Raw genomic sequence first — 120425 nt, forward strand, 5'->3', positions numbered from 1 at the left:
TAAAAAATACTCTCACATAAGATAATTGTTTGTGTTTTTTATATAAGAGTTGACATGTTAGTATTTTAACAAATAATTGATGGAAAGATACAAATTGCCAAAATTTAATAGTTTTCAAGGTGTAAATTATAAGAAAAATTTAGGTAGTTTTCTTAAAAATTATATTTTATTTTCAATTTATGAATTGATTTTCTAAATTTATTTATACTAAAATTATAATTTAAATGTAATATTTTAGGCATAAATTAATATGAATAGAATATAATTTAAATTAAATTAAAATATTATTTATTACTTACTAACTTGTTTTCATGAACAAATCAGGTTAGTAAAATATTCATTATGAACTATATGATAAATAATAGTAACAATAATAATATAATATATTAATTATCAATTTTGGTTTATCTTTGGAAACACAAATTTCCCATAATTTCACCGGCTTTTATTTATAAAAAAAAAGTTTTTTTTTCATAAAAAAAACTCAATGTCTGAAAAAATAGATTAAATTTATAAAAGTTTTTTTTAACATTAGTTGTTTTAATGAATTTGAATACTTCAAGCTTATGAGTAGTTTTCAACAGTTTTTTTTTATCTTCTAAAACTTATTTACTATATAAAAATTGATTTTTTGGTTGTATCCAAACAAAATTAAACATTTCAAAATCATTTTTTAGTCAATTTATACAAATAAAATTCATTCCGAATATAATCAATTATAACAATAACCTTTAATACTATAGATTTTTACTTTTGTGCATGCTTGTATGATTTTAATGACTTATGGTGCTTTAAGTTGTTATGTTGAATTTTTGTAGTTGTTTTATAGAGCTATAAAAGTTAAGGAATCATTTAGAATTAAATATTTTAGAAATGTTTGTTTTGCTAAAATTTATGATACAAGATAGGACAAAAATAATTATTTGGTATTTAATTTATAAAAGGGTCATACAGTTTGTTATTGAATAAGTCATGGGACAACATTTTTGTCTCAAGTACAAAAACACTCACTACTAAGTTATTGTACTAATACTTCTCTAATCCCTACCCATTGTTACCTAACACCATCACCACTGTTGCACAACCCATTGTCATAGGCACAACCCACACCACCGCCACTACTATGTCTCGATTACCATCGTTGTTGTCACTACCACTACTATTACCATTACCACAATTGTTATTGTGGTTATATTCTTGTCACCATCTCTCCCATTAAGATGATAATAATGATTCATTATGATAATTAATATTGAAAATATATTATTGTTTGAGTTATCCATTATTCACCAAACAATATTTAGAATGAAAAATTGTCCGATAACATGCACATTTGTCTTATGTTATTCTTTTTGTTATGTACCTTTATGTGTATCAAGCACATCCTTAGAGTTGTTTAAGAAAATGTCAATATTGAGCAATAATGGAGGAAGATATATGAAGTTTTCAAAAAAAAATGAATTTCATAAATTAATTTCTCAGTTTCTAGAGAGAAATCTTGTAGATAGGACCTTTGAAGCAAAAGAAAATTATTTCTTCTTTTGGTTTCTCCAAGAGTGACCTTATTATCTTCCCCTAAAGCTAAGTTGAAGTTGTAGAAGTTGAAATTTGACCTTGAGGAGCTTGAATTGCTAGAGAGAAGTTTACCTTGGAGGGTTTCGTAGTTCTTCCCTTTCTCCTTCGATTTCTTGTTTTCAAGAAGCAATCAATGACACTCTTCTACCCTAAAATATTTTTATAAAAGATTATTAAGAAAAACAAGTTTAATTTAAAAGATAGTACAAACAACTAACTTAATATGCATCATAAAAGGGTTCACGTGTTGTTAATAAAAACTCTTTAGGAAAGATGTAAAAAAACATAATTATAAGTTCTTAAAACAAGGCACAATTTGATCTTTTACAAAATTTTTAAAATCCATAAAACATCATAACATAAATTGAACTCCATCTATTACTAAGAAAGCATAATAAAATCATCTAGTCTTGATGTAATATTATCAAAGTAAGCCCTAAACACCAACTAAAACACTAAGTTTACTCTTCCTCATGCTCGACCTTATATATACCTGCTCTACTCTTGCATGGTAATCAACCCAAACAAAAGCAACAAACAATACAAACATAAAGAAATGAGAATATATCTCATTCATTTATAGCACATACAAGGTATATAGGTAGCATTAACACCACACACATCCACAAATAATATCAACATAATACATCTAGTATTCAAGTTCATCCATCTCACATCATCAAACAAATTTAATTCAATTAATTGTCAACATAATATTAGAGACTCATGTGTCATATGTTCCTAACTCTATATACATTTGGTACCAAATCTCCAACATTACTAAAAGGTGCTCTAATACAAGGCAATCAAGGAGCAATGGATTGAATCACCACACACTGGTTGACCCTCGCAATCAACTCTCAACTAGGGGATGTCTACCAGGATCCACTTAAAGCATTATAGTCCTATACTTGTTAAGGACTCCCTACCATAATGCTCCAAAGGTCCAGATAAATGACCACGAAGACCCTTCTGCATAGATTCACATCATCTCACCAAAGAAAAGTATGCGTATTATGTATGAACTCCACACAATCAACAACAATAATCAATGCAATCATATTCACAACCACAACTTGCTAGACCTCTTTATTTGGTAGAGGTGAGAAAAGGATGAGTTTGGTTAGGTATGGTTGACCCTAACCCTTCCCTAAATTTTGATTGGGTCAAATTTTACACCTAACTCGTCCATAGACCCAAACAAACTTGATGATATATAGGTTGAATTTGGATGAAGTACATATAGGACGTGATTAGGTTGATCTGAAACACAAGTAATATAAGTTTTTTACTTCTTATTAATGTAATTGAGATTTCAAGAATAATTTTGATTTCATCATTATACATGATATATTATGTAAATTAAAACTATGGTTACTTATAATTTTCAAGAAATAAATTAGTTTTAACATTAGTATAAAAAAGTATAAATGAAAGAAGTTAATAAGCTATACTTTTTCAATGATATATAAAAAAATGAAATACATTATGAAAATATAAGGACGGGTTAGGTTGGGTTACATTCAACCCTAACCCATCCCTATATTTTGATTGGACCAAATTTTTAGACCCTAACCCATCTACGTGTTATTAATTCAGCCATGAAAATATAATTGTAGTCATCATACAACAATAATCATTCATCAAATTATTCTTTCAATCATCAGACAATATCAAATCAACAGTCTAAGAAGCTTAGAAATCATCTCACTACCCATATGCCTCGTACGTGCCATGAAAGAGAAATTTTTACTATTCCCTTACATCAAGTGATGACTTCTGAGGCATAACACACTCTTCCACTAGCTCCGTTGCCATATTCCAGGTGTTCTCTAATGTCTCCTTCAAGGAATTCCTCTATAAACACTTTAAAGGTTCAAAATAGACGTGTAAAAACCTAACCCTCCCCTTCCCCCACCCCCTTTTGTTTTATTTTATTTATTTATTTTAATAAGTCTTTGGGTTAAGCTCAAGAATTCAACCCGAAACTCCTTATAACCTATTGTCTATCTCTTTTTTATTTTATTTATTAACAACATTTTATTTATATTATAAAACTAATTAATTAAATTAATCAAGTTCTTAATATAATGATTTTTATTTAAACAACATATTTTATTTTATTCTTGAAAATTGATATGACACCTTCTATCCCATATGCATTAAAGTTAAATAAATATAATATTAATTTTCTTAAGAAACTAAAATTCAAGGTAGAAACATATGTTTCATCTCACTGATAAATCTCCCAATTTCCTATACATATGTTTCATCCAAGATTGGGAAACACTGTGACAAGCAAAATGCGTCCCTAATATCTAGTTTGTGGAATAGATCGTTATAGAAGTTAGTTACCATCTTTTCTTGTTCTTCCGATTTGGAGACCCATTCACCTTGGTCTTTTTGGAGTAACCCAACCTTATTTTTCCTCTGTTAGACAATCGTTGTCCCATGAAAATTCTGTGTTTTGATCCCCAAAATCAAGTCATTTGCACCTAGATTTTTGGAGTTAGAGAAGTTTTTTCCTTACAAGGATTTGTTTGAGTTTGCTCTATAGATCCTTTTGTAAGTTATCTAGGTAACAATTAGGACCTTTAAGGAGGGTACATGAAATACGATTGACTCTTATGAGTAATCTTCGTTTTGCATGAAAGATGTTTTTGAATGTAATTTTATTTCGGTCATTTAGAATATTTTAATTTGACTTACTTTACTATTTTGAATTTGTTTATTATTTCATTCTTTTATTTTTATTTTTTTTATTTTATCAAGTCTAGTTCAACTCTCATGGGTTAACCATGCAAATTTAAAATGAAAAGAACGTTGGCTAGTCATCATCTTGTTCAGAGGTTTAAGTATAAGAAGAATGAGATAGTAGTCTTTAAAAAAGTCACTATGGCACCCTCTAGTCATAGAGATGCCAACAATCAACCTAACCATTCATAAAGAGAATCATTGTATCCAATATTCATTAGTTTGCACTCATTAAAGATGTCACCAAATGCAATGTCTCGTCTGTGTAAAGAGGCTTGAAATAATTAAAGTGGGTGTATACTCAATAATTTAATGAAACAAATCTTATTATTAGTTATCATAGATTAAAAACTATCTTAATTTTTAAAAAATATTCAAAAGCTATAGTTTATTTATTATTAAATATCAGCGCTTTTGAATTATTATTTTCAATATCAAAACAAAAAGCTTAATTTGAAGTTGGATACAAACCGCGACCCTAGTAGCCGCTGCACCAACAATTGCACTCCCTGGTGAGAGCGACACACAGAGGTAGGTTTCGTTCTCCTTTGAATCTGTTCCTTCACATTGTCTTGAATCTTGGCACATTCCACAATCGCTCCGTTCTTCAAATCAGCGCAGAGAAGAGGGTTTGTGTTCCGATTGAATGGCGAGCGAAAAGGAAAACGGGGAATTCTACCTGCGTTACTACGTTGGGCACAAGGGGAAGTTCGGGCACGAGTTCTTAGAGTTTGAGTTTAGACCCGACGGAAAACTCCGTTACGCGAACAACTCCAACTACAAAAACGACACCATCATTCGCAAGGAGGTTTACCTCACCCCCGCCGTTCTCCGCGAGTGCCGCCGTATCATTGCCGAGAGCGAGGTAACCATAACCCTAAGCAACTCTTTATTGTCATTTTGAAAATAACTGATTGATTGTGCAGATTATGAAGGAAGATGATAACAACTGGCCAGAACCTGATAGAGTGGGGAGGCAGGAGCTGGAGATTGTAATGGGGAACGAGCACATATCCTTCACCACCTCCAAGATTGGCTCTCTATTTTATGTTCAGAGTAGCGCTGATCCTGAAGGGCTTCAGATCTTTTATTATCTTGTTCAGGTGAGTGGGATTGTGATTTGCATCTATAATCATGGCTGTGAACTGTTTTTTGAAACATTCACAGCATTCTTGGGCATTCTTGGGACACGCTCCTATGGTTCATTTCTGTTGGTGTTAAGTAATGTTTGGTTTATTCTTTTTTATATCTATTGTTTGCAGGATTTGAAGTGCTTTGTCTTCTCTCTGATTTCACTTGACTTCAAGATCAAGCCTATATAAGATGTGTCTGCAATATTATGCGTTCATCCCTCGGGATTGTGTACTTGTTCATCAGCTACTCCTTTTGCTAATTGGCTTCAACGTCTGATAAGTTGTGTTTTGGTTCTGTATTGCTGGTTACACACTTTCACAACCCTTTTTGCGACGTTGATGCTTTTGTTAAAAGTTTGCTTTTTAAGTGTTTGATTTATTAACAATGTTTGATATTGTTAATGAAATGTGTAATTGTTTTAATTTTTACTTGGATTTCTTGAGATGGAAAAATGGTATTATTATGTAGACATTTTTTGAGTCAAAATTAACACATTCTATTTGAATGAGATTTAATTTATGCAAATTTGTACATAATGATTTGATCTGATCGTCAATCCTAGTGGGAATTGCTATAATTTCCATATGAACTGAGTTTTGCTGACAAAGGGTGTTGGCAGATTATAAGAATTATTCTGAACTTAATAAACATGTAAAGCAAAAGGCTTATGCCGGTTCACTGAAAAATCGTCCTGACAAGGCTGGTGGGAGTTTACTTAGAGCACAAGGAACAGATGGCTCAGGTATAAGTATAACCTCTACGAAAGATGCTAGCACTAGAAGTGCTTTTGCAGAGAGGGCCAGGGAACCCTTACCTTCCAAAGGAAGAAAGGAGCTTATCAGCCTTGTGCAAGATTCTAGGCAATGTGCAAACAACAGTTCAATGATAGGTCCTCCCTCTCAAAGGAAAAGGGTCACTGCCCTGTCAGGCATGGTAGATGGCAAAAAATTTTATACTATCCCGATGCCTCTGCATTCATCTACTATCTCTAGGGGGTTATTGAGAAGCAAAGGTATGACTCTAATTTCATAACTTGAGTTTTGAGGAGAGTAATTGATACCTTCAGCAATACTAACCGTTGATGTGCTATGCAAGAGATGGAAAACAGAAAAAAGAAGGTTCATGCTTTGGAAACAAAGGATTTCGTGCCCCAAAGGTAATATCTTGTTGCCGAGCTGCAAGCTACAAGGAGGGATCTTATGAGGGCTCGAAAGTCTTTGGAGATTGCTCTAAAGGCTAATGAGGTTTATGCTACCCAAGTGGGCGAGTTGCAAGAGCTTGCCACTTCTTCTCGGGACCGAGTGCGCTCTCTGGAGGATGAGGTCTCATCGCTGAAGGCTGACCTGGCAGAAACGGCCAAGAAGCGTCTCTACGACCAGGTGCTTCTTGTGGCAAGGAGGAGGAGGTCAGAGCTCTGAGGGCAGACCTGGAAAAGATGGCCGAGGCTAAGGCAGGATCAGAGAGGAGGCTCGTCGAGACCGAGCGAGCTGTCTTGTTGGAGCACAAGAAGGGCTTTGTCAAGGTAGTTCGTCAGGCGAGGTTGCTTAACCCTGGGGACGATCTCTCTGCTATGCATGTGGAGAAAGAGGTGCGAGCTGGGCGGCTGGTATAGGAAGACGACCTCCCTGACAGCTCGAGCGAGAATACTACTGCCTAGGCCGTTATCTTTTGTAATAACTTAGTTTATTTTGTTCATTTTTCTTGCTTTCTGAACTTCTTCTTTGTATTTGACGAACTTGTGTATATAATTTGCCTTTTCTGAGTTTGCGTCTTGTGCTTTTGATGGTTATATTTTGGCCTTTGGCTTTGCGCTCAGGATTGAGTTCAGTTTTAGGCTTAGTTGTAGCCCGTTTTTGAGGTTTGAAACATGTTCGAAACTTGTTTTGTATTTTGCGTTTTTGGGGAAAATAATTTGCACCCAGGTTCGAATTCGACCTTGGCTTAGCGTTAATTTGCACTAAGGTTCGAATTCGAACTTGGCTTATCATAAAGTAATTCGCATCAAGGTTCGAGTTCGACCTTGGCTTAGCATCAAGTAATTCGCACCAAGGTTCGAATTCGACCTTGGCTTAAAATAAAGTAATTCGTACCAAGGTTCGAATTCGACCTTGGCTTATTGTAAAGTGATTCGTACCAAGGTTCGAATTCGACATTGGCTTATCATAGTCGTACCAAGGTTTGAATTCGTCCTTGGTTTATCATAAAGTTATTCGTACCAAGGTTCGGATTCGACCTTGGCTTAACATAAGGCACTTCGTACCAAGGTTCGAATTCGACCTTGGCTTAACATAAAGTAATTCGCACCAAGGTTCGAATTCGACCTTGGCTTATTGTAAAGTGATTCGTACCAAGGTTCGAATTCGACCTTGGCTTATCATAGTCGTACCAAGGTTCGAATTCGACCTTGGTTTATCATAAAGTTATTCGTACCAAGGTTCGAATTCGACCTTGGCTTATTATAGTGTAATTCGTACCAAAGCAGTGTAAAATTGAGAAGCTATGAATGGAATGAGTCATTTTATTAATGTCGTGGGTGTGCCTCGTTAAAAATCCTCTCAGCCAAAACCCAGTTTTTTATTTTTTGGAACAAAAGACTGAGTCGGGAAAAGAGTGCACAACTTATTTGTACAATTTCAACTGAAGTAGAACTTGAGATGCGTGACATTCCAAGTTCGTGGGATGGCTTTGCCGCTAAGCTCTTCTAGTCAGTATGCTCCATTTTCTAAGTCTTTTGTAACTCGAAATAGGCCATCCCAGTTGGGCGCGAGCTTCCCTTTTGATGAGTCTCTTCGTGCTTCTTCATGGATTCACGCTTCTTCTCTGAGCTCGTCAATCAGGTCAAGGATGACCGCCGCTTCTTGAGCGTTTTGCTCATTGTCAAAGGCGTGACGTCGATGAGACGTCTCGCCGACCTCCACTAGGATCATGATATCAGCTCCAAAGGTCAGCCTGTAAGGCATTTCCTGCGTTGTTGACTGGGGGGTACAGTGGTATGCCCAGAGGATGCTAGGGAGCTCGTCGGCCCATTGTCCCTTGGAGCTTCCTAGTTGCTTCTTGAGTTCTCGGAGTATTACTTTGTTTGCGACTTCGGCTTGGCCATTGGCTTAGGGATGCTCCACCGAGGTTGGGAGGTGCTTGACTCGGAGCTCACGGAGGAAGTCCTCAAAGCTCTGTGCGATGAACTGCTTGCCGTTATCGGTAACAAGAGAATGTGGGATGCCAAATCTACATATGATGCTCTTCCAGGTGAATTTCTGTACATTCTCGGCGGTGATCTTGGCGAGCGGGCATGCCTCGATCCACTTGGTAAAGTAGTCGATTTCCACTAGAAGGAATTTGAGTTGACCTTTCGCGGGGCGAAAAGGCCCGAGGATGTCCATTTCCCACTGGGCAAAAGGCCACGGTGACATCATCTGGTGGAGGACTTCGGGCGGTTGCCGATTTGTATTGCCGAACTGCTGACATTCCTTGCATCTTTGCACATAAGCTTGACAATCCGACTTCAGTGTAGGCCAGTAGTACCCAGCTCGTAGTACCCTGGTCGCCATCGAGCGGGCCCCAGAATGCATCCCACAGATCCCTCGGTGGATCTCCTCGACGACATAGGTGGCTTGGGACTCTGCTAGGCATTTCAGTAGGGGAATGGAAATGCCACGTTTGAACAAATCATTGTCGATGATGATGAATTTGGCTGACCTAACCCTCATCTTTCGAGCTTTGTCTTTATCCTCAGGTAGAGTTCCTTCCTTTAAGTAGTTCCAAATATCTATCATCCATCCTCGTTCTGCGCTTTCACTGACGTTGACGATCTTGTCGTCTAGGCTGGGTGAGTTCAAAGTCTCCTGTATGATGGTTCGATGTTGCCTGGGGCATTTTGTGCTGGCGAGCTTGGATAAGAGGTCGGCACTGACATTCTGCTCTCGAGGAATATGGTGTATTGTGAACTCATCGAAGGACGAGATCTTCTAGGATGCTGTATGTAAGTATCTCTATAGAAGGGTGTTCTTGGTCTGGTATGCCCCGCTGAGTTATTCTACCATGAGCTTTGAGTCGCTGTTGCAACTCACCCTCTACGCTATGAGGTCGCAGGCCAACCTTAGCCATGCTAGAAGTGCTTCATATTCCGCCTGGTTGTTGGTCACTTTGAAGTCAAACTTGAGAGATTGCTCTACGGTGACCTTATTCGGCCCATCCAAGATAATACCAGCACCACCACCTTTAGAATTGAAGGACCCATCAACATGTAAAGTCCATACCTGTTGTTCCGCAATCGAGGTTGGGGTGAGTTCGGCCATGAAATCTGCTAGGCATTAAACTTTCAAGGGTCCGCGACTTTCATACCGGATGCCAAACTCGGATAATTCGACTGACCATGTGATCATGCGCCTGGCGAGCTCCGGTTTTCTCAAGATCTACTTGATTGGGTAGTCGGTTTTGACGACCACCTGATGACTTTGAATATAGGGTCGGAGGCGCCGAGCTGCGGTGACGAGTGCTAGTGCAAGCTTCTTGATTTTCTAATACCATTTTTTCGTGTCTTGAAGGACTCAACTGATGAAGTAAATGGGCGTTTGTACCCTTTGGCGTTCTTGCACTATGACTGCTCTGATTGCCCCTTCTGCCACTGCCAAGTAAAGGAGTAGGTCGGCGTGATGATCTGGCCTCTATAGGATTGGTGGGGTGGTGAGGAAAACTTTGAAGCTTTTGAAAGCTTCTTCGCATTGTTCGGTCCACTCAAAGTTCTTCGGCTTCCGTAGTAGGGTGAAGATGGATCCTGCTTTCTCTGCCAACCTGGGGATGAAGCGAGAAAGGGAGACTAACCTTCCTGCCAAACGTTGGACGTCCTTTACAGTCTGCGGGCTCTGCATCTGTATAATGGCTTTGCACTTCTCCGAGTTAGCTTCAATTCCCCTGCTGGTGATCATGAAGCCAAGAAATTTACCTCCCTGGACACCAAAGACCCACTTCTCTAGGTTGAGGCGCATGTTGTGTTTTCTGATCTGGCTGAACACCTCGGCTAGGTCGGCGACATGAGCCTCGATCGAAGTGGTTTTGACCACCATGTCATCGACGTAGACTTCCATATTTCGCCCAATCTGCTGGTGAAAAACTTTGTCCATCAGCCTTTGGTAAGTGGCTCCCGCGTTTTTAAGGCCAAATGGCATCACGCGGTAGCAGAAGTTGGCGTGGTCAGTGATGAACGACGTGTGCACCTCATCCGGTGGGTACATCATGATCTCGTTGTACCTAGAGTAAGCATCCAGAAAACTGAGGAGGGCGTGCCCGGATGCTCCATCGACCAACCTATCGATGCTGGGTAAGGGGTATGAGTCTTTGGGGGCATGTTTTATTCAGGTCGGTGTAGTCGACACACATACGCCACTTTCCCGAGCTCTTTTTAACAAGTACCACATTCGCTAGTGACGTGGTATGCTGGACCTCTCTGATGAACCCTGCCTTTATTAACTTTTGCGTCTCGGCTATGATGGCTTCTCGCCTTTCACCGCTGACCTTCTGCTTTCTTTGTGCCACCAGTTTTGCCTCTCTGTGGATTGCCAACCTGTGACAGATAAAGTTAGTGTCTATACCTGGCATGTCGGCACTGGACCATGCAAAAAGGTCGGCGTTCTTGGAGATTTCAGCTTCAAGTTGCTGTCGTGACTCCGAGTTTAGCTGTCAGCTTATCTTTGTACACTGTCTAGGGAGTTTACCGACTTGAAGGTCATCAAGCTCGTCAATGGGACTTGGTTGTTCGTCATGGGATTCCGACCTTGGATCCAGGTTAGTGATGTCAACCTAGGCTATGTGAGCTACGGTAGGAGGGTTACTGTTGTGACGCTCCTCGGAGGGCGAGACCTTCAAGCTCTCAGCATAGCATTGGCGAGCTATTTTCTGGTTTGCTCTGAAGGAGATGATCTTGCCAGTGCTCCCTGGGAATTTCATTGTCAAGTGTGGGGTAGACACCACAGCTCCGAGTTGGTTCAACGTCGGCCTTCTGATGATTATGTTGTAGGATGTGTTGGCTTCAACGAGGAGGTATCTGACCATGACTCTCCTTGAGTCAGGAGAGGTCCCGAAGGTTGTCAGCAGATCCATGTACCCTCGAGTGTGAACTCTTTCTCCTGCAAAACCGACTAGAGGTTCTGTGTGAGGTTGGATAAGGGAGTGAGGGATGTCTAACCTTAGGAATGTTGGCCAGTATAGGATGTCAGCTGAGCTTTCTTGGTCGATCAGCCTCTTGTGGACTTCCCAATTGGCGACCTCCACGGCGATGACCATCAGATCATCCTGGTTTGGACAGATGCAGTGTAGTCGTCGTCGGTGAAGGTGATTGGTGGTGTGCTGTGGTGCGAGGCCGAGGTAGCAGAATGAACGTTGTTAATGCTGCGCAAGTGTCTTTTGCGCGCTGAGCTGCTGGAGCCTCCCCCTACAAAGCCACCTGTAATTGTGTTGATGACTCCGCGTAAGGGAGCCGATCTTGTATCTTGACTTACCTTGGCCTGCACCACTCTGCCATTGTTCTGCTGAGATCCGGAGGGTTGATCTGTGCGAGTGCCAGAACCTCGGCTGCGTCCTCACCCTCGTCTGTGGTAGCCTCCTCTGTGAGATTGTTGCCGTTGGACGTATTGTCCGAGGTGCCCTCCTTGGACAAGTTCTTCGATACGATCTCTGAGTGTGCAACACTCCTCAGTTGTGTGACCATTGTACAAAACAAAAAGTTGCCCAATAATTTGAAAATCTTGTCTTGTATTATTCTCTTTATCATCTATCTTATTGTGTGGAATTGTTCTCATAGTATTTTCAAACATGAAGAATTGTGGGCATAGCTCCGATGTGGTTTTTTTCACCACTTTAATTAATGGGTGGTGTTTAATTGGTGGAACAATATATGTGTGCAATACATAAGAATGATGTATTTTTGAATTTGATGACTTGTTATACTTTTGAACTTACAATCATTTAGTTAAAAGTTTTTTTTTTATCGTAGTCTTGAACTTTCTTAGATTATAATTCCTAGCAAAGTATCCAAATAAGTTAAGCAAAGGGAAGATTAATTAGCATTGCATAACATTGTACCTTCTTAAAGATTCTGTACACTAACTTGCTTGTTAAATTAATTTTGATTTTGTTTCATTGTTTTATATATAAATAACATAAGAGTAAGTGACATACTTGAATTTCTTGGTGGAATTTGGTGAAACTTGTAGCAAAGGTTACAAGTGATGAAACGTGACCATTTAATGTTAATGAATAAATTTACTGTGAACCATATTGCCATAAAGGACATATGTTTAATACATGTTTAAAAGAATGCTTCTACGAAGAAGTATATGACTTCATGCTACATTAGTGAAGGTTGATTTTGACCGGTAGTAGTAGGTTATGCAACTTGTTAGTATTTGTAAAATGGCTCCTCATAAAAATTAAATACAAATTTTTCATTATGGGAGGTGAATTTGGTGATTTACTAAAAAGTCGTCACAGAGAGGTCAATACATCTGCGCGAGTTTAGTGATCGACCAAGCATGTGATGGGTCGACTACCAGGTCTTGTTATGCATCAAGTTTGCATTGAAGTAGTAGAGCAAGAAGGTTAGGTATGAGAACATGGTGGCGATGATGCGGTGGAGCTTCAACCAGTAGTGTATGGTGGTGATAAAGTGAAAAAGAACATTCTCCAAACACAACACATGTTGGAATAGTGAGAACAAGCAGACGACAAAGTCCCAAAGGTGTGTACCATTGAGAGTCATGGGATTATGGATGATGGAATTTGTGCAAGTGTTAAAGTCATACAAATTTTTAAACTCCATGATCAAATTGCAACAACATATTTTTAGGATTGATGGTACATTTTAGAGTTGTCAAAACAAGTCAATCTGGCTCGTTTGGCCCAGTTTGCCTCAACTCACTTTTTAAGTGGGTTGACGCGGCTTGGCCCACCAATTCTAAACTCCAAAATTTTCTAACCTAGCTTGGCCTACTACGGATTGGTGGGTTAAATGGGTCGGTCCACCAACCCACCTAAGTTTTGTTTTTTAAAATTATAATTTAAAATAAATTTCAATCTAAAATAATCTATGATTTAAAATAAAAATTATCAAACCAAATATCATGTATGCAACATTAAACTTAAGTTAAATAGGGCAAAACCTTAAATAACCAAAAAATAAAAATAAAAATCTTTTCATGAGAGTGATTATTCATCAATATTAAATTTCACTAGAGGCTTTAGTAGATAAATTTATAATAATTTCATGTTGTTTAACATTGACTTTATCTTTATCTACAAAAGACAATGATATATAGTTAAAATAATACATATATAATAATAAATGGTTAAGTGAGTTGTTAATGAGTTGGGTTGATGGGATGTAAGTGGGTCAGGTGGGCAGCCCGGTCCACCAGGAGTTCAGTCTAGGTGAATCGGGTCGAAAGTGGGTTGAGTCACATTTTTTGACCCATTATGATTTTTTTACAATTTTTTTACCCAATCCGGCCCGTTTTTAAGGTGGGCCAGATTGACTCACGGATCAAAACCCACTTTAACAGCTATAGTACATTCCCACTTCAAACATGAGATGAACTTAATTGTCCTCATTTGGAATTTTGAACGGACAAAGTATTAATTAATTGAAACTCAATTTTGGTTTTTATACTAGGACTACATTGCAAAATATAAAAATTCTAGCTCTAAGTTATTGGTAATGAATCTTATCCACTGAATATTAAATTAATTATCGAATGATATATTCTAATGCTTCATTAGTATACCACATGATTTGGTACTTCATGTTAAAATTTTCATGTTTAAAAATACAATATTTTTATTCTTTAAACAATTTTTTTACTAATTTTAGTTCATAAACTTTTCTTTCTTGTTAACATTTTTTATCTGTATCATCAATATTTATTTTGTTTATGAATTTTATTTTAGAGATTAAAATTAAGAAAAGTTTAAAGAGAAAATATATTTATTCATTTCTCATTATAATAGTTCGAGAGTTAAAAATAATAATTATAAAAAAATATTTTTTTTTAAAAAAAATACTTTAAGAAAGAGATATATTATAAATAAAAAGAATTTAACAATAATACATTATTAAAATAAAAAATTTGATATTATTAACCAATAAAAATTACTATTAGTATGATTTTTAAAATAATTATTATAAAAATCAACAAACTTATCATATACAATATTATTTAGTGGTATAAAATTGTTTTACACTTTTTGGTGTGTAACTTTTTTCTAAAGGTACTTAAATATACTTCTTATAAAATGGAAAAAAAACAATTTTAAAATAAGGCAAACACTATAACTATAAGAAAAGATAAAATTGTTTATTTCATTAAAAAAATACTTTTTAAGAAAAAAATTTAAACAAATTGTCTATGTGATTAATCCTTCCAAGTGATTATTTACTCTTTTATTATTTTTGTTCTTCTTTATATACCAAAACGCTACCGTTTGGATTCGTCTTTATCAACAACAGAGAATTCCTAAAACCCTAAACTCATAAACCCCCATTCCCGCCACTGTACCAGTTCATGCAGGCAATGCACCCGTTTCACTTCCCCAACACTTCCCCAAAGCGATGAACTTCAGGTTCCACAACCTCCTCGGAGCCCCCTACCGAGGGGGCAACGCGGTCATTTCCAACAACACCCTGCTACTCTCCCCCATCGGTAACCGCGTCGCCGTCACCGACCTCCTCAAGTCCCAAACCTCCACGCTCCCCATCCAATCCTCCTCCATCGTCACCCGCATCGCCGTCGACGACCGCAACCGCTGCCTCTTCATCAACCTCCGCCGCCGCATCCTCCTCCACAGCATCACCTTCTAGCACCGCGTCGCCGCCGTCGAGTTCAGCCCCGACGGCGCCCTCATCGCCGTCGCCGCCGGCAAGTTCGTCCATATCTGGCGCTCGCCGGCGTTCCGCCGTGAGTATTTCCCCTTCGAGCTGGTTCAGACCTTCGCCGACTTCGACGCGAAGGTCACCGCCATTGATTGGAGCCCCGACTCGAAGTACCTACTCGTCGGGTCCAAGGACCTAACCGCGAGAATCTTGTGTTTGAAGAAACTGAATAGGGGTGTTAAGAAGAGGCCTTTTATGCTCCTAGGGCATAGGGATTCTGTTGTAGGGTCGTTCTTCGGTGTCAATTCGAATGATAATAGGGTTTGTAAGGCTTGTACCGTTACTAGGGATTGTTATTTGTTTAGCTGGGGTTTTAGTTTTGATGGTGAGGGTGAGGGTGATGGTGGGGTTTCGAGCCTCCGTCTCCGGGTACGCCGGAGAGGGATGTGTATGGGAATTTGGAGATTAGTGAGAATGATGGTGTGAGGAAGAGGAAGAAAATTGATGTTGAGGATGGTGATGAGGGTTATTTGAGTAGAGGGAAGTGGGAGTTATTGAGGAAGGATGGTTTTATGCAGGGATGGCGAAGGTGACGGCGTGTGATTATCATTGAGGGCTGGGTATGGTGGTTGTTGGATTTTCTAATGGTCTGTTTGGTTTGTATCAGATGCCGGATTTTGTGTGCATTCATTTGTTGTCTATATCGAGGGAGAAGATTACCACTGCGGTGTTTAATGAGCTTGGGAACTGGTTGACTTTTGGCGGTGCCAAACTGTTAGGATATTAGCCTGTAAATAAAATCCCGTTTTATTTGGGATTCTTAGTTTTAGAATAGGCTTTACTGTTTTGTGAGATATATTTGCAGTAGACCCCTTATTTATCGCTGTTTCTGTTTGCTTTGTATGGCTATTTATAGCCTGGATATTTTTCATTCAATAACAAGTATTCCTTCTGCAATTTCTTCTTTATTAAAACACTTCACTGTTACTTTATCATTTGGTATCAGAGCCTCGCAAGAGGTTCTGTAGAAGCAGCAGTCTTCTAAACGTCTTTTAGGTAATGAAAATGGTAACAGAGGGTGCCTTTATTCAACCAGCAGTGCCAAGGTTCGATGGTCACTATGATCATTGGGCAATGCTTATGGAAAATTTTCTGCGATCAAAGGAGTACTGGGGTGTGGTGGAAAATGGAGTTTCTATCGTAGCAGAAGGTGTCACTCAAACTGAGGCACAAAAGAAAATTTGTGAAGAGTAGAAATTGAAGGATCTCAAAGCCAAGAACTATTTGTTTGCTTTAGATCGTTCTATTTTGGAGACAATCATTAATAAAGATACGTCAAAGAGTATTTGGGACTCTATGAAGAAGAAATATCAAGGAACAACGCGAGTAAAGCGTGCAAATCTACAAGCTTTGCGAAAGGAGTATGAAATTGCTCACATGAAGGAAGGAGAATCTGTGAATGAATACATTGCTCGTATTCTTGTTATCACCAACAAGATGAAAGCAAATGGTGAAGATTTGAAAGATTTTGCTATTGTGGAAAAGATTTTAAGGTCCATGACACCAAAATTTAATTATGTTGTGTGCTCAATTGAAGAATCCAAAGATACAAGTATGCTATCACTTGATGAGCTACAAAGCAGTTTGCTCGTGCATGAACAACGCATGAGTAACACTGTCCATGAAGAACATGCTCTAAAGGTGACTCATGGAAACCAATATGCTGGACGAGGAAGAGGGCGTGGAGGCTTTGGAGGTAGGGGTCGTGGAAGAAGTGGACAAAACTTTAACAAAGCAACGGTGGAATGTTTTGCTTGCCTCAAGCTTGGTCATTTTCAATGGGAATGCAATAAAGGAGTGGCAAATTTTGCAGAAAGTCAGGTGGAGAGTGAAGAACACATGTTGCTGATGGCTTATGTTGAAGAAATTGAGCAACATAACACAGACATGTGGTTTCTTGACTCTGGGTGCAGTAATCACATGTGTGGAAAAAAGGAATATTTTTCTGATCTTGATGAAAATTTCAGACTTGGTGAAGTTGGGAAACAATTCAAATATAGTGGTCAATGGGAAGGGTAACATTAGGCTGAAAATTGATGGAATTATTAGCATCATTTCAGGGGTCTTTTATGTTCCAGAATTAAAGAATAATCTGCTGAGTTTGGGACAATTGCAAGAGAAGGGGTTGAGTATTTTGTTTCAACAAGGGCAATGCAAAATATACCATCCTGATAAAGGGTTGATCATGAAAGCTAATATGTCTGCAAATCGAATGTTTATCCTGCATGCCATCTCTTTGCCTATATCATCCACTTGTTTCAAAATAGCCACGGAAGACGTGGCACACTTGTGGCATTGCAGGTTTGGGCATTTAAGCTTCAAAGGCTTACAAACTTTGCAGCAAAAAGAAATGGTGAAAAGTTTACCATTATTAAAGTCGCCCTCAAAGTTGTGTAAGGATTGTATTGCGGGCAAACAGCATCGAGACTCATTTCCAATAAAGAGTTCTTGGAGAGCATCACAAATTTTGCAACTTGTTCATGTTGACATTTGCGGACCAATTAAGCCAGCCTCAAATAGCAACAAAAGGTATTTGATTACGTTTATTGATGACTTTAGCCGAAAAACATGGGTGTATTTTTTGACAAAAAAATCAGAAGCTTTTGCTGTTTTTAAGAGCTTCAAGATACATGTTGAGAAAGCAACAGATATGTCTCTAAAAGGGTTGCGGACAGATCGTGGTGGAGAGTTTACATCTCAAGAGTTCAACAATTTCTGCAAAGAACATGGGGTGCAAAGACAATTAACAGCTGCATACTCACCACAACAAAATGGCGTTGCAGAACGGAAGAATCGGACTATCATGAATTTGGTCCGCAGCATGCTATCTGAAAAGAAAGTGCCCAAAACATTCTGGCCAGAAGCTGTAAACTGGGCGGTACACATTTTAAACCGTAGTCCAACGCTGGCTGTAAAGGACAAAACACCTGAAGAAGCTTGGAGTGGAATCAAACCATCAGTTCAACATTTTAGAATTTTTGGTTGTGTCTCCCATGTTCATGTGCCTGATAATTCGAGAACTAAACTAGATCAAAAAAGCTTGAAGTGTGTTTTACTCGAAATTAGTGATGAATCAAAGGCTTATAGGCTTTATAATCCTATCTCAAAAAGGATTATAGTGAGCAGAGATGTAGTTTTTGAAGAAAGTGAAGAATGGGAATGGGACAAACAACATGAATCAACCATTCTTTGCGAGCTGGAATGGGAAGATGCTGAAAAGGATGTGTGACTAAAGAATCTCTTGTAGAAGAAGCTGCTGCTGATACACAATCCGAGGAGTCTCTTGCCACAACTACTCTTGATACATAGTCAGGGGAGTCTCTTGCCACTAATCAAGAAAATTCTTCAGTTGAAGGGAGGACTAGGAAGCAACCAACTTGGTTGAAAGATTATGTATCAGGTGAAGGATTGTTTGATAAAGAAACTGCAGCATTTTTTACATCATATACAGCAGTTGCCGATCCACTTTATTATGAAGAAGCGGTGAAAAGTGAAAAATGGAGAAATGCCATGGATGCTGAAATTGAGGCGATTGAGAAAAATGGCACATGGGAACTAATCGATTGACCCAAAGGAGTCAAAACAGTTGGTGTAAAGTGGGTTTACAAGACTAAATTAAATGAAAAGGGAGAAGTCGACAAGTTTAAAGCAAGGCTAGTCGTAAAAGGATATGCTCAGCAATATGGTATAGATTACACAGAAGTGTTTGCTCCCGTGGCTCGTATGGACACTGTTCGACCGGTGATTGCTTTGGCAGCACAAAAAGGGTGGGTTATTCATCAATTAGATGTGAAGTCCGCCTTTTTACATGGAGAACTGGTTGAAGATGTTTTTGTTGAGCAACCTTGCGGTTACATTCAAAAGGGAAAAGAGGAGAAAGTGTATAAGCTGAAGAAAGCGCTTTATGGGCTAAAACAAGCTCCACGTGCTTGGTACAGCATGAAGGAAAATTTTCAAAAATGTGATTATGAGCATACTCTTTTTGTTAAACGAAAAATTAAGGGCAGCATGCTCATAGTCAGTTTGTATGTTGATGATCTTCTTTTTACAGGAAATGATGAATTGATGTTTACTGAGTTTAAGAACTCAATGCAGCATGAGTTTGATATGACTGATCTTGGTAGAATGAAATATTTTTTGGGTCTCGAAGTTTTGCAGAAATCAAGTGGAATTTTTATCAGTCAAAGAAAGTATGCTCAAGAGGTGTTGTAGCGTTTTCAAATGACTCAAAGCAATTCTGTTCAAACTCCAATGGTTCCCGGTTTCAAGCTTTGCAAGGATGAAGACGGAATTAAGGTGGACAAGACTCACTTCAAACAAATTGTAGGTTGTCTTATGTATCTTACTGCTACTCGTCCAGATATGATGTTTGCAGTAAGTCTCTTGAGCAGATATATGGAGAATCCTACTCAGCTTCATTTACAACTAGCAAAGAGAGTGTTGAGATATTTGCAAGGAACAACTGAGTATGGAATTTTCTATAAAAGGGGAGAAAATGATGGTCTTATAGCATACACGGATAGTGATTATGCAGGTGACTTGGATGATAGAAAAAGTACGACAGGATATGTTTTTCTCTGTGGTTCAGGAGCTATATCATGGTCTTCTAAGAAACAGCCCATTGTGAGTTTATCTACTACTGAAGCTGAATTCATTGCTGCTGCTGCATGTGCTTGTCAAGCAATTTGGTTAAAAAGGGTGCTCAAAATGTTGGATCAGACTCAACAAGAAAAACTTTATCCATTGTGACAGTAGTTCTGCAATCAAGCTCTCAAGAAATCCAATAATGCATGGTCATAGCAAACATATAGATGTTCGCTTCCATTTCCTTCGAGAGCTTGCACAGACAGGTATGATAGAGCTGGTTTATTGCACTACTTTGGAACAAATAGCTGATGTGATGACAAAGCCTCTCTCTCAAGTTGGATGTTTTTCTGAAGCTGCGCACTATGCTTGGAGTTCATGCAGAGAATAGTATAAACTAAATTTTCTCAGCATTTAGTTTAAGGGAGGAAATGTTAGGATATTAGCCTGTAAATAAAATCCCGTTTTATTTGGGATTCTTAGTTTTAGAATAGGCTTTACTGTTTTGTGGGATATATTTGCAGTAGACCCCTTATTTATCGCTTTCTGTTTGCTTTGTATGGCTATTTATAGCCTGGATATTTTTCATTCAATAACAAGTATTCCTTCTGCAATTTCTTCTTTATTAAAACACTTCACTGTTACTTTATCACAAACTGGGGCAGCTTCTGGTGTGGGAGTGGAGGTCCGAGAGCTACATTTTGAAGCAGCAGGGTCACTACTTTGATGTGAACTGTGTTGTGTATTCGGCGGACTCACAACTCCTTGCTACTGGAGCAGATGATAATAAAGTGAAGGTGAATGAATTTGGCATGTGTTTCTGGTTTGAAAATTGATCCATCTTTGACTGAGTGCTTTGTGTTGCGCCTCTGATAATGTGTATTGGACTGGGGTTTGGATTGGAAATTGAATGTTCATAAGTGAATTTTTGTTCTTGTGTTACAGGTGTGGACTCTTTCCTCGGGCTTTTGCTTTGTTACATTTTCTGAGCATACAAATGCTGTTACGGCTCTACATTTTATGGCAAGTAACAATTGCCTGCTTAGTGCATCACTTGACGGGACCATTCAAGCTTGGGATTTATTACGTTACCGGAGTTTTAGGACGTTTACAACCCCTTCTTCAAGGTAGTTTGTTTCTTTGACAGCTGATCAAAGTGGTGAAGTGATATGTGCTGGCACTAAAGATTCCTTTGAGGTATAATTTCACACAAATTAGGTTGTTTCTGACTATGTCATTATTTTATTTTACCATTCACCCTTTTTGTTTAATGATGTGTAACAGATTTTTGTTTGGTCAATGAGAACGGGTTGCTTATTGGATGTGCTTAGTGGCCATTAAGCTCCTGTTCATGCGCTGATGTTTTCTCCTACAAATGTAAGTTATATTTTAAAAATATTTAATACCGCCAATATTTGCCTGCTTGCATAAGTTAACGTAATATCTTCTGTGGTACTTTTAGTTGCTTCCAATTTTCTGTTGCTAGTTGCTACAGTACTTACATCTGTACCAGAAATATCTGTGAAGCCATGGTTCATTGTGTGCAATTTATAAAATAATATTATTTTCTAAGCCTGTAGTATTATCAAACTTCAATACTATTGTCTCATGAGATATGATTATGAAGAGAACTACTAAAGTTTGTATTTTTCCTTTTATGGTTTTTACATTTGCTATAACAGAAAAATCTTAGCATCATCTCCTTTCATTTTTTGCAGGCTGTCTTGGCTTCATCATCATTTGACAAAACTGTTCGGTTGTGGGATGTCTTTGATGGAAAAGGAGCAGTTGAAACCTTTCCTCACACACATGATGTTCTTACAGTAGCTTATCGTCCAGATGGAACGCAGATAGCTTGCCGCACATTAGATGGGCAAATTCATTTTTGGGACCCAATAGAGGGTTTGCTGATGTACACCATAGAAGGTTCTAGAGATATTGCTGGTGGGCGTCTTATGACTGACCGTAGATCAGCTGCTAACTCAACTTCATGGAAGTTCTTCACAACCTTGTGTTATTCAGCTGATGGAAGCTACATATTAGCTGGAGGAAGTAGCAGATACATCTGCATGTATGATGTTGCAGATCAGGTTGGCGTGCATGCACTGTGGTTGATTTTCACTTATTTAGAAGTCACAGCATATCAACTGTTAATCGATTTCTGAAAATTTTATCCTCTAGAATGCTTCTATATTGATTCACAGCAAATCCTGAGTTTTTGCTCTTTGGTTGAGTCCAACATGTTATAGGTTAAGTGGTTTTGTTTTGGATGTGGGGTAATTAGATAATGAATTTATTATGTTTTTAGTCTTCCAAATTTAGGGTATATATTCTTTTGGGCCCCTAAGTTTAAAACTTGTGTTTTTAGTTCCAAAATATCAAAGAATATTATTTTTGTCCCTTAAATTTAAAATTTATCTTTTTAGTTTTTGTAATTTCAAAAAAAGACTATCTTAGTTCTTGAGGGCTACTAATAACATAACTGAGCAGAGGGACTAAAATAATAATTTTTGATATTTAAGGACTAAAAATACAAAATTTTAAATTTGAAGAGACAAAAAATATATAAAGGAGTAAAACAATTTTTTTTTAAATTACATGACTAAAAACTCAAGTTTTAAATTTGAGGAATTAAAAAAATATAATCCCATATTTTGTGGGACTAAAATTATATTTTATATTTAGATAATTCATAAACATGAAAAGAGCATAAAATATTTTGCAATCATTTGTATTATAATGATATACATTCACATTGAAATATAATAATGGCTTCTTCTTTATCATAGCAAGTCTTAAATGTTGCATGGGGCTCAATATGTACTACTTGCAAGATGCCTTTTAGGATAAGTTTGTCTTTTCCATAGTAGTCAATCTTGGATAGCGGAGCGGAGCGATCAACCTTAAAAACGGGATAGCGGGATGATTCGGAGCGGGATAATTGCTATTTTAATATTAAATTTAATCAAAAATTAAAAAAAATCTGCTAAATTAAATTTAATTAGAAATTAAAAAAAATTTGCTGAATTAAATTTAATCAGAAATTAAAAAAAAATATGCTGAATTAAATTTAATCAGAAATTTAAAAAAAATTTGCTGAATTAAATTTAATCAGAAATTAAAAAAAATCAGCTGAATTAAATTTAATCAAAAATTAAAAAAAATTGCTGAATTAAATTTAATAAAAATTAAAAAAATCTGCTTAATTAAATTTAATCAGAAATTAAAAGAAATTCTGCTGAATTAAATTTAATCAAAAATTAAAAAAAATTGCTGAATTAAATTTAATCACAAATTAAAAATAAATATGTTGAATTATAAAATAGAAAATGAGAAGACAAAAAAAGAAGACAGACGAGGACGTCGGAACTGGAGGAGCAGCATCGGAACTGGAGGAGCGTCGGTTGAAACTGATGTGCGTCGGAATTGGAGTGCGTTGGAACTGGAGGAGCGTCTGACAAGACGCCTGAAGAAGACGACCAGAGTGCGTCGACGGTCGTCCCCGAGAGAGAAAGAATTGAGTCCGAGAGAGAGAGAGGAGAGGAGTGCGAGACATTCAGAAACCAACAACAATGGTTCCGCGAGAGGGAGAGGAAGATTTAGGGCAAGAAAAATCCAACAGAAATGACAGACTTACCCTTAATGAAAGGTTTGTCCAAGACGCGGCGCGATTTCGTTGTTTTTGGTCGCTCTGCTCCGCGTCCGACGCGGCCGCTCTAGCTGCAACAGAAATTCGAGACGCGACAACATCACCATTGCGGCATCGGGCTGCTCCGCTCCAAAGCGTCGCGATAGCGGCCGCTCCGGCCGCGATTGACAACTATGGTCTTTTCAATTGGGCTTTTTTTGCCCTAATGTTCCCCTCTCCCTCTCGCGGAACCACTTGGTTTCTTAGTTCTCCCACTCCCTCTCCTCTCTCTCTCGGACGATTGTTTCTTCTCTCTCGAGGACGATGTGCAGTACTCCAGTTCCGTGACGAACTCCAGCTCCGACGTGCCTCCAGCTCCGACTCCGACGTGCCTCCAGCTTCGACGCGCTTTCCTCCGCTCATCATCTGTCTTCTGTTCTTATGTCTTCTCTCTTTTTAGTTTATGCAACATATTTTTATTTTTTATTTTTTTATTAAATTTAATTCAACAAATTTTATTTTTAATTTCTGATTAAATTTAATTTAGCAAACTTTATTTTTAATTTCTGATTAAATTTGATTCAACTGATTTTATTTTTAATTTTTGGTTAAATTTAATTCAGCAAATTTTATTTTTAATTTCTGATTAAATTTAATTCAGCTGATTTTATTTTTAATTTCTGATTAAATTTAATTCAGCAGATTTTATTTTTAGTTTCTGAATAAATTTAATTCAGTAGATTTTATTTTTAATTTTTGATTAAATTTAATTTAACAAATTTTATTTTTAATTTATGATTAAATTTAATTTAGCAGATTTTTTTCTCTGATTAAATTTAATTCAACATTTTTTTTAAAATTTTGATTAATTCAGCTGCTTTTCTATTTCTAATTCAACAACTTATTTTTTTTAATTTATGATTCTCTTATCTTTTTATTAGGCTGTTTTTGTCTTTTCTATTTCTAATTTAGCAGCTTATTTTTGGTTTTTTTAGCTTTTATATATTATTAATTATTTAATATATATAAATTAATATTAAAATAGCGGTTATCCCGCTCCGCGTCATCCCGCTATCCCATTTTTAGGGTCGACCGCTTCGCTCTGCTATCCGAGATTGACTACTATGGTATTCTATAAAATGACTGAATAATGTTGGAAAACAACCTTAATTGTGGTCACCCCTAGCCTACCTTAGTTGTGGTCTCTTTTGGAGGCTGCCTTAATTGCATCATCAAGGGTGGTGTTTGGTTGCATGTTGATTAGAAATATGATTAAATATAGCTTATAAAGCTTGGGCAATTATCTTTTTATAAGTTAGTTTTGTGGAGTTGTGTTGGGTCTTATACCCAATTATAGGGGTGTTCATGAGTTGGGTTGGTTCAGATTTGGGGTAAAATAAAATTTGAACCAATTAATTGTAGTTGGTTAGGATTTTTGAACTTTTTTTACCTAACCCGAACTAAACCAACTTGATGTCACACTAGTTGGTTTGGGTCATTGGATATCCAATAAAAAAAAAGGTTTTGAAAAAATTACAAATATGGTTTTGTCTCTAAATTGGTAGACAATGTTGTCATAAAAGAATGTAAATTACATATTTGAGTGTAATTGACTTGCACTAATTAATTAATAACAAATTATAAAAAACATACACGAATAATTGATTCAATCATACTACTATATCTATAATATTAGGATGAAATTTAAGCAAAATGTCGAGCACAAACTAAAGTGTTGAGATACACCAAATTGTCTAATAGAAGCCTAATCCACCAACATACACCTAATTGTCCAACTATTCAAAGTTACATATTTACTATGTTAATCATTAAAAAATAGTAAAAATAATTATACATAAATTGTTGGTTTGTTCTTGGTTAGTTTGGGTCTCATAAGTGTGAATATGATACTCGAACCAATCAACATTGAATTTCAATTGGTTTGTGTACTAATAGGCACCCTTTCGGTCAGACAATAGGCCGATAGAGGTGCCCAAGCCGAGGGAAACGCAAAGTATTAGTAGGAACCCCTTCGGTCATATAATAGGCCGATAGGGGAGCCTGAACCGATGAACCACAACCACACACCTCGGCCAAAGGGCCGACCCGAGAGCCACCACGAGAGGTGGCCACCCAATAAAACCCCTTGGCCATGAGGAAGACCTCTCGGCATGAAGCTAAGCCGAACACCTCCTCGGCTTGGGAGCAGGCCGAACACCTCCTCGGCCTAGGGGTAAGACGAACACCACCTCGGCCTTGGAGCAGGCCGAGGACCACCTCGGCCTAGGAGCAAGTCGGACACCAACTACTACTCAAAAACCCTTTCGGCGCCAGGCCAGGCCGAATACCTCTACGACCCTCGTGCAGGCCGAACAACCCTTCGGAGTAGGGTCAAGTCGAGACCCCCCCTCGGCCTTGTGCCTAGCCGAAGACCAATAAGGAACAACTCACGAATAACACGTGGCAAATTAAACACCTATTATGCAATAATTACCATGCTTAATGTAGAAGAGATTAAGGTTAACTCAAAAGTTATCATCCTCTAAGATTGAGGGCCCACCAGGCCCAATTGTGTCTCTATAAATACACAGGTGATGTGACATAAATGAGGTAAGTTACTATTTAACATAAAGGCATTTATTGCTCCATATCGAATACTTACTTGATCGTTGGAATGCCTTTGCAGGTACCCTCCCCACCCTTTGGAGACAGTATTCGGTCGGGACTAAAGACTTAGAAGACCTAAGGAAGGAAGAACGACAAGAGGAGTGTTCCTACGCAGGAACATTTTGGCGCCCACCGTGGGGCCGGAACTAATACGGTTCTCGACCCCTGAAGCAAGATGGTAGCAACAAGAAGCCAGCAGGAGAACGCAGCCACCCACCCCTTCGGGATGCCCCGAGATACCACTGGACAACAGGCCAATCACAATGAGGAAGGAATGGAGGAATCTTACGTGGAGCGATCCCAACAACCCAATCCGTCATCGGCCATCGAGCAATTGAAGGCCGAGATGATGGAATTGAGAAGGCTCCGGGAAAAGGACGCTCATGAACTATCAGTCCTAAGGAAGGAAAATGCAGAACTCTGAAGTGATAATCGATCCTGGCATCCATCCCACGACATCCCAAATACTCTGTCAACCCGGGACCAGGGTGAATCCTCAGGATGGTACAAGGAAGTCAATGTTCCTCGGCCATCGGGTGGACCAACTACGACCACACAAGATCAACAACGACGACAGGGAAGGACGCCATTCACACCAGATATTGCCGGGGCCCGTTTGCCCGACAACTGGAAAAACTTGGCCTTGGAGAAGTATGACGGAACCACCGACCCCGAAGAGCATCTCGACGCTTTCGTCACCTAGGTCGGCCTATATACGGATGAGGATGCCATTCTCTGTAAAGTCTTTCCCACCTCGTTGAAAGGACCGACACTTAACTGGTTTACTAGACTCCCACCTGGATCGGTAGATTCGTTCACGACCCTGTCCTCTCGTTTCGTGATACAGTTCGCCACAAGCCGGCCTCATCAGCTTACGTCAATCGCGTTGGTCAACCTACGCCAAGAAAAAAAAGAGCCCTTGAGAACTTTCATGGAGAGATTTGGAAGGATGACCCTATCAATCCGCAACCTGGACCCGGCCGTGGCAATGCATCACCTGACCACTGCGTTACGGCCCGGACCTTTTGTCAATAGCCTATGCAAGAAACCACCCCGAGATCTGGACGATCTGAGACAGAGAGCTACAAAATATATGCAAATGGAGGAACTGGCCGAGTTTCGGAGCCAAAGCCGATCCGACCTGTTTCCCCAAAAAAAGGAGGGTGACAACCAGCCGCCCAGATCGCGACCCAGAGACATGCCGGACTGAGACAAGAATAATAGGGGGCCGAGGTACGTGCAGTACACGCCACTCAACACGAGCAGGGCTAAAGTGTTGGAAAAAGCCCTAGCCACAGAAGTCCTGGCCGTCCCTCGAAGGGCCATGACCCCCCCACACGCCGATAAGACTAAATCATGCCAGTTCCACCGTAATAGAGGGCACACGACTGAGGAATGTTCAGCCCTTCGGGATCGAATTGAGGACCTAGTTAAGGCCGGACATCTCCAAAGCTTTGTCCAATCGTCGAACCACCGAAGGAACGACAATCGTCCGGGTAGGGGAGAGTACAGAAGGGAGAATCGCAACCGATCACCCCCGTGAAACAAATCTCGCGAACGTAGCAGGTCTCAAGATAGAGATAATCAACGGGGCCGTAATCAACCTAGACGAGTGATCAACACCATTGTCGGAGGCTTTGCAGGAGGAGGGAGTTCATCCTCAGCTCGAAACAGACACTTGAGAGCTATCAGGTCGGTCAACGCCATAGGACGGGTCGGATGCCCCCTATAACGTTCACAGACCGAGATTTTCAAGGCATCGACCCAGTACAAGATGACCCCATGGTCATCAGTGTAGAGATCAACAACTGTATCGTAAAGAAGACACTGGTTGATCAAGGTAGTTCGGCGGATATCTTGTACTGGAAGACGTTCGAACAACTGGGCATTCCGGAACAGGAGTTGACGCCCTATGATGAACCTTTGGTAGGATTTTCGGGTGAGCGTGTGGACACTCGAGGGACGATAGACTTGTATACCTACTTCGGCGATGATCAACGAAGGCGGATCAAGGTGCGCTATGTAGTTGTGAACGCCAACTCCTCGTATAACATTCTGTTGGGCAGACCCTCTCTAAACAAGCTCCGAGCCATCGTATCTACTCCACATTTGGCCATGAAGTTTCCGTCAGAGGAAAGGACGGTTATCACCATGCATGCCGATCATAAAACGGCGCGCAAATGTTACTTCGCCAGTTTAAGGGTACTACCAACTCCGAAGCCAGGACGAGATGTTAATGTTATTGGCGACGTCCGACAGAAGTTAGTTGAAGGTCTAGAACTCGATCCAAGGATGGAAGATGAAGATAGGGTCGAGCCTATTGAAACAACGGTGCCTTTCCAGCTAGGGAAAAATGAAGAGCAGGTCACTTTCTTGAGTTCTCAGCTATCCGGAGCAGATGCAAGAGATATTAAGCAGGTACTACGAAAGTATTCAGACTTATTTGCTTGGACTGCAGCAGACATGCCGGGCATTGACCCGAGTTTCCATTGCCATCGACTCTCGGTGTGTCGAGACGCCAAGCCTATCGCTCAAAAGAAGAGAAAGATGGGTGGCGAGAGGGCTCAGGCGATAAAGGAAGAGACAACCAAGCTGCTTCAAGCAAGATTCATAAGAGAAGTCAAGTATTCCACTTGGCTGGCAAATGTGGTGATGGTTAAGAAATCAAATGGAAAGTGGCGGATGTGTACAAATTACACGGATTTGAACAAAGCGTGCCCAAAAGACGCTTACCCTCTACCCCACATTGATGCGTTGGTTGACGGAGCAGCCGACCATCATAGATTGAGTTTCTTGGACGCCTATTCGGGGTATAATCAAATACCTATGTACCCCCCGGACGAAGCAAAGACCGCGTTCATCACAGATTCGGCCAATTTTTGCTACAGGGTAATGCCTTTCGGCTTGAGGAATGCAGGGGCGACTTATTAGCGCCTCATGGACAAGATTTTCCGTCAGCAGATTGGAACGTGCTTGGAGGTTTATGTGGATGATATGGTGATCAAATCCAACACCGCTGCCGACCACCTGAAAGACCTCCACATGATTTTTGACGAGGTAAGGAGACACCACATGCGATTGAACCCCGCTAAATGTACCTTCGGGGTAGTCGGTGGAAAATTTTTGGGCTTCATGTTGTCAAAAAGAGGCATAGAAGCCAACCCCGACAAGTGCCAGGCCATCATCAATATGAGAAGCCCTCTCAATGTAAAGGAAGTACAGCGTTTGGCCGGGCGCATCGCCTCCTTGGCTCGTTTCCTGCCTTGCATGGCGGACAAATCTAGACCCATTATGTCTCTACTGAAGAAGGCCACAAAATTTAAGTGGACTGACGAATGTGAAGCGGCCTTCCAAAACTTCAAACCAGACCCCCAGTTGGACATGATAATATACCTTTCGGCTTCAGACAAAGCCATCAGCACCGCATTGGTGCAAGAAAAAACAGAACCACTGCCAATATACTTCATCAGCCGGGCCTTACAAGAGGCCGAGACGAGATATCAACATCTCGAAAAGACCATTCTCGCCCTCGTGCACACAGCTAGGCGCCTCCGGCATTACTTCCAGAGCCACAAAATACTCGTCCGAACGGATAGTCCCATTATCAAAGTCTTGCGGAAGCCCGAATTGGTCGGAAGGATGGTCGCCTGGTCCATCGAACTATCACAATTCGATATCCGTTTTGAGCCCAGGGGACCCATCAAGGCGCAATGCATGGCCGACTTCATTAATGAATTCACACCACCGATAACTCCCGAGCCACATATTTGGACGCTACACGTGGACGGATCTTCAAACCAACAGGGTAGTGGCGCCGACATCATTTTGGAAGGCCCCGGAAAAACGGTTATAGAACAATCACTGCGGTTCAGATTCAAGACATCCAACAACCAAGCAGAGTACGAAGCCCTTCTTGCAAGACTCAGATTGGAAACCGACCTCGGCATCACTAAGATTCAGTGCTTTAGTGATTCTCAAATAGTGACCGGGCAAGTCAACGACATTTTTAGATTAAAGAACCAACATTGTTGTTGTACTTTCATGCTTTCCAGAAGCTAAAAAACAACTTTGAAATTGTCCGAGTCACACACACTCCCAGGGAACATAATACCAGAGCCGACCAACTAGCCAAACTGGCTAGTAGCAAGAAAACCAGCCATTTACGTAGCATGATACAGCAAGAGCTGCTAAGCCCGAGTGTCGACGAGGTCGAATGTATGCAGATTGGTCAAGGCAGCCCCTGCTGGATGGATGCTATAGTCAACTACCTTCAAACCAGAGAATTGCCTGAATGTCCCCTCAAAGCTAAGAAAATGAGAATCACTGCGGCACGGTATACGCTGATTGTCGGAGAATTGTATAAACGGGGCATTTCTTCTCCCCTATTAAAATGCCTCGCTCCTGAAGAAGCACACTACGTTCTCCGAGAAATTCATGAAGGAGTATGTGGAACTCATTCGGGAAGTCGAACTCTCGCGGCTAAAGTTATCCATGCATGATACTATTGGCCAACCCTAATCGTAGATTGTGTTGAGTTTGTTCAACAATGCAAACCATGCCAACAATTCGGGCCGATAACACACCAGCCTCCTGAGGAATTACACTCCATCACGGTCCCGTGGCCGTTCTCCGTTTGGGGCATGGACATACTCAGACCTTTCCCGCCGGCCAAAGGGCAAGTGAAGTTCCTCATTGTGGCAGTGGATCACTTCACTAAGTGGATCGAAGCAGAAGCAGTGGCCACCATAACAGCCAACAATGTTCAGAAATTCTTTTGGAGGAATGTGATTACCCGCTTCGGGATCCCATACGCGTTAATCACTGACAATGGTCTGCAATTCACCGATCGACGCTTCAATGATTTCCTTTCAGAATTGGGCATTAAACACAAAATGACCTCAGTAGAACACCCCCAGTCTAATGGACAAGCCGAAGCGGCAAATAAGGTTATCCTCAAAGAACTTAAACGACGGCTCGGGCAGGCCAAAGGCTCCTGGCCAGATCATCTACCACAAATTCTATGGGCGTATCGCTGTACCCCACAAAGTTCTACAAAGGAAACCCCATTTCGGCTTACTTATGGCACCGATGCCATGATTCCGATGGAAGTTGGGGAACCTTCACTTCAGCGACAACAATTCGACGAGGAAACCAACAAGGAAGCTCTCAACATAGACCTAGACCTTATCGATGAAACACGTGAGTCGGCACTAGTCAATATGGAAGCTTGCCGAACCAGGGCAGCCAGGAAAATCAGAAGAAAGGTAAAGCCTCGCCAGTTTCAAGCAGGGGACCTAGTATGGCGAGTCACAGGTGAAGCACGCAAGGATAAAGCTCAGGGGAAATTAGCACCTAATTGGGATGGACCATATCGGATAAGGCACGACTTGCAAAACGGAGCCTACAAACTAGAAGAGTTCAACGGGAAGGTTATACCCCGTACTTGGAATGCGACGCACCTAAAGCATTACTTTAGCTAGCTTTTCTTGTTGTAACTTGTTTCGGAGCACTCTTTTCCTTTCTCAGGTTTTTCCCTCTTGAAAACAATGAGAGGTTTTACTGACGAAAGGTTTTTAATGAGGCTCCATATTAATGAAACAAACCCTTTTTGGCGATATCTTTTCTGTTCAAGTCTATTCAAATCAAACTTAATCCCTCCCGAGCACTCTCGTTCGGCCAAGGATGAATACATGATCCCCTCCCGAGCAATCTCGCTCGGCCAAGGATGAATACATAATTCCCTCCCGAGCAATCTCGCTCGGCCAAGGATGAATACATAATTCCCTCCTGAGCAATCTCGCTCGGCCAAGGATGAATACATAATTCCCTCCCGAGCAATCTCGCTCGGCCAAGGATGAATACATGATCCCCTCCTGAGAAATCTCGCTCGGCCAAGGATGAATACATGATCCCCTCCCGAGCAATCTCGCATCGGCCAAGGATGAATACATAATTCCCTCCCGAGCAATCTCGCTCGGCCAAGGATGAATACTTGAATCCCTCCCGAGACATCCTCTCGGCCAAGGTTGAACATAATCCCACCGAGCACACTCGCTCGGCCAAGGCTGATAATTCCCTCCCGAGTCCAACTACTCGCCCAAGGACGAACGCTTTCCCTCCTAAGCACCCTCGCTTGGTCAAGGATGAATAAGTAGATCCTTCCCGAGATACCTTCTCGGCCAAGGTTAATTAAGATAATCCCTGCCGAGACCCCTTCTCGGCAAACCATGAATGAAATGATCCCTATCTGACCTGTCGCGCGGCCTCGATTTAATGAAATCAACCCTTCCCGACAACACCCTATCGGCAAAGGTAGAAGTTTCTTCACTCGCCAATGTTAAACAAAATCTACGAGATCGTCTCAGTCAAGGAAGAAACAGTCCCTTACCAATTGTCCGACTAAGGGAAGCGAAAGACATTCCTACCCCACCGGTCAAAGAAAAACTTGGAAGAAAATTATAAGATAAAAGGTACACGAACAGAGTAGAATGCCAACATAAATAAAAAACGGATTCATTAAAACTGAGGTCAAACCGGCACTATTGGCCGAGAAGTACAAAGAATGGCTCAAACGGCCCAAAAAGAATCAAAGCAAAAGACCCCTATACCTATACATCATTAACAAAACAGATGTATAACAAAAAAGCAAGACAATGGCACCCTTCAGTCAGCATGAGTGGTCTCCTCGGTCTCCTCATCATCATTCACAGTTGCACCAGGATCTTCCATAGGAGCCGACCGAGGTGGGGCCGCCTCATCCGGCTCAATGTTGTCGGGGGCATCATTAAAGTCTAGATACACCCCTTGGAAGAAGTCCTTGCTGAGTTCGAAGGAGAAGTCTGGGGGGAAAGTACCGAAGTGGGTTGCTTGCCGAGCACAATGCCAAAACCCTTTCTCGTGCTCTTTGATAATTTTGCCCTCAACTTCGGCACGGAAGGTAGCCATTGCAGCCTCGACCTCGGACTTTACTTGCTGTTCTCGGGCCGAAAGTTCTTGCACCTCTTGGATCCTCATCCGTTCGGCATCTTCCGCCGCGAGAGCCCGACCTTCCATCTCAGTGTAAGCCTCCTTTAACCGAGCCACCTTGGCCCCTAACGTCAACTTCTCACCAGAAGTTGCCTCATGCGCCTCCACGGACTGTTGAAGGGCCGACTTAGTCTCGTCCAGACTCTTCTTCAGATTATGCACATCGGCCATAGGCTCTAAAGCCATTTTCTGAAATATGGTCGTGGCCCTCATGTGCAGTTCACAAGCCATAGCCCATTGCGCCGAGGGAGTAGCAGAATCAAGCATCCGATGCCCTTGAGATGACAACAAATCGGATGACATTATTCGCGCCGGACGAATCTCTTCCGACAAAAAATCCTTAGCGACAATGGCCGAAGGGACAACCAATTCGGTCGAACTTCTCTCAACCCGGCGTTGCTTAGGCCGAGTGGCCTCACCAGCAGCAACATCAACTTTCCTCTTCCCTTTATCTCTCTTCTTCTTAAGAAGGATCCGGGAGAGTAACAACCACAGGCGGCGGCCGGGGGGCATCCATGGCAGTCGGTGGTTGGTCGATTGCCACGCTTCGGTGGTCCTCGGCAGGGGTCCCGGCAGGGGCCCGGCTTCTCACTAGTTGCCGGTACGAAAGTCCCTGACCTTGTTGCGCCATCCAACCTGCAAAAATCAAAAAGTCACACATCAACCTAACAAGAACGACCAATCGAAAATATAAAAACATACCCTCTAAGTCAAAACGAGGCCGGGACGACTTGGGAAGCAACACCAGAAACCTAGAGGGAATACACCTCGGCAATCCTTTCAGGATTTCTAAGGCCAATAACTCGTCTTCGATCATCATTTCCTCCGAAAAATCATCGTATATCCGAGGCTGCTTAGTCCAATAAAAAGGGAAAAGGGGTTTCTGCTCGGCATCGTAAAAGTACTTTCGGCCGGTGACGGGGTTAATGATCACCTTCACAAACCCCGACTTGAACCCCTTGAAAGACGAGGTGAAGGGCGTCAGCAAGGGTCGGTCGGCGTTCCGAACCAAAGAAAGCCACTTAACAATCTTATTAGAAGGGCGAGTACAGAAAAAATGTAAAAATAAACCTACGGTCGGCTCTATGTAGTGGTATTTACAAAGCACCCGAAACGCTTGCATATAAGCCCATGCGTTCGGGTGCAGCTGCGTCGGGGCCACGTTCAACACGCGAAGAACCCCCATCTGAAAGTCGTCGAAAGGGAGCGACATTTCGAGCTCTCGAAAGAAACACTCGTACATGTAGAAAAAATCTCCGGTTCCTTCCCGCTTTGCAAGAAAAACCAGAGCAAGCTCCCCGGGACCTTCGGCCCGACATCGACGCAGTAGAATAGGGTAAGGATCTCAACCTTCCCAACGGCCTAGCGTGCAAAGACCGAGAAGACGTATCACGGCAGCCCTGTCATGAAACCGAGAGAAATACGCCGCCACCTCCCCGTCGACCCAATCATACCCGGGGATTTCACACGGGGGGAACTTCTGCCTATAATCCCCGGGGCTCATCTCGGCGTAAGGAAAATCCGACCCGGATGAAGAAGTCTCAAACTCTCCACTACGATCCGGTCCTGACCCATTGTGGCCCCCAATCACCTCCACTTCGGCATTGAAGGCTAGCATCTCGGCCTCGGCACCTTGCGCCGATACCCTACCGCTAGCCGAGGACCCTGACGACAATGTAACACCTTCGGTGACCATCATCACAATAAAAAATCTAACAAAACACAAAAGAAAAAACGAACCTTTACAAGTACTCGGCTCACACGAAAAAGGGTATAGGAGAGTATTACTATAGAGAAGGTGTGAGATATGGGCTCCCACCCCCTCACCTTATATAGGCCACCCACGGCAACCCAAGAGACTCGTCATAAACGCACCTGAATGCGAAGAGACATAACCTAAGGGCGCGAAACCCAAAGGCGGCCATGGCATGCAACGGTCACTATCAAGGCAACACAACTCCCGAAAATCACGTCACTTCACATTCGAAACCCTTAGAGCACCGAACCGTTTCCACACCTATAACCCCTTCGTCTTTTTTTTCATCCTCGGGCTTGGGGGGGTAGTGTACTAATAGGCACCCTTTCGGTCAGACAATAGGCCGATAGAGGTGCCTAAGCCGAGGGAAACGCAAAGTATTAGTAGGAACCCCTTCGGTCAGATAATAGGCCGATAGGGGAGCCCGAACCGATGAACCACAACCACACACCTCGGCCAAAGGGCCGACTCGAGAGCCACCACGAGAGGTGGCCACCCAATAAAACCCTTTGGCCATGAGGAAGACCTCTCGGCATGAAGCTAAGCCGAACACCTCCTCGGCTTGGGAGCAGGCCGAACACCTCCTCGGCCTAGGGGTAAGACGATCACCACCTCGGCCTTGGAGCAGGCCGAGGACCACCTCGGCCTAGGAGCAAGCCGGACACCAACTACTACTCAAAAACCCTTTCGGCGCCAGGCCAGGCCGAATACCTCTACGGCCCTCGTGCAGGCCGAACAACCCTTCGGAGTAGGGTCAAGCCGAGACCCCCCCTCGGCCTTGTGCCTAGCCGAAGACCAATAAGGAACAGCTCACGAATAACACGTGGCAAATTAAACACCTATTATGCAATAATTACCATGCCTAATTTAGAAGAGATTAAGGTTAACTCAAAAGTTATCATCCTCTAAGACTGAGGGCCCACCAGACCCAATTGTGTCTCTATAAATACACAGGTGATGTGACATAAATGAGGTACGTTACTATTCAACATAAAGGCATTTATTGCTCCATACCGAATACTTACTTGATCGTTGGAGTGCCTTTGCAGGTACCCTCCCCACCCTTTGGAGACAGTATTCGGTCGGGACTAAAGACTTAGAAGACCTAAGGAAGGAAGAACGACAAGAGGAGTGTTCCTACGCAGGAACAGTTTGGTTTGGGATAATCCCAAATTGGAAAAAAAAAACTTGAACTAATTTAATTGGTTTGATTTTGATCATCAGGTTTGTTGGGTGGATCTGAACTGATGAACATCTCTATGGCCAATTCTTTTTTTCTCTGACAACATCCTAGGTTCGCTCTTTTGGATTGTGTAGTCCATTTAGGCCCTTTTTTTGACCCTTGACTCATAAACTTGCTTAAGCTTTGTGAGCTTGACAATCATGTATAAAGTGTAATTAACCCTTAACTATCCTATTTACATTATTTGTAACGAATTTTGAAGCTTAATGCCAAAATTGGGGAAAATGATGTCTTGGTTTGTTATTTGTGCAAGTCGCTAAAGAGTTAATCCTACTATATCAAATTCTAGTGTCCAAACAAAAGCATTGACCATCAAAGTAGCTTAAACTTTGAAAAAAGAAGCTATTATGGTATAATGTAATGAAGAGTGATAAATAAGAAACATAAAAAAAAATTAGTGCAAAAGGATCCTGAATGATCTAAAGTCCGAATACAAGCATTAAAAAATTAAGAATACACTAAAAAGATGGGAAACCAAATTTGAATCTCACAATCATTTGGATCTCGTAAAAGGATATTAGGGCAGTATGCAAGATAGAAAGTGGTACTTGATTGTAAAGAAAGGAAAATGGTGGATTATATTGTGTCAATCATCTATCCTCCAAACAAATACTATAACTATTCCCCACACACGGAGAATGCCAAGCAAAAAATGGTTAAAATAAGTACATGATTTGAGTAGCATTAGCTGTTACTGAGTCGAATGTGATTAGTGATTATGTCTTATTTAGGCAATATTTCACTTGTAATTGACAGTGTAAATATATCTCGTACTGACTTATTAATCACATGGTTTTCTCCGCATACATTCTAATCGTAAATTATTATCTGCAAATTGTAAATAAAAATAAGACCAAGCCATCTCTCCAATCTCGCTAATTGATCTCATCCACACTGTATGATTGATAACAGAAATAGACAAGAATTGCTTTACTTTTTTGGTCACATGATTTAGTGATGCTTTATTTACTATATATTTTGATTCTTATATAGTGAAGTTGTTTCTTGATGATCAGGAAGCCTAAGATTGTTTTGTTTACACATAGTTGGAAGTGCTATTGAAGGAACAATTCTAAGAATTGAAAAAAAGTATTAGGGTGAAGAGGGAGATTCAATTTACCGATGGCTTAGGGTACTTGTAATCTCAACTTTTTGTGTTGTCGAAGTCTTTGATGTGAATTTAAGTTTTAATTTGGAATGATTAGTCTTATGTTTTACTTTGTGAATGTTTGAACTAGTAACATATTGTCTTACATTTATTGATATTGACTATAGTGAACTTTTGTTTATGTTTCTAATTAAACTAATTAAACTTTAAATTACCAATCATTTTGTAACTTTAATTTTGTTAGAAAGTTTTTTCACTAGGGACATGTGGATTGCTGCAAGATGCCTTGAGAGGATAAAAAGATACATTAGAAGAAAATATTCTTTGGCATAGACCCTTCAAAAACTTTAATTATTTTCCCAAATTAATTTTTTGATTTAATTGAAGGACATGAATATAAACAAAAGCTCAAATCTATCTTTCAGTAGAGATACCCAAGTACATTGATGATATTCATCAATAAATGTGACAAAATATTTGAACCCGAAAGAGGTAACATGACTTGGTTCTCAAATGCTTGAATGAATGATATAAAAGATAGTTACCACTTGTTTAAGTTTTCTTTGGAAGAGAAGTTTAAGTTTTCTTTGGAAGAGAAGACCAAACATGTTTGCCTAATTGCATGAATCTCTTTTGTAATTTGTCTAAACTAGGGACAATTTTCTTCAACTTTGGCAAGTGTGTGACCTAAGTGATCATGAAGGAGCTTTAGAGATGAATCTACAACATAGGATGTAGAAGGACTTGTTTGAAGGTAGTAGAGACCTCTAGATTCATGTCCTACGCCAATTAGTCAACCTGTACCACATTTTTACATACTAAAAGAATCAACATCAAATGTTATAGAACAATTTTATTGATTCGGTAATTGACTTAGTAAAAGTAGATTAAAAGGACATTTAAGAATTATAGGACAAACTTCAAGTCCAAGGAAGGAGAATGGGAGACTTGACCAAGTCTTTTGGAAGCAACCTTAGTTCCATTTGCTAAGGTAATTAGATGAATTTGGGTGAAGACATACATGTGAAAAGAAAATCATTACTTGAAATGTGTTTTGAGGTACCCAAGTCAATTGGTGATGACCTTGACTATCCAAGGATTGAGAAGTTTAGGTTGTTGAAAGTTGAAACACTAAGGGGGCATTTGGTACGTGAAATGTTTTTTTTATTTTCATGGGAATCTTAAATCAAGAATCTTGGTTTCCATTGTTTTGGTAACTATTTAAAAAAAAAAAATTCTCAGGAATATAGTTTTCCAATAATCATTTTTATTCTACTTTCCTATAAAAACATTCCCATGAGGGGGGTAGGAATCCAAGTTTTTTGAGTTTGGGAGAAAGTTTTATGTTTATAAAAAGATCATAGTATCCCTTTTTAAAACAAAAAATCTCCCTCTTTGTCACTCTCACTGTCACTCCCCCTCTCTTCCTCTCCCTCTCTCTCACTCTGACTCTCCCTATCTCTCACCTTCTATTTCTCTTTCTCCCTCTATCTCTCTTTATGTCACTCTTAGTCTCACCCATGGTTGTCAATCTCTAGTGATAACTCGTAAACTCGTACGAGTTTACGAGATTAGGACAACTTACCTGTATAACTCGGGAGTAAACTCGTTTTTGAGTAATCTGGAAGTAATCTCGGTAATCTCGTGTAATCTCGTGTAATATCGCGAGATCGGTCCCGAGTTTAAGAGATCACATTTTTTTTTGTTCTCCACAAAACAATCATTTTGCTTCTGTCCCTCATCTCGGTTAAAATTGATTCTGTTGTAATGATGATTATTTTAGTAGACAAATGATGGAAGAGGAGGTTTACGATCTTTTTATGCCTTACCGTGATGTCGAAAAATTGAGACGCTGGTTATTAGATACATTTTATATTGATCATGAGAACATATAGGGCATGAAAGCCATATATATTTGCTTTTATCCCACATCTCGGTTAAAATTGATTATGTTGGTATGATGATTATTTTAGTCGACAAATGATGGACGATGAGGTATACAATCTTTTTATGCCTTACCCTGATGTCAAAAAATTGAGATGGTGGTTATTAGATACATTTTTTATTGATCATGAGAACATATAGGACATGAAAGCCCTATATATTTGCTTCTGTTCCTCATCTCGGCTAAAATTGATTGTGTTGGTATAATAATTATTTTAGTCGACAAATGATGGAAGCAGAGGTATACGATCTTTTTGTGCCTTACCTTGATGTCGAAAATTTGAGACGATGATTATTAGATACATTTTGTATTGATCATGAGAACATATAGGGCATGAAAGCCCTATATATTTGCTTCTGTCCCTCATCTCGATTAAAATTGATTGTGTTGGTATGATGATTATTTTAGTCGACAAATGATGGAAGAGGAGGTATACGATCTTTTTATTCCTTACCCTGATGTCGAAAAATTGAGACAGTTGTTATTAGATGCATTTTGTATTGATCATGAGAACATATAGGGCATGAAAGCCCTATATATTTGCTTTTGTCCCTCATCTCGGTTAAAATTGATTGTGTTGGTATGATGATTATTTTAGTCGACAAACGATGGAAGAGGAGGCATACGATCTTTTTATGCCTTACCCTGATGTCGAAAAATTGAGACGGTGGTTATTAGATACATTTTGTATTGATCATGAGAAAATATAGGGCATAAAAGCCCTATATATTTGCTTTTGTCCCTCATCTCGGTTAAAATTGATTGTCTTGGTATGATGATTATTTTAGTCGACAAATGATGGAAGAGGGGGTATACGATCTTTTTATGCCTTACCTTGATGTCGAAAAATTGAGACGATGGTTATTAGATACATTTTGTATTGATCATGAGAAGATATAGGGCATGAAAGCCCTATATATTTGCTTTTGTCCCTCATCTTGGTTAAAATTGATTGTGTTGGTATGATAGTTATTTTAGTCGACAAATGATGGAAGATGAGGTATACGATCTTTTTATTCCTTACCCTGCTGTCGAAAAATTAAGACAGTTGTTATTAGATGCATTTTGTACTGATCATGAGAACATATAGGGCATGAAAGCCCTATATATTTACTTTTGTCCCTCATCTGTGTTAAAATTGGTTGTGTTGGTATGATGATTATTTTAGTCGATAAATGATGGAAGAGAAGGGATACGATATTTTTATCCCTTATCCTGATGTCGAAAAATTGAGACAGTGGTTATTAGATACATTTTGTATTGATCATGAGAAAATATAGGGCATAAAAACCCTATATATTTGCTTCTGTCCCTCATCTCGGTTAAAATTGATTGTATTGGTATGATAATTATTTTAGTCGACAAATGATTGAAGAATATGTATACAATCTTTTTATGCTTTTCCCTGATGTCGAAAAATTGGGACGGTGATTATTAGATACATTTTGTATTGATCATGAGAACATATAGGGCATGAAAGCCCTATATATTTGCTTCTGTCCCGCATCTCGGTTAAAATTGATTGTGTTGGTATGATGATTATTTTAGTTGACAAATGATGGAAGAGGAGGTATACAATCTTTTTATGCCTTACCCTGATGTTAAAAAAATGAGACGGTGGTTATTAAATACATATTGTATTGATCATGAGAACATATAGGGATGGACACAAACACACACACACACATAGAGATAGGCACAAACACACATAAAGACATAAACCCACACATAAGCACAAAGAGACATGCACAATGGCACATAGACAAACATAGTCTCACACGCCTAATGGCACACACAGACAAACACTCACACATAGACACATGGGAACACTTGCACAAAAACATACAAAAATAAAAAGACACCAAGAGACAAACGCATATAATTAGATCGACATACACATATAAGCACAAACACACACAAACACACAAATCCAAAGACTCACATGCACAAAAACCTATGAACGCACACACATATACTCACATATAGAAACACAAACACACGCAGAGACACTTAGAGACACAGAAAGATACCTAGACACTCACACACTTAGAAACAGAAACACATGCAATGACACACAAAGAAAAACACGGACACAAATATAGACACACAAAGACAAACACACACAAACTGACACACTAAGGCACACATACATACAGACACACAAAGTTAAAGAAACACATGCAAACACACACATAGACACTCATAAACATAGGCACACACTAACAAACACAAACTCATACACATAGAGTTACAGATACACAAACTCACATGGACAAATACACGTATGCAGACATACACACAAAGACATGCAAACAGCTAAATGCAAACACATACACAAAAAGACACTCACAGACACAAACACAAAAAAGCACAAACACATAAATAGAGACACCTAAACCCAACCAGACACAAGCACAAGCACATACATAGAGACACCCAAACCCAACCACACACAAAAACACAAACATAAACATAGATATAAACATACTCACACACACAAATTCAAACACAAACAAATACACACACACAAACAAACACACACAAAAAAAACCTACATACACAAACTCACAGACACACACAAACATAGACAAAAACACAAACACACACATACACACATATACAAATAAACACAAACGCAAAGCCACACAAAACAACAGATAAACAAGCACACAAATACATTCACACACATGCACACACACAAAGACACACATACACATGGACATAGACACACGAACAGACAGACATAGATACACACATAGAAACATAGAGAAACACACACAAAAACAAAAATACAAACACACAAACACAAACACAAACACCCTGACATACACACAAATGCACATACATCCAAACACGTAAACACACACATAGACACAAACTCACAGACACACATAAAACATATACAAAGACACAAACATACACGCATACAAATAAACAAAAACAAAAAGCCATTCACAAATAAACACAGATACATTCACACACATACACACAAACAAGAATACACATGCAAATAGACACAGACAAAGACACACAAACATACACACACATAAACATAGAGAAACACACACGAACACACAGACAAACACAACCACACATAAATACACACAAAAACACAAAAACCCAGACACACAAATGCACATACATCCAGACACACAGACACACACAAAGACATAGACAAGCACACCACACATAGACACACACACAGACTCACGAACACACACAAATAGACTCCCAGAGAAACTTCTTTTGATTTACGTTCCCTAGAGATTCTTCTAGGAGGAGGTTGATAAATATCTTGCTATATTAATCTATTATTTACTCCTTATTTTTTTCACTCAATTTTTCTTTTTGTTTAACCTAACTAAGTTTTTCCTCAATTATAGTAAGTTGAACATCCCTTTCAATTTTCACTTTTTCTTTAGCTAGGGTCCCTTACTTTCTCCATAGTTTTAGTGATTGAAGTTCCTTCGTAACATGTGAAATACTTCTGGGAGGACTTGAATCACTACTACTATGTGAATGAGAATGACGACTCATTGTTGAACAAGAAGATTTAAACTCAACTTGTAAAAGAAACTAAGCTAAATAAAAATTATCCTAAACGCACCTATTAGTAAACAAAAGGCTTTGGAACTCTTGTTTACTAACTAATCAAGATCGAAAGCTATGGTAACATAAATTGACGTGAAAGCCTTAAAGAAACAAGTAAAAAAGCCATGTAAAGAATACAAACAAAGTGGAAGTCTTAAGGAGACACCTAGAGCCTCAATAAGACCACTTCCACAAGAATAAAAGGCCAAGTTTACACAAAAATTTGAACAATAAAAAAGGATATTATTCTTGAACTTTTCTCTCAAGTGTTTGCTCCCAAAGTATTTGGTGTAGCTCTTCAAGTCTCCAATTGTTAATTAATGAGTTGTTCCTCCTAGAACTAAAGCACTTCAACAAAGGGCTAGTACACAAAAAGATAAAATTAGAATGGATCTAGAATGGATTAAGAAATCTAAAATAAAGGATTAAGTAAACAAAAACTATGATTACAAGTTGTTAGATCCAAGTGTTTAGTAATTTATATAACAAGTTTTGAATTTTCTTCTTCTTTGAAGTGGCTCACTCTTCATGCATCCTCCTAACCATAGCTCTAGTCGTGGGTTCCTTAGCTAGGCTTTTGCGATCACACATACACATACATAAACAGACTCCCAAACACCTACAAATAAACATACATAGAGAAACACACAAACACAAATAAACACAAATACATTAAAACATAGACACGCATACAAATAGATACTCAACACACTCAAACACACACATAGAGACACAAAGACACACATAATCTCATAGACACATACAAAGACAGACACATATTGACACACACAGAAACAAAAATATACACACAGAAAAATACAAAGACACAAACCCAAAATGAACCATCACACACATACATAGACACACATACACACAGACACACACAGACACATGCATAAATATAGACAAAGACACAAAAAGACACACACACACAAGTAAATAAACACACAAAAATAGACAAAAAGACACACAAAAAGGCACACAGACAAACATAGTTTAACACACGCTCACTCACATACAAACAAACACATTAATACAAAAAGAAACAAACACACAAACACTAACATAGAGACACACAAACACACACACATAGACAAAGGCACAAACAACACACATAGATACACACAAACTACACTCACACAAACTTATAGACACACACAAACAACGCTCACACAAACTCAGACGCATCCCACATACAAACACAAAAACACACACAGAGACACACAAATAACGCACACAAAAACACACAGACAAACAAATAAACACATGCATGCACAAAAACATACACAAAGAGATGCACACACAGACATAAACACACAAAAATAAACATACATAGACACAAAGACACACACATAGAGACAGCCACACACACACAAAAACAGACAGACATGCACACAAGCATAGAGACACACACACATTGAGGCACACAAACAAACAAACACACATACAAACACATACAGGCACATACAAACATAAACAAAGACATAGACACACACATACACACAAATGCAAAGCAACACAAAAACAACAGACAAACAAACACATAGATAGATTCACATTCACACACACACAAAGACGAATATTGACACAAACACATAAATACACAGCCACACAGAGAAACACACACATAGATACAAAGAAACACACACATAAAAACACTCACCCATAAACAAACACAAACAAACACACGAATACACAAAGACACATATAAATAGAGAAACACACAAGCACACAAACACAAACACAAACACAGACACAAACACACGCACACACAACACACATATAATCACATGCACACACAAATGTAGACAAACACACACACGGATACACACACAAACACACACATGGACACAAACACACATAGAGATAGGCACAAACACACATAAAGACACAAACACACACACAAGCACAAAGAGACATGCACAAAGGCACACAGAGAAACATAGTCTCACACGCCTAATGGCACACACAGACAAACACTTACACATAGACACATGGACACACTTGCACAAAAACATACAAAAATAAATAGACACCAACAGACAAACACATATAATTAGATGGACATACACATATAAGCACAAACACAAACACACAAATCCAAAGACTCACATGCACAAAAACCTATGAACGCACACACATATACTCACATATAGACACACAAACACACACAGACACACTTAGAGACACAGAAAGACACCTAGACACTCACACTCTTAGAAACAGAAACACATGCAATGACACACAAAGAGAAACACGCACACAAATATAGACTCACAAAGACAAACACACAAACAGACACATTGAGGCACACATACATATAGACACACAATTAAAGAAACACATGCAAACACACACATAGACACACATAAACATAGGCACACACTAACAAACACACAAAAACTCATACACATAGAGTTAGAAATACACAAACACACACTGACAAACACATACACAAAAGGACACTCATAGACACAAACACAAAAAAACACAAACACATAAATAGAGACACCTAAAAAACACAAACCCACAAACCCACAGACACACACAAACATAGACAAAAACACAAACACACACATGCACACATATACAAATAAACACAAACGTAAAGCCACATAAAACAACAGACAAACAAGCACACAAATACATTCACACACATACACACACAAAGACACACATACACATGGACATAGACACACGAAGATACAGACATAGATACACCCAGAAACATAGAGAAACACACACAAAAACAAAAATACAAACACACAAACACAAACACCCAAACATACACACACAAATGCACATACATTCAAACACGTAAACACATACATAAACACAAACTCACAGACACACACAAAACATATACAAAGACACAAACATACACGCATACAAATAAACACAAACAAAAAGCCATACACAAATAAACACACAAATACATTCACACACATACATTCACACACATACACACAGACAAGAACACACATGCAATTAGACACAGACAAAGACACACAAACACGTAGAGACACAAACTTACACACACATAAACATAGAGAAACACACACAAACACACAGACAAACACAAGCACACATAAATACACGCAAAAAACACAAACACCCAGACACACAAATGCACATACATCCACACACACACACACAAAGACACAGACAAGCACACCACACATAAACACACACACAGACTCACAAAGACACACAAATAGACACCTAGACAAACTTCTTTTGATTTACGTTCCCTATAAATTCTTCTAGGAAGAGGTTGATAAATTTCTTGTTATATTACTCTTTTATTTACTCCTTATTTTTTCACTCAATTTTTCTTTTTGTTTAACCAATCTATGTTTTTCCTCAATTATAGTAAGTTGAGTATCCCTTTTAATTATCACTTTTTCTTTAGCTAAGGTCCCTTACTTTCTACATAGTTCTAGTGATTGAAGTTTCTTCATAACATGTGAAATACTTCTGGGAGGACTTAAATCACTACCACTATGTGAATGGGAATGACAACTCATGGTCGAACAATAAGATTTTAATTCAACTTGTAAAAGAAACTAAGCTAAATAAAAACTATCCTAAACGCACCTATTAGTAAACAAAAGGCTTTGGAACTCTTGTTTACTAACTAATCAAGATCGAAAGCTATGCTAATATCAATTGACGTGAAAGCCTTAAAGAAACAAGTAAAGAAGCACAAACACAAACACACAAATCCAAAGACTCGCATGGACAAAAACCTATGAACGCACACACTTATACTCAGATATAGACACACAAACACACGCAGACACAGAAAGACACCTAGACACTCACACACTTAGAAGCAAAAACACATGCAATGACACACAAAGATAAACACGGACACAAATATAGACACACAAAGACAAACACACACAAACAGACACACTAAGACACACATTCATACAGACACACACAGTTAAAGAAACACATGCAAACACACACATAGACACACACAAACACAGGCACACACTAACAAACACACAAAAACTCATACACAGAGTTACAGATATACAAACTCACACTTACAAACACACGTATGCACACATACACACAAAAACATCCAAACACCTAAATGCAAACACATACACAAAAAGACATTCCCAGACACAAAAACAAAAAAGCACAAACACATAAATAGAGACACCCAAACCCAACCACACACAAGCACAAACACATACACACCCAAACCCAACCACACACAAAAACAAAAACATAAGCATACTCACACACACAAACTCAAACACAAAAAGACAAATACACGTGCATAGACACACACAAACACAAACAAATACACACACACACATAGAAACACAAACACATACACAAAAAAACCTACATAAACACACATAAAGACATACGCAAACCCACAGACACACACAAACATAGATAAAAATACAAACACACACATGCACACATATACAAATAAACACAAACACAAAGCCACACAAAACAACAGACAAACAAGCACACAAATACATTCACACAGATACACACACACAAAAAGACACACATACACATGGACATAGACACACGAAGACACAAACATAGATACACAGAAACATAGAGAAACACACACAAAAACAAAAATACAATCACATAAACACAAACACCCATACATACACACAGAAATGCACATACATCCAAACACGTAAACACAAACATAGACACAAACTCACAGACACACAAAAACATATACAAAGACACAGACATACACGCATACAAATAACCACAAACAAAAAGCCATACCCAAATAAACATACTGATACATTCACACACATACACACAGACAAGAACACACATGCAAATAGACACAAACAAAGACACAAAAACACACAGACAAACACAACCACACATAAATACACACAAAAACACAAACACCCAGACACACACAAATGCACATACATTCACACACACAAAGACACAGACAAGCACACCACACATAGACACACACACAGACTCACGAACACACACAAATAGACACCCAGATAAACATACAGAAGCACACACATACACCCAAGCATGGAAACACACACAAACACACATAAACACGTAGACACACACATACATATAAACATAAAGAAACTTACACATGCACACAGACATACACAACCACACATAAAGACACACAAAAAAAAACACAAACACCTAGACACACACAAATGCACATACATCCAAACACACGCACACACACAAAGACATAGACAGACATACACACACATAGATGTTAAGTCTCAATTTTACCTCTTTTTGGATGAGACTTATTGAACAAATTCCACTCATCCTTTGAACCATTGCAATATAATTGTTCTCTTTTTGGTTCATTTTGCGTGCAGATATAACTAACCCAAATTCAGCTAACAATACCTTAATACACCTCATTTTTTGTGCAGGTATTGAGCTAGTGAATTGAGGATGGAAGACCTTAGGATTGGAAATCTAAGGAGGAGCAGAGCAGAGTGGCTGCGTCGGGCACAATATAAACCGCGCCGGGCTTGAGAAAGAGCAGAGCATTCAATTTCTGCAAGTTACACATGCGCCGGGCGCGAAACTACCCGCGCCAGGCGTGATCGAGACAGAGAGGCTTGAAACTCTCTGAAAGACATTACGCCGGGCGTAAAATGGAATTGCGCCGGGCTTACAATGAGGCAGAAAGTGTTCAAAAGATTACTCGCCGGGCGCGAAGACTTACACGCCGGGCGCAAAACCCTAATCTGATCTCCCAAGCTCGTATTTGAAGCCATTTTCGAGGGAGAAACCCTCATTCACACATTGGGAGCCTCCAGGAGTTGCGAAAGGGATTCCCAGGGCTTGGGATCGTTCGTGTGCGGATCTTTCCTTCGGTTCTTCACTTCTCCTTTCATCTCTGTTTTGTATTTACCCTCATTGTTGAGTGGTTCCACCCATTTTTGTGGGGTTAGATGTAACCAACGTACTCTATTGTAATCCTTACGTTTTTAATGATATATATATGTATTGTTTCATTCTTTGTTGTGTACGTTTCTACGCTTAATGCTTGCTTTGGATTGATCACCCTTTGCATGATTTAAGGTTCCATTGAGTATTGGGAAATACCCTTGAAACTAGTTCTGGAACATATGCCTAGTGGAGATTGTATCTAGGGATAGAGCTTGACCCATTAGTAGTTTTAAACCCTAGCCCGTAATGCGGGTGTAGATATTGGGTACTCAAGGGATTGATATTCAATGTCCGCACCTAGACTCTTTCTCTAAGGGATTAGGTTTGAGTAAACTTATGGGTTGACTAAGCAATGTATGTAACAAGAGATTAAGGATACATTAGTGTTACGTTTGGTGAAATCTGACCCCCACAACCTCACAATACCACAATATCATTTCTAACCTTTTCCACTCTCAAACAAATATTTTTATAGCTTTCATTCCAGTAGTCATGATCTTTAATTCACATTCACATGACAAACTACAAATTGGAATTATTCTTTAGTCACGAATAGTCAATAAATGCTTATTTTACCTTCTAATCCCTGTGGATACGATATTTTTACTACTTGAACAGCCGGTATACTTGTCGTGTTTGAGACTGTTGATAAAATTTAACTGATTTATAAATTAAAACAAAAGTGTTTTAACGGAAATCTCAACAATAGACACACCCAGACTCAAACACACAAATAGACACACACAAAGACAAACATACAAGCACACACAAACACCCAATCATGTACAAACCAATAAAAAGACACACACACACATAGAGGCACAGACAAAAATATAAAGAAACACACAAGCACAAATACACGGACAAACACACATTGTTACACAATAACACACAAACACAAAAAGACAAATACGCATATATAGACACAAACACACATGCACACACAAATACACACACAGAAGCACACAAACACACAAAAAGAAACAAATAGGCACATGCACGTATAAACACAAATTACTCATACATACACACATACACAAACATAATCACACATACACAAAAAGACATACACAAACACACACATGCACACAAAAAGACACACACACAAAGGCACACATCGAAACTTAAAGACTCACACAAAGAGACAAAGGAACACAAACACACCCACAGACACACATATAAACATACACATAGAGGCATACAAGCACACACAGGTGCACTCACACCAAGATAGACATGTATATATACACATGCACAAATACATACAAAGAGAGAGACTAAGACACACATTAAGCCATATAAGCACACATAAAAACACGCATATACAAAACAACAGACAAACACATGAATACACAAATATAGACACACACATAAAAATAGAGAAACACACAGACACAAACACACATACACACAAAAACACATGCATAAACAAGAGCAGAAAAACATAAGGACACACGAACACAAACGTAGATAGACGCATACACGAATATACTCACAAACAAAAACACAGGCAAACACAGACACACAATCATAGACACAAAGATACACAGCCACACAAACACATAAAGACACATAGTAACACACAAGCACAAAGACACACACAGAGGCAAATAGACAAATATAGTCTCACACACCTACAAGCACACACTCACAAACAAACACACATAGCACATGCACAAAAATAGACACACATAAATAAGTAAATAGAAACACAATCACAAGCACATGCACACAGAGAAACCCATAGACACATACAGAAACACACATACACAAAAAAAACCCAAAGACACACACAAACTCACATGTAGACACACAAATACACACACACACAACCACACAAAGAAACCTAGACACACACACACACTTAGACAAGAAAAACACGCACAAAGATACACAAAGACAAACATGCACACATATAAACACAAAGACACAAGAGACACACAAACTCACACTAAGGCACACATACACACACAAACACACACATAGACAACCACACAATCAATTATAACTGAGATGAGGGACAGAAGCAAATATATAGGGCTTTCATGCCCTATATGTTCTCATGATCAACACAAAATGTATCTAACAACCACCGTCTCAACTTTTCGACATTAGGGTAAGACATAAGAAGATCGTATACCTCCTCTTTCATCATTTGTTGACTAAAATAATCATCATTACAACACAATCAATTTTAACCGAGATAGGGACAAAAGCAAATATATAGGGATTTTATGCCCTATATTTTTTCATGATCAATACAAAATATATCTAATAACCACCGTCTCAATTTTTTGACATCACCGTAAGGCATAAAAAGATCGTATACCTCCTCTTCCATCATTAGTCGACTAAAAACATCATCATACCAACACAATCAATTATAACCGAGATGAGGGAGAGAAGAAAATATATAGGGCTTTCATGCCCTATATGTTCTCATGATCAATACAAAATGTATCTAATAACCACCGTCTCAATTTTTCGACAACAGGGTAAGGAATAAAATGATCGTATACCCCTTTTTCCATCATTTGTCGACTAAAATAATCATCATATCAACACAATCAATTTTAACCGAGATGAGGGACAGAAGCAAATATATAGGGCTTTCGTGCCCTATTTGTTCTTATGATCAACACAAAATGCAACTAATAACAACTGTCTCAATTTTTTGACATCAGGGTAAGGCATAAAAAGATCGTATACCCCTTTTTCCATCATTTGTCGACTAAAATAACCATCTTACCAACACAATCAATTTTAACCGAGATGAGGGACAGAAGCAAATATATAGGGCTTTCACGCCCTATATGTTCTCATGATCAATACAAAATATATCTAATAACCACCGTCTCAATTTTTTGACACCAGGGTAAGGCATAAAAAGATCGTATACCTCCTCTTCCATCATTTGTCGACTAAAATAATCATCATACCAACATAATCAATTTTAACCGAGTTGAGGGACAGAAGCAAATATATAGGGCTTTCATGCCCTATATGTTCTCATGATCAATATAAAATGTATCTAATAACCACCGACTCAATTTTTCGACATCAGGGTAAGGCATAAAAAGATCGTATACTTCCTCTTCCATCATTTGTCGACTAAAATAATCATCAAACCAACATAATCAATTTTAACCGAGATGAGGGACAGAAGCAAATATATAGGGATTTCATGCCCTATATGTTCTCATGATCAATAAAAAATGTATCTAATAACCACCGTCTCAATTTTTTGACATCAAGGTAAGGCATAAAAAGATCATATACCTCTTATTCCATCATTTATCGACAAAAATAATCATTAAACCAACACAATCAAATTTAACCGAGATGAGGGACAAAAGCAAATATATAGGGCTTTCATGCCCTATATGTTCTCAAGATCAATACAAAATGTATCAAATAACCACCGTCTCAATTTTTCGACATCAGGCTAAGGCATAAAAAGATCGAATACCTCCTCTTCCATCATTTGTCGACTAAAATAATCATCATACCAACATAATCAATTTGAACCGAGATGACGGACAGAAGAAAATATATAGGGCTTTTATGCCCTATATGTTCTCATGATCAATACAAAATGTATTTAATAACCACCATCTCAATTTTTCGACATCAGGGTAAGACATAAAAAGATCGTATACCTCTTTTTCCATCATTTGTCGACTAAAATAATCATCATATCAGCATAATCAATTTTAACCGAGATGAGGGACACAAGCAAATATATAGGGCTTTCATGCCCTATATGTTCTCATGATCAATACAAAATGTATCTAATAACCACCGTTTCAATTTTTCGACATCAGGGTAAGGCATAAAAAGATCGTATACCTCCTCTTCCATCATTTATTGACTAAAATAATCATCATACCAACATAATCAACCGAGATGAGAGACAAAAGCAAATATATAGGGCTTTCATGCCCTTTATGTTCTCATAATCAATACAAAATGTATTTAATAACCACCCTCTTAATTTTTCGACATCAGGGTAAGACATAAAAAGATCGTATACCTCCTCTTCCATCATTTGTCGACTAAAATAATCATCATACCAACCCAATCAACTTTAACCGAGATGAGGGACAGAAGCAAATATATAGGGCTTTCATACCCTATATGTTCTCATGGTCAATACAAAATGTATCGAATAACCACCGTCTCAATTTTTTGACATCAGGATAAGGCATAAAAAGATCGTATACCTCTTCTTCCATCATTTGTCGACTAAAATAATCAACATACCAACACAATCAATTTTAACGGATGAGGGACAGAAGCAAATATATAGGGCTTTCATGCCCTATATGTTCTCATGATCAATACAAAATGTATCTAATAACCACCGTCTCAATTTTTCGACATCAGGGTAAGGTATAAAAAGATCATATACCTCTTCTTCCATCATTTGTCGACTAAAATAATCATCATACCAACATAATCAATTTGAACCGAAGTGAGGGACAGAAGCAAATATATAGGGCTTTCATGCCCTATATGTTCTCATGATCAATACAAAATGTATCTAATAATCACTGTCTCAATTTTTCGACATCAGAATAAAGCATAAAAAGATCGTATACCTCCTCTTCTATCATTTGTCGATTAAAATAATCATCATACCAACATAATCAATTTTAATCGAGATGGGGGACAAAAGTAAATATATAGAGCTTTCATGCCTTATATGTTCTCATAATCAACAGAAAATGCATCTAATAACCACCGTCTCAATTTTTCGACATCAAGGTAAGGCATAAAAAGATCGTATACCTTTTCTTCCATCATTTGTCGACTAAAATAATTATCATACCAACATAATCAATTTTAACCGAGATGACGGACAGAAACAAATATATAGGGCTTTCATGCCCTATATGTTCTCATGATCAATACAAAATGTATCTAATAACCACCGTCTCAATTTTTCGACATCAGGATAAGACATAAAAAGATCGTATACCTCCTCTTCCATCATTTGTCGACTAAAATAATCATCATACCAACACAATCAATTTTAACCGAGATGAGGGACAGAAGCAAATATATAGGGCTTTCATGCCCTATATGTTCTCATGATCATATGGCATAACAAACAACTTCAAAACAGAAAATGAGTGAAAATTGAAAACAAACTTGAGGAAAAAATTCTTAAACAGAGTTAAGACACACTATATGGCATAGCAAGCTTCAAAACAAAAAAATAAGTTTACTTTTACCGTCATTTGTTTTTATAGAGGCACATATTAATTGTTTTTCTTGTGACTCTTTCTTGCAACCAGTTAACTGATTTCCTTTACATTTTTCTCTGCTTCAATTTATAGCTTCCTAGCTAGTTAACTACTTAAAAAAAATTCCTTTTAAGACCTAAATAATGACAGTTAGATCACTTGATTACTTGGGTGACTATCCCCTATAAAATAATGTTCTACATCTAACCTTCAGGCTTAGTTTTGGACCAGGCCAGGATATATTAGCCCTCCTTTCATTGTGGTTGATCTTTCATTCTTGTGGGCTCCCTATTTCTCTTTCACAACTATGTTCCTTAAAAGGCATAAACATAATTTTTCCACTCTTCCAAAACATTGCAAACAAGGCTTTCATTTTTGCATCACCCTCTCAAGTTGTCTGCTGAAGAACTATTTAGCTAATACTTTAACCATGGAAAAAATAATATCATAAATTTTATAAAGTGCCTAATCATCTATGTGACAAAACAATTTTCTTAGACAAAAGAATGTATAATAGAATTCTCAAGCTCAAACAATAAAATAATTTTTTTAAAATAATGAAAGTAATAAAAAAACTTGGAACTTATTCTTCAGCAAGAGAAGTTAAAAAAAGGTGTTCTGAAGGCTAAAGCTGTAAAATTGAAAAGAAATTGAAAAATCTTGGCATAAAACTCAAGAAGCCCTGCCATGTCACACACGAAACTGGAATTAACATCACAACCAAAACATGCCAATAGCCAAACATCAAATCACAAATTCATAATCACTTGCAGTACTAAACCAAATCAAAAATTTTATAAAAAAAAAGTGTAGTTATTACCGTGCTTCCCCATCAATCCTTGGCGTCAACTTCGGCATCTTTCTGGAGCAAAAACTCAACGACCTTAGTGAATCCCTCACACACAGCAACATGAAGAGCAGTGCGATAATCAATATCCTTGAAATTGACACTAACCCCAGACTCCAACACCTCGCAAATACCATCCACATCGCCTTCAAACACTGAATACATCCACCTCGCGCTCTGGTCAACAACGTCTCCCTCATTCTGAAGCTCCGCTTCCTCGTTACAGTGTTTCGGTGCCAGCGACAACTGCTTCCCAAATGTAAACCTCCCAGGGTTTTTCGACTCCATGCCGAGATCAAGAGAGAGATGCGTGATTTCAGAGATCAATTGGGTAGCCAATAAACCACAATTCTCTATTGCTTCAACAACACACTAAACCGTTAACACAATGCCTCAGTCTTCTTGTTTTCAAAACTCCAACCGATTAAAAAATTCGAAATCGCGTTTCGCATAAACACAAAAAGAAAAATAGCACAACCAAAACAGATACAAGTAACAAACAAGAAAAATAAAATTAAGGGAAAAAATGGTTCATGAAAAGGCCTGCGTCCAAACTAGAGAGTTTACAAGAGAGTTTCAATGTGTTCATGAAACTAACTCACTCTCTTTCTTTCTCTCTCTACGGAGGGAATGGATTGTGGCAATTTCTTGCCTCTTTGTTTTGAATATCTTTGGTTCTCTTGTGTTTACAAGAGAGTTTCAATGTGTTTGAGTGGTCAGACTATATAATCCAATCTATCAAATATTCTAAATAATTGGTTTCCACAATAGATTGGGTTAACTACCGACTAAAATAAAATAAACATGATAAAAAAAATATTTTATACTTAAAAATACATGATAATACAAAGAAAACAACAAAAATCCTAGTACTCTTCCTTAATGAACTCAAAACCAATATTAAGACTTTTAGACAATATAATTATTGTAATTCCATTTTCTTCCATTATAGACCGATCAGTGTTTTAATTTAATTTTTTTCATCATCCATTCTTCTTCTTCCTATTTATAATACCTAACATTGTTTGTTTGTTATATAAGACTCAATTTATATTATTTTATGTATTAATTATTTTTATATTAAAATATTTTTATTTAAATAAATTTATTTAATTTGACAAAATATATTAATTTAAAAGACATACCCTATAATTGATTAGGAGAGAACAATATTAATTATGAGGAAAAGAGTAATATGGGGATATATATTATAATTGATTAAGATAAAAAAAAGTATTAATTAAAAGAAAAATAATATAAAAATATTTTTTAAAAATTATAAAAATAAATCAAAAGCATGACATGTTAGACCAAATCCATAGTCTCGTTACATTAGTGATAAAACTTTCTAGTATTAAGTGTTTACTTGTTCCAACAAAACGTGTATCCATGAAATTCTTCTGCATTTTTAATGCTTGAATATTAACTAAATAAAATTTTGATTTTCTAAGAAAAACGATTTCACCCTTTGAACCCGTAAAAGGGTACTTGTTTCACAAGTTAAAGGCACTCTTACCTAACAAAATACTAATCAAGAATCTTAACTAAAATTAACCGGTTATAAAAATTGTACCCAATCATATTCGATCGATCAAAAAGTATATACAACAGAATTTTAACTTAAAAAATAAAAGTTAATTTTTTGTAATAGTTTTTAATTAAACAATTGTTATAAAACCAATTAATTTTGGTTATGGTTAAATTTTTTATAAGATCACCTTTAATTTAGGATTTATTTTTCTTCTCGCAGTTTTAGACTTTTAGATATACCAAAGAGACCCAAACCTCAAAAAAAGAAAAACAATAACATTATTTGTGTTTATCCTCTCTGATATAGGAATTTTCTAACAACAGAGATACACCAACATAAAATAGTTGATAAAAAATTTAACACTAACCCTAACTTTATGTGTATCGCTCTCCTACTGGACAGGATCCAGTGATCCACACACCTGAAAATGCCACCAAGGCATATATAATAGCTCTAGAAGTGGTGATCATTAAGTCACATAACATAGACTATAAAACACCCTTCAATTAAAAAAGATCATTATTATTAACAAAATGAGCAGTTATTTTTTCTTATTACATCTTTAAAATATACATTAATAAGAAAAATGTTATAATATAGAGTAAACTACATTATTTTCACATGAGAGATAAAAGTATTACACCACTCTCCCCTTTTATGTTAAAATATATAAACTATTTTACTCTCTTTTGAGAGATAAGAGTATTAGACTTTCATATTCTTTTATATTAAATATACAATTTAGTTTATATTATCATTTCCAATATCATACTCCTGAAATCAAACAAGATATTTTATAAAATGTCTATGACATAGCTGCACATGCAATCAAACGAGAAAACCTCAAGGAAATACAAAAAAAATAGAAGAAATCCAATCATAGGCTTTATGGGAACTTGATTGGCAATTAAAAGTTATTTCTTAAAAGTTCCTGATCCATATAGTATCCTGGAACAGATAATTCTAATATAATCAAATCAAATTAATCGGTAAAAAAAATTGATAGAAATAGGGGAGATGTAACTCTTTGGTATTGTACAACATATGTTGTCATTTGGAGCTCAATTATTTAATGGAGAGTCTAGAACACAACCAAGTCTGGTGTTAGAAAGGCATTTGCAGTCACCCCTAGCCTGCCTTAGTTGCAGCCTCTTTGGGGTTGCCTTAATTGTAGCTTCAAAGGTAGTGTTTACTCCAACATTGACTAGAGATATAACTTAAATAGAGCTTATAAATCTTGGAAAATCCTCAACTTATAGACTTGTTTTGTAGGGTAGAGTTAAGCTCTACATCCAAATTCTAAGATCTATCTATATTAATTATAAGATGGAAGAAATAGATTTAGCATTATAAAGTTTTGCATGTTTAGGAAAGCAATTAATATGGCATTTTGATAGTGAATACTATATTACAAATTTACAATCTCAACATATCAGCATCAAGTGGTAAAATATCCATGTGTGTGCCTGTGCATAGAGAGTATGTTAACCCACAAAAAATATAAGACATAGTTCGTAACATGAAAATAATTTACCTGTCCTCCCGATGCTAATAATGCTCCAAATTCAAGTACCTTGTTCATATCAAAGCTGTCAAGGGACAAAGTAAATATCTTTCAAAAAATATATTCAATGTAACAAAATAAGGTGAAAACTATTTTCAAACAATATTAAAATATATTTTATCAGTTCATAATACTCTAGATGCATTTTACTTTGGAGCAGTTTTTTGTGGATCAGTAAAAAGGATTGGGTAAAAACAATGGTGTAGAACTCTATGGCAGTGTTCACTGTTCAGTTTAAGCAGTTCTTTGGCGAAACATATTGAAGTATAAAGCCAAAACTTCTAAAAAGGTGCCCCTTTGCTCTTAAATCTGTTTCATTTGATTTTGCTTATGCTTCTCTTCAGTATTCGCCCACTGCTGTTTCAAGAGATTTCCGGTTTTTATATGCAAAGGATTTATATGCAAGTCATCACACTATCAATAGAGGTCGATGATGATACATCTTCAAGTTTGGGCCTCTTCAAGTTTAAAACAAATTCATCTGCTGAAACTTGCATATTTAAATCAATGTCCCTCTCTCTCTTCAATATATTTGGTATACTTTTGTCTTCTAATTCAATAAACAAGGTCCCAGACATGCGTGAGTCATGTTTAAATATACCAGCAGAAGCACCTTGATGAGTTAATATCTCTCTCAAATCTCAATGCCATCACGCTGCCATGTCGTATCTCCCAAACTAGCAACAACATTTGATAAATAATCACCCAAAGAAAAATAAGTAAAATGAATTTAAAAACGCACTAATCAATATATATCCCACATTTTCTTCAAAATTGTACAAAGTGTGACAGCAGGGGTGAAATGCTTACCAGGATCGAACATATCAATAATAAGTTGCTCAACAAAAGCGTGGAAAGGCTATTGTCCATCCCCATCATGCTCAAAGCCATCTTCGTCATGATTAACATCAACGAATGCCTAAACAAAATGATGCATTGAAATAATTCCAAATTACGCCTTGTGATTGATCATCAATGGAAAATGTATCAATTTGCATGTAAAAAACTGAGGTTAAAATAGCATTTTCATAGACAAACGACAAATGAAATATGTTCAATCATTTCCAAATTTGTATCATACAAAAAATAAGATAGAATAGCACCACCGACAGCAATAATAAGAACAACAAACAACAATGATTAATAATTATAATTAATAATCAACAATTAATTTCTACCAGCAACAACTATAAGAGTGTCATGGAATAATTGTGACAAGGCATGCCCTAGAAGGCCCAAAATTTCCAATGAACTAAGAATCAAACCAGAATATTACCTTACTGAAATTTACTGGATCAGGAGATGTGCCTTTTGGAGTCAAATTTTGAGCACCTGATGCCTCTGTACTTCCATCTTCACACCAGGTTTTTGTTTGGTCTTTAGAGTTTATTTTTGCTTTTCGCTTTAAAAGATTCAGTTCTCTTGCACTTGGCCACTTTGATTTGACACTAGGAACCATGTTTGCAACCATTTTCTGGATGTTATGTACAGAACAAGATGTAAAAACTCTACGATCTATTCCATTCAGATGTGAGTCTGATTTTGATGCCATAAGATCTTCATCTCTTATTACATCACTGATATCCATAAATTGTTCACAGACATCCAAGCCTACATTAACCAAGAAGGATTTAAGGAATCAGGACATAAAGCATAAACTTAGGGTGCGTAAGCTTGGGGTTTTGGGGTTGAAGGGGGGGACCAATTTTATTAGGGTTTTCTTTGATTTTTTTCATAAGCTACTCATTTTAGTTTTTCAACAGAAAGCACTGAAATGCTTTTTCATGTCATAAAAAAATAAATAAAAATCAATGCCTTGTTACAACTCCTTTAGATGCAGAAAATAGAAGGAGCACAAAAGAGTTAAGCAGCTAATGGTGGGTCCTCTTTTTATCAAACCCCCATAAATACAATGTCATTGCCACCAAATCACCTTCTCTACAAGTGTCCACTTACATCAACTAGAGCAAATAATGAATAAGAATATTATATGACATACATGTTCAGCAATCATGAACTTTGTTAGGTTATCATTTCATTACGGGATGACGAGATACTACACCTTGAGGCACTCTTACTAACCTAAACGACGTTGAAGATTTTGCTTCTGACGAACCAATTGCTCCTTTGGGTTTTTTATATTATCATTTCCAATATCATATTCCTGAAATCAAACAAGATATTTTATAAAATGTCTATGACATAGCTGCACATGCAATCAAACGAGAAAACCTCAAAAGGAAATAAAAAATAGAAGAAATCCAATCATAGGCTTTATGGGAACTTGATTGGCAATTAAAAGTTATTTCTTAAAATTTCCTGATCCATATAGTATCCTGGAACAGATAATTCTAATACAATCAAATCAAATTAATCGGTAAAAAAATTTGACAGAAATCATTGGAAAGGGGAGATGTAACTCTTTGGTATTGTACAACATATGTTGTCATTTGGAGCTCAATTATTTAATGGAGAGTCTGGAACACAACCAAGTCTGTTGTTAGAAAGCATTTGCAGTCACCCCTAGCCTGCCTTAGTTGCAGCCTCTTTAGGGTTGCCTTAATTTCAGCCTCAAGGGTAGTGTTTACTCCAACATTGACTAGAGATATAACTTAAATAGAGCTTATAAATCTTGGAAAATCCTCACCTTATAGACTTGTTTTGCAGGGTAGAGTTAAGCTCTACATCCAAATTCTAAGATCAGATATATTAATTATAAGGTGGAAGAAACAGATTTAGCATTATAAAGTTGTGATGTTCAGGAAAGCAATTAATATGGCACTTTGATAGTGAATACTATATTACAAATTTACAATCTCAACATATCAGCATCAAGTGGTAAAATATCCATGTGTGTGCCTGTGCATAGAGAGTATGTTAACCCACAAAAATAAAATATAAGACGTAGTTCGTAACATGAAATTATTTTACCTGTCCTCCTGATGCTAATAATGCTCCAAATTCAAGTACTTTGTTCATATCAAAGCTGTCAAGGGGCAAAGTAAATATCTTTCAAAAAATATATTCAATGTAATAAAATAAGGGGAAAACTATTTTCAAACAATATTAAAATATATTTTATCAGTTCATAATACTCTCTAGATGCATTTTACTTTTGAGCATTTTTTTGTGGATCAGTAAAAAGGATTGGGTAAAAACAATGGTGTAGAACTCTACAGCAGTGTTCACTGTTCAGTTTAAACAACTCTTTGGCAAAAAAGATTGAAGTATAAAGCCGAAACTTCTAAAAAGGTGTCCCTTTGCTCTTAAATCTGTTTCATTTGATTTTGCTTATGCTTCTCTTCAGTATTCGCCCACTGTTGTTTCAAGAGATTTCCGGCTTTTATATGCAAAGGATTTGGAAGCCTAGTGATGCACTTCCAGTTAGTTTTATGTTTTCTATCTTTTTTCTATTTTCAATTGTGTAGGATTCAGTGTACCTTCTTTTTTTTTCTCTTAATAGAAATGTATTTTTTATGCAAAAAAAAACGTCAAAGAACAATTTATTGTACAACCTTCTAAACGAGCTTCCTATAATTTTTGGTTGTAAATAAGGCCATGCACACAGATCCTCAATGCTAAAAGATATCCCATTCTCAGAAATTTTTGAAACAACAGAAGCAAAATGTTCAGTCAAACTTATGTGCTTAACATTCTCAGCAATTGACCCAATTGCATGAGCAGCTGCTACTCTTGTATCCCAATTTTTACTGCGCAGATATTGAGAAACCTAAGCATCACATGAAAACAGGATGTTAAAATCAATTGGACAAATATTTGACACATAAACATATAAAATAAGAGATGAAAGATAAAAGAAACAACCATTAGTATTTAATATTTATCTTGTATAAACTTTCAAAAAACCTTGTTGAAATTAAATTAAATCAAGATCAAGTTCATAGATGCAGATCAACTCTAACATTCCCTTATTATAAGAGTAGGCAGTCATCTGCTTGTGCTGAAATTTTATTTTAGATAATATTATTATAAGAAGAAGAAAAAAAGGAGCAGTAAGCAAGCATTAAGCTCTTGAAGATTGTTTACTGTATTAAAGAGGCTATATAAACATGTTAAGAAATTATTCCAAAAGCTTTAACTATTAGGGGCAGGCCAAGAAGTGGTATTATCTCAACATTTAACCATAAAATCATACACCAACAAAAAAAATTAATCAGAGAGATCATATAAACAGATGAAAGAGCATGAGTTCATAACCAATATAATTGACATACAATGAAGACCGTGCATAAATATGATATAAACTAAGCATATTACAACAAAACAGTGTGAATAGAACTTTAGCAAATTTGATACCTTCTTAAGAAGACTGGTCAAGTCTTGAGGGTGTGATTTTGCAATTTCCCCTATCTGACAAGCAGCAGTCAACCTTGTTGCTTGGGTTGACCCAGCTTTAAAAGTTTTGTTAAAGAAAATGTAGAAAAACTTAAATAATAGGTCAAATAAATGTAAAGATAAGGAAGATATGGAGGATACTATCGAGGAGAGTAAGCAAACGCTGGAGCCTAGATGACTGCTGGGCCATAGCAAATCATTCCAGATGCTTTTTTTGCTCCCTTTGCCTATAATCTATAGTATCAACCAACAAATATGCTATCGAATAAAAACATTTGCAGTTACTTTTTTGTAACAGTACATCAAAGTACCTTTATACCTTTCACCAATCTGCATCCACAAAAAATTACTGTTCAATATGAATGTTATCAAAGACATGAAAATTACTTCAGTAACATCAGGCCATACACTCTACAATCATCCCTAGGGCTAGACACGCTTAAGACCATGGAAATGCCAATCGTTTATTTGCAGTTATCCAAATAACTATAGACTCAAACTGATAGTGATACCTAGTAGTTAGTAGGAAAAATACAAATGACATGTTGAAAATATGCATGATTCACAAGTTCTTTCTTCTTGTGCGCATTTAAGTAGATGTAGTATGGAATTGCTGCTCATTTCTTTTATAGCATTTTGCATTCTAAGGCCAGTAACTTTCATCTTGTTGTTGCTGAATGCTGACATTTAGCACACTCTACAACCCAACCACTAATCATTATAATATACATGCATTTATAAAGAAATGCCAATATCTTCAAAGGCATACCTTGGGTGTTTAGTGTGTAATGGGCTTACGTATGGTGAGTTTGTGGCTTCTCTTTGGTGCTGGCTGATTTTGGGATAAATTTGGAAAATGATGTATAAATGGTCTAGATTGTTCACTAGATCTTCCATGTTCTATCTTCTATGGTTGATATGTAGTCTTAAATTTAAATTTTAGTCGAATATGTTACGTTCCCCAATGTATTTTGTGTCTTCCTTTGCTAATAAAAAGAAAATCCTTCTTTAATAAAACAACAGTGACTAATAATAATAGTAATAACACAGGAGCAAATGGCCAACTTCTTCCACCCAGAATAGTTTTCTTTAGCACAGCCACCAGTATATGTCCTGTTCATCCACCGTGAAAATCGATTGGCCTTTTCTTCCGGTTATAAACATTGAAAGATTGAAAACACGAGAGCAAGTTCAGCAATCCAGTACGAGTAAAAATGGATTACAAACAGTTTCATATAACTAGGAAAACACGAGATTATAAAGATTGAAAGAAAAAACGAAACAAAAGCAAAAACAAATCGCGAGTTTCGATTCACTGTTAAAGCTCCATTGTTTTATATCAAGAAATGATAAAGGCTAAAGAATTGAATAACCCTGAATGTGGGATTCGAATCATTGATGTATGAATTGCGAAAAGAACAACGAAAAATGCTTTTCCGATTCGCTACGAAAATGCATACGGGAATCGAGAATAGATCATGCGGTGCGGGAAAATTGAAGAAATTGAATAGACAGAGACAGAGACAGAGAAAATGAGAAACGAACCGGCGGCTGTGGTTGAAGTGATCGCGGGAAGAGTCGGGCGGCGGAGCAGAGAAAATCGCCGGCGAGAATGAGGCAGTAGAGAAAGTGTGCATCACTTTAAATCTTTTTTCCTCTTTTTATTTTTATTTTTCTTGTTATTGATTTTTAAAAAATTAAAATTAAAAGATGGCTGGTCAATTTTTCGCGACATAGCTTCCGGCCATAGACTTATGACCAAAAAAAATTGTTATAATTAAAATTTATAAAAAAAAAAATATAAGTATAAATATTATATTTAAATACATAAATTATATTTAAATTTATATAAATATATATTTTAAAACATATAAATATATCTTAAATTTATGATGAAATATTTATATTATAACAATATTATTATTAAATATGCATCATTTTTATTTTAAAAATATAAAAACTTATTTTATAAATAAATATAATAAATAAAATATTAAAGTAGATATAAAGTTAAATAAAATTCTCTGAAAATTCTTTTATCGAAAAATAATCACAAAAATATTATTAATAAGATAGTTTCATGTTTAATATATAAGAGTGAATATATAAATTAGATTTTATATTTATATTATATAATTTATATTAGTACAAAACAATTTTAAATTATTAATAATTTATTTTAAAATTATAAAACATAATTTCTAAATAAATATTATACTTAACATTTTTGAGAATTTATTTTTATTTTTTTCGATGACTAACAACTTGCTACTAGCACTATCGAGTCATGGAATTGCAATTGCGCTAAAGGGAGACCGAATAAATTCACCTTAGTGATTGTTTGTCATTTTATTTTTCAAAATATCTTCATTTCATTGTGCAAACACAAAATGAAAAGACGTTTTATTTGATATTGTTCATAATATGGTCCGTGTGATAGGATGAAGCACATAAAAATATGTGCATTGAATAGTATTATAGCGGCAAGATATGACTCTTTTGGTGGACAACTTTTAGATATATTAACCAAAAGTGTTTAAACTGGGAACTATAGATATTCGTACACTGGCTTTAGAAGGAGTGTCGGAATATATATTAGATATGTGAAAAAATATGATGATTGAATATTTTACGTGTATCATGTTGCATAATATTTTCCCTGTAACTTTTTTTTTACATTTTTATTTCCTATAACGGTGGGATTATTTCCTTATAAATACAATGTTAGAAATAGACTATATTGTATCCACCTAGTAAAATTATCATAAAAAAATAATATTAATTTTTCCCATATATTTTCAAGTCTACTCGATCATAATATGAATATTCACCAGACATTCTAAGTATGCCCTTTTTAGTGGGCCTTTTATTGGTGTTCCTTTAATATATTTTGAATATGGATCATAGCATCCAAATGGCCATCATAATTGATAGATTACTGCGAGATGTCTCAATGTGACAGGTAATTTATTTTTCTGACTAATCTTCTGTATTTTCCCAGGTTTGACAGAGGCTCCTCCTGTTCTAGTTGAAATTTGACATCAGGATCCCTACCAGTGTCATTGTGCTTTGAATTCTTCAAACCTATTTCCTCAAGGATCCATGTACAGTTGTCTTTCAAGTTTCAACAATTTCTTTTTTCTATCAGTCTCATGAAAAATATCATTAATTTTCAGGAGTCAAATAAACAGATATACAGCAAAGAAAGTTCAAAGCTGAGGCAATCAACATAAGATAAAAGTAGTTTGATACCTCATTTTTATAACACCTCTGCCACACCACTCTTTATTTTTAAGTAACTCCAGCCTTTTTTTTTCTTCCGATTTTTCTTTTTATATAGCAAAAGAACTCCTGTTATTCTATTTTGACAACATTAAGAAGTGGAAAACACTAAAGTTGTCCAATATCCAATATAGAATATCGTAACCAGTGATCTCAAAACTAGAACAGAGAGGTTAATCTGTTAATTACCTTTTTCTAAAGAATGTTAAGTTTCCATCTTGTTGACCCGCAATTCCTTCAGCTACTTCGTTTGCTTGATTGTGTCATTCAACCTGTGATATTTGGAATCACTTGGAATGGACCATATCACCTAAGCCTCCAATACTTGCAAGATTAATAGGTTAATGCATATGACCATTGATGAACCTGTTCCTTCAATTTAATGATCAATCAATTAATTCAAGGATCAATTTAGCTTTCAAAACCTTGAATATAACATATGTAGCTAGCGAGAACAAAACTATAGAAAATGGAGACAATCAAATAGAAATTCCCATGGACATAAAGAATATAAGAAATAACTTCAACTAAAGAAAAAAGATCACGCTTCTTGTTATATTGAACTAAACAAAAATATTTTTTACGTGGCATTAACAGCTCTATCATATCTTACTTTTGCTTTTCCTTAGAATCATGGATGATTTTGATGTAACCAGCTCATTGGAAAGAGATGAATTTCCAACTGTACAGGCGGTAACATACTGCTGAAGATTGAAGAAATCCTGAAATCTTGAGGAAGAGAAGAATGATCAGCTTCAACCAGAAGAATCCAAGAGGTACATTGAAATAAAGACTTAAGTTGTCAACATCAAAAACATATTGTGTAACATCCATATTTTTAAGGATGTTTCTTCGACACAACAGATATTTGGCACAAGACTATGTGATTAGCTTCAATTTGGTGTATGTGGTTTGTTTGAGGAGCATTCCCTATTAGATATACAAAGAGATTTAGTAGTATCACTTCATTGATGTTTTGTTTTTTATTTGTTGTTTATTGTTACTTGTTTCATTATGGAGGGTCCCTTATCTCCAATTTCCTCCATGAAACAAGGAAAAATATTAGAAGGAATTCATTAAAACAGAAAAGAAAATTACGAGAAAATTGGAGATAAGGGTTCTTCTACCATGAAAAAGGGATTAAGCAAAAACATCAATGAAGTGAATCTTCTCAATCCCTCTGCATATAGTGCAACTAGTCGGATGTTTAAGGTCAAATAGGATATCCCTGTAATCCCCATCGTTTGAGATATCATTTATTAGGGAATTCCCCTTAAATAGACCATATACTTTATACCAAATTGAAGCTAATCACATGTTCTCTCTGTCTTAATGAATTCCTTCTTTTATTAAAAAAAAAAAGGAGATAAATTGAAGCAATAAGAAAAGTTTTAAAATGTGATCCATCAACCTAAAACCAAAATTAAATTGTTTGTTGTTTAATTCTCCTTTTTATTACTTATTTGTTGGAGAAATTGACCTATTTGTTATCCCAACTCTTTATAATGGCAACGACATACAACAATCAAACCAAAGGAAAAGAAATTGAACAAAAAAAAAAGTGAATCACTAATTTTGTAATCTATCTACTTTGGATGAGGAAGAGAGGAAGCTATTTTAGTGAAATTAAAACATCATGTTATTTTTATCTTTACACATGTTTTCTATTAAGATTATTTATGTCATTTTATTTACGTACTTTTTCTTCCTTCTACTTTTTACTCAATCAAATAAGAAAAAAAAAATATTTTAATTTTCTTTTGTACCAAACAACCTAAAACTCATCTCATTTATACTCACATTTCTTCCTTTTCATATTTCTTTAATTTCTTTTCACTGTTTTCTCTCCTATTATTATTTTTAAATCAAATAAAGAATGAAAGAGTGGCAAGAAAAAAATTCCACGTGTGACACCCTTACTACCCCAACACATATATTGTAATAATGTAAATAAACTAAAGAAATAAAATTTTCAACATTGGTAAAAGAGTCCACATAAAAACCTTCATAAATGTTCTTCAATATCCAAAATAATTGAAAATAAAAGTTGGAAAATAAAACATAAGAGTTTACAAATTGTTTTCAAAAGAATAAGTATAACTCCAAATACAAATAAAAATCCATGTCCTAAAAATCCTTTCCTCCGATGTCACAATATCAGAGCACACCCACAACTCAATTGTTGGCATTCTGGATGCCACTCATAGCCGGATCTTCCTCACCTAAAACATCCATGAATTATACAGTGAGAAAAGAAAACATCTATATGTAAAACACATACAGACACACCACAATGTAATTGTTAGAATATATTTAGCATATATTCTCTTATTACTTGTATATATCTTTATTTAGCTAGTCAATATTTGTTACCATAATTTCAGCCATTAGTTAGCTATTTTATAGCCTATCTTGGCGCTTGTATCTTGTATATATTACTCTGATTTGTAATGCAATCGACACGGAATCAATTTCCTTCATGGTATCACAGACAGTTTCAATCCTATCTCTTGAACCCTAGCCGTTCATCTTTTTCTTCTTCCCCCATTCTTCTTCTCACTCTCAAACATGGCAGAAAGCGCCAAATTTCACCCTGCCCTCACTATCACCAATGTGAAATCTCTTGTTCCTGTCACATTAGATAACGAGCAGGCTCTGTATCACTCATGGGCTGCTTTGTTTACCAACCTTACTCGGGTTCACGATCTCTACGATCATATTGTCCCACCCACAGAGGAACCTGCCAGAGCAGCATACCTTGCTGCAAAAACAGCCGATCCTGCCATGTGGAAACGTCTTGACGCTGCGATTCTCCAGTGGATATATGGCACCATTTCCTCTGACCTTCTCCTTGCTATCCTACGACGCAATGACACAGCCGAGGGAGCATGGAAACGGCTCGAAGCTTTATTTCAGGACAATAAGGCTTCGCGAGCAACCCTCCTCGAAGAAGACTTCACCGGTGCCGTTTTCGAGGAACACCATACCATCGACACCTACTGCAATTACCTTCAATCTCTTGCAGACCGGCTTGCGGATGTTGATGCCCCGGTGTCAAATGGGCGGCTCGTGTTACGTCTCACAGGTTCCTTGCCAGAGGCCTACAGTGGTACGGTTGATTTCATCCAAAATCAAGAGCCCCTACCTTCATTCGAAAGCTGTCGATCACGGTTGAAAATGGCAGAGCGCACCATCAAAGCACGTGTCGCACGTGAATCCGGGACTCGCGGTGGCACAGCCATGGTTGCAGCAACTAGCAATGACTCCTCCTCTGCTCCTAAACGCAACAACAGTAACAACAAAGGGCGCAACAACAACAAAAATAAGGGGAACGGCAAAACGTCCGGTCAGCAAGGTGGGGCCAGGAGTGGTCAGTCCAGTCAGTGGCAGCCACGTCCTCAAGCTCAGTCTCAATGGCCACAGTGGCAGCCAAATTGGAGAGGGTGGACCATTCCACCATGTCCTTTCCCTGCCTATTCTTGGCAGCCACGACCAAATTACACGGCCCAACGACCACCTACTGGGCCTGGCGTGCTTGGGCCCAAACCTCAAGCCTTCAATGTCATGACTCCATCTACTGCTAGTTACATGCCAACTGATATTGAGGCCGCTATGCATGCTCTATCTTTCTCTCAACCTGATGGAAACTACTACATGGATACCGGCGCGACATCTCACATGACGGCGGATGCAGGTATTCTCTCGTCTTATTTCAATTCAAGCACTAAACATCAAAACATTGTTGTTGGTAGTGGTCATTTAATTCCGGTTGTCGGTCACGGTAGCACTAATTTACCCCTACCTCATCCTCCCTTTGTTCTTCAAAGTGTGTTACATGCTCCCAAACTCATTAAAAATCTGATCTCTGTTCGTAAATTTACCACTGACAATATGGTTTCTATTTCTTTTGACCCTTTTGGTTTTTCGGTCAATGATTTACAGACGGGGACCAGACTAATGAGATGTGACAGTGTTGGGGACTTATATCCACTCTTCTCAAATTCTCAAGCCACAGCACCCAAACATTCAGCTTTTACTACTATGTCTCATGATATTTGGCATAATCGCTTAGGTCATCCTGGCGATACTATTATCAATTCTCTTCGTAGTACTAAATTTATTGAATGTAATAAGGCTTGTAAGACTTTTTGCTCATCTTGTCCTCTTGGAAAACATGCTAAACTTCCTTTTTATGATTCTTTCTCATACACTTTTCTACCGTTTGATATTATTCATAGTGATCTTTGGACTTCTCCCATTGCCAGCTCTTCCGGGCACCGTTATTATGTTCTTTTTCTTGATGACTATAGCAAATTTCTTTGGACTTTTCCTATTGCAAAAAAATCACAGGTAAAACAATTATTCATATCTTTCCATGTTTTAGTCAGAACTCAATTTGAACGTAATATAAAATCTTTTCAATGTGACAATGGCACGGAATATATTAATGGCACTCTTGCGCAGTTCTTTGATCATCATGGCTTAGTCTTTCGTCTTTCTTGTCCTCACACATCGTCCCAAAATGGTAAAGCCGAAAGACACATAAAATCCATCAATAATATCATTCGGACCATTCTAGCTCATGTTTCTATGGCACCGTCCTTTTGGCATCATGCTCTATCTATGGCGACATATCTTCTTAATATCCTTCCTTCTAAGGTCTTAGATTATTTATCACCCACACAAATCCTTTATCAAAGTAACCCTTCTTACTCGGATTTGCGTGTTTTTTGGTTGTTTATGTTTTCCATTGTTTCCCTCCACTACTATAAACAAATTACAGGAACGGTCTTCCCCTTGTGCCTATCTTGGCCCGGCTCCAAACCATCGTGGCTCAAAATGCTATGATATGTCTAGTGGAAAAATAATAATTTGTCGTCATGTGCGTTTTGTTGAAACCGAATTTCCGTTTTCAAAATTCCACAAAACCACTCCTACAAATTATGATTTTCTGAGTGATAATATTGATCCATCAATCATGCATGTTATTTCTCATAATTTAGCACCACAGCCAAATCCACAGCCTGACCCAACCCAACGGCCCAACTCTCCACCTATTCCTCACAATGGGCCGCAGTCTCACACGGGCTCAGCAACCCCCACTTCTCATGCTGCTCAGTCTCGGCCCACTCCTCATGTAGCACCGACGCTGCAGCAGCCCCCTCCAACTTCTTCTCCTATCTTGGCCTCGCCCACCTCACGTGGCCCAGTCCCTGACCCAAACTCATCACCTACATCCATGTCAGCACCACACTCCTCTCCTAGGCCCAATAACCCCATGCTCCACCGCATGACAATTCGTTCTATGAGTGGCATTCATAAGCCAAATCCTAAGTACTCTACCAATTGTCACGCGACCACCACTAAGGACATTTCTCCTATTCCAAAAAATCCCGTTAGTGCACTCCGTGACCCAAATTGGAATCGTGCAATGTTAGATGAATTTACTGCTTTAATTGATAATAAGACTTGGGTATTAGTGCCTAGGCCACCGGATGTGAATGTTATTCGTTCTATATGGATTTTGCGCCATAAATATAAATCTGATGGTTCTTTTGAGCGTTATAAGGCTCGTCTTGTAGGAGATGGAAAAACACAAGAGCAAGGTGTTGATTGTGATGAGACGTTTAGCCCCGTGGTTAAACCTGCTACCATAAGAGCAGTTCTCAGTATTGCTGTCTCTAAATCTTGGCCTATCCATCAAATGGATGTCAAGAATGCCTTTTTACATGGTCATCTTAATGAAACAGTTTATATGCATCAGCCCATGGGTTTTCGAGACAAAGATCATCCAAATCATGTTTGCCTCTTAAAGAAATCTTTATATGGTTTGAAACAGGCTCCTCGCGCTTGGTATCAACGATTTGCTGATTTTGTTGCTACCATTGGGTTCTCTCACAGTAAGTCAGATCACTCTTTATTTATTTACAAGAATGGTTCTGACACTGCTTATATTCTGTTGTATGTGGATGACATAATACTTACGGCTTCATCTGATCGTCTTCGTAAGTATTTTATGACTCTTTTGGGTTCTGAGTTTGCTATGAAGGACTTAGGCCCTCTGAGTTTCTTTCTGGGTATTACTGTTACTCGTCATGCCCATGGTCTTTTTTTATCTCAGAAACAATATGCTGCAAAAATTATTGAACGTGCCGGCATGTCTAACTGCAGTTCATGTCCTACTCCCGTTGACACTAACTCCAAGCTTAGTGCCACCGGCGATGCTCCTTTTAATGATCCAACCAAATATCGCAGTCTTGCAGGGGCTCTTCAATATCTTACTTTCACTCGGCCTGATATATCTTATGCCGTGCAGCAGATTTGTCTTCATATGCATGCTCCGACAAATGAGCATATGCGTGCTCTCAAGCGTATCATACGCTACCTTCAGGGTACTTTATCCCATGGTTTGCATTTTTGTACAAATCCACCATTGATAGACTAATCTCTTATACAGATGCTGATTGGGGTGGGTGTCCTGACACCCGTCGTTCCACTTCTGGGTATTGTGTTTTCCTCGGGGATAATCTGATATCTTGGTCTTCCAAACGGCAGCATACTCTCTCCCGCAGTAGTGCCGAGGCGGAATACAGGGGTGTGGCTAATGTTGTTTCTGATTCTTGCTGGATCAGAAACCTGCTTCTAGAGTTGCATTGTCCCATTCAAAAGGCTACTCTAGTTTACTGTGACAATGTGAGTGCGATATACTTATCCGGCAATCCTGTTCAACATCAACGCACCAAACACATTGAGATGGATATTCACTTCGTTCGTGAGAAAGTGGCTCGTGGCGAAGTCCGTGTGCTTCATGTGCCGTCCCGTTACCAAATTGCTGATATTTTCACAAAAGGGCTTCCGCGCGTTCTATTTAATGATTTCAGGGACAGTCTAAGCATACGAGAGCCTCCCGCTTCGACTGAGGGGGTGTGTTAGAATATATTTAGCATATATTCTCTTATTACTTGTATATATCTTTATTTAGCTAGTCAATATTTGTTACCATAATTTCAGCCATTAGTTAGCTATTTTATAGCCTATCTTGGCGCTTGTATCTTGTATATATTACTCTGATTTGTAATGCAATCGACACGGAATCAATTTCCTTCAGTAATCTCATCATAACTCATTACATAATTAAGTATTTACAATCATTTGTACATATCATAATTCTATCAATCATGGGTCATCTATACATCACAATTTTCAATCACATCAATCCATCACATCAAATAATTTGCATTGTGTTAAGCTCACGCCAACCTTGTAGCATCTCATGCCTAAGGTCGTGCTACACCAACATAAGCACTAACTGTCACACACAAATCTTGCAATTAACACTATGTCATGCTCACGCCACCCTAGTAGCATCTCTTGCCCAAGGTTGTGCCACACTAACTTACGTGTTAATTGCCTTACACGTCCCACACTATGTCATGCTCACGCCACCCTTATAGCTTCTCATGCTCAAGGTTGTGCCATGCCGACACATGTGTGAGGATATCCACAATCACATTTCATTCACAATCATCACAAATCTTGCAATTAACACTATGTCATGCTCACATTATCCCTATAGCATTTCTTGCCCAAGGTCGTGCCATGCCAACATACGTGTTAATTGCCTCACACATCCCTCTCTATGTCATGCTCACGCCACTCCTGTAGCATTTCTTGCCCAAGGTCGTGCCAAGCCTACATAAGTGTGAGGAAACATAATCATATCATATTCACATTCAACACAACATCTCATTTCATGCCAACATACTCACATCATAATTAATTGAACAATTAAGCCATAACATACCATTTGTAACGACCCAGCTGGCCACTACACTCACAATCACAGCACACCAGAAACACTAGAAAGAATAGAACGAGTATATAAATATAGGATCTAGAATATAAATATATACAAGGGTCCCAATCCGACTAGAGTTAGGGTGTACAACACAAAAATACATCCAAAGCCACTATGCCAAGTGGCTGAAACAAACAACGCATCAAAAGGAGTCAACTCCACCTGCCAGCTACAGATACACCACCTATCCCTACTCTGCTCTCATACATAGTATGATCATTGCAGTCCAACCACATGGAAACAACAAAAGGGTAAGCTAGCATAAAAAGAAACCACATATAGGAAGATTTAAGTAATAAGAACAACTACAATTTATCAACACTTCATCAATATGCATTCCGTCAATCCTTACAGCATAATCATCCATAAGCATACAATGCGTCGTCACGCATATCAACTCGGAGATCTCCTACAACAACTCAGCTTTTCGACCTACAACAACTCAGCCTTTCGGCCTACAACAACTCAGCCTTTCGGCCTACAACAACTCAACCTTTCGGCCTACAACAACTCAGCCAACATACAAGAAGGGCTTTAAGGACTGCTCTTGATGGCATTATTGAGAGGAAGGTTGGTAAAGGAAAAGGCATATATGTAATTGTGAGAACATTCTCTCCTCATTTTGAAGGTGATTGGGACAAGGGTGGTACTTGTTCAAAGACTGAGCCTTATGGAATGAGGGAGAGGCAACTTGAAGGGAAGGACAGTGAGATAAGAAGGATTGAGATGGAAGAAGTGGAAAATGCTAAGGTAAAAGGCAAAGAATTTAGAGGGTTTAGATTGGAGTTACTTGATGTAACAAAATTAGCATTGTTGAGACCAGATGGACATCCTGGTGCTTATATGAATCCTTTTCCATTTGCTAATGGGGTTCCAAAATTGTGCAAAATGATTGTGTTCATTGGTGCTTGCCAGAGCCTGTAGACACATGGAATGAGATTTTATTGGAGATGTTGAAAAAGTGGTCACGATCATGAGTGAGATAGTTAGGCGTTCCTCGTATCTTGTTACTTCAATATTGCACTAATTTTTCCATCACTCAGGTGATGTTGCATACATTAGAAACTAGAAAGAGTATTTTTGTTTTTCTCTAGGGTAGGTTGGAGCAATTTTATTAGTTGAGGAGTGATGGGTAAGATGATGTATTTATATATACAAATAGTATACATTGATCAATGGTAGCCATTTTTACTTATATGACTCATTTCACTTTTTCCTGTTTATATTTCTATCGTGTTCCTGTCTCTTTATCTTTGTGGTCGTAAATCAAGATAAGGTGTCCATGAATCATTTTTGGTTTCAAAGATTGTGATTGGTTAAGTTGTTATAAAGTACACATATATTTTATTAATTTAATTTTTTTTAATAATAATCAAAAATAAAATCAAAAATATAAAAATTCATAGTGAATAAATATCTTACCATCGTAGAAATTAAATAAGTAAAAATATTTATAAAAATCCTAACAAAAACTACTGTACAGTGTAGGAGGGTTTGGTATGTCTCCTCGGTGGCAAATAAATACTGGCCGTTAGATTTTCAAATAAAAGAAAATATTGGGTAAGATTGAAAAAGCATTAACATGACCGAACCGATGAAAATTCTGCATTCATATTTTTTTTAATTAAATAATACCACCCTTTTCTTTTTCATCAACACTTAAACTAACAAATACCTTTAAATGCATGTATTAACATTTTGATTAAATAAGATATTATTTTATATTTAATAATAAACATAACAGGCCTACTCGATCTAAAAGAAGGTGAAGGTTGATCTGGTGCTCCTAAATTTTTATGTGTTAAAATCTATTATAATAAAATAGTTAATTAAAGAAAATTATACAAGTTCGGTGGTTGTAAGTTCTAACAAATAAAATGATTAAGTTAAATAAATTTAAAATATTAAAAATATGATATATAAAGATTAAAATAAATATATGAATCGTGATAGTAAAATTAAAGGTTAAAAGTATAATTTTTTTTTACCAAATTTTATATAACTTTTTAGTTAATGTGAAATGAGAGATTTTTTATTTTAGTCGTTTTTAATTTTTTTTTAAATTGTCTTTATATTGTTGGAAAAAAGTAAAAACATTTGTAGAGACCAAAATAAAAAATTTAGAAAATTATAAGACTAAGGGAGATAGAACGTTGGATTAAGATTTTAAAAGATTTTTTTTATTGTAAAAAAAAGTTGTAGTATTTAAAAATACTTCTTTTAATATAAAAAAATCATGTAATATTCAATCAAAACAATCAAGATTTTTTTAAGAATTGAAAATTCAAGAATTTTGGATTTTCATTTTCAAGAACCAAACCAAAAAATCCATCGATTAATGAATATTATTATTATTATGTTTGATTTAGGTTAACAAATTTGGGTTATTAGTAAAAGATAAAGGAATAAAGGGACTTATTTAGTATTTGAGATCTCTCAACCTCAATGATTTGTCCAAAAATTGCTTTGAAAATACCTTCAATATCAAATGAAAAATGATGTTTGTAATTTTTAATGTCTTAAATAATATTTATAATTTATAATGTTAACAAACATGTTTATAATATTATATTTTATCAATTGATGACATGATAATATATTTTACAAGTTGTCTAATATTTGAGTCTAATATTTGAGGATTTGATTGAGAGAAACTATATCTTCTAATATCATTTGTAATACTTCTTAAATTTGATATTTCAATTGTTCTACTCTATGATATTTTACATATTATTTACTCAACTCTTTGTTATTTGAAACATTTCACTAATATTGTTCCTACAAATTAATGTAAGATTTTTTTGACATATTTTGTCTTGAACCACATAACAACAATAGTAATAAAGGGGAGTTGAGTGAGTATGAGAAATTTGAAAAATTAATCCAATAAATAAGAGAGATCAGAATATTTAATACAATGAGTTAATGAATGATCTTCATCATAAAACTTATTTATTTACAAAAAATTGAACTTGAACCTTAAGTAAATGAATTCGATTCCACTTTAATTAAGGTAACGTTCGTAGTTATTATCATATAGATCCTCCGCATATGTCTTCCTTACAGTATATTTTGACAGGTTTTCAAATACGATTTAATGACTTTCCATATATCTGTTTAATAAAAGCCAAGATAGAAATTCTGAAAATTAGTAAGCTGGAGAGATCATAGAGATATATATCCTTCGACGTGTTTCTATAAATATTTTTATATAACTCTCTTTGACTTCCACTTGACATGATCAATGCAAAAAAACAAAAAAATACAGTGTTTTTCATCATTCTTCTCAGCTGAACACCAATGAGAGTCAGGAGCGAAAAGAAGGCAAAAAATTAAGGGAAGTATAAGCAAGAAGAAAGGCTTTGAAAATGGGAACAATTGACCCATTCAAAGACATCCCTCTCCCTCACCAACAACCTATTCCATGTTCTATTTGTGTACTGCTTCCTATGATTCTCCTTCGTTTATTGTTTTACTCTCTTCCCTTTTCTCCATCTCCTAAAACCAATCTCTCCTATTCCACCAACATTAACATCACGTACCATCCTTTTCTTTTTCCTTTTCCCCTTTCTTATGCAGGTATAGGCATGCACAATTCAAATAAGTTATATTCAATCGCACAATTTCACACTTTTACAAATCTTCACTAGAGATGGAAGCCAAGTCAATGCCATCTTCCAAGGTTTGAGCCTCCAACTTTTCTCCAACTCATTAACAAGAAGCACATATATGGCTTTTATGGGGGACTCTATGGCCAGGAACCAATTAGAGTCTCTTTTTTGCATGTTAGCCACTGCTTCAACTCCCAACCTTGTCTACAACTACAATAAAGGCAAGAATAACCAGTTCAACCGGTGGCACTTTCCTTCATACCATGCAAGCATATATCTACTTGTGTAGGTCCCTTTATTTTGTGCATGGCACTGAAATCGCACACACCCAAATAATAAGTTGTACTAAGATTGGAAAACTTATTAGATATAAAATTCTTAATCAATCTTTATATAACATATAATTAAGAAAGATTACCCTTAATAGCATTGTTGATAGGAGAAAGAGTGGAGCCAATGGAACTGATATAATGGTGACTACATTTACACCACATCATTTTGAAGGTGATTAGGACAAGTTCGATTTTCATGAATTAAAATAAAAAATTTAGAAACATGCAAAAATTAATTATTACCCATATCAAGTATTTATTTGTGTTAAAAATTAATTATAAATCTCAATAAGAGTTTCATTTATAAAAGAAGTTCATTGACTTTTCTTTTTGTCATTTTTTATTTTACATATATTATTCAAATTTTGAACATGTACTTTGGATATAAATAAATATTATTTTAATGTTTTTGTTTACGTTAAAAAAACTCTTTTTCTTATATTATTGGCATTTTCTATTGTCAACTTGGAAAAAATAGTTATTATATAAACTCATATTTCAAATAATTTACTGTAAAATTTAATGAATTTTACAAGTTGACTATATTAATATTAAAGGCTTATACTCAAATTTTATATTTTTGTTTGCAATCCAAAAGTTGACTATTAATGGTAAATGCTGACAGAATACGATATCAAAGAGCTCTTAGTAAATTAATATTTAATTTAAAATTTAATGAAGATGATATTAATATTCAATGAGAAAAAAATTATATTTTATATATTTTATATATTTATATAAGTACTAAATTAATTTGAAGAAATAAAATTTTAAGTAACCAATCACTTTAGTCCCTAAATTTAAAAAGTATATTGTTATATTAATCCTCAAAATGGAAGAATTTGAAAGAAAAAAAATCGTTGAAGGTGAAAGTTTGCACTTACAGTAGTCTAAAATTATATATATATATATATATATATATATATATATATATATATATATATATATATATATATATATATATATATATAACTAAAGTAAAAATATTCTAATCCAAAATAATGTTATAAATAATTAAATTTAATAACTTATTTAATATTTTAGATACTCATATATTTGACATTTGACTTAAACATGTTTTAAGTTTTTTGCATATATGGTTGTCTTTTTTTAATTCTGGTAAAAAAAATTGACTTTTTCAGATTTTTAATATTTCTATAGTGTTTTTTTTTATATTAACTTCAGATAATTAGTACTTATGTATATATATATATAAAAGATAATCAAAATAATAATTAAAAAAATAACCATATAAGATAGTTGGATTATTTTTAGTACATAATTTAATTACGTAATCATATTTTTACATCAAATTAAAACATATATTTCTCAAGAGTGAGCACTGGTAATAATTTCGTTCACACTTACTCTGGTGACATTCATGTCTGTAGCAGATTGTTCGACGTACCTGTTATACACGAAGGGACGTTAGGAGCAAAAACGAAGGAATCAGATACACAAGAGATTGTCTTGTAATAAGATGACAAGTTCAAACACATCCAAATCCAATGATATAACCCTCTCTCTTACCTCCAAATTTCTTCCTTCTCTTTTCTATGTTCTCCCACCTTTCGCTCTAATTTGCTTTTGCTTTTACGCTCTCTACTTCACATCATCTCCAGCAAATGACCTTCCCCTTTTCAACTCTGTCACCAACCGCTCTTCAATTTCTGCTTCTACGTCTCCAGGTATGTATATGCTGCATAATTTCTTATTAAAAGTTAAAACTGAATATCATTACCATTTACCGGTATTGTTGTCTAGGCCAATTTTTAAGTAACACAGTCAAGTTTTCAAAATGATAAAACTGTATTATAGATATTATTAGTGTTGTTCTTCCATCAAAATTGAAATTTCATCTCACTAATATTCGTTATAAAAAAAGTTAATTAAATATTAATATGTATTACGGAAATGAAATTTCAATTCTAATTTCTAATTAGTGAACAGAAAAAACAAACAGTATCTATAATACTTTATAACTAAGTTTTGTCCTTTCAAAATCTGCTACATGTTACTTAGAGAATTGCAAATTAATTAGGACTGCAAACATGTGTTGGTTCAGAGTTCAGACTAAACAATAATTTTTCCAAATTCATCTTCTATGCCTGAACCCATGGTTTACTAGACGTAAGTTGTTATTTTTTCATTGGCAGTTTATGAGAAGCCATGTGACTACTCCAATGGCAAATGGGTCCGTGATAAGAGAGGCCCTTTGTATAATGGTACTACCTGTGCTATGATCAAAGAAAGCCAGAATTGTATCATCAATGGGAGGAATGACACCAGCTACCTTTACTGGAGATGGAAACCAAGTGATTGTCATCTTCCAAGGTTTGAACCAAACATTTTTCTCCAACTCACTAAGAACAGGCATGTAGCTTTTGTTGGAGACTCTCTAGCTAGGAACCAAATAGAGTCCCTTCTTTGCATGCTAGCCACTGTTTCAACACCAAAACGTGTCCATCACAAAGGTTCCAATAAGTGGCACTTTTCTTCTCAAAATGCAAGTTTGTCCTTCTATTGGTCCCCATTTCTTGTGCAAGGTGTTCAAAGATCAAGCACAGGTCCACCTCATAATATAATACATTTGGATCTTGTTAATGAGAAGTGGGCTAAGGAGGTGGACCAAATGGACTTACTTGTGCTATCATTTGGTAATTGGCTTTTGGTTCCTTCAGTTTACTACGAGGGTGATAAGGTTATAGGTTGCTTAAACTGTACTGGTCTTAATTACACTGATATTGGTTTTTATGGTCCTTTCAGAAAGGCTTTAAGGACTACTCTTAATAGCATAATTGAGAGGATACAAGGTAAAGGAAATGACATCCATGTAATTGTGAGAACATTCTCTCCTTCTCATTTTGAAGGTGATTGGGATAAGGGTGGTACTTGTTCAAAGACTAAACCCTATAGAAAGGGGAAGATGCAACTTGGAGAAGTGGATGCAGAAATCAGAAAGATTGAGATGGAAGAAGTGGAAAATTTTGCTATGTCAAGAGCCAAACAACTAAGAGGGTTTAGGTTGGAGGCACTTGATGTAACAGAATTAGCATTGTTGAGACCAGACGGGCATCCTGGTGCTTATATGAATCCTTTCCCATTTGCAAATGGGGTTCCAGAGAATGTGCAGAATGATTGTGTTCATTGGTGTTTGCCAGGACCTATAGACACATGGAATGACATTTTTCTAGAGATGGTGAAAAGGTGGTCTTGATCAGCCAAGGAGTGAAGAGTGAGGCATTCCTCTTACCTTGTTACTTCATTGCACCAATTCTTCAGCCACTCATGTTATGTATTGCATGAGAGTATTTTTGGTGTATTATTTAATGCTGGTAGGAAAAGATGCAGAAACAGTTTTTTTTTCTCTTCTTTTTTAAATGATGAGTAGATTTTTTTTTAGTGTACACTTATTTTTAGGATAGTTAATTAAAGAGTGAAGTTGGAAACAAATTATGGACACGAAAAGGTGGTATTCTCTTTAGGTTAAAATATTATTTTAATTTTTATAATTTCATTTATTTTACTTTTTTTCTTATATTTTAACATAAATATTTTTAGTCTATATTTATTTTTCAATCCATTTTAGTTCATATAATTTAAGATAAAAATTTTTAGTCTCTATATTTTAATTTTTTAATTTTTTTAATCTATGTCATTATTAATTTTTTTTTTGTAATATTATCTTTTTTGTGTCAATTTTGTATGTCGTTAAATTTATTTTGCTAAATTTCTCTAAATTAGATTTCTTAATATTATGTATCTCTTTTGTATCCTCACCTATGACGTTTATTGTTGAGATACTCTTTTTTTACCTTCACAAAATTAAAGACATTTATCATGTCAATACAAATAAGACAACATTACAAAAAAAATTGACGATAGAAACTAAAAAGATTAATAAATTTCCAAGTATATAGGAATAAAAAACGTTCTATCTTAGACTAGTACTATAGGTGATGAAAACTCTAGGAGAAACAAGATTGATGTAACTTCTCTTTCAAGCTTCTTGAATGTTGACTTCCATTAATGCTAGAAGCCACTTTCACCACATAAGATGATGTAGAAAGTCTCTTTGATGACGTCACACTCTTAAAGAATAATAAGTCTCTTCAATTTCTCATCATACTTAGGAGAGGATAAAAAAAAGGAAAATTTTCAAAAAGAGAAAAAAGTTTTGAGAGAGAGAATTTGGGAGAGAAAAACTCGGCAAAATCAATATAAAACTCAAAATGTCTACAAAATTGGTCAAAACTCCTATACATAAGTGGCCAAATCAATATAAAACTCAAAATGTCTACAAAATTGGTCAAAACTCCTATACATAAGTGGCCAAATCAATATAAAACTCAAAATGTCTACAAAATTGGTCAAAACTCCTATACATAAGTAACTTGGAAAGGAAGCTAAATATCTAAGAGACAAGAAGTAGACACTTAGATCTAATTTCACCAATCACAAACAAGCCAAGTGGACATGTTTGAGACATGTAAGAGATAATTAGATCTAATAAGCAAGTGTCAAGTGTCCTCTTGTCTCTAGATGGTTGGAGAGGTAGTTCCAAGGTTAAGAACTAGCCAAAATGGACAATCATTATGGTGGCCATGACTTGTTTTGGCCAAATCAAAAATTAGAGAATTGATTTGCTTTGGTTAACCAAATGAAAGTTGAACCTAGCCAAATCAATTCCTTGGGTTGAAAGAAGAAAAATAAGCCCAATATTACTTTTGATTATTTTCACACCTTTACTACTTTCACACTACCTTAAATGGTTATTGTCACATCACTAGAATAGATACTTCCACTCCAACTACTAAACTCAAAGAAACTAAAATATGTTGACCATGAATACAAGGTCAAATGAATTATACATTTCAAAAAAGAAAGTGCCTCTAAATCCTAAAGGCATGATCTAAAAACAAAGAAACATACACCCCTAAATATAACTTATAGACTTAACTACTATATATAGAGGAATGGAAACCAAGCTATACAAAGTATATAGAATAAGAGACTAAACAACTATATATGAGAAGAACATATACTTTATGTTCATGATAAGCAAAGGTCTAAAAAACACATCCTCTCTAGTAACTTCTTCTAACCTTCTAATTATAAACCTTGTCAAAGGTCCTATGATCTTCAAGAATGGTTCTCCATCAATAAAGATAAAAAAAAGTATTGAAAAAGATAAACATAAGGATTAAAAATAATTATTTTAAACTATAAGAACTAAAAGATAAAGTAAACAAAATTATCGAGACTAAAAATCTATATATTTTAACCTTCTTTTTATTATTAATTAATGTACAAAAAGTAGTTTGTACTTTTGTATATTTTATTTAAAAAAATAAAAATAATTGAAGTTAAATATTAAACAATGATTAATAATAAGTGCAAATAGTTTTAAATAATTCTATAGGTAAAATATTCCATAAAAAATATGCATAAAAAGACTTATTGTCTTTAGTAATAATATAAACACTAAAAGATATAAAAAAAAAGTCTGCTTTTTCAAAATTCAATTTAATATTTTTCATACCAATAAAAAAATTGTAATGTTATTACATTTGAACTTTTTATTTATTATATTTTTATTCAATGATACATGTAAAATTTGTAAAGTAAAATTTTTGGTTTATGTGATTCTATTTATTGTATATAAAATAATATGATTTATTTATATTTAAAAACAAGGATAAATACAATTGTGGTCCTCCATATGAGTTTTTTGTTTCGTTTTAAATTAAAAAATTAAAAATATGCATTTTAATACTTTTATATATTTTTTTATCACTAAAAAATATGTTGATAAAATTAATTTTACATACTATTTTTATTTTTATTAATATATTTTTTTTATTGAGTGAGATGATTAATTTAAATTTTTTTACCAAATAACTTTTAACTTAAAAAAATTAGGCTAAAAACCTAATTTGGTCCCTTATAATCTTTTTTTGTTTCAATTTAGTCCCTCATTAATTTTTGGTCTCAATTTGGTCTCAAACTAATTAATTGGTTTCAATTTAGTCCCAAATTAATTAATTAGTTTCAATGTGGGACTTCCGTCCAAATTATTTAAACGGAGTTAACTTTTGGCCACGTGGATGCCACGTAGATGCATACGTGGCATCCACGTGGATAAGAATTTTTTTTTAAAACACCTGGACCGGAACGGCCCGTTCTGAAACCGGAACGGCCCGTTCTGAAACCGGAACGGGCCGTTCTGGTTGCAAAATTAAAACACCACCAGTGACGCAGAACGGGCAGTTCTGAAACCAGAACGGTCCGTTCTGCTTTCAGAACGGGCCGTTCCAAAATTGTGAAAAATATATTCTTTTCTTAATTGTGTTTTTAATATTATAATTATGCAATTTTGATCTCTAAAGTTTTAATTGAATAATTTCAGTCCTTAAAAGATTATAGTTGTATAATTTTAGTCTCACAATTTTTAATTGAACAATTTTTATCTCTCAAATATCATAATTGTGCAATTTTAGTCTTTCTCATTAAAAATGTAATAATTTTAAAATTTTAATATATATATATATATATATAATGTTTTAAAACTATATAATTGTTTGTTTATTTAAATTAACGTATATTTTTTTTTAATATATCAAATGATATATATTTATTATTACTAAATTAATAAAATTTATATATTATTATTATTTTAATATTACTGATAAATTAATATCAATAATATTTTTACTATATTTATAAATAAACTAATAATTTGATAAATATAACTAAATATATATTAATATATTTTTACAAAAATATAAATATATAAGATCAGATATATATTTCTAATTAATATACTTATATTTTTGTAAAAGTATATTAATATATAACAAGTTATATTTATCAAATTATTAGTTTATGTATAAATATATTAATAATATTATTGATATAATATCGAAAATTATAATATACGTTAATTTGAATAGATAAATAATTATTTAATTTTAAAACATTATATATATATATATTAAAATTATTAATTTTTAATGGGAGAAACAAAAATCATACTATTATGATATTCGAGAGACTAAAATTGTTCAATTAAAAATTGAAGGACCAAAATCGCACAATTGTAATTCTTTAAGGACTAAAATTATGCAATTAAAATCTTGGAGATCACAAAACTGCACAATTGTAATACTTGAGAGATAAAAAATGCAATTAAACCAATATTCTTGATTAATTTTATTAAAAAATATAATAATTTTGAAAAATATTTTTTTATGGTAAAAATTTTAAAATTACTTATTTTTATAAAATATAATTATCTTATAAATAGAGTAATAATTTTTTCTTTCTCTTTCTGTTCGAAGAAATATTTAAATATCACTTTATAATTTTTTGCAACTTATTTAAGATTAAAAGAATAAAATGATAAAAATTAATAAGATAAATATAATAAAATAAAATATAAAAAAATATTAATATATTTATTTTATTAGATATAATAACATAATTAAAATATAATTAATAATATATATTTTATAAAATTATTAATATTTTATATATAAAAAAAATAAAATAAAACCGGCACGGCCCGTTCTGAAATCGGAACGGGAAGTTCTGGTTGCATTTTCGGTGTGTTAATTTTGCACCTGGAACGGGCCGTTCCGGATGCAAAATTAACACACCAAAAGTGCACCCAGAACGGCCCGTTCCGATTTCAGAACGGGCCGTTCTGGGGACAGGTGTTTTAAAAAAAACTCTCATCCACGTAGCATCCACGTATGCATCTACGTGGCGTCCACGTGGCCAAAAGTTAACACCGTTAAAGCAATTTGGACGGAAAGTCCCACATTGAAATCAATTAATTAATTTGAGACTAAATTGAAACTAATTAATTAGTTTGGGACCAAATTGAGACAAAAAATTAATAAGTGACTAAATTGAAACAAAAAAAGATTATAAGGGACCAAATTAGGTTTTTAGCCAAAAAATTAAAATAATATTTACCAAACAACTTATTCTATTTTTTAATTCCTTATTTTAAACAAAATAATTTTTAAGTCTAAAATAAATTTAAAATCAAAAGGCAGAAAACTTGTGAATCACTTAACATTATTTTTTTTATCCATTGGAAAGATTATAAAGATAACAATAATATTACTGTCGAATTCAAATCACTTATTTTTTTATTTGTGTCTCAATTAGTGTCTTGCTAATATAAAATTGACATGTGATTTAAAATATTTACCTGCATTTTTATCCCTGTATTAGGATAAAAAAATAAAAAAGAATGTTAATAATTACATTCAAAATAATTACACCACTCTAGCTTGGAATCTCCCTAGAAAAGATTTCTCCTCTTTCTGCATACAACTTTCAATGAACATCTTTTTTGACAAAATTATAGGTTTCAACTTATCTACTTTTTGTTCACTCAAATCAGGTTGCGTCCACTTACCCCACAACCATGATAGGTAATATATGTGTTTATGAACAAAAAGTGGCAACACAAATGAATAGAGTAACTGACTAAAATTTCATCAAGACAGAAAGAAAAATATGAACCAATACATTTTATATGAACAATTGACGAGAATATTCATTTTTTTTTCTTGTTAATTGATTCCAACTACCTAGAGGTGTCAAATGATTGGCACAATCCAGCGGTCTACATAGACCAAATGTTATTTTAGGTTAAATTGACCTGATTTATATTCTTTTCAAGTTACCATTTGTTGGTCCAACCTAGCCTAATTAAAAAAGATACATTAAATTTTTTTTAAAAAATATAATGAGAAAAAAAAAACAAAAATTATAACAAGATTACTTGATATTGTATACTACTTAAAGATGAGTAGTCACAATCATATAGCCTTAGATAGTTACAGATGTCCATACATCATAAGTCAAAGATATTATACCTAGAATAATAGTCAACATATTTTTTTAGCTTTTCCTATTTACTTAAAAAAATTATTGCAATCAATTGTTGAAGTATTTCTACAATTAGCTTTAAAATCAAGATTTTTTTTTTTGGTTCATCCCTAGAGTATTTAAAATCAAGATTTGACACTTTATTCACTATCCAAACTCCTTCAAATTCAACATAATTATATGAAAGATCATACATGATAATAAACCTAGCAAGTACAACTCTATATAAGCCTTATGATCAAATTTGCACAACTTAAATAAATTAGCTTTGTTATCCAACATGACCCCAACATTTTGGTATTTAGGACATTTAGTATATTTAATAATATGACGTCTTAAATAATTAGTACTTGAAATAACTTTACATATATACAATATCTCATAATCATTGCATTTGTATTTATTCACCCTATCAACTAAACTAACATTTTCATAATAATTCCATACCTCAGAGGTATTATGCTTAATTTTTGTAGTCTTTTCAGTATCTTGGTCTTGGTTATTAATAATCCTACTTTTTATTACCAATAGTAATAACAAAAAGATTAGTAGCAACAATAGGCTCTCTCTGTGTTAGGTAGAGTTTCCATTGTATCTAAATCATCCTCCATGTTATAAAAAATATCATCAACATTAATAATTGCAATATTCAAAATGAAACAAGTTTACTCATTCAATTCACAGTTTTCACAATGAGTTATAAAGCAACAAGTCATGGGTCTTTGTCTTCTTCAACAAATGGAATAAAGATGATTGATCATAAGATCAAGTCATCAAAGACACAATGGGAGCAGAGAAACTCTTATAATAGTTAACCCTAACTCTAAACTTGTTATCACAACTATGTAAGCAAACACAAAAGAGTAAAGATTGTTACTATTATTATATTTTATTTTATTATTTTATAATACATTACAAATTTACAAATTGACAATGATAGTAGTTCAAATTATTTCACTTATTAGTTTAATACATAGGTCAATCCGCAAGTCTGTGTGTCAACCTGGTCTAAGCCCATTTGGCCTGTCAAACTTAGCAAGCAGGGCCAAAATGGTTCGATTCTATATAGGTCATCCTTTTTAAGGCCTAACTTGGTCTTATTTGTAGGTTGGCCAAGCCAGTCCATCAAATCGAACCCAAATTGACAATTCTATATATATCTAAATTATCCTTGACAATATTGTTAGAAAGATCAATAATAATTTTCCACTTAACATTATAATATCACAAAGGACTACACCAGAAACCAACATGTGTCTCAATGTATTATTATATTATTGAAATAACATGCTTCTCAATGTATTATATGTTGATTTTTTTTAATTATGATACTATTACGAAATATTTATTGTCAGAACCAGTTGTCAAGGGTAGTGAATGCATACAAAATAACTATTCTTTATGTAAATAAGGTAAAAAGTAAATCTAATATATATTTTATGGATAAAAATAGAATAAAATATAAAAATCTAGAAGTTAGAATCTAAAAAAAAAAAATGGTAGTGTCTAACAAAAAGGTTTCAAGCTTAAAAAAAAGCTTGTTCACCAAATATTTCTAATCTTTTTTGTGGCAATGCCCAAATATTACTAATCTAGGTAAACAAGCTATTTAACCAGTAAAAAAAAGTCAAAATTTAAATAAACTGACTGAAAATATTTGTCAAATTTACTCTAAATGCGCTATAGTAACTACGGTAAGCAGTAAAGAGTTATATAATTTACAGACACCTGTATAATGTTATTTTATAATATATGATTTTATCTCTCTTTCATTTATTTATCTTATTTTATTATATATTTCTCTTTCTCTTCTTGTTTCTTTTTTAATTTCAAGAAAATATAAAAATATTGTACAAAAGGAATTTCACTTTGGTAAATTATTTTTTTTTTTTTTTTGAAAAAGAATTGAGCTTTTGTTGAACAAGATTCAGACATGAAAAAATATAAAGTCAGAATATCATTTCTATATTAAAAAGGTCTAACATCGTGCTTATATATTTATAGATAATATAAACAGAGTGCTTCTGTGGTGAATCACTAAAGTGAGTGCTTCCTTCAGTTTCTTGCATTATTGTAGATAGTTCCAAATTCATAAAGTCTTCAAAGTAGGTTAACAACTTCAGTATTCAATATTTTCTTCTACATGTCATATTCTAATAAGTCATACTTAACATGTGCAATCAACTTGAAAAAATACAAATATAACAATAACAAGGAATCAGGACAAAATTGGAAAAGCAATTACCTATGACAGTTAAAACCAAAGACAACTTCTATAACTCGTTAGTAAGTTGGAGAGATCATAGAGATCTTTACACGTGTTTCTATTACTACTGCGAATAGCCAGGGAAACCTGCTTCTGTGTCACTTCACATGATCAATGCAAAAAAACAACACATACAGTGTTTTTCATCTTTCTTCTCAGTTGAGAACACATAAGGAGGGAAAAAGAACGCAAAAAAGGGAATCATAAGCAAGAAGGAAGGCTTTGGAAATGGTATCTACTGACTCATTCAAAGACAAATCCTTCTCTCTCACCAGGACACTTCTTCCATGGACTATCTGTGCCTTGTTTCCCATAGCTCTGGTTCGTTTATTGTTTTACCCTCTACCCTTTTCTCCATTTCCAAAAACTGATCTTTCACATCCCACCAACAACAAGATCACCTACCACTCTTCTCTTTCAGTTTCTGCTTCTCCCCCTTCTTCTGCAGGTATATATAAGCATGCACAATTTCTTCTTCTTAACATTATGATTAGTGGTGTTTTAACTGTTTTTGATCTTTGTAAAATTGAACATTATTTGATTTTGTCTTAATTTATAAAATTTTCATTTTTTGTTGTTGCATTTTTAAAGGACAGAATTTAAGTGTTTTATGTGATCGTGTTATTCTCCTATCATAATTAAAGTTTTATTTTGATAATATTTATAAATAAAATCTGGAATCCATACAACTGCATAATAAATTAATAATTAGTTGAAAAATAACATCAAGCACTGAGCATCGGTAGCTAAATTTTCTCCTTTTTTATATACTCATACTTTCATCTCTAGGTTTAATTTGTACGGTATGTTATCTGAGGGGTGAAAGTTTGAGTATTTAAAAGATGTAGAGACAATAAAATGGAAGTTTAGATGTAAGGAATGAAACCGAATAATTGATAAATTTACATGGACCAAAAACACACCATTAATGTGTGATTTGTTGGGTTTACAAGAATTAATTGTTGTTGATTGCAGAAAATGGAAAAACTAATGAGACAAAATGTGACTATTCCAATGGTGAATGGGTGAGTGATAGTAGGGGCCCTTTGTACAATGATACAACATGTGGTACGATCAAAAAAGGCAGAAATTGCATCACCCATGGTAGGCCTGACTTGGGCTATCTCCACTGGAGATGGAAGCCCAAAGAGTGCAATCTTCCAAGGTTTGAGCCTCAAACTTTTCTCCAACTTATTAACAACAAGCACATAGCTTTTGTTGGAGACTCTATGGCTAGGAACCAACTAGAGTCCCTTCTTTGCATGTTAGCCACTGCTTCAACTCCTAACCTAGTGTACAACTACAAAAAGGGCAAGGACAACCAGTTCAGCCGGTGGCACTTTCCTTCACACAATGCAAGCATTTCCTTGTATTGGTCACCTTTTCTTGTGCATGGCATTGAAAAATCAAGCACAGACCCGAATAATAAGCTCTACTTGGATCATGTTGATGAGGGGTGGGCTAAGGATATGGACCAAATGGACTTGATTGTGTTGTCATTTGGGCATTGGCTTTTGATTCCAGCAGTTTTCCATGAGGGGGATTCAGTTATAGGGTGTCATTATTGTCCTGGTCTTAATCACACTGAGATTGGGTTTTATGATGTGTTGAGAAAGGCCCTAAGGACTACCCTTAATAGCATAGTTGATAGGAGAAAGGGTAAAGGCAAAGGAATTGATATAATTGTAACAACATTTACACCACATCATTTTGAAGGTGAATGGGACAAGGCTGGTGCTTGTCCAAAGACTGAGCCTTATAGAAATGAGGAGAAGAAACTTGAAGGGATGGATGCTGAGATGAGAAAGATTGAGATAGAAGAAGTGGATGATGCCAAGGCAAAAGCTAATGAATTTGGAAGGTTGAGATTGGAGGCATTGGATGTGACCAAATTGGCATTGTTGAGACCTGATGGTCATCCGGGTCCTTATATGAATCCTTCTCCACTTGTTAATGGGAATGTAGAACGTGTGCAGAATGATTGTGTTCATTGGTGCTTGCCAGGGCCTATTGACACATGGAATGAGATTTTTCTAGAGATGATTAAGAACTGGGAAAGTCAGCCAAGGAGTGAAGACTGAGATGTTTCTCATATCTTGTTAACTGATTATATTTTAATTTTTGTCTCTAGGTGTTGGAAATTGACTTGGAAAAGAGCAATTCTAATTGAGGAATGGATGGTTTTATTTGTTCTGCTTAGGTTCTTCTCTTACATAATGAAGGAAATGTTTACTAACATTATGCTGCAACTATTTTTTCTTTTGTGATTCCACACAACTAAAAACTCTGATCTCTGATGCTTAAAGTTTGATGGATACTCTCCATCTCTCCCTATCGATTTGCTTTTCATGTTTAGAAGAGTTGAGAATATTAACATGCAATGTAATAATAATACATCTAACATAAATTATGGCTAAAATGCAAGTTGAGGGTAGTGAATCATGCTTACATCTAAACCTCTGTTTATCTCAATGTTTGATTATCTAAGCAGTACTTATGGACAGTGATTGATGTCTAACATTACCGTTTAAATTTGAAGATCCGACAGAGGAAATCTTCAAAGAAGTGATAAAGAACACTTGTATATCGAATATTTAGCATTTGCTGATGGCTCTCTGCGTATAGTTGGATATTGTAGCAGTAGATGTATATTTTTTAATATTAAATTATTAAGAAATAAAAATAAACCATAAAAAAGTAATTTTAATTAATATAAAAAAAATTAATTTTAATTAAAAATACATTTGGTTGAATGAAATAATTGATTCAAATCAACTTTCATTTCAATCAATTACTGTGCAATTTCCAATGTTTTACAATTCACACATATATATATATATATATATATATATTTTTTTTTTTTTTTTGTTGAATGGTGTGTCGAATTTATTGGTTGGATTATGGTTGAATTAATATTAAAAAATAATATGATTTTTAAATACTATACAGTATATTTTTTATTCCTTAGTCTCATATTATTTATTTATTCATTACTGATACCAGGCTCTCTTGTTCACCATTAATCTCATTTTATTTTATTACAGCTAATTTCATATTAAAATTAGTGTTCTCATCTTTTACATGTTTTTTTATTTATTTATTGTTTTTATGTTACCATATGAATGTGATTCATAGATGATAATTTTTTAATTTTTAAAATAAAAAACTAGTTTATTTAATGCGGTTGAGGCACTTCTCACTAGAATGGGCAATGTATGAGCCATTGAGAAGGCAAACTGGCAAGAGATATTTATCAAGATGGTAGGGATGATGGGTTGAAAACATAAGCATATTTTACTTTATTGCTTATTATTATATATCTAATTTTCTTTTATTTTACTTTCATCCTATTTTTTATTATTTTTATTTCTACTGTTTATTCGTTACCTTATATTAATGCTATTGCTACGGAAGCAATGAGGCTGCACCACGTGTGACACCAATGATAGTGCCAAGACTAGCGGGGAGGACTCACACCACAGTACAGATCTGTGTGAACTTTGTGACTGTGTATTAATTATTTTGTAGGGCAAATGTCCATTGTTATGATTATTTCAACATCTCTCTCTCACAGGTCAGAAGTGTCTCATATGGGGGCACTATTTTCATTTTTTTTCTTACCATCATAAACAATTAATTTAAATTTATGTTAATTTCAAAATATTGTAATTTTAGTGGTTTCAAAAGAAATCTTGTAATTTTAGCTAAATTACATTTTAGGTATTTTATAATTTTTAATTTTTAATTTTTTTCTAATTTGTAGTTAGTGTTAGTTTAAGCAAGGTCAGAGATTCGAATCATGTTTTGTGTATGCAGTCACGTTAAATTTTGGGACCAATTATCCCACTCTTTGAGGTGCTTTCAACGTAGCGAGGAGATTGGTCACTGCTATCGGCGATGGATACTCCAGGAACAAACAAAAAAAATCTCTAATTTTATATCGACAAACATATAAATTAACTGATACAGATTATTCTAATTTAACCGATAATGTCACATTTGAGTTTTAGTATATAGTCATGTTAAATATTTAAAGATAAATCTTTCTCGTTCATAATGATCATAATTGACTCAATTAGAATTTGTTTCCAATGAAAAATAAATGTTAAAGTTTTTAATGTTGATTATGAATTGATTATAAGTAGATGACGTAAAAGTTAATATTTGATCATGTTTAATTTGAATAACATTTTGGTATCTATTTTTACCATATTTTCATCTCTTTTTAATACTTTTATAGATAAAATAGAGATTAAAAATGTAATTTAGTTTAAATATTATAATATAAAAAAAATCAAATGAGGAACTTGTGATATTTAGAAGGAGTACAGAGTAAAAATAAATAAATAAATAAAATTAAAAGAATGGTGATACAAAAAAAATATAGAGTAAATAATAAGTTTTTAAAATGGATAAACAAATTAAAAAAAAAACGTATTTAATTATGGAAAGTCGCACATTAATTTTGCTATCTACACTTATTTAAATATACAAAAAGTCGATCAATTGACATAATAGTTAAACATTTTGCATTGTGACAATCTCAAATTCAATCTCCATTGTATGTAAAATTTCTTTAGACTTAGTCATACCGTGAATAGAACTAATATTTGTTATTATTATAGATTGGGAATACATGTGATAGAACAAAAGAAGTGAACATTTTTTCCTATTATTTTACATTGGTTAATGACAGATAAATAAATAACGAATAACATGTATTATATTATCGTGTATACAGATCATTCCATACGTTCACATAATCAGATAAGTGGGTATATTCAGTTGTTTGTGTTTGGCCCGTCATTGGATACATAGGCTTACAATACAAATTCATATTTTAAATGATTGAACAATAATATTAGTTAACAGACTAAAAGTTGTTATATATCAGACACTCTAAAACAGAAGAAAACACTTACACCTACTCTGCCTTTCATTCTTAAGACTATAGTGTGTCAAATAATCAAATATTTGATATTTTAGCATGATTCACAGAAGTTGTAGATGTCATTTCTAAATATAGGTGAGGTTTTCATGAATTTCAACTTAAAAAAAAAAGTATTCGTTAGCTCCTCTAAACAGAATATAACTGTAGTGAAAAATTATTAGTGTAATTAATTAACAAGAGGAATTAATTGGTCACTCTTGGCTTCTTGGCTGTTTCTCCCACTTTTTCATCATCTCTAGAAAAATCTCATTCCATGTGTCTATAGGTCCTGGCAAGCACCAATGAACACAATCATTGTGCACAATCTTTGGAACCCCTTTAGCAAATGGAAAAGGATTCATGTAAGCACCAGGATGTCCATCTGGCCTCAACCATGCTAATTTGGTCACATCCAATGCCTCCAACCTTAACCCCTCAAATGCTTTGGCCTTACCATTTTCCACTTCTTCCATCTCAATCCTTCTAATCTCAGCATCCACTTCTCCAAGTTGCATCTCCCTCTTTCTATAAGGTTTAGTCTTTGAACAAGTACCACCCTTATCCCAATCACCTTCAAAATGGGAAGGTGAGAATGTTCTCACAATTACATCTATGCCATTTCCTTTACCCACTTTCCTCTCAATTATGCTATCAAGAGTAATCCTTAAAGCCTTTCTTAGTGGACCATAAAAACCAATGTCAGTGTAATTAAGACCATGACAGTTTAGGCAGCCTATAACCTTATCACCCTCAAAGTAAACTGAAGGAACCAAAAACCAATTCCCAAATGATATCACAAGTAAGTCCATTTGACCCACATCCCTTGCCCACTTCTCATTAACACGATCCAAATGAATTATATTATGATGTGGTCCTGTGTTTGATGTTGATCTTTGAACTCCTTGCACAAGAAACGGGGACCAATAGAAGGACAAGCTTGCATTGTGAGATGAAAAGTGCCACTTATTGGAACCTTTGTGGTGGACACGTTTTGGTGTTGAAACAGTGGCTAGCAAGCAAAGAAGGGACTCTATTTGGTTCCTAGCCAGAGAGTCCCCAACAAAAGCTACATGCTTGTTGCTAATGAGTTTAAGAAAAGTGTTGGGTTCAAACCTTGGAAGATGGCACTGACTTGGTTTCCATCTCCAGTGAAGGTAGCTAGAGTCATGCCTCCCATTGATGATACAATTCTGGCTCTCCTTGATCGTGGCACAGGTAGTACCATTATACAAAGGGCCTCTCTTGTCACGGACCCATTTTCCATTAAAGAAGTCACATGGTGGATCATAAGCATAGTCCTTATCTGCCAATATTAGAAAACAAGAATGAACTCAATAAAGTATCATAATAAAAGACTTATTTCATGTTTGAAAACAAGTTTAAAAGAGTTTTTAAATCAGACACTTAAACCAAGTGCATCACACTACTAGTTCAAGATCCACTTGCAATAGTATTGTTTTAACAAAACAAGACAATACATGAATATATATATACCTTGAGAAGGAGGAGGAATAGGAGAGGAAGAAAGAGAGTTGAAATGAGGAAGATCAGGTGGTGGAGATGGAGTAAGAGGCAAAGGGTAGAAGTATAAACAAAGCAGAACTATAGGTAGCACTAGCAGAAGTATAGGAAGTAAAACATGGAGTGTTGAGGGAAGAAGGGTCATGATGAGTGATTGATCTTTGAATGAGTTTGTACCTCTCATTTTCAAATCATTCCTTCTTGCTTATCCTTTCATGCTTTATTTTATATTCATACTGTGTTCTTTTATGGTGTGATGTGGTTGTGTGGGCCGAGAGGATTTTCATCAACCGGGGTATAAACTTAGATCAGTGAATGCACATGAATTATTTTTATTTATCCTCAAAGTGTGGACCCTCTACTGAATCGTTCTATTTTGTATTTTTTATTGAAAAGAACGAGGATACAATAAATCGAAATCCTGATAGAGAAACTTCTTCGTCTCGGTACTGCATGTCATAAATAAACTTTGGAAAAAATTAAAGCTGGTAGACGAAGGTTCATAAATAATAAGAAATGTGATGTATAAGAAGTAAGAAATAAAGGGAAAATACGAATAATATTATAATAAAAAGATAAATAAAGAGAATATATGAGATAAGTTTTTTTTTTTGGTGAAAAGAAAATACAAGTATTAATAAAGTATTTGAAGTTAATAATTATCGAAATACCTCTGTTCATAAATAATTTAGCTACGTGTCTGACAAATACGGAAGAAAAAACGGTGTTTTCCTTATCACTTGTCAGATGACGTAAAGTCGAGAGAGAGGGAGACACAGAGAGTCACACTGGACTCGCACGAGTTTATCGTTGTACCAATTTTATCTAAAAAATTAAAAATTGTGTTTATCTTTGTCCCAATTTTATTTTCAATTTTGATTCATTTATTTGATGTCACAGTTCACTCGATTATGAATTTTAGTAATATGAGTATGTTTAATGTTTTTTTATTAATATTTAAAAATTAAGAAAAAAATAGATATTTTTTATACACTTAAAATGAGTTTATATGATTCGATTATAAAAAATTATATTATTTTTTAAAAAAATTATATTTAATTTATACATAAGGTAGTTTTAATTTATAATAAATTATAATTAAGTTATATTTTACATCATCTATTTAGAAATAAATAATATGAATATGAATATAAATATTGATTAATTTAATATATAAAATTACAAAACCATCACTTTAATTCTTAAAATTTATTAAACATTTTTTTATTTTAATGTTTTTATAATTTTTAAAAATTGAAATAACTTTCATTATTAGCACAAAAATAATATTTTATATCCAAATTTTTTATCGTTTATTTAATAATTAATGTAATAAAAAAACTTAATAGCATAATTAATTTTGTTTTACAACTTTGTTAAAAAAATTTGACAACTTTTTTAAATTGATTACTAAAGAACTTATATAGAATGTCCTCTTTTATACCACTTCAATATATAACAAATGTAAAAAGGTTTTTTAAATCATTTCTAAAATTTCATTTGACTTTGTATACTTTTATTTTTATTCTTCTTCACAAATCTTTTTTAGCAACGTTAACAGACTCCAAATAATAATCTAACAAATTTTTTTTCACGAGTCTGATATCGAACTGAATATAATCATCATCATTAGGCAACTCTTGTTATGGACTTTTTGACAACAACTTCAACATGTTTTCTCCATTTCTCACCATTTTTGCAAAACATAAGTAGAGGAGGAAGGCTTTAAGAATGGACATTTTGGCAGTAGCGTGGAAGAAAGAAACAACATCATAATGGTCAAGATTGTCCAATTTTACCTTGCAGAAGAACAATCTCTTACTATACCCACTTGAGCATGGTAGAAAATGCATCTTTCATTCTTCATACATCATTTATATTATAACTAATGTAAATAAAAAAGTGTTCTCATTTTACATTAGTGGTATTGACATGAAATTTAGAACGGTCGTAAAATGTACATTTTAATCGAAGTAATATATGTTATTCCTTAACAATGTCAACAAAAATTGAATATAAATTCACATGAATTTATCCTAACTCATTATCATTATTAGATCAATATAGTATTTTGAAATAATTGTCATTCAATAATATTTTTTTAATAAAGAGGTTTAACTTTTTTATATTAAGTTGACCACTATAAGAGTAAATAAATGTGATGTCTCCGATCACAATTTCATGTTATTGATCATTGGTTAAAAGTATAAATGTCAAATTATTTATATTAATGACCTTTGATGTCATTATATTTAATAATATTAAATTTTAAAAATACTTGTCGTGTAATATTTTAACGATTAAAATATTAAATTTTTATAGTTTCAAAAAATAAATTAACTGAGATTCATGATTTTAAAGATTAATATATTTCTTGAATATAATGTAATAAGTTTCGGATACTAGCTAATTTATAGATTAATATATAAATGAAATTGATTCATCTGGTGAAACTTGCTCGACGGAACTTCTGAGTTTGATAGCTGCATGTTTGAACTTAGGAATCTTTCTAAATGTAAACCATATATGATCTTATAAATTTTCGTTGAAACTAATAATTTGTTCTCGTTTTATATAAACCCGCAAGTGTCAAAAGTTGACGCTCAAAGAAATATAGGAAAATGTTTTTGAGTGTATGTATGAAATGCATATGCATTAAAAAAATAATTAATTATTATATACTACCGGTATAAAATTTTTTTACACTAACAACTAATTATATATTTTAATTATGTCATGCCATTATTAAAAATAAGTATATTTATAATAACATAACACAATTAAAAGATATAATTGATTCTTAATATAAAAAAAACTTTACATTAATAATATGTAAGTAATTAACTCTTAAAAAATAAAAATAATTGGATATGATTAGGATATAGTGTCATTTTTTATATTTAAATCATAGAAATGGAAAATATATTCATGCTAAGAAATAAATTTTTTGGGTAGAGCTCAATATATAGATTTTTTTTTAATTTTTTTATTTTTGGGTAGAGTGATGGAAAGTATATATGTAAGCAAGCAACAGAGCAGATCTCGATATGGGTTAGCTGACTTTAAGGTGATCGCCACATTAAATTATTAAAATGATCAATGTATAGCGTGCCTGATACGATGATGCGCTTCATATATATATATATATATATATATATATATATATATATATATATAAAGACTGAAATAAATTTACTTATTTTAAAAATAAATTTATTTTAATTTACTTTATTCAATAATTTATATTTTATATAAAATTTTAATTATTTAATTATTAAATTAAAAATTTTAATACATAAATTAAATTCACAAATTTTATTGATTTAATTGTTAAATTATGTGATATTATATTTAATATTATTTATGTCAAATTTTATGCAATTCTAAAATTATTTAATAATACATTAAATTATTTTTATTTTAACATATAATATAAAATTTAGAATATGTATAAATATTTAAAATATATATATATATAGAAAAACTTAAATCATATGAAATTTAATATACATAATTTTAAGTATAATATTATATTAAATATATATTTATATATTTATTGAATGTATAAAATTGTGTGTAAAAAATAAATGACGATAATATAACTTTTATTAATTATTATATTATTTAATAATTTTATATTGAATTGTAATTTTATTTCACCTTATATATTTATGTTAAATTTTATTAAAATTAAACAATAATTTAAAAATAATTAATTTTTACTTTTTACAGAAAAATGAAAAAGAAAAAAAAAAGTATGCGTCCTTTTTTTAGTAGGACCACTTGAGCATGGTCTCAAGTAAAGTTCTCCCTGTGTAGACGATTGTGTCCTTACACGTGTATGCACCGGCTACATTTTATATTCTCTTATGAACGGTCAAAACACAAAAGACTAACATAGGCTTATCATGATTCATGAGCTTTCACCTTCCTACGGGAATAACCTGCTTAAAAAAAAGCATAAACAAAAGCCATGGAGAAGATGCAAGTTCTTCTAGTGCCTAAACATCAATCTTATAAACTCAACTTAAAATAATTACTTATTTTTTATATAATATTTAAATCACTTTATCTCATATATTAATTAATTTTATACTAAAATATTATTAATTAAAGAATATTTTCTAAATTTAGTAAAATGTATTAATTATAATCTCTTTAAAAATACGCACTCTAATAGTTTATGAAAAGGATGAGTATAATTAGGAAAAAGAAATAATATAAGACATATACTTTAGTCTGTTAGAAGATATATGAATAATAATTAAAAAAGAAAGTGTTGAGAATGTGTCTCAAAATTTTTAAGAGAATAAATTAATTTGATAAGAATATTTTATTTATGTTTTAAATATTTAAATTTAATTTATTTTAATTATTTTAGATTTTTTTTTCTATTTTTAAAATAAAATAATCTTAATATTTAATTATTGTATCACAAATTTTCTTTCTATATAAAGAGAGCTTATGAATAAGACTAGATAATCATCCTCTTGACAAATATACTTTTACAAAATACAAATGCAAAATATCATATCACTTGTATCTAGACTCAAAGTTCTTATAATATTTGAAGATGAAAATTGAAACAAATTTTCACAAATTTTCTCACTTATCTTTATCTTTGATGGAGAAAGTCCATGAAATTGAAGAAAAACATATAAGTTATATAAATCACATGAGAACTTAAAAAAAAAAAACTCAATAAAATAGATATCTCTAAAGTTTAAATGAGAAAGAATTATTAAAAATCATTAGTTTTAAAGTAATATAGATGATATTTTATACGTTCATTAAATTAAAATTTATTTCTTTATTTTTAGAATATGATAATATAATAATTTGATTCTTCTATTTCAATTTTTTTAAATATAAAAAATTTTATGAATAAAATTAAATCATACTGTTTTTCACAATTATATTATTACAAAATATAAATATAAAATATCTCATATAAAATAATATAAAGATGTTTTTTAAAAAAATATTAATAAAATAAATTTATTATTATTAATTAAATTAATTATTTTTTAAATTTCGATGAACTATGTAATTTAGTCTTATACATAATAATTGATAGTATAAATAATAATCGATTGAGTGAACAAATTTAATTTGTCATACTAATAAATTGTGTGTTTATATAACGGTGGTGTTTATATATGATTTACCTACAGTACATCCAGAGTCAAAATCACCTTTGTTTTTTCTCCAGTTACATTACGATAAGAAGGAATAAGGACAAGATTGGAATAGCAATATTCTATAGCTATTAGAATCCAAGACAGAACTTATGATAATTAGTTTTGTAAATTAAAGAGATCATGGAGATCCAACTATATGTTCTTTATTCAACCAAATAAATAGTCCAAGGAACATGCATCTGTGTCTATACACCTCCCAAGTCCCAACTTTCATCTGACAGATGCAAAACCAAAACAATATTGTTTTTTTCTTGAGACCTCATCTCAGCTGAGAACACCAGAAAGAGAAAGGGAACCACAACTCAAGAAGGGAAAGGCTTTGAAAATGGGAATCACAAACCCTTTCAAAGATCAATCCCTTTCCCTCACCAAGAGACTTCTTCCTTGGACCCTTTATGCTCTTCTTCCCATAGCTCTACTTCGCTTATACTTCTACCCTCTACCCTTCCCTCCATCACCTGAAACCGAGCTTCCCCACTCCACCCCCATCACCATCATATCTCACTCTTCACTTTCTGCTTCTACACCACCTTCTTCAGGTACTTGTGTGCATATAATTTTATTTTGTACTGTGGGTTGTTTAAGGAAACTACTCAGAAAACATTTTTGGGTAACAAAGTGTAAATGAAATAAGTTTCTTAGTAAATTATGCAGAAACTAATTTATTGTTTCTAATTTTTAAAAAAATTTATTTTTACTTTATGCATAAATTAGCAGCTACTTTTAGCTTATAGAGATTTTTTTTTTTTTGAAGAAGTTTATCGGATACTGAGTTGATGCTAGTTTTGTCTTAAATTGTAGTTAAGAACTTGGGATGTAGGCATGTAGATTAGTTGGTTCACTAGACTTGCATGTTGTTCTCTATTGGCAGAAAAGGAAAGAACTTATGAGCCCCCATGTGACTACTTTGATGGCAAATGGATCCGTGATAAGAGAGGCCCTTTGTACAATGGTACCACTTGTGGCACAATCAAAGAAGGCCAGAATTGCATAACACATGGCAGGCCTGACTCTGGCTACCTTTACTGGAGATGGAAACCAAGTCAATGCCGTCTTCCAAGGTTTGAGCCTCACACTTTTCTCCAACTTGTTAACAACAAGCATGTAGCTTTTGTTGGGGACTCTATGGCTAGGAACCAATTAGAGTCCCTTCTTTGTATGTTATCCACTGCTTCAACCCCTAACCTTGTCTACCGAAATGGTGAGGACAACAAATTTCGCAAGTGGCACTTTCCTTCTCACAATGTGAGTGTCTCAGTGTATTGGTCCCCATTTCTTGTGCAAGGTGTTGAGAAGTCAAATACAGGGCCAAATCATAATAAGTTGTATTTGGATCATATTGATGAGAGGTGGGGAAGGGATATGGATCAAATGGACTTGATTGTGTTGTCAATTGGGCATTGGTTTTTGCATCCTGCAGTGTACTATGAGGATGATTCGGTTTTAGGGTGTCATTACTGTCCTGGTCTTAATCACACTGAGATTGGTTTTTATGATGTGTTGAGAAAGGCCCTAAGGACTACCCTTAATAGCATAATTGATAGGAGAGCGGGTAAGGGCAATGGAATTGATGTAATTGTGACGACATTTTCACCTGCTCATTTTGAAGGTGAGTGGGATAAGGCAGGTGCTTGTCCAAAGACTAAGCCTTATAGAAATGGGGAGAAGCAACTTGAAGGGATGGATGCTGATATGAGAAAGATTGAGATTGAAGAAGTGGAAGCTGCAAAGGCAAAAGCTAATGACTTTGGAGGGTTAAGGTTGGAGGCATTGGATGTGACCAAATTGGCATTGTTGAGACCTGATGGCCACCCAGGTCCTTATATGTATCCTTTTCCATTTGCTAATGGGCATCAAGAGCGTGTGCAGAATGATTGTGTTCATTGGTGCTTGCCGGGGCCTATAGACACATGGAATGAGATTTTTCTGGAGCTCATGAAGAAGTGGAGGGAACACCCTAGAACTGAAGAGTGAGGTATTTATCATGTCTTGTTAGATTCTTATTTGTTATACTTTGATGTTTTCCATCACTTGGGTGATGGATATTGCTTTGAAAAGGGTCAAATTTTGATTTGGTAGAATGGAGAACAATTTTTTTTGAAGCGGTGGGAGGGTGTGAAGAGAATTTAATAGGGGAACTATTGGTTATTGGTTTTCTTTTTCATTTTTTTTGGTATAGACCACAAGTATCCTTCATGAGAGCCAGTATTGTTGGAGTCAGGTAGACTAGCAATGGTTATTGATTTTCTTGCTTGGGCTCCATAATGAAAAAAGGAAATATATAAAATACTACATCTTCTATCGATGAAGGAAAATGGAGTGACAAATTATTGGAAATGTGTGTAATGGTTTAAATGTGACCTTGGCCATTTAGACATGGAACATACGAGGCACAAAAGGGTCTAGATGTGAATTTGTGGAGGAATTTCATAACACATGGCCAAGTCTTTTCTGTCTTACACTGTTTGGTATCCATCAGTTTTGTCTAGTGGGGTATTTCAATTGAGAAAGTTCCTTCTACTTTAATTTCTCTCATGTTAATTTGATTTGACCCATTTTGTTGTTTTCTTAGTTTTTTACAAAATGTTCAGCAAGTACATTTGGAATTGTAAGCAGTTTAAACGCGTTGAAAATTCTGGCAAACAGAAAAAGTCTATTTGGAAACCAACTTATCTTTTTCGGTGCAATTGATTTCTTTTAGATATGACGATAGAAAGTCTTATTGATGATTCTATCAATGCGGTATTGCAGAGACGTTCCACCTAACCACATTTAATTGACACTCGTTACTGTTGGGAAATATAATGAGAGAAATAGAACGATGTTAATACATCATTTAAGACATTATTAATTTCTTGTATATTTAGTTATTATTAGTTAAAATTTACGTGCATTTTAATAGTTGAACATTGTCTCATTGTACATCATATTTCTTATTAAGTGCTTAAGTGTTACGTGCATGTTAATAAATGTTTGTACGAATATGTGGAAAATATATCAGTATTTCACTATTTCTTATCCATAGAGTACATGACTATTCTTATTGATTGTTATAGTTATGTTAGTTGACAATAATCATCTCAGCTGGTTAGTTAGTTGAGATTGATAAGTTTCAATTGCACACTTATAAATAAATAAATATTTGATTTTAGTCTCTCAAATATATTTTTCTTGATTTTTAGTCTTTCAAATTTATATAATACATATTTTTAATCATTTTTTTAAATACTATTAACTTTTGTTGTTAATATAGATTACTTTAACATCTAAATAACCATTAATTTTACATACACAATTTTTTTTAATTTAAAATATTATTTATTTTTGGATTAAGTTTTAAAATAAAAATTAATTTTATATTTAAAATTTTTACTATTTACTCTTGGACTCAAGTATGAAGATTTCAGTCATTTCCTTTTTCTTTGAACAAAAAGTTTCTCACCAAACTCTAATAAAATTTTCTCATAAATTCAAAGCAAGTTTTTTTTTCTCTCTATTGCCATCATGGTGCCTATAAATGTTTAGTTTCATGTTGTTGCTGATAACTCTAAATTTCAAATTCCCAATGGTCCTTGGCTTCATCCATCAAGGGTGAAAGCAAAATGGAAAATATAAAAAGCAAAATAGAACACTTTTAGAATACTTCTAGAACTTTCATGCTTAGGCATGAGTGTGAATAGTGAAAAATTTTAAGTATAAAATTAATTTTTGCCTTAAAACTTAACTTGATCATAATATAATTATTATTTTAAATTTAAAAGTTTCATGCCGGTAAAATTTAATGATGATGAGTGTTGAAATGATGTATTTTAATAGCAAAGTAAATAGTGTTTAAAAAAATTAAAATATGTATTATATAAATTTAGAGGACTAAAATCGATTATGGGTAAATCAAAAGAAGAAAAAAATTTAACTCTATATTAATTAATACAATGGCATTTTTATGGGTGTTTAATGTATTACCGATACAATTGCTTATAAATTTATTTTAAAAGTGAACAACTTATTATAAATAGTGATTTGTGAGCATAAAATTATTTTAAATTGCTAGCGTACGTATCAATTTTTTTTATTCTTTTTATGGAACTCATCTCTTTCTTTGAATTCTATAATATTGGGCATATTAAATAGGTGCTGCATGCTATCATCACCCATATACTGTGACTTTTAGACTTGGTATCTGTTAGTGTTATTCCTTGTTTGTGCGGAGACACAACATATTCATTCAAGTAACAAATACAACCGTATCCCTACTATGCCTGTCCCTCATGTCATGTCCCAACCATATCTTAACCATGTCTAACCCTCCAACCCTTGTCTATGTCGTCTACATTGAATTCAATTTTTTTTGTGGTTTGATGTATGGATTAGTGTTTTAAAACCCGGACCGACCCGGCCGGTTGGACCGGGAACCGGTGGTCCAGCCGGTTCGAATCTTAAGTTGGATCGGTTATGCAGTTGACCCGTTTCAAACCGGATTGAACCGGATAATTTTCCGGTTCAACCGGTGAACCGGTGGGTCAAACCAGTTCAACCACTTTTTTTTTTTAATAAATTTTTTTAAGGGACCATAAATCACAAAAATAATAATAATAATTGAATCTCTTAATGGAAAGTAAGGAGTCTTAATAAATATAACAATAACTACTTGTTCTAATATATTTGTTTGTAATATATACAACTTAAATAATTTTTATAGTATATTATTAATTTTAAATTATATATTTAATAATATAATATTTATGTAAATATTACATATATTATTTTGTGATATTAATTGCAAGCATATTATATATGTAAATATTATTTATATTTTTAATTTGTATTAATATACCGTTCAACATATAATTTTTTATGTATTTTTTTATAAAATAAAAATAAAAATAATTTTTTATAAGATAGAAAAATTAAAATTTAAAATAAAATATGAATTTATTAAAATTTATAAGTATAAAATATATTTAATATGAATATTTTTTAATATAAATAAATAAAAACTGAGTCATGCGGTTCAACTAGTGACCCACCGGTTCAACCTTTGACTCACTAACCCAGTACCTTAACCGGTTCGATGACCGGTCCGGTTTTTAAAACTATGGTATGGATCATTCGTTTTATTGCTTGCACCTTGAATTTGATTTTCATTTCAGGGTTGGTTGCTATCTAAGGTTAAAACAGGTTGATTGGTTCAAAAACTGGTCTCAGCTGGCCACGTCAATTGGGTCATACAGCTAAACGATGACATAAAATAATAGATCCCACATTACGTTATGGGTTTGGGATATAAATTTTTTCCAATATTTTTTTTAAAATAAATAAATTCGTAGATGTGCATCACTTTGTCAATTCGCTTTTAATGCGAGGCTATGATATGCTGTAATCGATGGAATTTGGGCCATACATCGCGCAATTTAGTTTAACTTGAAAATCTTCTTTTAAAAGAATACATTTTTAATACCTGAAACTTAAAAGACTATTTGATTTTTAATGCCTGAAACTTAAAAGAATACATTTTTACACTTTAGTAAATAAATTTAGGTTTAAATATGTTTGTAATTCTTCACATTTGGTGAATATTTGTTTTTAATTACTCAAATTTAAAATCATTATTTTTAATTTTTGTAATTTTTAAAAATTTTATTCTAGTCTCTCAACTCATCAATTACATGTTTAAAAGTGATAAATTGAGATAATTATATAGTATATTAGTTGTGTTTAATGTAATATTTTCACTAATAAAAATATCACCAAATAGATTTTATGCTATAATGTTTAATAGATTTTTTTAGCAAAATTTAAATATAAACATTAAAATAAATTTTTTGAAAATTATATGACTAAAAATAATAATTAAATTTGAGAAATCAAACATAAATTTACCTTAAATTTGAGATACTAAAAATAAAATTAAATCATGAGTTTATACGGTCATATTAAAATGAGGGGTACAATTAAGAATAATAATTATTAGAGAGTATTATAACAAATAAGAGATACATATACCATGGATTCGGGTGTGGCGGGGTCCATATCCATAGCTAAACTGGGCTTCCATTTCCACACACTTTATCCAGTGAGATGCTATTTTATTTTGGTAGTTCCTTCCTCTTCTCATCTCTCTGTGTCGCGCCATGGCCGCAGCAGCGTCAACCTTGTTTTCCCTCTCTTTCCCCACAGAGCCCCAAATCCCTACCCTCTCTCCACCGTCGCGTTTTCTCCCCTTACCCAAACCCACTCTGAAACGCTCCTCCTCCGTCCACTCCCACTCCCACTCCTCCCTCACGCTCGGCGCCGACGACCCCATCCACACCGGGCGCTTCCTCTCCGACGACGAGCGCCGCCGCCTCCACGCCCTCGAGAGCTTCCTCTACTGCCGCGACCTCTCCTCCGGCTCCCTCTCCGTCCGCGTCATGCGCCCCCACCAGATCCACCTCGCCGTCCGCCTCCTCGCCGACTCCTTCGCCGACTCCCTCCTCCTCCCCGCCGCCTACGCCACCTTCCTCGGCTACCTCATCAGCCGCTACTTGACCCACCGCGCCACCCTCATGCCCCACGCCGCCACGCTCCTCGCCTTCTTCACCGCCCATGACCAAATTCTCTTCGCCGGAACCGTCGAACTCTCCTTCGACAAAGCAGGCGCCAACGCCTCCGTTCCCGCCCCCGCCCCTCCCGCCGACGCCCCCTACATCTCCAACATGGCCGTTGACAAGTCTCTCAGAAGGTACCGCCATTGTTTCCCTTCACTTAAAATACTCTCAACACACTGTAAAGTTTAAACAAACATGCTTTTTATGGTAATTTCCTTCAGGAGGGGCATTGGTTGGCATCTTCTTAAGGCTAGTGAGGAATTGATTTCTCAGATGAGTGCCTCCAGAGAGGTTTACCTGCACTGCAGAATTATCGATGAAGCTCCCTTTAACATGTATACCAAAGCTGACTACAAGGTTGTTAAGACAGATAGTATTTTAGCCCTGCTCATGTTGCAGAGACGCAAGCACTTGATGTGCAAGAAGCTTCCTCCTTTAATTACGCCTTCTGAAACTGATCCTGATCCCTCAGTTTCTGATGCTTAAATGCAATTTGAATGTGTACACGGGTAAAGGGTTGCAAAATGTTTTGTCAAGGTAATGTTGCCATTGTCTCTTCTTGTTGCTTAAAAGCTTGTACCAATGCATGTTATGTGTTGCTTCCACGTGATCTTATACTCCAATATGTCCTATCATAAAGTTTCTTATTTGTAGTTGTCGAATTTTTGTTTCAGCAATGATAGCGAGATGGTCATGGTGGTTTTAACTTTGACTGGAGAATAGAGTGTTTTCAGGCATCCTTTTTTTTTTCTCTGATCTGTAGGACAAATACTGAGTGTGTTACAGGTAAATTACAACATACGGTCTTCGAAAATTTTTATTTCCTTGTCTGGCTTTGAAAGCCAAGTGACATAAGATAGTAAAGTCGGTAGCATGTGATAAAATACCAGGCTAGATACAATCTTTAGGGTCGGTCCAATGGTGGGAGGCAGTGACGGATCCAGGAATGGGGATAATAATAAACATATAATTTCACATTTTTTGGAATAAAAACATACGTTTTAATTGTTGTCTACGAAATTTCATATTCTAAAAATACTAAATATTTTTTCATTTTCAACATCTTCAAAATTATTTTTCTTTATATAAGTAACAAAACAATCATTTAATCATTCATTTCTCACATTAAAACTGTCTTTTCAAAAAAAGTATAATATGAACTTGGATAAACTATTATCTTTTGACTAAGTTTACTTAACTATAATTGACATGACATACCGTGCACATATACATATAAGTTTGCTAATTCACAATTACTTGTCTTTTATTTAAGAAGGAGTAAGTTAACAAGTTACATTTAGGTGCATTTTTAAAAAATATTACAGTTATAACTTGCTAATGTACTTTTTTCTAAAAAGAATATGTATTTTAACAAGTCCCACATACATTTGATAACTTACATCCATTTATTTTTAAGAAAAATTAAGTTAGCAAGCTACACTCAGATGTATTTTTTAAAAGAAAAATATACTTCAAAAATAATATATTGATTTTAACTTTTTTTTACAACATAAAACACAAAAGACAATGGAATACTTAGTTTTTAACATGATAAATAATATATTTTATTATAATATATATTAAAAAAATAATTGACATAAAAAATTTAGTGGGGGCATTTGCCCCCACTTCAACCAACCTGCATTCATCCCTGGTGGGAGGTTGGGGATAGTATGTACAAGTACAATGTCCAAAATTCAAATCCTAATGCCATTGTTGTAATTCTGATAGATTAAAAAAAAAATGATCATATACCTAGTTATTTCTTGAAGAACCTAGGAGAGCAATACAGATGCACAAAAAATACAAATCATATTAACTTTGTATTTCTTCAATATGATCAAAACAATGTTTTACATATGATCTATGGTTTATGTATCATTGTCGAAATTTGAATGTGGCATATGGAATTTGTTGAACCATGCCAATCATATGCCCGAATCAAAATGTTAATGCTGAGGTTGGGGAACATTTTCCAGGGAAGTGGTTTATTTTTTGTCATGGCCTCTTAGGTACTTTGGTCATGTGACCAAAAGGGGAAGAGAAATGGATGGGGGTGGAGAAGAGAAATGGAAATGCTCTTTCTGCCTTGTCCATAATGGATTGAGTTCCTCATTTATCTCATCAAATCAGCCAAATTTGTTATGCTCTGTACGGGTCATATTAATCTTGGCATAGAAATATGAATGGAAGAACTTTTGGAGTTCACTTTTTATTGTCAACAAGAAATCATCATAATTCCGATGTCTTAAATTGAGATTTCACTAGATCATTCTCAAACTATGCATAACCATTCCCAAGCCTTTTGAATTTGTATAGATAATCATTAGGAGTTCTTTTACACATTCTGCCATTGAAGGTCTCTCATTACTCTCAGTACGAACACATCTTGATGCCAGATTGGCAAACATGACTATAGACTGAATGGTGTAAGAATTTCGAGCCATCTCTGGATCTACCACCTTGCGCAGCTTCTTGCGATCATTCAATATGTGCCTGACCTGCATATGAATGCCAATGACTTAAAGTCTTGCTGTTGTATGAATCTAGTGATTCTCAAGGATTGGGCTTGATATAACATAACAAGAAAAGATGGATATTAACTTAGAAAATTCAGAGGTAACCTTTTCTAGTACAGTATAAGAGCAAGGAAAGAAAATGCAGTAACAGGTAACCCTCTCTTCTTCACGTGACCCAGTTTGTTTCTGTGGCCTGTTCCTTTCTGTTGAGGACAGCTCATGTTGTTTCTTCGTTGTACTATGAACTAAGGCTAAGGGTGTATTACTCAACAAGAGTAAAAATATCATATCCCTCAGCTAGTAGGAAAATGCTTGGTTGTTTTTGCATGCATCTACTATTCTGGAAAATGCAAACCAGAATCTTTTGCATCATGTGTGTTTGCCTGTATGAATGTATGTGGGGGCATTTCAAGCGAGAGTGCTAACTGATTGTAAGGGGAGCTAATTTTGAGAATCCAATGTCACATGGATGGTGAATGTTAGAAGTTTTCTAAAACTAAAAGTCACACGACTATATTTTTACCTTGATCATTAGTTTTTTAATCTTGATCATTATATATATAGCTGTTTCTAGTGAAAAAGTCATGTTTATAAGAGTGAAAGTTGCAAACCTAAGCAGTATAGACAAGTATACATGGAAGATCAAACTTAAAAGTTTTTTGAAGTCTTATGACTTATGTAGTTTAATCTTAACCAGTTATTATAAAATCTAATGGTTAATATTTATTTTTCTTGCCCTCACATTAAAAAACTCAATTATTTTTAAATGCAACAACCAAGTCTTTTTCTGCTAGGGGAGGTCAGTTACATAGATCAAACAGTGCTATAATGTTATGTGAAAATCATGTTTATAGACAAACTATTGACCTCTGCATCCACTGTTCAGCTTTCCTCCATCTTATCTACTCTCCTTACCAAGACTTTCTACGGATTGTTTCTACACATTCCCAAACCAAACCACTTAAGGAAATTTCTACCGTTTTTTCTACAATAGGTACTACCCTTATTTAATTTTGAATGAAAGAAAAAATAGTGGCAAATTTTGCAGTCCTATATGTTGCTTTTACCATTCCTATGGATTGATGCCCTCAGTGTGTGCAATGTGTGTGGGTGCATTTCCTACCTGTAGTACAAGGTTTTGATCATTGGGACCTTGGTTTAGATCTACAGCTCGACGTCCAGTTAAAAGCTCCAAAAGAACAACACCAAAAGCATAAACATCACTTTGTAGAGTGAGTTTCCCAGTCTGTTATCAAATGAAATAATTAATAATTGTGTAAAAACATGTGTAGCAATCCACTGATGATACTATTACTAGACATAGGAATATACAAGGTGAAAGATTGCAAGATAGCATTTTACTAAAGACACACTTGATTTAACTTTACTCAAATGATGAGTAATAAAAATGCTTGTTCTTATGCTGCATACTCAGACGATGGAGGGAATGATTTATGTAAAAGCTATCATTTTTTGTAGCAATATTTGGTTTGAGTATCATTATCCTTTTCTGAATTGAATGATGTTTCTTTCTGGTGATTTCCCTTGTAATATATAAAACCTGTACCATATATTACTTTTTTTAATGTTATGTGAAAATCAAAACAATTGTAGCTGTGAGCTGAACATTTAAATTTTTTATTTTAGAAAAGGATTTACCATTGTCCCTAATCTTATACATCTTCCATTCAATCTAGGGTTTATGGAGAAGAAAAAAAGGAGAAAAAATAAACTCCAGCAAAGTTTGTCATATAAGAATTTGAGCATTTAGACAAGGACAAGGAAATTATTTTAATAACTGATAACACCACCCATGAAGGCCCTCTAGGCTAGAAATGTCAATGAGTGCATAAATTTCCTTGAACTATATACCTGGAATGTTAGTTACTAGACCATGTTAATGGATGATGAGGGTGGAGCTCTAGGCCACAGTATCTAACAGTCAGTTCCTGATACCATGAAACCACTTCTGAAAGCACAACCTATTAAATAGAGGCCTAAAATTGTTTTTATGGCCGGACAAATGTTAAAATCAAATTACTTCTCACCAAGTCTCATATGGGATTCCTAGCTGTAACAAATTCTCTGAATCATTTACTAATAACCTGATGAACCATTTAGGGAAACTGAAATACTTGGAGTTGGATTTTCAGCCTTAGGCTTATTATGCAAACCAAAATTTTAAGGTTTGAACTATTTTTGCTGCTTGAGTTGGTGTTGAATTTGCTGGCTTAATTTGCATGGGTGCTTCACTATACGGTGGCCTAAACTTACAAAATAGGTACTATTATATACAACATTGGTGTTCTTCAACCTTTGATAAATCTTGCTATAGATTAAAATGTCCATATTCACAAATGTGTTAAATAAATATGCATGAGATTTGGGTATGTTGTGCATGTAACGTAACTTTGTAGCTATAGTGGATTCTTGAGGTTTAACATGCGAAGCTGTTTGCATCATGTGCACAGGAATAATTGTTAAAGAAATAGTTAAATTTACTGTATATTGTGCAGTAAAATCTCATTTTTATCTTCACGAGTGAATAACGTTATCTAAAGGTGTTGAAAGTTGGAAAAGTGAAGTTTTTGTTTTTTTTGTTTTTTTTTTTATTTTAAAAAACTGTATGGCATTGATGCATACCGATGTATACTCAGGATCAAAATAGCCAAAGGTACCAAGTACTCTGGCAGTCACATGTGTCTCCTGTCCTTCTGGCATTAACTTGGCAAGCCCAAAATCAGATATCTACAAAAAGGATGTTGCTTTTAGCTCTTCTGTAATATGATTGTGAGAAGGAAATGTTTTAAGTCATTATAGGGAGTCTATTTATACCTTTGCTTCAAAGTTCTCATCTAAGAGAATATTGGTCGATTTGAAGTCCCTATGAACAATAGGAATTCCAACATCGGAACTTGAATGGAGATAAGCAAGCCCTTTTGCAGCTCCTAGTGCCACCTTGAGTCTTCGAGGCCAATCCATGTTTCTATCTCCAATTCCTAAAATTAGTTGTTGATTAATAGAAGCTTGATGTTAGAAATTTTGAATGTAGTGTTTGGTTACATGACAAACCATTCAAATGATCTTGCAGGTTCCCATTGCGCATATATTCATATACTAGGAATCTATGCTTTCCATCAGCACAGTAGCCTATCAAAGAAACAAGATTTGGGTGGTCTAGTCTGCTCAAGATGTCAACTTCAACACGAAACTCACGTTCCCCCTCTGCTGCTTTAATTGCTGGCAACTCCATTTTCTTGATTGCTACGACCTTCAGAAGGAGACTTGTTATATAGTATGTTGAATCAAATTTACTAATTTTTAGCCAGTTTATAAAAAGCAGGGTTTCTGCATGGAAGCTATAAACCATGTTACAAAATCTTGTGAACTATGATGAATTCCTGTGGGCTATGAACTTTTTTCCAGTGTATTACCTCTCCTGACCGTAAAGTGCCCCGGTAGACTTTGCCAAATCCTCCTTTTCCAAGCAGATTCTCATCACTGAAAGAACAGGTTGCCTCTTCCATCTCCTTCAGTGTGAAAACAGATGATCCGTGCAGCTTTTTTGTAGGTCGTGGTGTTTGATCTTCAAGTTGCCAAAGCTGTGCAGGTTTGTAAACCCCTGAATATACAGTTTGTAAATGTTACAAGTTGGTTGTGCATTGGAACAGCACTAAAGTACATGCTTAAACCATGAAGGAATAGAAAGAGAGAAAAGAAAGACAATACAGGGATCTGTATGATCTTGAGACTTGCTTCTGCGGCGCTTGTTCCACGCTGAGACCAAACCAAATGGCATGATTGACTGCTCTATCCTATATGTTATCTGTTTAAGAATTGAAATGTCAGGTTCTAACAAAAGGAACATACAAGTGAATAGAGATGGCTAATTTATTTACACACTCAGAGTGGCTTTGCCAAGAACCTCGAAGTAAAACACTCTTTAGATACGTTAAGAGGGTGAAGTAAATCACTTTGAAATAGTTGGCCTGTACTTGAGAAAACTATTATTCCATATAAAAAGCATTTTTGTAGCATGGGAGTCCTCTATGGTACGTATGGAGCAAGTGAAGTTAGATTAGAATACTTGACAAAACATCTTCCAACAACACAAGGAGAGAGACAGAGGTATGTACTTTAAGGCAAAGAGAAAACTGATAAAAGTAGGTACTGCTTACCTATGGTTGGGATGTGGTAGTAGGGGTGGGGCGTGCTTGCTTTGACAATGAAATGGAAACTGCCCCCTCATTCGCCATGTAGATCATTTTATTTACGTTTTACCGTTTACAATTTGAAAATCAGTGGCGGTCGGTTGCAATGGCCTTTTCATTGCAAAAACTGTTGTTACCTTGTTTCTAAATCTTTCTCTGGTATGGTGCAACCGTCATTGTTGCTATTAAAGCATATCATCATCAGCATTTGAATAAGATTTTCTTTAGCACCAATACTAATCCATGACCATCCATGTGGGCCCCACGAGCCAATATGTACGTTTTGTCAGTTAACATCACCTGGAAATCTGTGGCAAAGTTAGGAAAAATGAATTTAGGGATTTTATTTCAATAAGTTGAGAATAAAATAAGTTACCTCATTTTGTTTATATGAAAATCAATCCTGATATTTTAGTTTAATGCATATATGATTTGTTATGCATGTGTTATGTAATATTTATGTTTACTTTTTCCAATAATAACTGATATTACTTGCTTTATTATCTAAATTGAGTATAGAAGTTGGGTGGAAGATTCTAGTTTCCTCACCACAATTTTTGGCACTTGCTCATCCACTATATTTCATTTGGAGTTCATGGGGGGAAGTGGGGTTTTAATTTTGGACCCGGGGAAGAATGGATTTGACAAGCTTGGATTTGGAATTAATGAATATAAAGGCATAATAAAGATCTCATGTAAAAGCAATGAATAAATTAAGGTTAAAAGTTGTAACAGTGATCGGATAAGGTCACTCCATAAGGCAACGGGAACGAAAATGGTGATCAGTGAATAACTAATTTAATGTCTATACAACATTTACTCTGTTACTAAGGCGATTTTAGTGGTTACAAAGCCATTCACTTAATAAATGAGTTTTCTTTTTTCATAGAAAAATTTCTAACCTTGGGTGAAAGTCAATCTCTTTTAATTTGAAGAGTCTTAAAAATCAACTAAGTCAATAGTATGTATGTAGCAATTTGTATAATCACAATTAACTACACACAAAGGAGTTTCATGTTAATTTTTTATATACATTGTTTATTTTTTTTTAAAATAATATCATATATAAGTTATGCATTTTTCTTTAAAAATATTTCTGTATTTAAGCATAAATGATAACACAATAGATGTGAAAATATCTAAATTTCTTTCCCTCCTGGTTTTTCAACAAGGTATACACTCACTCTTTTATATTACATTTGAAGCAAAATCTAGTTTTCTTTGAAATTCAACTTGATTTATTCCTAAAAGTCATAATGTTCTTTTAGCTGTGAGCAAGTTATTTTGGAGGTAGGTTTTCTCCAAATAATATGTTTCTTGTCTGTTTTGTGTCCTATTCGTTATTCTTGGATATACTTCTTCCAATTTTGAAAATATATATATAAAAAACTAAATTTATGCTAAGCAAATTAATTAATATCATTTAATTTTCCTTTTTTAGAAACCTATTTTCCTAAACTACCATTTCTAATTACTTGATATTAAAAATAAAAAGGATCATTCGAAATAGAATTTTAATTAAATGAAAAATATTTTAAAATATAGCATTAGATAAAATAAAATTAGATGATATATGCTTATGTTTGAGATGATAAATGAGTTTTTTTTTTTTTTTTTTTACTTATGTTTCAAATAGGATAAAGTACTAGTATTTATTATTATTATTATTATTATAATTGTAATATGCTGTCCCTAGTGTTTTTCTCCATTTCCGTTCCATAGCATGTGTTTGTCTTAATTTTGTTGGCCAACACCTCACCCGTTACAGATAACATTATTAACCAATCCTACACGAACACTCCAACTACATATTGATGATGTTAAAAATGGGAAATTTCACCATTACAACCAATCACTCTTAATCTCATTCTTTTATGCTCTCTTTTAGGACATACTTCTTATTAAGTTTTCGTTTGTCTGTATTAATGGGTAAGGAAAGGACAAGAAAAGTGTTTTTAGTTTCTTCTTCAACAATCCAGAACGTGTAGCCTTGAGTTAAGATAAAAAAAAGTAAAAAAAAAAAATCGTTTTATGACATGCACATTTAGTATGACACTTAATGCGGCACATATGTGTGTTTCTATTAATTTAAATGGATGATAATTTATGTAGAGACTAATTGTATATTGAAAGGATTCTAACAATAAATTTCATGTTTTGACTATCAATGCAAATATGTGGTTGACCCTGTTGCTCAGAAGCATCATTTTGTTTATGGTTAAAACTTATATACAGTTTCATAGTTATCAAAACTATTATTCTTTAATCAAAATTAGAATTTTATTTTATTATATATATATATATATATATATATATATATATATATCAATAAAATTATATATTATGAAGATAAAATTCATTAAAAAAAAAGACTTATAGTAATATTATTGTATCAAAATTTTAATTTTTTTTATATACGTGACTATTTTATTTTTATTTATGCGCACTATTGAAACGGGCATGGTGTTATAAAGAAGAAGGTTCATGATATATACACCTCCTTTTTTCTATAAGTACACCTCCTTTTTTTAAAAAAATAATTAAATTTTTAAAATATTCTTAATTTTTTGTTTTTAATTTTTTAATTTTATATCCACAACATTTAATTTAGTACTTTTTTTTTCACACATCTATCCTCCATTTTTTAATTTTTACATGTACCCTCTTATCTTTCCTTCACCCACCTATTTTGGTAGCATGTAAAAATTAAAAGAGAAAAAAAAAGTGTGTGAAAAAAAAAAGTAGCAAATTGAAAGTTGAAGGTGTAAAATTAAAAAAAATTAAAAAAAATTATAATATTTTATAATTTTTTTAAAAAAATAAAGCAGGTGTACTTATAAAAAAAAGGAGGTGTATATATCATGAACCAAAGAAGAAAAATAAAGGGGCCTGTGCTCTCGGGTTATATTTATTGGGCTTTTTGTGAGATAAAATTTGGTCCAGGTCATTTGTCCTTTGTCATTTATTGCCACTTATGCCAGACTCAGAAATTTTTTATACCCTTTTTGTGATTAACAGTAACTGAATGAATTGGGTCCTTGACCTTGGGTTTGTTTGTATCTTGGGCCTTGTCATGTTGGCAGTGGACAAAAAATAACCACTACCTGATGTACATTCAGAGATATTAAGAAAAACTATTAAGGACTGAAATTATTTGTTTTTCTTTTCTAAGAAATATACTAATTAAAAATGTATTTTTTGTCAATGAAAAATGAATTTTTTTTTTATCAATAAATCATTCATTGAAAATGTCTAACGATATGCAATCATATAAAATGCTTAAAAGAGCGTTACAACAATGCACAACGTATCAACAATGGCATATCAAACACACTCAAAACTAACAAATTAGCAGTCTTAAACTTACAAAAACACACAAAAAAAAAAAAAAAAAAAGAAGAAAAACATGAAATTCACATTCTCCTAATACAAAAAGAAGAAAAACAAAGATTAATATTTAAAAGAAATTACTTGGGTCATAGGCCTTGGATTTATTTGTGCCTTGGGCTTGACCTTTCTTCATCTCGAATGCATGGACAAAAACTGAGCCTTATCTACATTAAACAATTATCAGTATTTTGTGGACCCAAAAAACAGTGCTATTAGTATATTTCTTATAAAAGAAAAATGAATTGGCGTAAAAAAAAGAAACAGAAAATGAATTTAATTTGCAAACATATATGGCGTGAAAAAAAAATCTTTTACGCTCTTGATTGAATTTTTATTAGAGCTGTCAAAATGGGCTCAGCCCGGTGAGCCAACCCGGCCCACCATAGGTTCGAGCCGGGTTGGGCTAAAAAAAATTTGCAAATTTCAGTGTGGGCCAATTTTAAACCCGGCCCACTAACAACCCGGCTCACCCGGGTTCAACCCGTGGTGAGCCGGGCTGACCCACCAGCCCATAAAAAAAAAAAAAAACTTTTGCTATTGGGTTGGGCCAAATAAAACTTCATAGACCATCATAGGTTCTCAATTTTGTGTATTTTTTCTTCAAATTATGTAATTAGTGTAGGAATTTATTTACTTTTCTCTAGAAAAGCTTATGTGCATACTATTTTTGCAGGATTAGGCATTAAATTTGATTACATTTTTTTAAATTAGGTGATTTTTTCAAATTAGGTGAGCCAACCCGTTTAGCCCACCAACCCATGGTGGGCCGGGCCAGGTTACCCGTTTTGATAGCTCTAATTTTTATAAGGCCATCTCCAGTGACCCCACTTGCCACATCAGTCTCCTTTTTTCCTTTTTTTTTAAGAACTGTTATTTATATAAATAACTTTTGTAAATTTTAAGCACCGGTTCTTAAGAAAAAAGGAAAAAAGGAGGCTAATGTGGCAAGTAGGGTTGCTTATAAGCAACCCCACTGGAGATGGCCTAATACTTATTATTCTTACCAGAATCAAGTCGGTCTTTTAAGTCAGATTGATCATCTTCTCTATCTTGGTCTCACAAGAGATCATGAGAGATTGGTCTTCGAGGTTGGTCTTCGAGATTGGTCGCCGAGATTGGTTGCCCTTCTCCAAGTGTCTCGGATATAACTGTAAAAAGGACTTGACGATCAAGTTAGTTATCTGAGATTGTCCAATGAAATGTATATATTTTTACTTGCTATTGTCCGTTTTCCTTCTTTGTATAACCGTCATTATTACCGTTAAATTAATCACTTGATATTGTGATTTAAGCTTGGACAGGCCAAGTTGGCGGGCTAAATTGGTAGGCCAAGTTGGTTCGAGCTCGGTCGCCATTTGACCGAGGTTGTATTTATTTAAACAACGTAAATCACTTCTCAATTATTTTTTAAAAAAATTATAACTTCATGCATACTATTCCAACAAACTGCGACGACTTGGGTGATTGTATAAAATATCTTTTTAATTAAGTGTGGAGAGTTATGTTCCTTTGATGCACTTTCACTATCATCACTTCACAATCAACCTATTATGTGCTATTCACATCGCCGACAGTGTTGTTCATTGTAATACCAAATTAAATTCAGGTCCTTACGGCATTAGCATCATTCAACATTAATTAATTGCGTGGGATTCATTCAAAAGCTGTTTCATCCTTCAATTTAATTTGTACCCTGTTGTTTTATTAATTTATGGTGAAAATTGTAGCGTCTTATATATTACATCAATTTATTTTAACTTTAGACATGATTTCTTATTAATGACTAATTTATTTTAAATGGATTGAAATTATTCCTTATTTTTAACAAGTTCTCACATTTATGATTTTATATATTTTTTTTTATAAATCTGAAATAAAAGTATATTAAAAAATAAGTTTAAGAATATTGTTAGCTGTAGTCCTTAAAAAGAAAGTAAAAGATAATCAAGTATCAAGTATTCAAGTTCGTTAACATAATATATAAGTTAATTCTACTCGACTCCAAAGTCAAGCCAAAAGAATACTTTTTTATTTTGAAATAGGATAACTCTAAATCTTCTTGCAACATCTTATTAATCTTCATACTTTCATTGTTTGTCAAGAATTGAATATATATATATATATATATATATATATATATATATATATATATATATATATATATATATATATTGTGTTTCTAAAACATTAAATGTATTAATTTTCCATTTTTAATAAATATTTGGAATTTTTTCAGTGCAGTATAACATTACTCTCTCAAATATCATCACTATTTCACACGAAATTAATAAGGAAACTAATAATCAAAAATCTAGAAAAAAGGTACTGAATTAATCTTTTCGTAAACCAATATATTATTAATAAATCATTTATTCAAATAAAAGAAAATAAATTATTTTACAATTCTTAAGAAAATATTTGTTGCCGTGAAAAAAATGAAAATAGTTATAAACATATATAAAAGAAAAAGAAAAAGCTTATCTAAATTAGAATAAATATTCTATAATGTAAACTAATAAATAACGTAGAACACAATTGTTTTGTCAAAATGGAAATTAATTTAGAATAAAAGAAGTATTGAGCTTAATTCTATTAAAATAGTTAAAACATTTTATTAAATATTAACATGGCAAATTAATATTTTAATTCTCACTAAACTAAAATAGATGTTGACATTTAATATTGAACTATATCTCCAACATAATAATTTTCAAACGATAATATATATGAGAAACCAAAACATTTTATTAAATTATTCTACACCAGTCGAATAATGATTTCATCCAATTTCACAACTTTAACATTAATGATTGGGTCCCAAATTCGTGCAAAGTTAGAGGTGGCATCACATATAAAGTTGTAGTTATCCTAAATTTATAACTATGTCCGGAATCAATATTGTGTGGTCTCACTCTATATAGGTTGAGATTTTCTATGGGACATATTTTTTTTTGCATAAGTTCGCAATCATTAAAAATAATTAATTTATTTTATAAAAATTAATATAAACCAATGCTTGAAAATCTTGAATGGATGTAAGCGGGGTACCCGTAATACTGTAATTATATTTCACTTGGGCTTATAAAAAATAAAAATAAAATAAAAAATAAAAAAAGAAGAAGAAGAAGAAGAAAAATGAATGGATATAAGTGGTTCAATTTACCCTCTCATAATAAATTATAATTCCGGTTCATCTATGAATGTGTATACATGATCATTAGTTAACCAATACGTGATGTGGCCAATGGGTTAAATTTTGTATACATAATTAATCACCACATTTTTCTTTTGTTGGTTCTTTACATTTGGTATTATTTGATGTATCAGTGGATTAAAATATATTCCGAACTTAGTAATTTATGAATAGAAGATAACCAAAAAAGA

General features: G+C 34.7%; 9 protein-coding genes and 1 pseudogene across 21 annotated transcripts; 7 read left to right on the forward strand and 3 right to left on the reverse strand.

The window, feature by feature from the left end:
* Positions 1 to 4584: 4584 nt before the first annotated feature.
* Positions 4585 to 6250, forward strand: LOC109801122 (protein mago nashi homolog). 2 transcript variants are annotated; one of them, XM_083067134.1, is made up of 4 exons: positions 4585 to 4860; positions 4951 to 5194; positions 5256 to 5432; positions 5592 to 6250. In XM_083067134.1, the coding sequence occupies exons 2-4, from the start codon at positions 4976 to 4978 to the stop codon at positions 5649 to 5651; spliced, it is 456 nt and encodes a 151-aa protein (XP_082923260.1). In that variant the 5' UTR covers positions 4585 to 4860; positions 4951 to 4975; the 3' UTR covers positions 5652 to 6250. The 2 variants fall into 2 exon arrangements, with proteins under 2 accessions (XP_082923260.1, XP_082923259.1); XM_083067133.1 differs by having other exon boundaries at positions 4598 to 4860; positions 4946 to 5194; positions 5592 to 6245.
* Positions 6251 to 14959: 8709 nt separating this feature from the next.
* LOC109800251 (periodic tryptophan protein 2-like) lies at positions 14960 to 22265 on the forward strand (annotated as a pseudogene). Its single transcript, XR_014430528.1, has 5 exons — positions 14960 to 16090; positions 20619 to 20763; positions 20912 to 21163; positions 21251 to 21343; positions 21685 to 22265. The product of XR_014430528.1 is annotated as a periodic tryptophan protein 2-like (transcript).
* A 5715-nt stretch (positions 22266 to 27980) lies between these two features.
* On the forward strand, positions 27981 to 29192 carry LOC109800394 (uncharacterized). Its single transcript, XM_020361179.1, has one exon. It carries the CDS (start codon positions 27981 to 27983, stop codon positions 29190 to 29192), a length of 1212 nt encoding a protein of 403 aa, XP_020216768.1.
* A 29718-nt stretch (positions 29193 to 58910) lies between these two features.
* LOC145953132 (TATA-binding protein-associated factor BTAF1-like) lies at positions 58911 to 64095 on the reverse strand. Its single transcript, XM_083066807.1, has 8 exons — positions 63972 to 64095; positions 62568 to 62756; positions 62388 to 62482; positions 61586 to 61800; positions 61002 to 61056; positions 60153 to 60234; positions 59347 to 59681; positions 58911 to 58989 (listed from the first exon to the last, which is right to left on the reverse strand). The coding sequence occupies exons 2-8, from the start codon at positions 62614 to 62616 to the stop codon at positions 58930 to 58932; spliced, it is 891 nt and encodes a 296-aa protein (XP_082922933.1). The 5' UTR covers positions 62617 to 62756; positions 63972 to 64095; the 3' UTR covers positions 58911 to 58929.
* Positions 64096 to 76692: 12597 nt separating this feature from the next.
* On the forward strand, positions 76693 to 81035 carry LOC109800393 (xyloglucan O-acetyltransferase 1). 5 transcript variants are annotated; one of them, XM_029271961.2, is made up of 4 exons: positions 76694 to 77248; positions 77357 to 77462; positions 78904 to 79197; positions 79666 to 81035. In XM_029271961.2, exons 3-4 carry the CDS (start codon positions 78990 to 78992, stop codon positions 80724 to 80726), a joined length of 1269 nt encoding a protein of 422 aa, XP_029127794.2. In that variant the 5' UTR covers positions 76694 to 77248; positions 77357 to 77462; positions 78904 to 78989; the 3' UTR covers positions 80727 to 81035. The 5 variants fall into 5 exon arrangements, with proteins under 5 accessions (XP_082923272.1, XP_029127794.2, XP_082923271.1 ...); XM_083067146.1 differs by lacking the exon at positions 77357 to 77462 and having other exon boundaries at positions 76693 to 77248; positions 78901 to 79197; XM_083067145.1 differs by having other exon boundaries at positions 76694 to 77462; positions 78901 to 79197.
* A 7652-nt stretch (positions 81036 to 88687) lies between these two features.
* Positions 88688 to 90931, forward strand: LOC109801364 (xyloglucan O-acetyltransferase 1). Its single transcript, XM_020362416.3, has 2 exons — positions 88688 to 89130; positions 89658 to 90931. Exons 1-2 carry the CDS (start codon positions 88911 to 88913, stop codon positions 90761 to 90763), a joined length of 1326 nt encoding a protein of 441 aa, XP_020218005.1. The 5' UTR covers positions 88688 to 88910; the 3' UTR covers positions 90764 to 90931.
* A 2742-nt stretch (positions 90932 to 93673) lies between these two features.
* On the reverse strand, positions 93674 to 95448 carry LOC109801198 (xyloglucan O-acetyltransferase 1-like). The gene is made up of 2 exons (XM_020362210.3): positions 95107 to 95448; positions 93674 to 94915 (listed from the first exon to the last, which is right to left on the reverse strand). Exons 1-2 carry the CDS (start codon positions 95315 to 95317, stop codon positions 93825 to 93827), a joined length of 1302 nt encoding a protein of 433 aa, XP_020217799.1. The 5' UTR covers positions 95318 to 95448; the 3' UTR covers positions 93674 to 93824.
* A 4998-nt stretch (positions 95449 to 100446) lies between these two features.
* Positions 100447 to 103021, forward strand: LOC109801577 (xyloglucan O-acetyltransferase 1). Its single transcript, XM_020362686.3, has 2 exons — positions 100447 to 100873; positions 101206 to 103021. Exons 1-2 carry the CDS (start codon positions 100660 to 100662, stop codon positions 102306 to 102308), a joined length of 1317 nt encoding a protein of 438 aa, XP_020218275.1. The 5' UTR covers positions 100447 to 100659; the 3' UTR covers positions 102309 to 103021.
* A 3319-nt stretch (positions 103022 to 106340) lies between these two features.
* LOC109801564 (Acyl-CoA N-acyltransferases (NAT) superfamily protein) lies at positions 106341 to 112883 on the forward strand. 5 transcript variants are annotated; one of them, XR_014430667.1, is made up of 4 exons: positions 106342 to 107055; positions 107143 to 107458; positions 107596 to 107707; positions 112098 to 112883. XR_014430667.1 is itself a non-coding variant. In XM_029271672.2 (2 exons), the coding sequence occupies exons 1-2, from the start codon at positions 106466 to 106468 to the stop codon at positions 107405 to 107407; spliced, it is 855 nt and encodes a 284-aa protein (XP_029127505.1). In that variant the 5' UTR covers positions 106342 to 106465; the 3' UTR covers positions 107408 to 107583. The 5 variants fall into 5 exon arrangements, 1 of the variants encoding a protein (XP_029127505.1); XR_003804288.2 differs by having other exon boundaries at positions 112532 to 112883; XR_014430668.1 differs by lacking the exon at positions 107596 to 107707 and having other exon boundaries at positions 106341 to 107055.
* LOC109801563 (putative serine/threonine-protein kinase PBL28) lies at positions 108726 to 113308 on the reverse strand. 3 transcript variants are annotated; one of them, XM_020362664.3, is made up of 7 exons: positions 113170 to 113308; positions 112875 to 113062; positions 112513 to 112711; positions 112276 to 112439; positions 112084 to 112188; positions 110564 to 110686; positions 108726 to 109422 (listed from the first exon to the last, which is right to left on the reverse strand). In XM_020362664.3, exons 1-7 carry the CDS (start codon positions 113306 to 113308, stop codon positions 109186 to 109188), a joined length of 1155 nt encoding a protein of 384 aa, XP_020218253.1. In that variant the 3' UTR covers positions 108726 to 109185. The 3 variants fall into 3 exon arrangements, with proteins under 3 accessions (XP_020218253.1, XP_020218256.1, XP_020218255.1); XM_020362667.3 differs by having other exon boundaries at positions 113125 to 113308; XM_020362666.3 differs by lacking the exon at positions 110564 to 110686.
* Positions 113309 to 120425: the final 7117 nt, after the last annotated feature.

The sequence above is a fragment of the Cajanus cajan genome, chromosome 11 (genome assembly GCF_000230855.2).
Source record: "Cajanus cajan strain Asha chromosome 11, NIPB_CcT2T_4, whole genome shotgun sequence".
In the NCBI taxonomy this organism is placed as follows: domain Eukaryota; kingdom Viridiplantae; phylum Streptophyta; class Magnoliopsida; order Fabales; family Fabaceae; genus Cajanus; species Cajanus cajan.

Coding starts and splice junctions, on each gene's coding strand:
- LOC109800393 (XM_083067146.1), top strand. CDS start 78,990: ATGACAAGTTCAAACACATCCAAATCCAATGATATAACCCTCTCTCTT. Junction 79,198..79,665: donor TTCTGCTTCTACGTCTCCAG/GTATGTATATGC, acceptor TTTCATTGGCAG/TTTATGAGAAGCCATGTGAC.
- LOC109801198 (XM_020362210.3), bottom strand. CDS start 95,317: ATGAGAGGTACAAACTCATTCAAAGATCAATCACTCATCATGACCCTT. Junction 94,916..95,106: donor TATTCCTCCTCCTTCTCAAG/GTATATATATAT, acceptor TAATATTGGCAG/ATAAGGACTATGCTTATGAT.
- LOC109801577 (XM_020362686.3), top strand. CDS start 100,660: ATGGGAATCACAAACCCTTTCAAAGATCAATCCCTTTCCCTCACCAAG. Junction 100,874..101,205: donor TTCTACACCACCTTCTTCAG/GTACTTGTGTGC, acceptor CTCTATTGGCAG/AAAAGGAAAGAACTTATGAG.
- LOC109801563 (XM_020362667.3), bottom strand. CDS start 113,308: ATGTTCCTTTTGTTAGAACCTGACATTTCAATTCTTAAACAGATAACA. Junction 113,063..113,124: donor TATTCCTTCATGGTTTAAGC/ATGTACTTTAGT, acceptor CTGTATATTCAG/GGGTTTACAAACCTGCACAG. Junction 112,712..112,874: donor GCACTTTACGGTCAGGAGAG/GTAATACACTGG, acceptor CTCCTTCTGAAG/GTCGTAGCAATCAAGAAAAT.
- LOC109801122 (XM_083067134.1), top strand. CDS start 4,976: ATGGCGAGCGAAAAGGAAAACGGGGAATTCTACCTGCGTTACTACGTT. Junction 5,195..5,255: donor GTATCATTGCCGAGAGCGAG/GTAACCATAACC, acceptor TTGATTGTGCAG/ATTATGAAGGAAGATGATAA. Junction 5,433..5,591: donor TCTTTTATTATCTTGTTCAG/GTGAGTGGGATT, acceptor TATTGTTTGCAG/GATTTGAAGTGCTTTGTCTT.
- LOC109800394 (XM_020361179.1), top strand. CDS start 27,981: ATGCCCCCTATAACGTTCACAGACCGAGATTTTCAAGGCATCGACCCA.
- LOC109801564 (XM_029271672.2), top strand. CDS start 106,466: ATGGCCGCAGCAGCGTCAACCTTGTTTTCCCTCTCTTTCCCCACAGAG. Junction 107,056..107,142: donor GTTGACAAGTCTCTCAGAAG/GTACCGCCATTG, acceptor AATTTCCTTCAG/GAGGGGCATTGGTTGGCATC.
- LOC109801364 (XM_020362416.3), top strand. CDS start 88,911: ATGGTATCTACTGACTCATTCAAAGACAAATCCTTCTCTCTCACCAGG. Junction 89,131..89,657: donor TTCTCCCCCTTCTTCTGCAG/GTATATATAAGC, acceptor TGTTGATTGCAG/AAAATGGAAAAACTAATGAG.
- LOC145953132 (XM_083066807.1), bottom strand. CDS start 62,616: ATGGCCCAGCAGTCATCTAGGCTCCAGCGTTTGCTTACTCTCCTCGAT. Junction 60,235..61,001: donor TATTAGCATCAGGAGGACAG/GTAAAATAATTT, acceptor GTTTGATTTCAG/GAATATGATATTGGAAATGA. Junction 58,990..59,346: donor ATCCAGTAAATTTCAGTAAG/GTAATATTCTGG, acceptor CATTTTGTTTAG/GCATTCGTTGATGTTAATCA.